We start from the raw sequence: 144,179 nt of genomic DNA, 5'->3' as shown, positions 1-144,179 counted from the left end.
GAAGGGGAGGTCGTGTCTCCCTAACTTGATAGAGTTTTTCGAGGAGGTCACAAAGATGATTGATTCTGGTAGGGCAGTGGATGTAGTCTATATGGACTTCAGTAAGGCCTTTGACAAGGTCCCTCATGGTAGACTAGTACGAAAGGTGAAGTCACACGGGATCAGGGGTGAGCTGGCAAGGTGGATACAGAACTGGCTAGGCCATAGAAGGCAGAGAGTAGCAATGGAAGGATACTTTTCTAATTGGAGGGCTGTGACCAGTGGTGTTCCACAGGGATCAGTGCTGGGACCGTTGCTGTTTGTAGTATATATAAATGATTTGGAGGAAAACGTAACTGGTCTGATTAGTAAGTTTGCAGACGACACAAAGGTTGGTGGAATTGCGGATAGCGATGAGGACTGTCAGAGGGTACAGCAGGATTTAGATTGTTTGGAGACTTGGGCGGAGAGATGGCAGATGGAGTTTAATCCGGACAAATGTGAGGTAATGCATTTTGGAAGGTCTAATGCAGGTAGGGGATATACAGTGAATGGTAGAACCCTCAAAAGTATTGAAAGTCAGAGAGATCTAGGAGTACAGGTCCACAGGTAACTGAAAGGGGCAACACAGGTGGAGAAGGTAGTCAAGAAGGCATACGGCATGCTTGCCTTCATTGGCCGGGGCATTGAGTATAAGAATTGGCAAGTCATGTTGCAGCTGTATAGAACCTTAGTTAGGCCACACTTGGAGTATAGTGTTCAATTCTGGTCGCCACACTACCAGAAGGATGTGGAGGCTTTAGAGAGGGTGCAGCAGAGATTTACCAGAATGTTGCCTGGTATGGAGGGCATTAGCTATGAGGAGCGGTTGAATAAACTCGGTTTGTTCTCACTGGAACGAAGGAGGTTGAGGGGTGACCTGATAGAGGTCTACAAAATTATGAGGGGCATAGACAGAGTGGATAGTCTGAGGCTTTCCCCGGGGTAGAGGGGTCAATTACTAGGGGGCATAGGTTTAAGGTGAGAGGGGCAAGGTTTAGAGTAGATGTACGAGGCAAGTTTTTTACACAGAGGGTAGTGGGTGCCTGGAACTCGCTACCGGAGGAGATGGTGGAAGCAGGGACGATAGTGACATTTAAGGGGCATCTTGACAAATACATGAATAGGATGGGAATAGAGGGATACGGACCCAGGAAGTGTAGAAGATTGTAGTTTAGTCGGGCAGTATAGTCGGCACGGGCTTGGAGGGCCGAAGGGCCTGTTCCTGTGTTGTACATTTCTTTGTTCTTTGTTCTTTGTACGTGCTGAGGAACGCACTCAAGCTTGGGGCAGCTGCTACCAAGGCGCAATGGGGAAAGACCACTGTGTAAGGTCTTACCAGCAAATGTACACCGAGGGGCGGGTAACAGTTTAAAACCCACTCGGTCTGGGTCATTAGCACACCAATGCGTAAAAGAAACATGACAATGTAAATGTTTAAGAAGGAATTGTAACGTAAAGAGCGATATGTGTGTAATGTTATCAAAATTGAATGGAAGAATTCCCGGGATGCCGGTCCGACACCCTCCCGCGATTCTCCCAAGCAGCAGGAACGGCCCGGTCGAGTTTCGCGGGCTGCAGGCCGGAGAATTGCCGGAGACACCCAAGATGGCGATTCTCCGGCACCCCCGCTATTCTCAGGCCCGGATGGGCCGAGAGGCCAGGCCAAAACGGCGGGTTCCCCCCGGCGCCATCCACACCTGGTCGCTGCCGTCGTGAGCGGTGCGTGAACGCTGGGGGGGCAGCCTGTGGGGGGGGCGAGGGGGGATCCTGCACCCCTCAAATGTGGGTTGGCCCGCGATTGGTGCCCACCGATCATCGGGCCGTCCTCTCTGAAGGAGGACCTCCTTCCTCCCGCAAGATCCGTCCGCCATCTTCTTGTGGGGCGGACTTAGAGAGGACGACAACCACGCATGCGCGGATGACGCCCGTTATGCGGCGCCGGCCGCGTCATCTATGCGGCGCCGCCTTTACGCAGGCAACAAGGCCTGGCGAATGTAGATGACGCGCCCCCAATCCTGGCCCATTGTCAGGGCCTGAATTGGTCGGGACCGGGGCTGTTTCGCGCCGTCGTGAACCTCAACGGCGTTCACGACGGCGCAGCCACTTCGGCGCGGGAGTGGAGAATCCCGCCCCATTTGTGCCACTAAATTTAAGTTCTTTAAATCTAGTTGAAGTTTAAAAACAAAGCCACGAATTGTAATTTAAAAAAAATGTTAACCTAAGATCAAATTTTCAGTGACTGCAGAAGTTTTACATGGAATGGTGTTTTAATGAAAAAATCTGTACAATACATGCTGTTAATAAAAGACAAATTGACAAGAAACTTTCAGCAAAGAAGAGATTCCTGTGAAATGCAATTTGCTACAATTGCTGGCTGATTTGCATTGCTCTGGCATTAGTTTCACAGTAACGGCATCTTTCCCTTAATCTCCCTGTGCGTTTCATGAAGTTGTTGCATTTGCACATTAATTGCCTATCACAGAAAGTTAAGTCTAGTAATTAAAGGCACATGTGCCCTTTTAACGGCACTATAATTGTAAATGAATGCCAATCAACTGCTCTTGCACAGAAAGCGAACAATTATAAGTGGGAAATTTCCTCATGTTGTAAATTGTTTGAGGAAATTTTAAAAATTCAACACTTTAAATTTTTATACCTTTTTCCTTACTTCTCCTGGCTGATTTTTGCTCTTTTAATCTTTCTTTCCCTCTGTTAATACCTTTTTCTACAGCAACAGGAAGGAAATAAAGGTAGTGAAAGAAGGACTGGATTGGGGGAAAACAAAAAAAGAGATAGTATGGATAAGTAAGAAAAGAAAACCTTTTAATGTTTGGCATTTTAAATCTACAACAACAATTCACTGCCGAAAGAAATGAGACTCAACAATTTAAATGGTTTTCTTTTCATCCAGTGAGATTAGCAGTCATTTGACTTCCGGTTGCGGCTATGCCCGGGTAGGTCGCACGGTCGGCAGGTCCCGCCGACAACGGACTTTTGGCCCTTGTACGACGATCCCCAGTGTGGGAAGGAAACAGTGAGGATCCCCCAGCGCTGTCTGGAGTGGACCAGGAGTGGGGCGATCAAAAAAGCTGCTTTGGAGAAGAGAGGAGAACGGGTGCGAAAAGACAAGATGGCGGCCGGCACGGATCAGGCAGCGTGGGCCCAGTGGTCACGGGAGCAGCAGGAGTTTCTTAGAAGCTGCTTCACTGAGTTAAAAGCAGAGATGCTGGCCCCTATGAACGCTTCTATTGAAAGGCTGGGGGAGACCCAGAGGGTGCAGGGGACGGTGATTAAGGAGGTGCAGAAGAAGGCCTCTGACAACGAGGATAAGATTTTGGGCCTGGCGGCTAGAGTGGAGGCGCACGAAGACCCTGCACAAACGATGGCAGGAGAAGCTGGAAGACCTTGAAAATAGGTCGAGGAGGCAGAACCTGCGAATTCTGGGTCTCCTTGAAGGCGCGGAGGGGTCGGATGCGAGTGCGTTTCTGAGCACGATGCTGGGAACGCTGATGGGTGCAGGGGCCTTCCCGCGGCCCCTGGAGCTGGACGGGGCACACAGAGTCCTGGCAAGGAAGCCCAAGGCGAACGAGCCGCCGAGAGCTATGGTGGTAACGTTCCACCGCTTCACCGTCAAGGAATGTGTCCTGCGATGGGCAAAGAAGGAGCGAAGCAGTAAGTGGGAGAACTGCGATATCCGTATCTACCAGGACTGGGGTGCAGAGCTGGCTAAGAGGCGTGCAGGATTCAACCGGGCCAAGGCGGTCCTCCACAGCAAAGGGGTGAAGTTCGGGCTGCTGCAACCGGCGAAGTTGTGGGTCACGTACCAAGACTGGCACCATTATTTCGATACGCCGGATGAGGCGTGGACCTTTATTAAGAACGAGAAGCTGGACTTGAATTAATGGACAGCTGTATGTTGTTGGGGCACCCTGGTGGGGCGGTGGGGGCTGAAGGGGGCGGTGTTATGGTGGTTTCCCACGTGTTTTCTTTTTTTGCCCCTTTATTCTGGGCCCTCGAGGTTCTGGTTCTGTTTTCTGTTTGTATAGAGCTGCGTCACAGGCAGTGGGGACGGGCCGGACAGCGAGAGCAGTTCGCGGGGTGGGGGGGAGTTGTTCATCGTTGGGGATAACACCCAAAGTTTGTTTGTTTGTTTGGGCTTTTCTTTCTTGACACACGGGAATAAAGGGGGGGGCTCTCTCTCCTTCACTTGGTTGGGAGGAGGGGAGGTTGGAGGCCCGTAGAGGGAGCCAACAGTGGGATTGGAGGTAGAGGCGGGAGCGGCCGGGGTCAGCATGAGTCAGCTGACTTACGGGAGAGCAATGAGGGGGGGAATTGGGGTTAAGCGGATGCTTGACTTGGGAGAGGGAGATCGAGGGGGTACAAAGAACAAAGAACAAAGAAAATTACAGCACAGGAACAGGCCCTTCGGCCCTCCCAGCCTGCGCCGATCCAGATCCTTTATCTAAACCTGTCGCCTATTTTCCAAGGATCTACTTCCCTCTGTTCCCCGCCCGTTCATATATCAGTCTAGATGCATCTTAAATGATGCTATCGTGCCCGCCTCTACCACCTCCGCTGGCAAAGCGTTCCAGGCATCCACCACCCTCTGCGTAAAAAACCTTCCACGCACATCTCCCTTAAACTTTCCCCCTCTCACCTTGAAATCGTGACCCCTTGTAATTGACACCCCCACTCTTGGAAAAAGCTTGTTGCTATCACCCTGTCCATACCTCTCATAATTTTGTAGACCTCAATGAGGTCCCCCCTCAACCTCCGTCTTTCCAACGAAAACAATCCTATTCTACTCAACCTTTCTTCATAGCTAGCACCCTCCATACCAGGCAACATCCTGGTGAACCTCCTCTGCACCCTCTCTAAAGCATCCACATCCTTCTGGTAATGTGGCAACCAGAATTGCACGCAGTATTACAAATGTGGCCTGACCAAAGTCCCATACAACTGTAACATGACCTGCCGACTCTTGTACTCAATACCCCGTCCGATGAAGGCAAGCATGCTGTATGCCTTCTTGACCACTCTATCAACCTGCGTTGCCACCTTCAGGGTATAATGGACCTGAACTCCCAGATCTCTCTGTACATCAATTTTCCCCAGGACTCTTCCATTGACCATATAGTCCGCTCTTGAATTGGATCTTCCAAAATGCATTACCTCGCATTTGCCTGGATTGAACTCCATCTGCCATTTCTCTGCCCAACTCTCCAATCTACCTATATTTTGCTGTATTCTCTGACAGTCCTCCTCGCTGTCTGCAGCTCCACCAATCTTAGTATAATCTGCAAACTTGCTAATCAGGCCACCTATACCTTCGCCCAGATCATTTATGTATATCACAAACAACAGTAGTCCGAGCACGGATCCCTGTGGAACACCACTAGTCACCTTTCTCCATTTTGAGACACTCCCTTCCACCACTACTCTCTGTCTCCTGTTGCCCAGCCAGTTCTTTATCCATCTAGCTAGTACACCCTGAACCCCATACGACTTCACTTTTTCCATCAACCTGCCATGGGAAACTTTATCAAAGTTTACTAAAGTCCATGTATATGACATCTACAGCCCTTCCCTCGTCAATTAACGTTGTCACTTTCTCAAAGAATTCTATTAGATTTGTAAGACATGACCTTCCCTGCACAAAACCATGCTGCCTATCACTGATAAGTCTATTTTCTTCCAAATGTGAATAGATCCCATCCCTCAGTATCTTCTCCAACAGTTTGCCTGCCACTGACGTCAAGCTCACAGGTCTATAATTCCCTGGATTATCCCTGCTACCCTTCTTAAACAAAGGGACAACATTAACAATTCTCCAGTCCTCCGGGACCTCACCCGTGCTCAAGGATGCTGCAAAGATATCTGTTAAGGCCCCAGCTATTTTGTCCCTCGCTTCCCTCAGTAACCTGGCATAGATCCCACCCGGACCTGGGGACTTGTCCACCTTAATGCCTTTTAGCATACCCAAAACCTCCCTCTTCCTTATGCTGACTTGACCTAGAGTATTTAAACATCCATCCCTAGCCTCAACATCTGTCATGTCCCTCTCCTTGGTGAATAGCGATGCAAAGTACTCATTAAGAATCTCACCCATTTCCTCTGACTCCATGCATAAATTCCCTCTTTTGTCTTTGAGTGGGCTAATCCTTTCTCTAGTTACCCTCTTGCTCCTTATATATGAATAAAAGGCTTTGGGATTTTCCTTAACCATGTTAGCCAAAGATATTTCATGACCCCTTTTAGCCCTCTTTATTGCGTGTTTGAGATTTGTCCTACTTTCCCGATATCCCTCCAAAGCTTCATCAGTTTTAAGTCGCCAAGATCTTATGTATGCTTCCTTTTTCATCTTAGCTAGTCTCATAATTCCACCCGTCATCCATGGTTCCCTAATCTTCCTATTTCTATCCCTCATTTTCACAGGGACATGTCTGTCCTGCACTCTAATCAACCTTTCCTCAAAAGACTCCCACATTTCAAATGTGGATTTACCCTTAAACAGCTGCTCCCAATCCACATTCCCTTGCTCCTGCCAAATTTTGTTATATTTGGTCTTTCCCCAATTTCGCACACTTCCTTTAGGACCACTCTCGTCTTTGTCCATGAGTATTCTAAAACTTACGGAATTGTGATCGCTATTCCCAAAGTAATCACTGACTGAAACTTCAACCACCTGGCCGGGATCATTCCCCAATACCAGGTCCAGTCTGGCCCCTTCCCGAGTTGGACGATTTACATACTTCTCTAAAAAACTCTCCTGGATGCTTCTTACAAATTCTGCTCCATCTACGCCTCCAACACTACATGAGTCCAATTCAATGTTGGGGAAGTTAAAATCTCCCATCACCACCACCCTATTGCTCCTACATTTTTCTATAATCTGTCTACATATTTGTACCTCTACTTCATGCTCGCTTTTGGGACGCCTGTAGTAAAGTCCCAACAATGTTACTGCACCCTTCCTATTTCTTAGCACTACCCATAGTGCCTCAGTGCTCGAATCCTCCATCGTGCCCTCCTTAATCACAGCTGTGATATAATCTCTGACCAGTAATGCAACTCCTTCACCCCTTTTACCTCCCTCTCTATCCCTCCTGAAGCATCTATACCCTGGGATATTTAGTTGCCAGTCTTGCCCTTCCCTCAACCAAGTCTCCGTAATACCAATAACGTCATATTCCCAGGTAGTAATCCAAGCCCTAAATTCATCTGCCTTACCTGCTACACTTCTCACATTAAAACAAATGCACCTCAGACTACCTGTCCCTTTGCATTCATCATCTCTTCCCTGTCTACTCTTCCCCTTAGTCACATTGCGTTTATTATCTAGTACCTTACTGGCTTTAGTTGCTGCCTCTTTACTGACCTCCAACTTCCTTCTCTGGTTCCCATCTGGGTTGGGGGGGGGGGGGGGGGGGGGGAAGAGAGAGAGAGCTGGGATGCTGCTTTGCTGGCTGTCGGGGAAGCAACTTTTGGAGTCAAAGGGGGAGTCGGGACGGGGAGCCTCCAGCTGGAGGGCTGAGGTGTGCAGGAGGAGCGGACACGTGGCTGGCCTAAAAAAGGGGATGGCTAGTCGGCAGGGGGGGGGCGTAATCAACCCTCCGACCAGGCTGATCACATTGAACGTGAGGGACCTGAATGGGCCGGTCAAGAGGGCCCGTGTGTTCTCGCACTTAAAGGGGCTAAAGGCAGATGTAGCCATGCTACAAGAAACGCATCTGAAGCTCTCTGATCAAACTAGGCTGAGGAAGGGATGGGTGGGGCAGGTCTTTCACTCGGGGCTGGATGCAAAGACCAGGGGGGTCGCAATCTTGGTGAGCAAATGGGTGGCATTTGAGGCGGGGGGTATTGTGGCAGATAAAGGGGGTAGATATATTATGGTGAGTGGCAAGCTACAGGGGGCCCGGGTGGTGCTCGTGAAAGTGTATGCCCCGAATTGGGATGATGTGGATTTTATTTAGCGAATGCTGAATAAAATCCCGGACCTGGAGTCATGCAGTCTGGTAATTGGGGGGGGGGAGACTTTAAAACGGTCCTGGACCCGGCACTGGACCGGTCGAGGTCAAGATCGGGCAAGAGGCCGGCAGCGGCCAAGGTCCTGAGGGGGTTCATGGACTAGATGGGGGGAGTGGAGCGCCGGAGCCTGCAGGCGGAATTTGACTTGCTTACCACAGGGAAGGCAGAGGCTCAGTTGAGGAAGTTACAAGTATGGGGAGGAGGCAAGCAGGATGCTGGCACACCAACTATGGAAGAGAGAGGCGGCCAGGGAAATTGGGGGAATTAGGGACAGGGGGGGTAACACAGTCCTGAGCTCGGAAAGGATCAATGAGGTCTTCAAGGATTTCTATGGTAAATTGTATGAGTGAGAACCCCCGGAGGGGAGGGAAGGGATGAAGCAATTCTTGGACCAACTGAGGTTTCTGAAGGTGGAGGAGGAGCTAGTAGAGGGTTTAGGGGCCCCGATTGAGTTGGAGGAATTGGTTAAAGGTTTGGAGGCTATGCAGTCGAGCAAGGCCCAGGGACCGGACGGATATCCTGTAGAGTTCTAAAGGAAATTCTCAGAGCTGTTGAGCCTGCTATTGTTGAGAACCTTCAACGAGGCTAAGGAAAGGGGAAGCCTTCCCCCGACAATGACGCGTGCCTTGATTTCGCTCATCCTTAAACGAGATAAGGACCCGTTGCAATGTGGCTCTTACAGGCCGATATCGCTCCTTAATGTAGACGCCAAACTGTTGGCCAAGATCCTGGCCACTAGAATTGAGGACTGTGTCCCGGGGGTGATTAATGAGGACCAGACGGGGTTTGTCAATGGCAGGCAGCTGAACACGAATGTGCGGAGGATCCTGAATGTGATCATGCCATCGGAAGGAGGGGATGCGGAAGTGGTGGCTGCAATGGATGCGGAAAAATCCTTTGATCTGATGGAGTGGGAGTACCTGTGGGAAATGTAAGGCAGATTTGGATTGGATTGGATTGGATTGGATTTGTTTATTGTCACGTGTACCAAGGTACAGTGAAACGTATTTTTCTGCGAACAGTTCAACAGATCATTAAGTACATGAGAAGAAAAGGGAATAAAAGAAAATACATAATAGGGCAACACAACATATACAATGTAACTACAAAAGCACTAGCATCGGGTGAAGCATACAGGGTGTAGTGTTAATGAAAACAGTCCATCAGAGGGTCATTTAGGAGTCTGGTGACAGTGGGGAAGAAGCTGTTTTTGAGTCTGTTCGTGCGTGTTCTCAGACTTCTGTATCTCCTGCCCGATGGAAGAAGTTGGAAGAGTGAGTAAGCCGGGTGGGAGGGATCTTTGATTATACTGCCCGCTTTCCCCAGGCAGCGGGAGGTGTAAATGGAGTCAATGGATGGGAGGCAGGTTCGTGTGATGGACTGGGAGGTATTCACGACTCTCTGAAGTTTCTTGCGGTCCTGGGCCGAGCAGTTACCATACCAGGCTGTGATGCAGCCTGATAGGATGCTTTCTATGGTGCATCTGTAAAAGTTGGTAAGAGTCAATGTGGACATGCCGAATTTCCTTAGTTTCCTGAGGAAGTATAGGCGCTGTTGTGCTTTCTTGGTGGTAGTGTCGGCGTGGGTGGACCAGGACAGATTTTTGGAGATGTGCACCCCTAGGAATTTGAAACTGCTTACCATCTCCACCTCGGCCCCGTTGATGCTGACAGGGGTGTGTACAGTACTTTGCTTCCTGAAGTCAATGACCAGCTCTTTAGGTTTGCTGGCATTGAGGGAGAGATTGTTGTCGCTACACCACTCCACTAGGTTCTCTATCTCCCTCCTGTATTCGGACTCATCGTTATTCGAGATCCGGCCCACTATGGTCGTATCGTCAGCAAACTTGTAGATGGAGTTGGAACCAAGTTTTGCCACGCAGTCGTGTGTGTACAGGGAGTAGAGTAGGGGGCTAAGTACGCAGCCTTGCGGGGCCCCGGTGTTGAGGACTATTGTGGAGGAGGTGTTGTTGTTCATTCTTACTGATTGTGGTCTGTTGGTCAGAAATTCGAGGATCCAGTTGTAGAGTGGGGAGCCAAGTCCTAGGTTTTGGAGCTTTGATATGAGCTTGGCTGGGATTATGGTGTTGAAGGCGGAGCTGTAGTCAATAAATAGGAGTCTAATGTAGGAGTCCTTGTTTTCGAGATGCTCTAGGGATGAGTGTAGGGCCAGGGAAATGGTGTCTGATGTGAACCGGTTGCAGTGGTATGCGAATTGCAGTGGATCAAGGCGTTCTGGGAGTATGGAGGTGATGCGCTTCATGATCAACCTCTCGAAGCACTGATTTAGCGAGGAATTCATAGGGTGGGTCAAATTACTGTATCAGGCCTCCGTAGCGAGTGTGTCCATGAACCGACTGCGGTCGGAGTACTTTAGGCTGCATCGAGGAATGAGGCAGGGGTGCCCCCTGTCCCCCCTGCTGTTTGCCCTGGCAATCGAGCCGTTGGCCATGGCGCTGAGGATGTCTGGCAACTGGAGGGGGGTGGTTCAGGGAGGGGAGGGGCATCATGTTTCACTGTACGTGGATGACCTGCTCCTGTATATTTCAGATCCGGTGGAGGGGATGGGAGTGGTCATGCAGATCCTAAAAGATTTTGGGGATTTCTCAAGGTAAAAGTTGAATGTCAGGATAAGCGGGCTTTATGCGATCCATGCGAGGGGCCAGGAAAAGAGACTGGAAGAGCTCCCGCTCAAGATGGTGGAGAGGAGCTTTCGCTATTTGGGCATACGGGTGGCTAAGAGTTGGGATGCCCTGCACAAGTTCAACCTAACTCGGCTTGTGGAGCAGATGGAGGGGGACTTTAAGAGGTGGGTCATGCTCCCGCTTTCCTTGGCGGGCAGGTTGCAGTCCGTGAAGATGATGGTCCTATTATTGGGCAGCGAACATATCCATGATTCGGAAATGGGTGGTAGAGGGGGGGTGTGAGGGGTGGGGGGGGAGGTGGAAGCGGCTGGAGGTGGCGTCTTGCAGGGACACTAGCTTGGGGGCACTGATAACGGCACCGCTGCCGTTCTCGCCGGCACGGTACACCACAAGCCCAGTGGTGATGGCGACACTGAGGATCTGGGGTCAGTGGAGAAGGCACAGGGGGTAGGTAGGGGCCTCAGTCTGGACCCCCAAAATGAAACAACTACAGGTTCGTCCTAGGTAGAATAGACGGAGGGTTTCTAAGCTGGCACAGAGCGCGTATCAAAAGGATGGGGGACTTGTTTATAGATGGAACTTCCTCTAGCCTGAAGGCGCTGGAAGAGAAATTCAGTTTGCCCCCGGGGAATACCTTTAGGTACTTGCAAGTCCGCGCTTTGTTGAAGAAGCAGGTGGTGGAATTTCCGCTGCTACCTGCCCGCAGGATACAGGACAGGGTGGTCTCGGGCATGTGGGTAGGAGACGGAAAGGTATCAGACATGTATCAGGAGCTGCAGGAGGTGGAGGAGGCCTCGGCGGAGGAACTGAAGGGCAAGTGGGAGGATGAGCTGGGTGAGGAGCTGGATGAGGGCCTGTGGGCAGACGCCCTGGGCAGGGTCAATTCCTCCTCATCTTGTGCCAGGCTTAGCTTGATTCAGTTTAAGGTGGTCCAGCGGGCGCATATGACAGCGGCAGGAATGAGCAAGTTCTTTGGGGTGGAGGATAGGGGCGCAATTCTCCCATCGGGAGTCGAAGTGCCGACGCCGGAGTGAAAACCGGAGTGTTTCACTCCGACGTCGGAGCCCGTTCCCAGCCCCCTATTCTCACGCCCCCGGGGGCTAGGAGCGGCGTTGCGTCAATTACTCGCGCTGGGCCTAGGCGCCGGTAAAAGCGGCGCCGCGTAAATGATGTCACCCGCGCATGCGCGGTTACCGTCCTTCCCGAGGCCGCCCCGCAAGAAGATGTCGGATGGATCTTGCGGGGCGGTGGAGGAAAGGAAATCCTCCTTCAGAGAGGCCGGCCCGCCGATTGGTGGGCACCGATCGCGGGCCAGACCCCATTTGAGGCCCTCTCCCGGTGCAGGAACTCCCCTCCCCCCCCACAGGCTGCCCCCCCCCCAGCGTTCCCGCGCTGTTCCCGCTGGCAGCGACCAGGTGTGGACGGCGCCGGCGGGAACCCGTCGTGTTGGGAAGGCCGCTCGGCCCATCCGGTCGGAGAAACGGCGAGCGGCGATTCTCCGAGCGGCCAGCCGTGATTCTGGCCGCGCCAGTTTGTGGGGGGTGGGAGAATCGCGCGCGGGTGTCAGGGCGGCATGGCGGGACACGTGCAGCGTGGGGGGTGGTGGGAGGAGGGGGGAACGTATTGATTGTGGATGGATTTCTCTTGTAAATTGTAGTTATCCCACCGTGTTTTGTTAAGTTGTTAATTTTTATTTTTTTTCTTTCCTTCTTTTGGGAGTGGTTTTGTAAAAATTCTGTAAAATCTTGAATAAAAACAAGTTAAAAAAAGAGATTAGCAGTCATTTGCTATTACATTGCGAAAAGGGTACTTGCACTTTTAATCCCCCCCTTTTCTGCTGAAAAATGTGATTCCACCTTGGAGTTGCATGTTTTACTCACCTAATAAGTTGGTATATGGGATCAAGCAGGGTTACAGGGAGATGTGCCAAGAAAGTATGCGAGAGTTCAATATGTACCCACACAGAAAAGACTGTGTGCGGCAAATGACAAACTGTAATGGGTCCCCTGGCAAAAAGAATGAAGTAAGAAGCTGATTTCAAGCTGAAAGTCATAGGGTGGAATTCGCCAGTCACCGACGTCGAAATCCCATTGGGCGATCGGCCGGAGAGTACTCATTTCTGACAAAATCGGGGGCGGCGCCACTTTCGCGATGCTCCAAAGCAGCGTACTCAGGAGTACGTCACGTGCCATATCGACGGCCTCAGGACGTTATCTGAGGCCCACCCCCCGATGCTCCGCCCCTAACCGTCTGAGTTCCCGACAGCGTGGTTCTCTCAATGTCTTAACTGTTGGGAACCCGGTGTGGCGGCTGCGTACTCAGTCCAGCACCGCCACAGTCGGGGGGGGGGGGGGCGGTGCGATCCGCGGGCATGGGTGATTTTGGCAGGGGCTGGGGGCACTGTTAGGGGGCGGTCCAGGGCTCGCGAGCCAGCCAAAGGGGGGGGGGGGGGGGGGCACTATTTTGCAGGCCGGGTAAGCGCGTTGTGGGCACCATGTTGCACGGCCACAGACCTGGCAATTCTCCGGGCCATATCAGCAGCTAGAGCTGGGTGCTCTACGCTGCTTTCATGCTGGCCCCAGCCAAACGGAGGATCGGTGGCTGTTTTGCGCCGAATATTCGGTTGTAAAAGGCCACCATTCACATGCCGACATTAGGACATAGCCTGAGAATCGGAGAATCCAGCTCATAACATTTTCTAGCTCATCAATAACTTCTTTTAAAAAGATTTTTAAAAATAATCTTTGTCAAAAGTAGGCTTACATTAACACTGCAATGAAGTTACTGTGAAAAGCCCCTAGTCGCCACATTCCAGCGCCTGTCCGGGTACACTGAGGGAGAATTCAGAATGTCCAAAGTGCCTAACAGCACGTCATTCAGGACTTTTGGGGGAAACCGGACCACCCAGAGAAAACGGCCGCAGACACGGGGAGAATGTGCAGAATCGAACCTGTGACCCTGGAGCTGTGAGGCAACAGTGCTACACACTGTGCTACCGTGCTGCAACTGTGCTGCAGTGAGGGAATTTAGTGTTAGTGTAAAGCCAGTATTAGAATGGAAGAAAGAATCTACACTGAAAAAGATGTCCAAGACCAAAGGTGCCATCAGAACAGGGTTCAGCCAATGCTCTGATCTTGAGAAGCACAGATAAGAATTGGTTTTCGAAAATTGTCAGAATGTTCAACATAAGTACAAACATATTTAAATGGGCCAGCAAGGATTTCACAGCAAGAGTTAGTTGGTGCAATTGCTTTATGGAATTAAGTGTCTAGTGTTGCAGCAGCAGATCAGGATTGCTCAGAAGTGACCAAAAGACCTCGATGCCATAATGACTAATTTTCACTGATTCGTCATCTGACAGCAAAGAAAAAAGAACAAAGAACAAAGAAAAGTACAGCACAGGAACAGGCCCTTCAGCCCTCCAAGCCTGTGCCGACATGCTGCATGTCTAAACTAAAATCTTCTACACTTCCGGGGTCCGTATCCCTCTATTCCCATCCTATTCATGTATTTGTCAAGGTGCCCCTTAAACGTCACTATCGTCTCTGCTTCCACCACCGCTTCCGGCAGCGAGTTCCAGGTACCCACTACCCTCTGTGTAAAAAACTTACCACGCACATCTCCTCTAAACCTTGCCCCTCGCACCTTAAATCTATGCCCCCTAGTAATTGACCCCTCTACCCTGGGAAAAAGTCTCTGACTATCCACTCTGACTATGCCCCTCATAAGTTTGTAGACCTCTATCAGGTCACCCCTCAACCTCCGTCGTTCCAGTGAGAACAAACCGAGTTTATTCAACCTCTCCTCATAGCTAATGCCCTCCATACCAGGCAACATCCTGGTAAATCTCTTCTGCACCCTCTCTAAAGCCTCTACATCCTTCTGGTAGTGTGGCGACCAGAATTGAACACTATACTCCAAGTGTGGCCTAACTAAGGTTCTATACAGCAGCAACATGACTTGCCAATTTTTATACTCAATGCCCCAGCCAATGAAGGCAAGCTTGCTGTATGCTTTCTTGACTACCTTCTCCACCTGTGTTACCCCTTTCAGTGACCTGTGGACCTGTACACCAAGATCTCTCTGACTGTCAATACTCTTGAGGGCACTACCATTCACTGTATATTCCCTACCTTTATTAGACCTTCCAAAATGCATTACCTCACATTTGTCCGGACTAAACTCCATCTGCCATCTCGCCGCCCAAGTCTCCAAATGATCTAAATCCTGCTGTATCCTCTGACAGTCCTCATCGCTATCTCCAATTCTGCCAATCTTTGAGTCATCCGCAAACTTACTAATCAGACCAGTTACATTTCCTCCAAATCATTTATGTATGCTAAGAACAGCAAGGTCCCAGCACTAATCCCTGCGAAACACCACTATTCACAGCCTTCTATGACCTAGCCAGTTCTGCATCCATCCTGCCAGCTCACCTCTGATCCCGTGTGACTTCACCTTTTGTGCCAGTCTTCCATGAGGGACCTTGTCAAAGCAGTGAGAATCTGTTCTATCACATCAACAAAATGGTTGTATGCGCATGAATTGCAATATGTCCGGCAACTGAACGGTGGGGTGCAAAGGATTGAAAACAGTTCAAGTGAAAATAACAGGACATGAGAATACAAGATTCTCAGTGGTACTAACCTATTTAGCTAACAGGCCAAAAGCCTATGGTATTTGAAACGTAATCTCAGGCCAAAAATAAAGTTACATGCAGGAGGTTTTGTGCATGTCCATGACAGTGGTTAGCTGGATCAGGATGCAGTGAAGTTGTGGAACAGTCATCCTATTGACCTGTGCAAAAAAAGAAGCTGATTAGTGTGGGAAATGCTCAGAACCCATATAACTAATGAGATCACGAGGTGCTTACAAGGAAATAATGCCCAAATTAATATTGTACCATGAGTCAAATGTTTGCAATTTAATTTTTGGATGTGTGCCTCAACAAGGATAACGTCTGTATCTAATAGAACAGGTGAATAGTGTTGGAGGAAAATCTTTCAGAATGATTGACAATATGAATGCTGCCTCACTGGATGTTTTGAGCGGTTTGATCACCAAATAGTGCGATGATATTGATGCATAAACTATCACCAGAATGCAGGATATCCAATTCAATGGATGGAGAGGAAAATAATTAGATGCAGAGGGGTGATTCTGAAACCAAACAGACGAAAGCTGATCCAGAGTGGAATCCTTATTATGATGCCATTGCCAAAGTCACTCAGAATAAATTCAATTCATTTGATGAACAATTAGTTGGATGTCGAAGACAATAAATTTGACGGTTTTTAAGATGCCTTGATTATAGTTAAAGGAATCATTGTAGAATGAATTCATTTCATGAAATGTGTCACATTGATTTGTTTTGAATTGCCAGTGTTTTTTTTCCATATTCCTAAATGGCTATCATCTACACCAACACGAGCGGTTCACATTCTGTTCTCAGTGTATAAGATCTGCCCCATTTTTGGAAGGTTATTTTTCAAAAGTTGACTTATATGGCATGGTCTACGGTATTAGTCTCACATTTTTGTGTTAATTTTAATGAACAATTAATGTGTAGGTCCAAAACATTACTAAACATCACTGGAAGGTTAAAGGCAAGATGCTATTTGTGTGAAACAAGTGATGGAGCAGCCTAACTGGGGAAATTTTCAACTCCTGAAATGTCTCTTGGACTCATTGGCCAATTTGTACGTTAATAATGATAAGCAATATTGATAGCCATTATTTGTTTTTAGCAAGTTCTTGTTCAATATATAAAAAACTGTTAACCCATCTCATTAAAATTGAGGTCATCCAAAACTCAGTTCCCCGTATCCTTACCTACTCCACATCCTGTTCATTCATTATTACCCTTAGGCGCACTGACTTACATCAATGCTCAGTCAAGTAATCCTGTGGTCAAATAATGGCACAATTTTGAAATTCACACTTTTGTTTGGAAGTCCCTACATGCCCATCCCTCCCCTCTTCTCTACTCACCCACTTTCCCTCACCCCATCCCTTTGCAATCTTCTCTGGTCCCAAGAAATCAGTGTGCCTCCAGTTCTGGCCTCTTCAGCATCTCAGAATTTTTTATTTAAAAAAAAATACATTTAGGGTACCCAATTCATTTTTTCCAATTAAGGGGCAATTTAGTGTGTTCAATCCACCCACCTTGCACATCTTTGGGTTGTGGGGGCGAAACTCACGCAAACACGGGGAGAATGTGCAAACTCCACACCGACAGTGACCCAGAGCCAGGCTCGAACCTGGGACCTCGGCACCGTGAGACTGCAGTGCTACCACTGCGCCACCATGCTGCCACTAGCATCTCAGATTTTAATCATCACCATTGGTGACAGTGTCTTCAGCTGTCAAGACCCAATCTCTGGAAATCCCTCCCTAAACCTCTTCACACGTCCGCCTCTTTCCACTTTTAACCTTAAACCACATCTGCCTAGGCTTTTGATCACCTGTCCTTAAATCACCTTATGTGACTCTGTGTCAAAGTTTTGCTTTAGAATGCTTCCATGAAGCACTTTGGGATGGTTTATTATGTTAAAGGTGCTATATAAATGCAAGTTGTCTTTGTTGGTGTACCTAAATCAGTTAAGAGAAACTAACTGAAAGTGGATTTTTGTGTAAGCTACACATTTGCCCACCTTACCCTCAGTAAAAAAGCTGCTGAAATCCTGAGCAAACAGGATTCAGCAATATTTATGCCACAGATAAAATGGTCCAACTTACTTCATTTTAGGATCTGTTATCACCAGCAAAGATAATTTTTTAAAAATCTCATCAGTTTTGGATAGATTTAAACCAATCCCCAGACATAAAAGGACATTGTCCTAAACAAGTGGAGCATCCTGAAAATCTCTTGAAATATTGCACAGCCTTGTAAAGAGAAGGGCTAATTTGTGGTTAAGTGTGGGTTATATGCGAGTGTGTTTTTTATTAAAATATAAAATCATTTGGAAGTGCCTACCGATGCTTTATACATGAACTATGCTCAGTCATTATCCGTCGCAAATACTAAACTCTTAACTAGGTTAACCTAATTTCAACATTGAAGAACAAGAAAAGCATCTCCTTGTGTTCATTTTATTACTATTGTATTACAGGTTACTAGTCCTTATTAATTATCAAATGGAACTGAATAGCTGAAAGGTAAAAAGAAAACATTAAAATATGCAAGAACTAAAAACCTGAAATATTCATTATAATTCGGATTATATTTACTCAAACATAATGGAGATTATTTTGACCAAAAGATAAAAATAGGCTCAAAATGGTTGCAGTGCCTTGAAGACATACATGTTTGAAAGCCTGCATTTAACACCATTTTGACCTTAAGTGTTGATTAGCATAATTTGACCAAGCCTGGAGGTGCTGAACAAACACCTGCAGGTTTTGTACTCAAGTGCTGATTAAATACAACTTTTGTGGAGCAGTATGTGTGGGCTGTGGAAGTGTCGCACGTGGTGCAGTGGGTAGTATCCCTACCTCTGAGCAAGAAGTTCCGGATTCAAGGCCCACCACAGGATTTGATGGCCATGCAGGTTGCGTTCATAATGTGGCCAGGTTGAGTATCAACTTGTAAAATATCTAAGGTAAGAGCGGGAAAGAAAATTGGAACGATTACCATCACTACCCAAAGTGCATTTAAAAATGCATGTTGCCACAGCAACGTACAATACTGACTGAATGGGTGGAGGATTCTGGTTTGTTCACATTGTTGGAAGAGGGAGGTTCCCAACTGTGGCAGTGAAAGTACCAGCAGGGGGGGGGGGGGGGGGGTAGGGGGGGTGGGGGGGTGGGGGGGGGGGGGGGGTAGGGGGGGGGTAGGGGGGGGGGGGTAGATGCTGTATCTATCCACAGGATGGTATGAACATCTTCCTGCCCCAATCTATGGCAGCAGCTGGCACTGCCCTGCTTGCTATTGTGTCCTCCTCCCATTCCTTGTTCAAGTTGCCCAACTTATTCATTTCTCCAGGCAATTCCTGGCCTGGGCTCGATTCATCCAAAAATTGACTAAAGACGCAATTTAACGGAAAAATTTCTAAGAGCTGGATTCTTCTGCCTCGCCCGCCGCAAGATTGCCACGGACAGGATGCGGACCATGTAAAGGTCCATTGACCTTTGGTAGGAATTTCCGGTTGCCAGGTGGGCTCGGCCGCACAATCCCGCCCTAACTGTCACTTTGGGAGCGATTCGCGGGTTGTTTACAGTGTGCATTTTGGGTGAGATAAAGACTTGGGGCGTCATTCTCCGACCCCCCACCGGGTTGGAGAATCGCCGGGGGCTGCCGTAAATCCCGCCCCCGCCGGTTGCCGAAGTCTCCGGTACCGGATATTCGGCGGGGGCGGGAATCGGGCCGCGCCGGTTGGTGGGCCCCCCCGCTCGATTCTCCGGCCCGGATGGGCCGAAGTCCCGCCAATAAATTGCCTGTCCCGCCGGCGTGGATTAAACCACCTTTTGAACGGCGGGACAAGGCGGCGTGGGCGGGCTCCGGGGTCTTGGGGGGGCGCGGGGCGATCTGGCCCCGGGGGGTGCCCCCACGGTGGCCTGGCCCGCGATCGGGGCCCACAGATCCGCGGGCGGGCCTGTGCCGTGGGGGCACTCTTTCCCTTCCGCCTCCGCCACGGTCCCCACCATGGCGAAGGCGGAAGAGACTCCCTCCACTGCGCATGCGAGGGAAACTGTCAGCGGCCGCTGACGCTCCCGCGCATGCGCCGCTCCGAGATGTCATTTCCGCGCCAGCTGGCGGGGCAACAAAGGCCGTTTCCGCCAGCTGGCGGGACGGAAATTCCTCCGGCGTCGGCCTAGCCCCTCAATGTTGGGGCTCGGCCCCAAAGATGCGGAGCATTCCGCACCTTTGGGGCGGTGCGATGCCAGTCTGATTGGCGCCGCTTTGGGCGCCAGTCGGCGGACATCGCGCCGTTTCGGGAGAATTTCGCCCTTGGATTCACCTGCACTTAGTCATTTGTTAGGCCTTGGTGAGTTTCTCCCTGGTCTAACCCACACTTGAGGCGAATTCAATGAAAAAAGTTCAAAGCCCATTTTCGGGTGGGTCAGAGGGGTGTTTCTCAGCACTGCAGGCGTCGAAAAAGATCCTGTTATTCCTTTAAATGCCTTTGCCGGATTTTGTGGCCTCAGCGAGGAACTCCCGCCGAGGCCACACTTACATAATTTCCAGCACTGACAAGCTCAGCTCGCCTGTATAGGAGGAATACGCGCACCATTTTTCAATACAGTCCCAATCTATCAACCCCATCGACATCCCCATCACGGCCTCCTGAACCCCCACTGCACCCAAAGTACCTCTTTCAGGGTCCTCGAGCAACCCCCTCACCCCATCTCTTAAGGACAAGGCACCCAGGCTCGACATCTGGCATGGGAACCTGGCATCTGGGCACCCTGGCACCCTGGCACCGAGGCACCTCAGCACTGCCAACCTGTGACTCATTGCGATTCATTCTGCATGCCTGTATCACAACCGGACACAATGCAGTGGGAAAATCACACCCAACATGTTCAAATGGAATGAGAGAGCACGTGCTCTCTTTAGGTTATGTCCCCAGAGAATTTCCAGAATAAATGTTACTGGAGTGTTGGTAAAATGTTCACAAAGTGTTCCAGAAATTTCCTGATTTGTTCCTGAGATCCTATTCACAGCTTCAGCAGCAATACCCATGAACTGGCAGGAAGGGGAAAGCAGTGCAACAGGCAACAATGGGCCGAGATAGAGGAACAAAGTGATGCACGATCAATGACTACTAAAGCGAGGTTGCAGACAGTGAGAGGGGGTATAGGGCCGCCGAATTTGAAAGTTAGACTTTGGAGGTTGCACAGGTAGTCTAACCCTAGGAGTCTGGCAGCGCAGAGGTTGGGAAGGATGTAGATTCGGTAAATTTTGAACTCCCTTCCCTGGACCGTGAGGTTATCTACACAAAACCTCTTTATCTCTACTGAGTGGGAACCGGAGGCCAGGGAGATTTTTTGATTAACGGGGTGGACGGGGAGAGAACAGCGCCTTACCGTGTTGGGGTGTGTAAAGCTCTCCGTGCTCCCAGAGTCGATTAAGCAGGACGTCTCGTGCCTGTTGATTAGTACCGTTGTTGTAGCAGTTGAGGGTGTTCGAGGCCAAGACTGGTCCAGGGTCACCGAGACTAATCGCGGCAGCAGCTGGGTGTCCTCGCCCGGCGGTGTGTGATCATCGGCACCAAGGTCCTGGGAGTCCATCCAAGATGGTGGCGCCCACTGGTCGCACACGGCTGTGGGTGAACAAAATGGCAGCGCCCATCTATCACACATGGCATCAGCGGGACAAGATGGCGACGTCCAGAGGCCACACGTGGCCTTGGGGGAGGAAGATGGCGGTGCTTGCTGGCCACACGGGGTCCGTGGAGAGGGTTGTGGTGACGGCCCGCATTCGCTTCCGGAGACCGCAGCGACCGCCCGGGCCTGGCATACCGCCACAAAATGGCCCTTTTTGCCGCACCCTTTACATGTGGACGAACGGTCTGGCAGCGCTGTCGGGGGTGTTTGGCTTGCCCCCCAAAATAGCAGCGGGGCCCCCCGGGGTTGCCGGGCCGTCTTGCAGCGCAAGCTTGTGGGGGGATGTGGGATGCCTCGGAGTCGGCTGCAGGGGGGTTCCACGCTGCCCAGGGGGCTGCCGCGCAGTCGGGGGCGTAGGCGCGGGCGTTTCGGGAGGCCACATCCAGGGAGCCAGCAAGGGCCTGTGCCTCCTTGAGGCCTAGAGTCTCTTTCTCCAGCAAATGCTGGCGGACTTGAAAGGACAGCATACCCGCAACGAAAGCGTCCCGAATCAACAGTTCAGTGTGGTCGTTTGCTGAAGCTTGCGGGCAGCTGCAGTTTCTCCCCAACACCAGGAGCACACGGTAGAATTCTTCCAGTGAATCACCAGGAATTTGTCGCCTCGTCGCTAGTAGATGCCGGGCGTAGACCTGATTTACAGGGCAAATGTAGTGTCCTTTTAGCAACTCCATCGCGACATCAAAGTCGTCCGTGTCCTCGATGAGGGTGTAGACGTCTGGGCTCACCCTCGAGTGCAGGATCTGCAGTTTCTGTTCTCCTGTGGGTGTGTTTTCTGCCGTTCCAAGGTAGCCATTGAAGCACGCCAGCCAGTGCTTGAAAGTCGCCGCGCCGAGTTTACTGCGTGGGGGCTGAGTTGTAGACACTCCGGCTTGATTCGGAGCTCCATTCTTTAAATCTAGCTTATTAAATTGATGCACGATCATGACTACTAAAGCGAGGTTGTAGTCCAACTGAAGGCTTTAATAAGCCAGATGTTTCCACCAGCAGCTCAGGTACAGAATTAAAGTTGCTGGGGCGGCACAGGCTCTTATACCCTGCCTTGCAGGGCGGAGCTACCATACAGCTTGACCAATGGGAAACATATTATCCAGCATTACTAGGTACCGTAATACTTTTACACAGACTACCACACAAAGAAAGAGAAACTACAGCAGTGAATAGCAGATGGGTTTCTCTTCTCTTTACTGGTGACATTTTTATCTTTAGTAGGTTATATCCAGATTTCAGTTCAATGTAGAAAGCGTGGCTGACCAGATTCATGTTTAGTCAGAGAATAAATTCACCCTCTTTGGACCACTGGGGTGTTTGGAATGCCAGTCATTGGGGTGGCATTTATGGAGATGATGGGGTAGCACTGCTGGCTAGAGAGCCAGTGAGAGCATCCCGTTGCCTCTTTTGGGAGATCCACTGAAGTAGGGAGCAGCAATGTGATGATTGTAAAGAATTCTCAGAATTTATAGTTTTTGCAGTAATGCTAATAAAACCTGTGTTAAGATGCATTCAGACAGTATGGCTGCTAGAGCAGTGATTAAGGTGTCATACAAGTGAGATAATCATTGTTTTGCATGGAAAATGTTCTGGTAATAGATCTTGAGAAACATTTACTTATTTACAGATAGCTAGCTAATGGGATATTGTTTAAGTTTGAAGGACCCCTAGGGTGTAGATAATGTATGAGAGGTGTTGTATTTGGAGCTGGTTAAACAAGTCAAGGGACATCTTGTAAGAAGAGACAAAAGAATGCCTTGTGCTTTGGGTACAGATGATCTAGTTAATGGGAGGAGCCAGGACTGTCTGAAGAGTCAGTAAGTCCAAGAACTCTAATCTAAACAGAGGTGTTTCAGTTTGGGTCTGAAAGGTTCTCTCTCCAAAGATTCTGCACAGGGAAAAGCAAATAAAACCCTTGTTGCTAACTTTATTCATGAGTGGTATTTAATATATATTACTTTGCTTAATTGTACTATAGTGGCAGGTTTAGGAAGTAAGTTAAGGTTTCTTTTTTCATATAATAACTGTTGTAACTGTTGACTGTAAAGCTATCCTTTGTTGCGGTTAATTCTGTGATTAAATTAAAGATTGTTTTAACATAAACAATGCCTATTGGTCAGTGTTGTCACTCCTGTGGTGCAGAAATATTTCCTCACAGTTTTATAAATTGAAAATAGTTGGGTTCTTGTTCGGGATCCTAACAGCAGTCATTCCCCAAGAATAAAAACCCCAAGAGTTGGCAGCCAATATAGAGGTTGGCACCTATGCATAAAGGCAGTGCTACGCATCCTGGGGCCCAGGATTTCTGAGAGATCCAGGCCACAGATAAATGATAGTAGATGAGGGGGTCAAGGGCCACAGGCGAGGAAGGATGCAAAGTCAGCAGCAAGGCTCCATTACCCCCCCCCCCCCCCCAAGCACTGACACACACAAACACACACCAGATCAAAACTCCAATACCCTGTGATAAATTACACTGGATAATGAAATAAGTGAGAGAATCATAGAATCATAGAATTTACAGTGCAGAAGGAGGCCATTCGGCCCATCGAGTCTGCACCGGCTCTTGGAAAGAGCACCTTACCCAAGCCCACACTTCCACCCTATCCCCATAACCCAGTAACCCCACACAACACCAAGGGCAATTTTGAACACTAAGGGCAATTTATCATGGCCAATCCACCTACCCTGCACATCTTTGGACTGTATGAGGAAACCGGAGCACCCGGAGGAAACCCACGCACACACGGGGAGGATGTGCAAACTCCGCACAGACAGTGACCCAAGCCGGAATCGAACCTGGGACCCTGGAGCTGTGAAGCAATTGTGCTATCCACAATGCTACCGTGCAAGGGCAAGGCTTCTTGAACATCCCCATCATTAATCATGGGGGAGCCCACATCGTAAGTTCAAAATCTAGGCTGAAGTGTTTGCAAACATCTTAGTCACAAGTGGTGAGTGGATGTTGGCCTCCTCTTGAATTCCCCACCATCAGTCAATTCTATTTGCTCCACTAGATATCAAGAAATGGTTCAGCGCACTGGACACAGCAAAGGCCATTGGCTCCGATAAAATTCCGGCTGTAATGCTGAGGATTTGTGATCCAGAATTAGCCATGCTTCGAATATAGCTACTGCACTGACATCTATCTGACAAAGCTATGCCCACCCACAAAAAGCAAGGCAAATCCTTTCTGGCCAAATACTGTCGCTTCAGTCTACTCTCAACCATCAGCAAAGTGATGGAATGTGTTGCTACCAATTGGAAGTTACTCAGCAGTAACCTACTCACCAATTCACAGATTGGGTTTTGCAAGGACCACTCAGCCACAGCTTCATTACAACCTCAGCCCAAACATGGAAAGAATAACTGAATTGCAGAGGTGAGGTGGGAATTACTTCCCTTTCTCTCAAAGCAACAATTAACTGAGTGTGGCAACAAGGAGCCCTAGAAAAACTGAAGTCAATGGAAAGAGGGAAAAACTATCAACTGGCAAAAGTCATTGCAAGGAGTCCCTCAGGGTCCTAGGCCCAATCATCTCAGCTGCTTAATCAAAGACCTTCCCTCCATCATAAGGGTAGAAGTGGGGATGTTTGCTGCTGATTACAACTCCTCTAATGATGCTTGCATTGCAGCAAGACCTGGACAATGTTCAAACTTGGGCTGCTAAGTGGCAAGTCACATTCATGCCCAACAAATGTCAAACAATGACCATCTCCAACAAGGGTGACAATGCAGTCCATTTGATATCTATCACCTTAAACATTCACTCGCTCCACCCTGGTGCACCGTGGCTGCAGTGTGCACCAAATACAAGGTGCACTGCAGCAACTCAGCAAAATCTTTTCAACAACACTTTCCAAACCTGCAACTTTTACTAACTGCAAGAGGATAGGCAGCAGGTGCATAGGGGACACCATCTTTCAAGTTTCTCTCCAAATTAAACACCATCGTGACTATGAATTTTATCACCAGTCCTTTCTCACAGCTGTGTCACAATCCTGAAACATCCGGCCCAACAAATGTGTGAGAGCGTCTTCATCACAAGAATGGCATCGGCTCAAGAATGTGGATCACCGCCACCTTCTCGATCACAATTAGGAATGGAAAATACATTCTGGCCTTGTCAACAGTGCCCAGCTCCCACAACCAGATAAAATAAAAATGTGGCCTTTCTATCTGTTCTCATGTTGGCTCCCTGACATGCAAGTTAACTTCTGAGATTTTTATGTCGGAAACGTTTGAACACTGAGCTTCTTTGGCAGATGTTTACATTTTTAAAAAAAAAATTTAAATTAAAAATCTTTTTTTTTTAATTTAAAAAAATAAATTTAGAGTACCCAATTATTATTTTTTCCAATTAAGGGGCAATTTAGCATTGCCAATCCACCTACCCTGCACATCATTGGGTTGTGGGGGTGAAACCCACGCAGACATTGGGAGAATGTGCAAACTCCACACGGACAGTGACCCAGGGCCGGGACTTGAAGGTGTTTACATTTTTACCAAACTAACAACTTGCCTGAGATTCTAACTTGATGATTTTGCTCCATTATTGACATGTTTTTAATTATTTCCATGCATTCTTTTGATTTCCTTGTATGAGGTTTACAAGGAAAATTATCACATGTGCTAGATTTTTAACTTTCCAGAATAGCATTAAATTGGCGTTGTGATCAAAATCCATTGTAGAAACTGCCTGATTTTTCTTTCCATTAATTACAACAGAGTTTAAAACTGAGCAGTTTCTATATGGATGGCTGATCTGTAAACCGGTTTTACCCTAGGGCACAAGTTTAAAATCTACCCCACAGTGTTTGGCAGTTTTATATGCAGTTTCTGACACCCCTTGTGTTGTCAATATTATTGAATGTTATGAGGGAAGAACAGCTGGGCCTTATTGAAGGTGCAGTTTGGGCTGTCTCATAATAGCTGGTTCCCATTAATATTAAGATGCTTTATATTGCTACATTCATAACATTACCTCTGGTGAGGTGTCTTTGGAATCTTGTGACAAATATTATTTAAAACTGTGCTTTCATTGAGATTATGCGTTAACCAGAGCTTAACCAAGTTAAGTATTTTACATAAGTCAAAGGCTATTGCAATTAGGAAGTATGCATTGTTACTATTATAATGTGCACAATTATACGTGTACCATTTTCAGCAATTCAAATGTGATATCCTAGAAAATGTGTATATGTGTATAAGAAACTGATATTACTGATTAGTGAAATGTCTAGAAGTGAATTATTAATGCAGTTGTCATGAACGGAATTTACTTGGTATTTCATACAAGCCTCCACTTGGACATACTTATTGAAAAGATCTCTTGTGAGAAAATCTTGTTTTTTCCCAGACAAGTTACAGTATACCATCCAGACCATCGATTTACAGTGGCTCAGTAAGTTAAAAAGTATTTTTATTTCACAGCATTGTAGGATTATATTCAATTTGAATTCATGAAGTGTGGGGAAACCATTGCAATTATATTATCATTTCAATTAAAAGTTATTTTGATCCCTTACCTTGCTGCTTAAAACTAAGGAAGGTAGGGAAGATGTTTCAGGAAGCAGAGAGATAGTTAGCAGAATTTGGGCTGAATGTAATGGTTTCAGCAGTTGGCCTGTTCATCAGCTGGAAAGGGCCAAGGCCCTTCCTGGGATCCCCAACATGATTAAAGGCCAATCAGGCCTGGCCCTGAATTATGGATTTCTCGCCTCTGAGAGCTGCTGGCCAAGCAGAGGATGGCAGCTCTTCAATATCAGAATCGGTGCCACCTCCAGTAGGTCCCAGAAGAAGGATTGTCACAGTAGCCTCAGAACATAGGTAATTGGAGTGGCTCACTGGGCCCAGTCAGACAGACCCCAGTGAGGGCAGGTAAAAATGTGGAGTAAGTATAAAGGTCAAGAGGGGGTCATCTCATGGAAGTAGTCCTTGCTTTCATCATGTCCTTCCATTGGGCACAAGATACCAAAACACGAGGCAGCCCCCTCCCCATACCACGTTGCAGGCATGCCTGCCAGGGTTTACCTGGTGTGGTGAGTTTACTCCTCCACCCCTTCCCAGTACTGGTAGAATGCCAGTGGTAGTGGGTTGACACCCTAAAGTGGACTTAATTGGGGTAGTCAGGAAGTGAACAGGTTCTAACCAAGAGTCTCCCAGTCACCTTATAAGGCCACCCCAACTTTCTCCACCCCCTACGTCAGCAACTCCTCAAAGTAAAGCAACTCACCCTAGCGACCGCCATCGAGACCTGTGTCCTACATGAAAATGCCACCAGTCGGTGCTCCCATATACAAGCGGCTGAAACGGCGCGGCAAGGTCCCCATGAGGCAGAATGGGTCCAAGTGATTGAACACCTCCAGAGCCTCAGCCTGGATGAGGGTGGCCATTTTGCGTGCTTTTAGCGGACTCCCGCGCTTCTACGCACCAAACGAGGGGACGGCGACATGGAGGAATGTAATGCGCAGGCGCGCACCATGCAGGACCGTACCGCGCATGCGCAGTTGCGCAGCGAACGTGCTGACGTGACGACGTGTGGCAACTGTGGCTCCGCCCATTTAAAGCGGCATTGCCCCGCAAAATCTTAACAATGCCTACGATGTGGAAGGCTTGGCCACTATGCTGCCTGCTGTAGAGCAGCTCGGCCTTCCAATTCATATCGCTTCAGCCAGCCTCACAGGAATATTCGGGCAATTCAACCCACGGTCACCAAGTCCGATTCCAACCTCCTACACAGCAGTGACACCGAGGACCCGAAGGCGCCTTTTCGAGTCGGTGTCGTAACGAAAAACAGGCTGTCCCCGAAGCAAAGACACCAGCCGCTGTCGGTATACAGCATCGATCCAGACGATGAGTGGTGTGCCACCCTGACAATCAACCGGTCCCAAATGCGATTCCGCCTGGACACTGGTGCCTCCGCCAATCTCATGGCGTGGTCTGCTTTCCAAAGCCTTTGTGTCAAACCAACCATTCTCCCATCGGCCTGCCAGCTATTGGACTACAATGGCAACATCATTCCTGCTACCGGCTCATGCCAACTCGAAGTGACGCACAAGTCACGAAAAGCCATCCTTCCTTTCGAGATCGTGGGCTCCTCGAAGGACTCTCTGCTTGGTGCACAGGCGTGCAAATTGCTAAACCTCGTTCAAAGAGTTCACTCTCTCTCTCCTGATGACACGTCTGCCTTCCAGGACACTGACTTCAGGGTGCAACTCAACGCCATCATTGATCAGCACCGCGACGTCTTCGAAGGCATGGACACGCTCCCATATACTTACAAGATCCTACTCAAACAGAACGCCACGCCTGTGGTGCATGCACCTCGCAGGGTCCCAGCACCCCTCAAGGACCGCCTCAGGCAGCAGCTGCAGGACCTCCAGGACCAAGGAGTGATCTTCAGAGTTACGGAACAAACCAACTGGGTCAGTTCCATGGTGTGCGTAAAGAAGCCTTCCGGCGAGCTCAGAATCTGCATTGAGCCAAAGGATCTGAATCGCAACATAATGAGGGAACATTACCCAATCCCCAAGCGCAAAGAGATCACATGCGAGATGGCTCGGGCAAAGTTCTTCACCAAACTTGACGCCTCGAAAGGATTCTGACAAATTCAACTGGACAGATCCAGCAGGAAACTGTGTACCTTTAACACCCCTTTTGGCAGATATTGTTACAACAGAATGCCGTTTGGGATCATATCAGTGTCAGAAGTATTCCCCAGAATCATGGAACAAATGATGGAAGGTATTAAAGGTGTTCGCGTCTATGTTGACGACATAATCATTTGGTCCACCACCCCGCAGGAGCATATCAGTCGCCTCCAGCGCGTGTTCAAACGCATACGGCAGCAGGGCCTACCCCTCAACAGAGCCAAATGCTCCTTCGGCCAGACGGAACTCAAGTTCCTAGGAGACCACGGGCGAAATTCTCCCCAAACGGCGCGATGTCCGCCGACTGGCGCCCAAAACAGCGCCAATCAGACGGGCATCGTGCCGCCCCAAAGGTGCTTTGGGGGCCGAGCCCCAATATTGAGGGGCTAGGCCGGCGCCGGAGGTATTTCCGCCCCGCCAGCTGGCGGAAACGGCCTTTGTTGCCCCGCCAGCTGGCGCGGAAATGACATGTCGGGGCGGCGCATGCGCGGGAGCGTCAGCGGCCGCTGACAGTTTCCCGCGCATGCGCAGTGGGGAGAGTCTCTTCCTCCTCCGCCATGGTGGAGGCCGTTGCGGAGGCGGAAGGGAAAGAGTGCCCCCACGGCACAGGCCCGCCCGCGGATCGGTGGGCCCCGATCGCGGGCCAGGCCACCGTGGGGGCACCCCCCGGGGTCAGATCGCCCCGCGTCCCCCCCCAGGACCCCGGAGCCCGCCCACGCCGCCTTGTCCCGCCGGTAAATAGGTACTCGAATTTACGCCGGCGGGACAGGCAATTTATTGGCGGGACTTCGGCCCATCCGGGCCGGAGAATCGAGTGGGGGGGCCCGCCAACAGGCGCGGACTGATTCCTGCCCCCGCTGAATATCTGGTACCGGAGACTTCGGCAACCGGCGGGGGCGGGATTCACGGCGGCCAACGGCCATTCTCCGACCCGCTGGGGGGTCGGAGAATGATGCCCCACATCCCCCAGTTGGGTGTGCGGCCGGATGCGGACAAGGTGGCTGCCATCACATCCATGAAAAAGCCAGAGGACAAGAAGGCGGTCCTCCGATTTCTGGGCATGGTCAACTTCCTAGGGAGGTTCATCCCTAATCTTGCCTCTCATACCACAGCTCTCAGGAACCTGGTCAGGAAGACGACAGACTTTCAATGGCTTCCTGCCCATGAGAGCGAATGGACAGAACTTAAAACCAGACATACCACGGCCCCAGTCTTGGCCTTTTTTGATCCAGCGAAAGAGATAAAAATTTTGACCGATGCCAGCAAATCTAGCATTGGGGCAGTGCTCCTGCAACGCGATGAGGCCTCATCATGGGCCCCCATTGCATATGCGTCACGCGCCATAACCCCCACGGAACAGCGCTACGCGCAGATAGAAAAGGAGTGCCTGGGCCTGTTGACCGGTGTCGTCAAATTTCATGATTATGAATACGGCCTTCCTCAATTCACCGTCGAGACCGACCATCGCCCGCTGGTCAATATAATACAAAAAGACTTGAACGACATGACGCCTCGCCTCCAGCGCATTCTGCTCAAACTCCGGCGATACGACTTTCAACTCGTATACACCCCGGGCAAAGACCTAATCATCGCCGACGCTCTGTCCAGGGCAGTCAACATCCCGTGTGACCCAGCGGGATTCGTCTGCCAGGTTGACAACCATGTGGCCTTCGTGGCCTCCAATCTACCGGCCACGGATGAACGCATCATCCAAATTCGCTGCGAGACTGCGGCTGACCCCCTGCTACAGCGTGTCATGCGCCACCTAACAGACGGGTGGCTCAAGGGACAATGCCCGCAGTTCTACAACATCAGAGACGATCTGGCGGTAGTCAATGGTGTCCTCCTGAAGCTGGACCGCATTGTTATCCTGCACAGCATGCGCCAGCTCATCTTGGATCAGCTACATAAGGGCCATCTTGGCATGGAGAAGTGCCACCGATGGGCCCGAGAGGCAGTGTACTGGCATGGCATCAATGACGACATCGCCAACACAGTGCTCAACTGTCCCACCTGTCAGCGGTTCCAGCCGGCCCAACCACGTGAGACCCTACAACCCCATGAGTTGGTCACGTCCCCTTGGTCCAAGGTCGGCAACGACCTGTTCCACGCGCTGGGCAGGGACTATATTCTGATTGTAGACTACTTTTCAAACTACCCGGAGGTGGTACGTTTGCATGACATCACATCGTCTGCAGTCATCCGTGCCTGCAAGGACACCTTTGCTCGCCACGGCATCCCACTCACTGTGATGTCGGACAATGGCCCCTGCTTCGCAAGCCAGGAATGGTCCAACTTTGCCAGGAGGTACAACTTTGTGCATGTGACATCCAGTCCCCTGTACCCCCAGTCCAACGGCAAAGCAGAGAAGGGCGTCCACATAGTCAAAAGGCTCCTCTGCAAGGCTGCCGATGCGGGATCCGACTTCTACCTCGCCCTGCTGGCCTATCGCTCGGCCCCACTGTCCACTGGCCTGTCGCCAGCCCAGCTGCTCATGGGTCGCACCCTGAGGACGACGGTTCCATCCATTCACGTCCCAGACCTCGACCACGTTCTGGTCCTTCAACGAATGCAACTGTCTCGTGCACAGCACAAGGCGGCTCATGACGCCCGTGCAGCTGATCTCCCTGCTCTGGCTCTAGGTGACAACGTCCGCATCCACCTTCCGGATGGTGGCTGGTCTGCAACTGCTGTGGTTCTTCGGCAGGTGGCTCCCCGCTCGTTCCTGGTTCGTCTACTGCATGGTTCCATTCTACGCCGTAATCAGCGTGCCCTTCGTCTCGTTCCGTGCTCGCTACGTGATCCTCCGCCAGTGCCACGCCCTCCTGCTGTCCCTGACCTGGACTATGCAGAGATTCTGGTTACTCTGCATCCTCCTCACTCTGACGCAGTCCAGCCCGCTCCTCAGCTGGTGGCTCCTGACCCACCCTTGAGGCAGTCAACCAGAATTTGTCGCCCACCTCAGAGACTTAATTTGTGAACTTTGTACTAATGGACTCTCTGGTCTGTTCTGTTCTTCTGTTTAATCGTTCAAGTGGTTTGTATATAGTGTTCATCTCGTTATTTTTGTGACACACTGTTTTTTTCTGCACCAGGCACCTTCCCATGGAAATAGATTAGTTTTATGTACATAGTCCTGTAAATATTTCACACACACATAGGATGAAATTCTCCCCCAACGGCGCGATGTCCGCCGACTGGCGCCCAAAACGGTGCCAATCAGACGGGCATCGCGCCGCCCCAAAGGTGCGGAATGCTCCGCATCTTTGGGGGCCGAGCCCCAACATTGAGGGGCTAGGCCGGCGCCGGAGGGATTTCCGCCCCGCCAGCTGGGGGAAACGGCGTTTGTTGCCCCGCCAGCTGGCGCGGAAATGACATCCCCAGCCGGCGCATGCGCGGGAGTGTCAGCGGCCGCTGACAGTTTCCCGCGCATGCACAGTGGGGAGAGTCTCTTCCGCCTCCGCCATGGTGGAGGCCGTTGCGGAGGCGGAAGGGAAAGAGTGCCCCCACGGCACAGGCCCGCCCGCGGATCGGTGGGCCCCGATCGTGGGCCAGGCCACCGTGGGGGCACCCCCCGGGGTCAGATCGCCCCGCTCCCCCCCCCAGGACCCCGGAGCCCGCCCACGCCGCTTTGTCCCGCCGGTAAATACCTACTTTAATTGACCCCGGCGGAACAGGTAATTTCTCAGCGGGACTTCGGCCCATCCGGGCCGGAGACTCGAGCGGAGGGGCCCGCCAACCGGCGCGGCCCGATTCCCGCCCCCGCCGAATATCCGGTACCGGAGACTTCGGCAACTGGCGGGGGCGGGATTCACGGCGGCCAACGGCCATTCTCCGACCCGCTGGGGGGCCGGAGAATGACGCCCCTGGTCAGGAACATTCACCACACACTATTTATTGTCACGCAGGCACATTTTTTTGTATAAAAGGGGGATGTCATAATATACACCAGTATATCATGGTGCAGACACACACTGATGGACACACAGTGGGACCAATCAACATACACAAAACCGCAGCCAATCACCAGTGAGAGCACACGCACTATAAAGACAGGGAACATCAGAGTTCCAGCTCATTCGAGTAGCAGCTAGCTAGGAGCACAGAGCTCACAGCCTGCAACACAGACATTCACCATGTGCTGAGTGCATCAACTGGTTAGGACAAGGCAAAGGTCTTTAGTTAAAGCTAGTATCATATTTACCCACAGTTCAAGTATGGGGTTAACCTTTTAATAAAATATTGTTGCACTACTTCAAGTGTTGGTGACCTGTATGTGATCCAGAACACCCAACACATGAAACCCCGTACGCAAATTCTATTCTTTAATATTTAAAGAATGAATTCTTAGACCGCAGGCTAGCCGAAGTAAATGGCAATATCAATGGTCAGGTTTTTTTAAAGTTCCAAGCTCAAATATCCTGGCATCAGGGCAGGTGCTTACATTCTGGTAATATTACTGTTATATAAACCATCCACTTCAAAAAATAAATAGTTATTTGAAAAATTAATTATGTATTATTGTTTGTCTTCCATTCTGTTTATTTCTAAAATTCAGGATTAGATTTGCTTTTTTCTATCCAAACAACCTAACCTAACCCTTTTTTTCTCTTATAAAGACCAAAGTTAAAGGTATTTTCACTGTCTTATTTATCTTCCTGGTTCTCATCGCCCTTTCCTGAAGTTGGAAAAACTTGCAAAGAATCTGCAAAGGCCATTTGCTTCAGCCAATCAAAAGCCCAAAATTGAAGATTTGCCTATCAGACGGAAGATCAGATCATTCTCTAACCCTGAACCACATATCAAAAGAGGAAATATTGCTGCAGGAAAAATAACTTCCACTGTGACACCTAACCATGCAGCAACAAATTAAGATTTGTTTGAATGAAAGACTGGCACTAATTCCCCACGGTCCAACAAATAACACAACAACTCAAATCGCCTCTTTCCTACTCTCATCTAAAATTTAAGATATTTCTCCTCACCCTGTCTACAATCACCCACCAACAAACAAGATCAACTATCGATACCATCAATATTTCTGTTTTTACATATCTCTGTTATATTCTCAGAATTACAAAGTAAACTTTGAAGGTGGCAAATGTTTATAAAACAGAAAACTAATCCAAAGACTTTACTCCAATTAGCTACACCAAATTATAAAGAAATCCCCTGGCATGCATTTTAGCTCCCACCAATAACCTACAGCATTCAATATATCTGCATTTCTTTGTATTTTTCCTCACCAGATAGTAAGAACTGCTCTGCATGTAATTTTTTTAAATAATCAAGCCTATATTCAATCTGAAAATAGCTGCTATTTTTACACTTTGCATTGTGCAAGTGCATTGTACAGGAAAGAGAGTATCAGCAGTTTTTTTAATAAAGGGTATTCGTTTGCCTTAAAAGATTGAGAAATCCTTGTTCTATTATCTTGACCTCTCTGTTATATCCCAAGGTTTCTTGCAAGTTAAAATGTCTTTATTTTCTGTTCTGCAAACTTAAATTTGTATCGTTGTACATCCTTTAAATTGAATATAAATAGGACTGAGATACAAAGCAGTAGAATGACAGAATTTTACACCTCTTGTGTGAGATGTTTTACATGATAAGGTACAGTTATAACCATGGTCAATTAGAGGGACACTCTTTTGCTTGTGGCAAATAATTTAATTGCGCATTCCATTATATATGCTGAAAATAGATTTATTATGAGATTTTATGGTTTTTTTGCATGTAATACTTCAGGGCAGTTCAGTAAAAATTATAACGGATGTATTTGAGTGCACAGTAATTGTTGAAGTAGAATTATGGACCATATCCATTCTCAAATGAAGTACTAGTCATGCATGTGGTTTTCATTAATGCATGGAAATGCACACTTGAATTCCTTCAATGGTTTGATGAGGCATTTTTAGGAAAAAAAGTGAACTGGAAATGAAAATAAACCAGAGAGGCCATGCACTCAACGTGTGTTCCAGTGTAGTGGAAATGGAAATTCTGAATTATTTCACCTAATTGTCAGCACATCTATCAAAGTAGCATATTTGAGGAATATAGAAGATTGCCATAAGCGGTCTGTCACTTACATTCTGATGAAAATTCCACATGGATTCGATACAAGAATAGAGAATCTACTTGTCGACTAAATAGTACAAGCGTATTTCTGTTAACTTTAATGAAAAAACATCTAGTTCCTTGCCATAACTTATTTTAATAACTCTGGAGATTTTCTGCTAGATTAATTTCTCTTTGAATTAGAACAAACAGTTGCATTAAACCAGCATTATTTAATGCTGAGAACACTTATGATTCCACTCAAATAATTTGAAGTACTTATTAAAGTTTTATTCCCACCAGCATGGAACAAACCTTTTGTGGCCAACCCAAATTCAATGTTGCAACTTTGACTAATATGTAATCTTCATTCTAAAGAGTAATTGTGTCTAATTTAAATCAGCACACCAGCAATAATACCAGTGGGAAAACATGATGATGACATAAATATATGTACCTATTTATTACTTTGATTTACATTGATCCTTTGCTAAGTACTGGAACTTAATTGAAAGTACATCATAATTCTGCTGAAATAATGGATATCTTTGGACCAGAATAGGAATGAAAATCTACGCACTGATGCCATCGTTGGCGCAATAATAACATCGAATCACAGAATGTGCGCTGAGTAAAAATAAAATAAATTCATATTTAATGATATTTAAATAAATTCATGTGGCCACTTCATGATAGTCCACAATACAAAACCTATACATCTCTATAGCAGATATGACTTATAAACAGTAATTTCAAAGTATGTTACAGAGTAGTGGATAGCATGTGGGCACCAAACAGGGACAAATATAGTGGGCAGGTTTAGAAGGCGGCAAAAGCATGAATAAAGAATAGGGCCACCATATTTTTAGAGGAAGAATGGGAAGCGGCAATGTAGTGATATTGCAGGAGGACGTTCCACAATTTGGAGCAAGGTCGCTGATGGACTAGCCACCGATGGAAGCAGAGAGGTTAAGGAAAATGAAGGGGGGAACACGAGTCATTATTCCTGGAGGAAATGAAGTTATGGAGACCTTTTATGATTTGACTGGAACATTAAAATCAATCATTAGGGACATGAGACACCAATGTAGCTTGACAAAGGCGGGCATTTTATGGATGCAGATCTTTACAGGTGAGAAGACAAGCCCAGGCATTTCGGATGACTTGAGAAAAGGATTTTCAGATCCCTGTCTGGCAAAATGAGGTGATACCACCCCAAAGATCAGGGGCGAGATTCTCTGACCCCCTGCCGGGTCGGAGAATCGCCGGGGGCTGGCATGAATCCCGCCACCGCCGGTTGCAGAAGTCTCCGGCACCAGAGATTCGGCGGGGGCGGGAATCGGGCCGCGCCGGTTGGCGTGACCCCCCCTCGTTTCTCCGGCACGGATGGGCCGAAGTCCCGCCGCTAAAATGCCTGTCCCGCCGGCGTAAATTAAACCACCTACCTTACCGGCGGGACAAGGCGGCGCGGGCGGTCTCCGGGGCACTGGGGGGGAGCGCGGGGCGATCTGGCCCCGGGGGGTGCCCCCACGGTGGCCTGGCCCGCGATCGGGGCCCACCGATCAGCGGGCGGGCCTGTGCCGTGGGGGCACTTTTTCCCTTCCGCCTCCGCCACGGTCTCCACCATGGCGGAGGAAGAAGAGACTCCCTCCACTGCGCATGCGTGGGAAGCTGTCAGCGGCCGCTGACGCTCCCGCGCATGCGCCGCCCGGAGATGTCATTTCCGCGCCAGCTGGCGGGGCACCAAAGGCCTTTTCCGCCAGCTGGCGGGGCGGAAATTCGTCCGGCGCCGTCCTAGCCCCTCAATGTTGGGGCTCGGCCCCCAAAGATGCGGAGCATTCCGCACCTTTGGGGCGGCGCGATGCCCGTCTGATTTGCGCCGTTTTGGGCACCAGTCGGCGGACATCGCGCCGTTTCCGGAGAATTTCGCCCCAGAACCGGAATTCTCCATTTGGAAGACTATCGGTTGAATTCTCTGTCATCAGTATTCTCCGTTTTGCCAACAGATTATCGGGGGCTGGATTCTCCGTTTGCCGATGCCAAAACCATGAAACGCGATTCAGCGGAGAAGAGCGTCTGACATAGAAATCATGGTGGACACTGGTTTGAAGCCAAATCGCGATGCTCCAGCACCCCCAAAATGGCATAAATGCGGTGCTCGCTGCGCTGGCTGCAAGTACAGTAGGCATATCATTAACGGGCCTGACGCCCGATGCTCCAGGGCCTCCGCGATTCACCGCCTCCAATGGGCCGAGCACCCGAAGGCGTGGTTCACTTGTGGTTATAAAATTTGTGACGCTGGTGTCCTGGCTGCTGAGTGAGAGAGAGAAGGTAGGAAATCGCATGGCGTGACTGCGGGCTGGCTGTGGTGGGAGCCCCTGCCAGGGCTGGGGGAGGAGAGGGGGAAGGGGGTAGACGGGCTGAGCAGCCGGGGAGTCCCCCCACAAGACTGGGGCGGTGCCCAGGCACTGACCTCCATTACAGCGGCCATTTTGCTGACCACCCACCCCGGCCCTTGATTATACACAGTGACACCACAGTGCGCCACCCCCGCACCCCATCCCGCCGAACATCCCGCCCAACTGGCATCCACCCACCGGGGGACCAATCAGGGCCACACCCATGGCAGCCCCCAGTGAGGGCAGTGCCAGCCAATGGTGTCGCTGGCAGCAGGGACCGACGCCAGGACCGGGGGCACCGACAGGGCCGCAGTGCGGTAGTGGGGGGGGGGGCAGACATGCGTGGGTGGGACCTGCAGTGCCAACCGAGCCACCATGTAGCCCATGGTACCTAGATGGGCACGGGATATGTGCCATGCTAACACGCTGGCCTTTCGCCTCCTGCAGACAATGGCGATGCTGGTCGCCGTGGCGATGGCCGCAGCTCTGCCAGATGCACTGTGGCTGCATGAGCGGAGGCCGCTCAGAGAGGAAGTGGAGGCTGCAACAGAGGAGCGGGTTGCAGATAGAGCATGTCTCCTGGGGAAACCCGGCCTGATGGGCTCGGCTGCTGCTCAGGCATCTTAGGGTGTGTGGTGCCGCCCATTTCTGCCCGCTGTCCACCAGATGCACCAGGGACAGGAGGGGCAAGTTCCGAGGTGCTGCGGTGTTCCGGCACCTCCCCTGCGGGAGTCACCGACATGGGCCCCAGCACCTCCTCCTCCTCGGGGTGCCCGATGGCCCCAGGCTACTCCATGGGATGGGGGTGCGAGGGCGACCACCCCCTGAGGCCCCCCCCCCCACCATCTGACGCTGCCAGTCCTGTGGGCCCGCTCTGGTCTTGACCACGGTCTGCACGGTCGTGACCATGGAGCACAGAGAGTGGCCTATCTTCATCTGGGACTGTGCCGCCATCCTGAGGGTCCATGCCACATCAGCCAGTGACTGAGCCGCATCCCTCTGGGTGTGGGCCGCGTACTCTGGTGTGGGCCACCTCCTTCTGCGTCTGCGGCACGCCGGCCAGCTCCTGGGCTATGCTACCAACGCCCTACATAGATACATAGATACATACAAGGTAGGAGTAGGCCTTTTGGCCCTTCGTGCCTTTCGAGCCCTTCGAGCCTGCTCTGCCATTTATTGTTCATGGCTGATCATCCAATCCAATAACCTAATGCTGCTTTCGCCCCCTAGCCTTTGATCCTATTCTCCCCAAATGCTATATCTAGCCGCCTCTTGAACATATTCACTGTTTTAGCAACAAATACTTCCTCTGGTAATGAATTCCACAGGCTCACCACTCTTTGGGTGAAGAAATGTCTCCTCATCTCTGTCCGAAATGGTTTACCCTGAACCCTCAGACTGTGACCCCTGGTTCTAGACACACCCATCACTTGTAACATCTTCCCTGCATCTACCGTTCTACTCCTGTTAGAATTTTAATAATAACAATAATAATCGCTTATTGTCACAAGTAGGCTTCAATGAAGTTCCTGTGAGAAGCCCTAGTCTGCCACATTCCGGTGCCTGTTCAGGGAGGCTGGTACGGGAATTGAACCCGCGCTGCTGGCATTGTTCTGCATTACAAGCCAGCTGTTTAGCCCACTGTGCTAAACCAGCCCCGACACTTTTATAAGTGTCTATGAGATCCCACCCCTCATTCTTCTGAACTCCAGCGAGAACAATCTTAACCTCGTCAATCTCTCCTCATATGACAGTCCCACCATCCCTGGAATCAGTCTGCATTCCCTGGAGAGCAAGAACATCCTTCCTCAGAAAAGGAGATAAAAACTGCACACAGTATTCTCGGTGTGGCCTCACCAAGGCCCTGTATAATTGCAGCAACACATCCCTGCTTTTGTACTTGAAACCTCTCGCAATGAAGGCCAACATACCATTAGCCTTCTTTACCTCCTGCTGCACCTGCATGCTTACCTTCAGTGACTGATGCACAAGGACACCCAGGTCCCGCTGCACACTCCCCTCTCCCAATTTACAACCATTCAGGTAGTAATCTGCCTTCCTGTTTTTGCTTCCAAAGTGAATAACCTCACACTTATCCAAATTATATTGCATCTGCCATTGATTTGCCCACTCACCCAACCTGTCCAGATCATGCTGGAGGATCCCTGCTTCCTCATCGCAATTCACCCTCCCACCTAATTTGATATCATCTGCAAACTTTAATATGTTACATTTTGTACCCTCATCCAAATCATTAATATATATTGTGAATAGCTGGGGTCCCAGCACCGATCCCCCTGTGGTTTCCCACTGGTTACTGCCTGCCAATTTGAAAAGGACCCATTAATTACTACTCTTTGTTTCCTCTCTGCAAACCAGTTTTCTATCCACCTCAATACGCTTCCCCCAATCCCAAACGCTTTAATTTTGCACAACAATCTCTTGTGCAGGACTTTGTCAAACGTCTTCTGAAAATCCAAATATACTACATCGACTGACTCCCCCTTGTCAACTGTACTGGTTACATCTTCAAAGAATTCCAACAGATTTGTCAAGCCATGATTTTCCCTTCATAAATCCATGCTGACTCTGCCACTGTTTCTAAATGTTCCACTATAAAATCCTTGATAATGGATTCAAGAATTTTCCCCACTGCCGATGTTAGACTTACTGGTCTATAATTCCCTGCTTTCTCTCTACCCCGTTTTTTTCTCAACCATGGCCTGCTGTAACTGGGCCATGCTTAGGAGCGCTGCTGCAATCTTCAGCTGGCTCTGGCACATGGCTGCCTGAGAGAGGGCAGCCCTCTCCTGGGCCTCGGCCCCCGTCTGCACAGAATGCCCCAGGCCTTGCACACGCTGACCCATATCCGACACCGTCGCCCCCATGGCCTCCACCGCAGACACCACCCGTGCTGTGTCAGCCTGGGTGGCACGCACGACTGGTGCCACCCCCTGCTCCTGCATGCGGATGGACTCCTCCACCTGCGCCTTCAGGTGCTGGGAGCCGGCCGTCATCCCCTCCTGTAGTCCCTGGGTCTCTGACTGCATCTCCGTTGTGGGTGGGACTGGATGTTCCAGGAGCCCGGGACCCATCTGGGCAGCAGCTGGTTCCTGGGGCCAGCCTGCCCTCCGACCGTCTGGCCACTCGGCTGCTCCTACATCCACATGCGCACCAGATAGTGTCCCAGGAGCCTCTTCACTAGTGTGCCCAACCGAGGTGATAATCTCTGAGATGGTGGAGGGTCTTGGAGACAGCTGAGACAGATAGTCAGTGTCTTCCTCTGACTGTACTCCGGGGTCTCCTGGGTCTCGGCAGAGGGCTGGTGTTCTGGCTGCTCTCCCCATCGGTGCTCGGCTGCCTGGAGAGAAATGGCACTGGCTGGGGGCGGGAGTCTCCGAATGGACCGGCCCCGTCTCCGGCAGGTTCTGTAGACACATGATGACATGTATGATTAGTCAACAGTATGGGGGGGGGTTGTTGAGGGGGGTTAGGGGGTGAAGGGTAGGGCGTGAGGGGGGTGGGATGAGGGGGGTAGTGGGGGGGTGGTGAGTGTGGAGGGGTGAGGGAGGTGTGGGGTGTGGGGGGTGAGGGGAGTGGGCATGGGAGGGTTGACCACAACTGTGTCGTGGGGATTTACAACCACGCAGGATCTAATTTGCTTGCCCACTGCCGACCTCCGTGTCGGCGATCTCCCTTTCCTCCAGGCCGCCGACCACTTCCACTGCCCACTACTCTGGCATGTTGAGGGGCCGCAGGTCTGGTGGTCCCCCTCCGGTCTTTTCCTGCTCCCAGTGGTTGTGCGCAGACTTCTCCTAGGGCGGGACAAACATAAATAACAACACTATTAGACATTCCGACGCATACAGTCCAGGGGTTGGGTAGATGATGTCATCAGTGGCCAGGGCGGAGGGTTCGGCCGTCCCCGGGGCCGGGGGGGGCGGGGGGTTACATGTGTGTGGGGGGAGGGAAGTTGGTGCCACGGGCCTACTCACCCTGGCCACCCTGAGGAGGTTGTGCAGTTTCTTCCTGCACTGGATGCCAGTCCGGACCACATAGCCAACGGCGCTGACCGCGTCTGCCACCTGCGTCCAGGCACGGCCAAGGGCAGGGTCTGATGGCCTTCCTCCTGGGCCGGGGTACAGGGTCATCCATCTCTCATCCACGGCGTCCAGGAGGGTGCCCAGCTCAGCGTCCCTGAACTGTGGCGTTGCCCTCCTTCCATCCATCTTGTTGACAGGGACGGTGTGTATGGGTGGATGGATCGTTTAAGTGCAGCTGCAACGTATGAGTCTCATGTGCGGCAATCACTGACCTAGCGAATCCGGCACCGTTTCGCATGGAACCGATTACGTGCCAAGTGGTGATGGTGGTAACCCATTCAGAGTTGCTGAATCGGTGCAGTTGTTCCGCTGTTTTTGCTGTTGTTAAACACGACTGTTCCCACGCCGGCGTCAGCACTTAGTCTCAAAATCGGAGAATCCAGCCCCAGATCTTTGTTTGTAGTCTTCAGTTAAAATATCCTATAGGTTGAATTTCCATGGGAATATTGCTGATCACCTACCATAGCTTTAGCGTAAATGCAGTTCAAATTATTTCTTTGCGGACCTTGCACTAAATCACAGCAATTGATCAGGAGAATTTTTGTAAAAATCAGTTGTATGTTTATTTTACAGTGAGTATGTGGGTATGAAACTCCTGGAAGTTTTCCATTCTGTTGCCATCATTTCGATCAAAAATATCAATTGTAATCTTGGAAAAGCAAGGGTTCCCATTGCTGCAGACCTTTATTGTGGGAGATTGGGTAAACTACTATGATAGCTTACTGCCATGACCTACCCCATATGTATGTCAGTGTGTATAAGCAAATCCAGACCTTTGAGTATTTCTGAATGTGGATTTGTGAAAGTGCATGTATACGTGTAGGAGGTCTTGTGGTCAGTGGGTAGCATCCCTGACTCTGAGCCAGAAGCCCAGGGTTCGAGTCTCACCCCGGGACCTGCTGGCCAAGAGAGGTGCATTTATAATGCAGCCAAACAGGTGAGTGTCAACCTGCAAATCCTCCCAAACACACCACTGGCTGGTGGTAAGAGTGGGAGAGACTCATGATTTGCTAGTCTTGATGTGGAATGGTGACCCTCAAGCTATCAGCCCCTAGCGATAGACAAGCGACCAGTTCCAGGAATTACTTGCTATGGAAACAAACAAAAGTCTGCCTTAGTGAACCACAAGGTAGGGGAAGAGAATTGATTGTGTATGCTGCATGCCTATTTTGAACTTAGCTTCAGAGAAATTATTTGAATATTATTGTATTTGTTTTTGCTGTGATTATTTCCATTCTTTTGTTCCTGTCTTCTCATTTACTGCTTATTTACATTTTCAGAATGTAATATTTCTCCAGAATATAAGGATGACTCTCGAGCTGTAACTAAGCTGCTTACAATATGAAGCAATTCGGGTGCCTATTTAGAGCAATTAGTAATCCAAATTGCACAACGCAATTACAATTTTAAATTTCCTTTTTTAGCAAAATGATTAACATAAAAAAATTATTATTTTTCCTTTTTTTTTCAAATGCTGCACATGATACTTAAGTCCTGAAATGAGGACACACTTGTTTCCATAACTGAATACTCAGAGGGATGAACAAAACAGTGAATAATCACATGGCAGTACTTAACCTCACAAGTGTACGGTTGTTATCAGCAGTACTCAGTCACACGAAAATTGTTAGTGCACTCCAAACATTAACAACTTTGAGTAGCTGCCATTTTCAGACGATGTAGCACAAATGTATTGTGATGTATAATTACTATAATTTACATATTTTATATTAGATGTAGCTCCATTCAAATATGATAAATACTACTCTGCATTCAGCAGAGGAAGCTTATGGATATGATTTTCCCAGCATGGGTAAGTCCTGACATTGGGACCATATGCTGGCCCTGAACCCACATGGGCAGCCAAAGCGGCCACAGCAGCAATCAGCATTGCATAAGATAAAGATGCATGGCATTAAGGGGAAAGTAGTAGCATGGATAGAGGATTGGTTAATTAATAGAAAGCAAAAAGTGGGGATTAATGGGTGTTTCTCTGATTGGCAATCAGTAGCTAGTGGTGTCCCTCAGGGATCAGTGTTGGGCCCACAACTGTTCACAATTTACATTGATGATTTGGAGTTGGGGACCAAGGGCAATGTGTCCAAGTTTGCAGACGACACTAAGATAAGTGGTAAAGCAAAAAGTGCAGAGGATACTGGAAGTCTGCAGAGGGATTTGGATAGGCTAAGTGAATGGGCTAGGGTCTGGCAGATGGAATACAATGTAGACAAATGTGAGGTTATCCATTTTGGTAGGAATAACAGCAAAAGGGATTATTATTTAAATGATAAAATATTAAAACATGCTGCTGTGCAGAGAGACCTGGGTGTGCTAGTGCATGAGTCGCAAAAAGTTGGTTTTCAGGTGCAACAGGTGATTAAGAAGGCAAATGCAATTTTGTCCTTCATTGCTAGAGGGATGGAGTTTAAGACTAGGGAGGTTGTGCTGCAATTGTATAAGGTGTTAGTGAGGCCACACCTGGAGTATTGTGTTCAGTTTTGGTCTCCTTACTTGAGAAAGGACGTACTGGCACTGGAGGGTGTGCAGAGGAGATTCACTAGGTTAATCCCAGAGCTGAAGGGGTTGGATTACGAGGAGAGTTTGAGTAGACTGGGACTGTACTCGTTGGAATTTAGAAGGATGAGGGGGGATCTTATAGAAACATATAAGATTATGAAGGGAATAGATAGGATAGATGCGGGCAGGTTGTTTCCACTGGCGGCTGAAAGCAGAACTAGGGGGCATAGCCTCAAAATAAGGGGAAGTAGATTTAGGACAGAGTTTAGGAGGAACTTCTTCACCCAAAGGGTTGTGAATCTATGGAATTCCTTGCCCAGTGAAGCAGTAGAGGCTCCTTCATTAAATGTTTTTAAGATAAAGATAGATAGTTTTTTGAAGAATAAAGGGATTAAGGGTTATGGTGTTCGGGCCGGACAGTGGAGCTGAGTCCACAAAAGATCAGCCATGATCTCATTGAATGGTGGAGCAGGCCCGAGGGGCCAGATGGCTTACTCCTGCTCCTAGTTCTTATGTTCTTATGTTCTTATCACATCGCTGGCAACCAGTTAAGCAGCTGCCACCATGCTCACCATCCAATTCAGGGCCATGGGTTGACTCTCAAAGCTGCTGGACCAGTCAGAGGACCAGAAGCTCTGCAGCCTCCAAGAGAGGTGATTGCTGCCGAGGCTTCAAGGAGAACAAGAGGGTGCCTCCATATTGAGGTGCCCTCTGAGGGGTGGTAAAAATGTTGTTTCAGTTCTAGGCCCTGGCAATCTGAGGAGAAACCCTTTAGTAGTGGCACAGGGCTGCAGCTGGCGGCCTCTCCTCACAATGATGGGCTGGTCTGCCACCGGCAACATGTCAGCAGACTAGCAAGATGGTACTAAATTGGGCCTCTTAATTAGCTTAATTTCTTCCTGATGCAGATACTTGGCACTTTACCGATCCTCCAACTCTTTCTACACTTCCCTGGGCAAACAAAGTATAACCCTATGTTTCATGTAGTAACATATAGCATCACAACCTGTTAATTTATTATCTGTTTAAAGTTAATTTAAAAATTGATTTGGTTGTACACAGTCAGACCTAAAATTCGGGTAAATTCCTGAACCTGACAAGCGTGGCCTGAGACACCCTTGAATTTGGACCTTGGGCCACAAACTGCAGTAAACCGTGGACAAAGATTGGACCATTGCTCATTCCTCTTCAGGACCCGAGCGTGAACAAAGCTGAGTCCACATTGCACCTATTTGTGGGTTGACAGCAGGGTACAGGGAAAATGATCTCTAAATGCTCCAAACTTCAGATATTAATGGAATAAGCTCTTTACAGGAATTCTCTTTCATTCAAATAACTTCTGCTGCAAACACATCATTAGATCGCCAGGGTTTATATGCATTTCTCTTACTTCCAGTACACATGGGATATAGATAAAAACTATCAACAAAAGCAAAATCTTCACTAAAACTCCTTCAAGAAAGCAACAAAAAAAATTGCACATATCTTTTGGAGCTATTCAAAGGTCCAATCATCAGCATTCATCAGAACAATCTTTACCACAATAGAAAATGGGATGTTGCATTATGAATGTTTTTCTTTGAAGAAGTGGGTTATTTAAAGAATGCTTAAATTTAAAATGATACAAACGAGTCCCAATTTAGATTTGCAGAAATATATAATTATATCAACTCAATTTAATGCTTTGGTTTCAATTTTCATCGCCCTTCAAACCAAGATAATGACCGGAGAAGTACACAACACAAAATCCAAAGGTATCATGCTACCTTATTCCACTCTTTTCACAAAGTGTGATATTGTCCAGGATTTTCCATTCTGAAACCTAAGCGCACCCGCCAACGGAAAATCGCTACTGGTCTCTGCTGGCACTGGGAGTGGGGCCCAGTATGTCAGTCTCCATGCTAATTTATGCATGGGGACAGCTCACTGGATTCCGTCGGAATTGCCGTATTGAGCTGCCATTTTGAGCAGGTGGCCCAATACCAAGGTCCGACAGCAGTACCCCCCTTACTCACACAATGCAAATCCTGCTCTCCACCATAGACAAGTAAGGGCATCCTTCCCCCCAAAAAACTGCGGGAATAATGAGTCAACCCCACAGCACACGCGCACGAAGGTGACCCGATTGCCCCCCCCACCCCACCGACGCCCCCATCAGAACCCACAAAGGAGACCCCCATCAGAGACTCCAATCAGTCACTCCAATCAGTCACCTGAATGCTCAAGAGCAGTCCAGGCAGTAGACTGAAAAATCACTGCATTTACACTTACCTTTCCCTAACATCTGCTGTCTCAGACAAAAGTATTTAAAGCAGCAGCTATTACAAATGTCACTTCAAAGTGTTTCAAATCCCTTGACAGCCTTTGAAATGCAAATTTTCCTTTCAATTTCACAGAGCACTACATTTCACTAGCCAGTGATTTACAGTTTTATTGGTCCAGTCACAGCTGCTTAGGGGGAGTTCTTTATTTATCTTTCTTTTCATGCTTGAATACATCTCAAGTACCCTTCATTGATGCTAACCAAATTGTTTAAGAACACTCTTGCTATGATTGACAGCTCCTCACCACATCAAAAGGAGCTAAGTGCTTTCACTTTCTCCTTTTATCAGCAGAAAGCACTTAACTCCTTTTTATATGGTGAGAAGGTATTAATCATAGAAAGAATGTTTATAAACACTGGCAAAAAACCACAGCATATCTTCCGGTCCCAACCTCATTGATTATGCACCCAGAGGTTTAGCACAGTTTTCCATGGTGGGGGGGCGGGGGGGAGTATGAATGCACACGTCCCGCCAGCATAGTGGGGTTCCCCTATTTCAAAAGAGCCCATCATTATTGACCCACCATCGAAGAAAGAAATGGACCTTTTGAAAAAGAAAATGGACCTCCAGGAACACTCTGAGGCTGGAAGATGGACCTCCTCGATAATACTGAAGTTGAAAGATCTACCTGTAGATGCTCCCCTCATCCACTGCCGTGGTATTCCAGGGTTCAGGGTTGTTGGCATCACGCATTCTGGAGGGAGCCCCAGACATTGTTCAGGTGAGTCCTGACCTCTGCATGCCACGATGTTCGAGACATGCTCTGAACCAATGTGTTTTCCTCCTGTCTTCATGGACAATCAGACATGGATAAAAGATTCCAGTTGGGCTTTCATCTGCATCCCATAAGCGGGATGCAAATGAGATTCCTGCTGGCCTCCAGCAGGTTTCCTGATTTGGTGTGGCAGGTACCAGCAGGAAATCCTGCGTGAAATGCGCACCTGCGGAAAACCGATTTTTGGACACCTGTCAAAGTCTCTGCTTGCCACCTCCTTACCATCGCACATGACTCCACCCCACTTTCCTTCCTCACCATTGAACCTGCAAACCTATGAGAGAATTCTGCCCTATAATTGGCACATGGGGTCACGCAGGTGTTTCGAAAAAGGTGCATGAGAATTTATGTTGCACCGACACAAAGCAAACCACATCTGCCTTTAAACTCTTTAAGTGGGCGAAAACATGAGACCGCTTGATGGATCTATTCAATTTCCTAATGTTCCAGGAGACCAGTCTGGTCAAAGGACTCCATGCTCGCTCCACACCCTGATCAGCCATATACACCTTTCAACAGATTCCTCCAGGCACTGGTCTCTCCCACATCCCAGGTCCACTCAAGATGGCCTCCGCCAGACCCCACCAACCAACTGCGGCACAGGCATTCCTTCAACATCAGCAACTCACCACTACCTCCAACCCGTACCCCTTTCCAAACATAAAAACAAAGAGTCGCACCTCCCCCAGTCCACCCTCACCACATCCCACCCCCCCCCACCAATAACAAAAAAAACTAACACCACCCAACCCCCTTCCCCCCATCTACACAACTCTTCCCCCACATCATTTCCATTAACTAACCTCCCTGCTAGCAGGTTGGACCCCATCTGAGGCAACCAATCCACTGCCCCTGTACCAAAGGACCATTCCACCCCCTTTGTCCCACCCAACCCCCATGCCGCACTACACTCACACATAGATTACAAACCACAGTACCCCCAACACAGGGAGGCGAAAAAGGTACAAAACTCTACATGTACAAAACTAACTGTACAGAGCGGGTAGCAAAAACAAAACCCAAACAAACAACCCCACATACAATTCCCCTCCCTACCTGAGTCCAACACCTCCAGTCCATTATACAGGTGAACCCAACCAAAATCCCATGTCCTCAAACATCCCCCAATCCATGGTCCCTCAAAAAGCTGCTTGCCTGATCCACCATGTCAAAATAATGCTCCTGTCCCCCATGCATGACCCGCGGGCGAGCTGGGTACAGCACTCCAAACCGCACTTTATTCCTGTAGAGGGTCACCGTGACCCTGTTAAATCCAGCCCATTGCGTGGCCAGCTTTGCTCCAAAGTCCTGGTAAATATGAACTGTATGGCCTTCCCAGGTGCACTCCCGTGTCCCCTTCACCCACTTCAGAATCTTCTCCTCATCCAAATACCGATGCAGCCTCACAATGATCGCTCTTGGCAGCTCTCCCGCTTTCGGCCTACTCCACAGCAACCTGTGTGCCTGATCCACTTCAGGAGGGTGGTCAACCACCCCCTCCCGTACCAACTGCTCCAACACCTTGACCACATACTTTGTGGCCTGTGTTCCGTTGATTCCTTCAGGCAGCCCACAATCCTCAAATTCTGCCTCCTCGAACGATTCTCCAGGTCATCGACCTTCTCCCTCAGCTTTTTCTGAGCCTCTGCCATCATCAGCATTTCAGTCCCCAAAGAGGCGAAATGATCCTCATGGTCCGCCATTGCCTTCTCCATCTTCTGGAGCGATGCATTTTGCACCTCCGACTTCTGCTCCTCTCTCTCCAGGGCAGCCCCAATCGGCTCTGCTACCTTAGCCAATCCTTCTGAGTCTGCCTTCCTTTTCTGGTTGCACTCAGCCCCCAGGAATGCCATCAATTGCTCTGTTGCCTATCGAGCGGGCAACTGCGCCATAGACCTCTCCGCCATCTTTTCTCCTGCTGCGCCACTTGAGTCCTCTTGGTCCAAATGGTGCCCCTTATTTGTCGCACTCCCTGTTTGATAACTCTATGAAATTACCCACCGAAGGAGAATACCTTAATCTTTAAGATTCTCACTTTTCCCACCTGCCAAAGGCCTGGAAAATGGGCAAAAAAGACCAAATAATTCAACCTCAGGCAGGAACCATCTTATGTGTGACGACTCACTCCATGGCCGCCTCGGGAGTCATAGACAACAGTTCATGTACATTCGATGGTTTCCAGTCCCACTCACAGGTGGGACCGGAGAATCCCGGCCCAGGTTTGGAAAGGGAATGGTGAATAACCACATGGTGTGATGTTCTCCCTTCTAAAAGCGCTGTCTGCACAGCACAACAATTGCAGACACAGCAGCAGCAGAAATGTGAGCAACATCTATGCCTTAAGACAGACTATAACAGCATAATGTCACCAAGCCTGTACTTTTTCATGTCCATCAATACATAAAACTGAATCTATGGTAACAAAATGACAAGTAACTAATTTTGTGACCTGCAGAAAGTCCATGGACAGGGGGCGGGATTCTCTCAGCCCGGGACCTGGCCAGAGAATTGGCATCATTGGTGCCGGCAGGGGACCGCTCCATGGGGCCCCCTTGGCGATTCTCCGCCCGGGATGGGCGAGCGGCCGCACCACAAAACCCGAGTCCCACCGGCGCAGTTCTAAGCTGCTCTTAGCCGGCTGGACCTCGGTGTGGATGGGTTAGGGGGCGGCCTGTGGGGAGGGAAAGGCTGACTCCGGGGAGGCCTCCGCTGTGGCCTGGCCCGCGATCAGCGTTCACCAATCGGCGGGCCAGCCTCTCGGGCTGGGTGCCTCCTTTCGTCTGCGCCGGCCCTTGTAGCCCTGCGCCATGTTGCTTCGGAGCCGGCGCGTTGGAGGGAGCCACTGCACATGCGCGCATGCGTGGACCCTGCGGCGCCCAGTTGACTCCAGGATCAGCAGCTGGAACGGCGTGGAGGGGCCAGAATTGCTGATCCTGAGGCCATGTTGACGCGCCGGCGATTATGATGGCGTCAATACTTAGCCTCAGGATCAGAAAATCCCGCCCAGGATTCTCCATTGGGTGAAGCCAAAATTGCGAAACGCGATTGGGCGGAGAATAGGTTACAACGGCAAAATCGCACAGGCGCCGATTTGACACCAAATCGCAATTCTCCTTCATCTCGACAGCGGCGTCAGTGAGTTCCGGAATGCACGTACAGTAAACACCGTTCGCATGTCATCAATGGACCTGACCCAGTATTCTCAGGGGCATCTGCGAGTCTCCTCAAATGGGACTAGTTCCCGACAGCGGGGTTCACTTCTGCTTTTAAAAATCATGAAACCGACGTCATGGTTGATGAGGGAGAGAGAGGTGGTAGGACACAGAGAGGAGCGACTGTGGGCTGCCGGGCTGGACACTGGTCAGGCTGGCTGGGGTGAGATGTCCCTGCCAGGGCTGGGGGGTAGGGGGGTGACGTGGGAATAGGCCAAGTGGCCGGGGTGACGCCTTTTGGGACTGGCGGGATGTCCAGTCATGGACCGCCATCGCTGCGGCCTGCAAGGCAACCATCCTGCCACACACCCACTGACCACACACCTTGCTGCTTGGTTCTGCAGAGATACATGAGCCATACAGGTGCCCCCATCCACTCCAGTCTGCAGCCAACCCTCTGCCATACACCCTGCCCAACCAGCCGCCATGCGCCAGTGGCCCACCCAGGGCAACGCCCATTGTAGCCCCTATGGGGGCGCCGGGCTGGGCAACGAAGTGTGCCGCTGACAAGGTCAATGCCAGCTGATGGTACCCCTGGCATCAGGGACAGGCGGCATGACCAGAGGCCCCAACGGGACTAGGCACTGATGGAGCCAGGAGTGCGGAGATGGGGGGGACATGCGGCTGCACAGCTCGCAATGTCAACCAGTACCCGTTGGACCTGGTTGGGCACCATGCTAACATGTCAGTCATTCACTCCCTGCAGACAATGAATATTGCATTACAACCAGCAATGGCGGCCTTCCTGCTTGCCTTGGGGGATGCACTGTGGCTGTACGAGCTGGAGCTGCTCGAGGAGGACGAAGCTGCAGCAGTGAAGCGTGCCACAGAGAAACGGGAGGCAGCCGCCCAGGATGGAGAGCCAATGCCCAACAGGCCAAGGAGGAAGACGTGCCAAGGAGGCACCGCATGAGGCCGCGTGTGTACAGGCTGAGCCTGTCATTCAAGGACCCGCCGGACCGGGCATGACGTCGGAGACTCCGGCTGAGCAGGGGGTCTGTGCGACATATCTGCCAGATCATGGCGCACCTGACATCGCTGGGGTATGGGGGAAGGACACCCACTTCCAGTGGTCGTTAAAGTGACGATTGCCCTGAACTTTTATGCCACAGGGTCCTTCCAGGCGCCAAGTGGGGACCTGTCCGGGATCTCACTGACCCCAGTTCACAGGTGCAACCGTGCCATCATTAAGACCCTATCTGACCAGGTGGCTCAATACATCCACTATAATGTGGACCGAGCCCACCAGGATAGAATCATAGAATTTACAGTGCAGAAGGAGCTCATTCGGCCCATCGAGTCTACACCGGCACTTGGAAAGAGCACCCAACTTAATCCCACGTCTCCACCTTATCCCCATAGCCCAGTAACCTTTTGGACACGAAGGGGCAATTTAACATGGCCAATCCACCTAACCTGCACATCTTTGACTGTGGGAGGAAACCGGAGCATCTGGAGGAAACCCACGCAGATATGGGAAGAAAATGCAAACTCCACACAGTCGCCCAGGGCAGAATTGAAGCTGGGACCCTGGAGCTGTGAGGCAGCAGTGCCATCCACTGTGCCACCGTGCCGTCCCGAGCAACAGGGTTCACTGGCATTAACGGGATGCCTTGGGTCCAGGTGATGATCCATGGGAGCACCTGCAGATGACAGGCCACTGTATACCAACCGAAAGGGGTTCCACTCGATGAACATGCAGCTGAAATGTGACCATCAGCTGCGCGTCATGCAGGTCTGCGCCCAATACGCGGGCATTGTGCACGACGCCTTCATCCTGGCACACTCGATGATTCCTGACATGTTCGAGATGCCTCCCAAGCTGGGGGGTTGGCTCCTGGGTGACAGCGGTTACCCACTGCCATCGTGGCTGATGACATCGATCCGAAGGCCACAGACCGCTGCGGTGACCCGCTACAACGACGCCCATACAGCAACCAGGAGCATGGTCGCACGGTGCTTCGACCTCCTGAAGAGGGGTCCTCCAGTATGAGACGTAGAGGGTCACCCACATCGCACTGAAGAGAGGCGGTGTGCTGGAGGAGGAGGAAAGCCAGGCCTCGTCCGAAGCGGATGATGTAGGGGAGGGGGAGGATGGGCAGGACATGGTCCAGGCAGGCATTTGAGTCCGCACAATGTGTGCGCCAGGGTCAACGCGCACGGAACACTCTGATCGCCTCCCATTTCACCAAATGGGGGATGGGTTGGACTGGACAGGGGCACGGACACTGCATCCCACCGCCACACACGTCCCCCGGCCCCTCGCCTGCAATCCCCTCCGTGACACATACCTGCTGCACCATGGGGTATGGGCTCTGGGTTGGTCGTAACAACCCGGGTCTGGTCCAGGGGATGGAGGATGGTGACAACTCGCTCTGCGATGAGCTCTGGTGCTCCGCATCATTTGACTACACCTGACTCCTGCCCACGGCAGCACTTTCCACCGTATACCTGGGTGATCTCTGCATGTGAGCTGGCCATTCCATCACATGTCCCATCCCTGGGATGACGGTGGTGGATACGATCGGGGGGGGGGGCGGGGGGGGGGGGGGAGCCCAGGCCACCCACAATGTCTGCCCATTCCCCCCCTCTCTCTGGCCAGCCCAAAGTAGCCCCACCCCCCTCACACCCATCTGACAGAGCACCGAGGCAGGTTGTAACAGTGTGAAAGGTATTTAATGTGATAACGTATATACAGATTTGTTTCTGAGCCCCTATAACTAAACTGTGCTCTGCACCCGTGCCAACTTAACTAGCATGTAACCTTCTGGTATTATGGGCTGCATCTTGGTGGTTCCTCAGATGGTATAGCAGGAGTGGAGGCGGCCTGCTGTGATTCTCGCCCTGCGAACTGGGACTCAGTGGGGCGCCCGGACCTGTTCTGCCCGCTTCCCACCAGATGCACTAGGGACAGGAGGGGGTGGGGGGGGGGAGTCCGAGGTGGTTCTGCGGTGTTCCGGCACCCCGCCTGCGGGAGTCACTGGCACGGGCCACATCACTTCCTCCCGCCTTCGGGTACCCAATGGCCCCCAGGCTACTCCATGGGGTGCGAGCACAGCATTCCCCTGATGGAGACCCGGTCTGGTCTCAACCAGGGACTGCATGCTCGCAGCCATGGTGTCCAGGAAATGGACAATCTCCATCTAGGATTGGGTCACATCACCCATTGACTGCACCACCACCTTCTGGGTTTGTGTCACATCAGCCAGTGACTGCGCCATTGCCCTCTGGGACTGGGCCACCTTCCTCTGTGTCTGTGCCACATCGGCCAACGCCTGGGCTACGCCACTGACATTCCCAGCCATGGCCTGCTGTGAATGGGCCACGCTCAGGAGTGCCAGTGTGATATGCAGGTGGTTCTGGGACATGGTTGCCTGTGAGGTGGCAACCCTGTCCTGGGCCTCAGCCATGGCTTGCACAGAATGCCCCAGACATGCTGATCCATGTTGTGTTATGCTTCTTCATGTAGCATAAGCTGCTTCCTTGATGTATGCTCTGACAAAGGAAGGTTCAGACTTGGAGATAGGTTTAACATATTTATTGAACAGTCAACAATTCTCCTACTTGAGTTTGACTCTCCTGCTAATCTTGCTATAGTAACTCAATCTAACTAACCAGTCTGCTCTAAGCCATGTGGTGGGTGTGATGCTTCTGATCTGTCCCTGTACTTCTCTCTAAGTGTCGACGGTGGAAAGAGAAAGAGCATGTGTGCCCTGCCCTTTTATATGGGTTGCCCCCTTGTGGTAGTGTCACCTCTGGGTGTCTTGGCTGCCCATTGGTTGTGTCCTATTCTATGTGATCATTAGCTGTATGTCTGCATGTCATGATGTCTCTGGTGCTCCCTCTAGTGTTTATTTAATCTTCGTGTATTTACATGAACCCCTTGTGTATTTACAGTGATGCATATCACCACATCCCCCCTTTTTTCATGTTACATATTTTCTGTACAGTGTTAAAGAAAATTGAACAAAATAGGTAGATAAGTGATGACATGTACAAATCATGATGACAGTGATGATTATACAACACCAAATAATATGTAAGTCCAAAGTTCATGAATTAATATGGTTGAGTGGCTTTCTTGTTTTGTTATTGAAGTGTCGATGTTGATGTTGTCATTTCCTTGTGAACGCCGTCAGTGTCCCTGTGCTTAAGGAACCAAGAAGTAATCGGGAGGTGTGCAAATGGTCAAATCACTTCTTTGTCTGATTTGGACTCTTTTTTTTTTCGAAGCTTGTGGTAGCGATTCTTGATGTCATCTTTCCTGTCTGACCTGGACTGGTGTCTGTGTTTGCGGTATTGATGTTGTATGTCAGCTGCCTTGAAAGCTGGTCTGCTTGTTTGTAGTGGAGCAAATGTGAATTTGTGAGATGCATTATCATGCCATGGTATGGCTGTACTCTGGCCAGTGTTAGGAGCTGTGCTGTTACATTGTCCTGCATTTGCAGAGTTGTACCATGATGTACCAGTCGTTGTTCCAGTGTTGTTGTCGTTGTCGTGCTTGTTGTTGACGTTAGTTTTGTTGTTGTGTTTGTTGCGCTCAATGAGCACACCGAGTGGAGAAGTCGAGTCCTTCACAAAGTTACTTGTGTCAGTGTCCTTTGTGGCATCTGCTGTTTCATTGAGCGTGCCGTCTCTGACTCCTCAGCGCTCCCCGTCTGGAGTTATGTCCGATTCACTGGAATCAACTTTGGCTCCCCGTCTAGAACCCTTTCTGGTTCACCTGAATCACCTCTGGTTTCTTGATGCTCCCCATCCGGAGTCATTTCAGGTTCACTTGAATCATCTGAGGTGTCACTTGAATCATCATAGTCAGCATGGCTTTGTGAAGGGTAGGTCATGCCTCACAAACCTTATTGAGTTCTTTGAGAAGATGACTGAACAGGTAGACGAGGGTAGAGCAGTTGATGTGGTGTATATGGATTTCAGCAAAGCGTTTGATAAGGTTCCCCACGGTAGGCTATTGCAAAAAATACGGAGGCTGGGGATTGAGGGTGATTTAGAGATGTGGATCAGAAATTGGCTAGCTGAAAGAAGACAGAGGGTGGTGGTTGATGGGAAATGTTCAGAATGGAGTACAGTCACAAGTGGAGTACCACAAGGATCTGTTCTGGGGCCGTTGCTGTTTGTCATTTTTATCAATGACCTAGAGGAAGGCGCAGAAGGGTGGGTGAGTAAATTTGCAGACGATACTAAAGTCGGTGGTGTTGTCGATAGTGTGGAAGGATGTAGCAGGTTACAGAGGGATATAGATAAGCTGCAGAGCTGGGCTGAGAGGTGGCAAATGGAGTTTAATGTAGAGAAGTGTGAGGTGATTCACTTTGGAAGGAATAACAGGAATGCGGAATATTTGGCTAATGGTAAAGTTCTTGAAAGTGTGGATGAGCAGAGGGATCTAGGTGTCCATGTACATAGATCCCTGAAAGTTGCCACCCAGGTTGATAGGGTTGTGAAGAAGGCCTATGGAGTGTTGGCCTTTATTGGTAGAGGGATTGAGTTCCGGAGTCGGGAGGTCATGTTGCAGCTGTACAGAACTCTGGTACGGCCGCATTTGGAGTATTGCGTACAGTTCTGGTCACCGCATTATAGGAAGGACGTGGAGGCTTTGGAGCGGGTGCAGAGGAGATTTACCAGGATGTTGCCTGGTATGGAGGGAAAATCTTATGAGGAAAGGCTGATGGACTTGAAGTTGTTTTCGTTGGAGAGAAGAAGGTTAAGAGGAGACTTAATAGAGGCATACAAAATGATCAGGGGGTTGGATAGGGTGGACAGTGAGAGCCTTCTCCCGCGGATGGATATGGCTGGCACGAGGGGACATAACTTTAAACTGAGGGGTAATAGATATAGGACAGAGGTCAGAGGTAGGTTCTTTACGCAAAGAGTAGTGAGGCCGTGGAATGCCCTACCTGCTACAGTAGTGAACTCGCCAACATTGAGGGCATTTAAAAGTTTATTGGATAAACATATGGATGATAATGGCATAGTGTAGGTTAGATGGCTTTTGTTTTGGTGCAACATCGTGGGCCGAAGGGCCTGTACTGCGCTGTATTGTTCTATGTTCTATGTTCTATGTTCTATCTGAGGTGTCTTGATGCTCCCCGTCCGGAGACAAAACGTTCTGGAATGCATTTTCTTGTGGAGAGGCTCGAGTGGATGAGGTTTGAACTAACGTGGTGTCACTGGAGTCACTAGTAGCCTCACTTTGATCATCGAGTGCCTCTGTACATGCTAGCTGAGGTCTGTCAGTCTCGCTGAGATGTCGCACATCTTGTATGGGAATTGTGAAGCCTTTCTCACTTGTCGCAGACAAGTGGTAGACGTTTAGTGTCTTCTTGTCAGTTAGATGAGCTGGGGAGACTGTCAGAGTCTTCTTCTGGTGACTCAAATAATCTGGGTAGACTGTCATAGTCGTCTTGCTGTGCACTTGAGCATGGCAGACCTGCATCATCTGCTGCTGGTTGCTCAGATATGGTTGCTAGACCTTCATGGTCTTGTTCATGCAAGGACTCCGCTCTGGAGTCTTGCGTTGCTTCCATCGTGGAGTCGGTCAACGAGCTCGCTGTGGAGGCTTGTACCGCTCTCTCTGGAGTCTGGCATCATTCCCTGTGTGGAGTCATATAGTGGTCTCGCTGTGGAGCAGATCTGTGCGCTCTCAACGGAGTCATGCAGTGGTCTCGCTGTGGAGTCTTTCTGTGTTCTCTGTGTGGTCTCACTGTGCAGTGGTCTCGCTGTGGAGTCTGTCATCGCTTTCTGTGCGGAGCTGGGGACTCTTTGTGGTGCGTGGACCACTCTCTGTGTGGAGTCGGGGACTCTTTGTGGTGCGTGGACCACTCTTTATGATGCGAGGACCACTGGTGTGGTATCAGGCCGCTCTCTGTGGGCTTGTACCGTTCTCTGTCTCTTGGCGTCAGGCCGCAGCAGAATCCTGTACTTCTGGGTTAGGATGTCGTATGTGATGGGCTGAGGATCCTCAAATCCGAAGAACCCGTCCATGACTGTGTCGGATTCTTCACTGTACAACACATCTCGTTGCGGTTCGGATTTGGTACTGAGGTCGCCACGTCCAATGATGAAATCATCATCTGAGTCGTAGTCTTCAAGGACCATATCATCACTTTTTGTGTCGGAGCTGTCTTTATGCTCGCGATGGCCAAAGAAGAAATCAACGTCTGAGTCGTAGTCTTCAAGGACCAAATAATTTCTTTGGGCGGTGCTAACTGCTTGTTGCAGGGTTCTGCGGAGGATACTTTCAATTACTGGTCGAAGTTCAGGCATTGTGTTGTCGTTCCAGGTGAAAGAATTGTGTTTTACGGCTTTAACAATTCCCCCCCTTATTTTCGGGCATTTCCCCTTTAAGTGGGCGTGTTCCGGGGCCTCTGACATCATGACGCTTGTGACGTAGAGTTTAGGAATGGATTGTGCATGCGCAGTTCACTTTTCCGTTACGGTGCGCCTTTTTCGCAACTGCGCATGCACGCATGAGCAGAACACCGTTCTGCCGTTTCGTGTCTTTTGGGGAACTGCGCATGTGCGGCTCCTTTTGCAAGATGGCCACCAATCAAAATCGGGATTTGCTGCTGTTGCAGGCCTACCTTCGCCACATGGTGAGTATTGCCGCCAGTTTTACCGATTTTCTTTGTGTTCACCTCGCAGTAGTTTCAAACTTGTCCAGGACTGTCTGGTTCAACAGATTTATTAAACAGTTAACAATTCTCCTTCTTAAGTTCGACTCTCCTGCTAATCTTGCGATAGTAACTCAATCTAACTAACCAGTCTGCTCTAAGCCATGCGGTGGGTGTGATGCTTCTGATCAGCCCCTGTACTTCTCTTTAAGTGTCGCCTGTGGAAAGCGAAAGAGCATGTGTGCCCTGCCCTTTTATATGGGTTGCTCCCTTGTGGTAGTGTCACCTCTGGGTGTCTTGACTGCTCATTGGTTGTGTCTTATTCTATGTGTTCATTAGCTGTATGTCTACATGTCATGATGCCTCTGGTGTTCCCTCTAGTGTTTACTTCGTTTTAGTGTATTTACATTAACCCCTTTGTGTATTTACAGTGATGCATATCACCACAATCCATAGCCAAAACCGTCACCCTGAATTCCGTCACACATGGTCGGCACCACCTCCTGCTCTTGCACGCGGTTGGACACCTCCAACTGCACCTTCAGATGCTGGATACTTACCGAGCACCCCTCATGTAGTCCCTGGCTCTGAGGCTTCATCTCCACAACCGATGGGACTGTCAATTCCAGACACCCGAAACCTGGCCCTGGGGTGGGCCTGCTCTCCGACTATCTGCCATCTTGGATGATCCCACTGCTACCTGCTGTACCGGTTCAGCTGTGGGCTGCGCACCAGATAGCAGTCTCTTCACTAAAGTGCCCAACCGAGGTGAGTGCCTCTGGGAAGGTGGAGGCTGTTGGAGACGGCTGTGGCAAGAAGTCAGTATCATCCTCATACTCGAGCTCCGGGGCGTCCTGTGTCTTGGGTGGAGCGTTGGCATCCAAGCAGTTCACAGCCTTAATGCTCGGCTCATGGGGGGGCTCGGGCTGTGGCACTGGCTGGGGGCGGGGGACACCAGATGGGCCCACCCCATCACCAACAGGTCCTGCAGTATACAAGACAACGCATAATTGGACCGCGTGCCAGGGGGTAGTGGGGGTTGTGGGGTGAGGATGGTGTGGGAGTGACGTTGGGATGAGAACAAAGAAGAAAGAGAACAAAGAACAATACAGCACAAGAACAGGCCCTTCGGTCCTCCAAGCCTGTACCGGTATTGATACCAACCTTGGCCAAAACCCTCAGCACTTCCTTGTGCTGTATCCCTCTTTACCCACCATATCCATCTATTTGGCAGGATGCCTTTTGATCAACGTTAATGTATCTGCTTCTACAACCTCCCCTGGCAATGCATTCTAGCCATTCACCACCCTCTGTGTAAAAAGCCTGCCTCGCACATCCCCTCTAAACTTTGCCCCACAGACCTTAATCCTATGGCCCCTGGTGACTGACCCCTCCATCCTGGGAAAGAGTGCCTGCCCATCCACGCTATGCATGCCCCTCATAATCTTGTAGACCTCTATTAGGTCACCCCTCAACCTCCGTCTTTCTAATGAAAACAGTCCGTGTCTAATCAGCCTCCACGCATAGCTAACACCCTCCAGACCAGGCAACATCCTGGTAAACCTCTTCTGCACCCTCTCCAAAGCCTCCACATCCTTCTGGTAGTGTGGCGGCCAGAATTGTGCGCAATATTCCAAGTGTGACCTGACCAAGGTTCTATACAACTGCAGCATGACTTGGCAGTTTTTATACTCGATGCCCCATTCAATGAAGGCAAGCATTCCGTATGCTTTCTTGACTACCGTGTCCATTTGTTGCCACTGTCAAAGATCTGTGGACCTGCACGCCCAGATCTCTCTGACTTTCTATATTCCTCAGCGTTTTGCCATTTACGGTATATTTCCCCTCTATGTTTGACCAACCAAAATGCATTACCTCACATTTGTCTGGATTAAACTCAATTTGCCATTTCTCTGCCCAAGTCTCCAACCTATTGGGCAGCATGGTAGCACAGTGGTTAGCACAGTTGCTTCACAGCTCCAGGGTCCCAGGTTCAATTCCCGGCTTGGGTCACTGTCTGTGCGGAGTCTACACGTTCTCCCCGTGTCTGCGTGGGTTTCCTCAGGGTGCTCCGGTTTCCGCCCACAGTCCAAAATTGTGCAGGTTAGGTGGATTGGCCATACTAATGTTGCTCTCTTTGGTTGGCTCTTAATTTGTCTCTGTTTAATTACGTTTGCTCAAGAGTCGCCAGGTATCTTTCGATACCGCCACAAGGTTCAGAACCGAATTCTGATCAAAGACTCTATACACCAGTTAGTAAGTTCAAAAGCAATGCTCATTTATTTATACACAGTCAAATCTACTCATGCATAAACTCTACAAACTAAACTACCACTATTACTAAAGCCTATACTTAGCTTCGGGTGCACACTCAGTCAGAGGAACAATGGCCGTTCGGTTCTGAGGCAATTGCATTGTGCTGTTTACAGGGTAGCGACTAGGAGCGTCTATTTCGTAGCGTGCGTTGACTTGGAACTTACTTGGTCTGCTGTAGCTGCTAGGCTGGTCTCTCTCTTCGCTGAGAGCCAAAGCCAAAGGAGAGCGTTCTCCCTTGGGGAATACCTTCTATACTAAAAAGGGCTTTGCGCTCTTTTGGGTGGGCCTTGAACTTAGCCTCAACTAATTGAGTCTTTCCCAATCATCGATATTGATTTTCCTCCAATAGAGGGGTGGTTCCCTGATCGCTGGGCGTGTCCTGGTGACTGTCAGTCTGCTTTGTCTTAGCTTCTTCTGGCGCCGGGGAGTCTGTCCTAACATTGTGTATCTAAATGTTTCCCTTTTGTCCCCGGAGATGGCTCATTAGTATGTAAATCGTTTGGTAGTTTCTGTCCTGTCTGAGCGTTCAAGGTTCTAATCAACAGACAGGGCTTGCACCTGCTTGTTTCTTAGCATTCTCCAATTTTCCCTGCAGTCTTTGCAAGTGTCCATTTTGTAATCGGGACGTGGTCATCCCAGATGGCTACACCCCCTCCTTGTGATCCTCAATGCGAAGCGTGAAGGATCACATTACCATGGCGTCTTCATCCTCTGATCCCCGGGGCACCCATGCTTAGACTCTACACTGTCCTATCCTATGCAACACAATTTTACCAAAACCATTTTAAGTACATTCATTATCAAAAAATTCTACGGGGCGCTATGACATTAATACATGCATTACAGAAAAATAAAGAAACTGGAACCTCTAACTATTCTCAATAAACTATCCTCATATAAACAATCCAAAAATACAAACAATCCAAAAATAATCTATACATCTTAAACTGTACAAAATAGCAGCACACAAATTTCTCTGACCTGGCAGTCAGACAGAGAGGTTGACATCTCTTTATTCCACAGAATATATAAAGAAAATGGATGCTCTTTAATCCGTCCCAATGGGTTCGGGGGTCTGGTGAAATCTGAAAATGGGGGACCTAAACCTGTATACCGAGGTGCGAGAGCGATATGCTCTCTTTCGCCATTTCCTAACTCTAAAAGTTTGCACGACTCTGCAAAGTATCGCCAGCACTAAGAGTGCTTCGACTACATATGAGAGTGAGTACCAGGTGATAAACTTATCACACCAGGTCGGGGTATTGCTAGCTGTCGCGGGGCTAGTTATCTCGGGGTTCCGTGTATTGCAGGGGTGGGAATCATTTACGGTTTGTGAGGTAGGGGTCAGTGGGGTAGTGTCCGCGCGCAACTGAAGGGGTCCCGCTAAGATCCATGTGAACACGAAGGCTGGCTTCATCTTTGTCGGTCTTCTTCTTTGTCTTCCTCTGGGGTTCCTGAGGTTTCAGGAGTTCTGTGAACGCAAGCATAATTTCTGTTATTATCTTGCTTAAGATCTCGTATGTCTGTCTGTCTGTCCTTTATTGCCAATTTCCCTTTATAATTGGTCACCATCTGTGACTCCCTCATTTTTTTAAAAAACCGAATATTGGGACAAGACATCTAAGAAATAAATACTGCCATACTGCGAGCCGTCTCGCAGCCTGTGTGAATTACCATCCCAGTGTTTGAGGATGTAAATAGCATAGGGAAGAAACCTAAGGATTGCCAAAACCAAACAAAAGAATTTTGAATGTAATGAGCCAAAATGGGGTGCGTATGGGCCGCGGCGGGTAAGAAATGTGTGGAATCCCCGGGTAGGACGGTGATCAATGCCGGATGTGCTCTATCCGAGCGTAGCTGACCAGAGGGGTGTCCTCAGGCAGGGCGGGGACCAATGCCATTTCCCCACTGTCTGAGCAACCGGCAAGAACAGGTAAGAATGTGGTCGCCGTGGGGGGCTGCCTCTCGAATTAGGAGAGCAACTCTAAGTTGTGTCTGTCGACAAACTAATTCCTCTGAACTATTATCTGGGGACAAACTTGTTCCATTAACAAGTTTCTGGGGACAAATTAGTTCCTCTAACAGCCAGGGGGCGTCAAAGGAGTGGTGACGTGTGGCTGTGAAAACTTTCGAGTTTACGAACAATACTTAACGGTAACACTAACGAACAAACATTCAACAAACATGGTGCAGGTTCCATCAGAAAGGACACCGTATCTCTCCATCGGTTCCTTTTTCTCCATCATCTGGACACCTCGCTGCTCAATAGCGAACAGGGTCGCAAAGGGATCCGTTTGGTGGGAGTCAGGTTCTAAGTCATCATCTTCTCCCAGCTGCCAAACTCTTGTCTGTAGTAACCGTGCTAAAGCTGCTTGGGGCGAATTGGGGTCCATCTCATCATTCCGGATGAGCCTGAATGAATTGTCTTGGTGCCAGAATCGTGTGTCGAGGTTGGAGCTACTATGCTTCAATCTGTAATCAGCGGCCGGTGGGTCTGGGTCAGGGGCTTTGATATAAATGATCTCAAATGGGTCAGTAGAATCATGCTCGGATTCACTGGGAGTGGGGCCTGGTGCAGGGGTATAGTCGTAACGTGGTGTGCTGTGGCTGTCGTCATTGTGATCGCTATCACTGTCGCTGTCGCTGCTGGTTGAGGGAAGGGTGAGGCGGAGTCGTGCCTCTGGGGGCAGAGTTGAAGTCGTGTCAGAGGACGGGCTGGAGTGGTTGGGGGAGGGTAGGAATACGTCATCTGTGGGCAGGGCGTGATTGTCTGCTGCTGTGAGTAGGATGTGGTGTGTGAGGTTATTCTGTGAGCCGTAAGCCTTGAGCTGGTTTATATGAAACCACGCAGACTTACCATTGGGATAGGTTATTTTGTATACTGAGGGGCTGACTTTGTCCGAAACGGAGTACGGACCGGAAAATTTGGGGGAGAGGAATGAACTGGGGTTGTAAAGGGAAAGCATAACTTGTTGCCCTACTGTAAACTCAGTGGCGTGTACTGTTTTGTCGAAACAAGCCTTGCTCTGTTTCTTCCTGGTTCCAAGTCTCACTGCTGCGGCGAGTTGGGCTGCCTTTATGTTCTGTATCAGTTGTTTAACCGCATTTTCATGCGTGAGGGCTGTAACTGCGGGGCTGGCCAAATCCAGTCTGAATAAAAACTCAGTGCCTTTCATGGGGCATCCGGTCATGAGGGTGTGGGGGTTGTAACCTCTGGACATGGATACCGTGTTTCTTAAAAACATCAAAGCAAATGGGAGTACTGAATCCCAGGTGCTATTATTCTGCTGTACTATTTTCCTGAAGGGTGGCTTTCAATGTCCTATTCATTCGTTCTACAATACCACTTTACTGGGGGTGGTATGCGATATGGAACTTTTGTTTAATGTCGAAAAGGATGTTTTTCATTACACGTCTGGTGAAATGGGAGCCTTGATCGGACTCTATACTGTGTGGGAGGCCCCATCTTGTAAAGATGTGGTGTGTTAATATTTTAGCTGTTGTCTTGGCTGTATTAGTACGTGATGGAAATGCTTCCACCCATTTTGTGAAGGTGTCTATGACCACCAACACATACTTATAACCATTTCTGCACAGGGGTAAGGGATATAATCTATCTGGAGATTTGTCCAGGGTCCATTAACGGGGCGGGTATGGCTAAGATGAGCCTTTTTAGCATATCTGTCCGGATTGTTCTGGGCACAGATTAAGCAATTCTCAATGTAGTGTGTTACATCGATTTTTAAATCAGGCCACCAGCAGAGCGGTCTGAGGTGGGCTAGGGTGCGTTCAATTCCTTGGTGTCCATGATTGTCATGGAACGGACAAATGATCTGGTTCCTGTCCTGGCTCGGAACTATATAAATGCCATCCATTAAAATCACAACGTTGTGTGTGGTGATTGCCTTTCAGTATTTATAATTTGGGCCTGGGAAGGTTCCCTTTAAAACTTCCCTGAGTTTCTCGTCCTTTTTCTGAGCCTTCGCTAAATCCTGAATATTGGTCTGTGAGACCTGAACTGCGTGTACTGGGGTGCTTTCGGGGGGGTTCCAAAAATAACCATGCCTGGAGCCTGCCTTCGCTAGGGCGTTTACTTTAACGTTACCAGGGGGGGAAGAACGGTGATGACTGCGAACCTTAATTATTCCGTATTTCCTATCCTTCGCTGTCTCTCAGATATGCCGGAGTAATGGAGCTGAGGGTAGGGGTTTACCATCCGCGGAAACAAATCCTCTTGTCTCCCACAGGGGTAGGAACTCTGTGAAACTATTACAGACATACCAGCTATCTGTATAGTGTCTGCTGGGGTCGGAAACGAGTCTGGGTGGCCTACAATATATGCAATCGCTGCCAGCTCTGCTGCCTGCGAGCCTAAGTGTCCTGGCAACTTTAATGAAATTTCATCTAAGGCGCATCCCTGCGCGTCCTCTACATATATACCGCAACCGGTAATTCTCTCTCCATTTAACACTGTGGAGGAGCCATCCACATAAATCTTCAGGGGTGCGCACATGTCTGTGGGCTGGGGTCTCTGGGGTGTACTACCTGTTTTCCTGGGAGGTGTCTTGGGAATAAATGGGCCTGTGTTCTGTTTCGTGGTGATGATCTCACATTCATGAGTGGTGCCTGCATACTGCAAATTATCGGCAAGGAATGTGTGGGTCTTGGTTCCCTTTACCGTGATGTCCCGTCCCTGTAAAAGAAGGGTCCAACGGGCTGCATGGATTTGGCTGACTGTGCCATCTTTAAGTCGGCCGTCTAACAATAGCTGTGTCGGTGTGTGTTCTGTGAGGATGGTGATGGGGTTGAGTCCTGTAATGTAGGCGAAGTATTGCACTGCCCAAAAAACTGCGAGCAGGTGCCTTTCACAGGCAGAAAATCCTTGCTCCACAGGGTCTAACACGTGTGAGGCGTATCCTACGGGGCATAATTGGTCATGGTGTTCCTGGAGGAGTACAGCCGAAAGGATTTGGTCGGTGCTTGCAACTTCAATTACGTATGGGGGAAGTGGATCTGGGACCTATAGTGCGGGGGCTGTGCTGAGTGCTCTTTTCAAAGCATCCACGGCATCTATATGCTGTGGAAGCCATTCCCAAGGTGCCTGCTTCTTGGGAAGGTCGGAAAGGGGCGCTGCTTTAGTGGCAAAACCGTCAATATGGTTTCGGCAGTAGCCAACCAGTCCTTAAAATGAGCGGAGGGCTGAGACATTGTGGGGAAGGGGCAATTTGACGATCGAGTCAAATCGCTTGTGCTCGATCTCGTGTTTACCATGAGTGATCACTGTTCCTAAATAAATCACTTTTTCTTTCAAAATCTGGGCCTTCTTGGGGTTGACTTTACACCCAATTTCGATTAGGAGTGCTAGGAGCTCGGCGAGAAGCAAAATGTGCTTTCCCTTTGTGTCTGTCTGTAGTAACAAGTCGTCTACGTACTGGACCAGACAATCGGGGCGGGAAAATGTTCATAGATTATCATAGAATTTACAGTGCAGAAGGAGACCATTTGGCCCATCGAGCCTGCACCGGCTCTTGGAAAGAACACCCCACCCAAGGTCAACACCTCCACCCCATCCCCATAACCCAGTAACCCCACCCAACACGAAGGGCAATTTTGGACACTAAGAGCAATTTAGCATGGCCAATCCACCTAACCTGCACATCTTTGGACTGTGGGAGGAAACCGGAGCACCCGGAGGAAACCCACGCACACACGGGGAGGATGTGCAGAATCCGCACAGACAGTGACCCAAGCCGGAATCAAACCTGGGACCCTGGAGCTGTGAAGCAATTGTGCTATCCACAAGGCTACCGTGCTGCCCCCACTTGCATCCATTTGCCAGCTGTCGGTGGAAAATGGAGGGGGAGTTGTGGAAGCCTTGTGGAAGGCACGTCCACGTGTACTGTTGCCCTTGGAAAGTACAGGCGAATTTGCACTGGCACGCTTTAGCCAATGGAATGGACCAAAAAAATTTGACTGGAGTCCCTGTTTGAGCATGGTCTCGGGACTCGTGGCTACGGTGGGGGCTGCTCCTGAGGTTACTTTGTTCAGTTCCCGCTAATCAATGGTCAGTCGCCATGATCCATCCGGTTTCCTGACGGGCCAAATTGATGCGTTGTTTGCGGAGGCTACTGATCTGAGTACGTCTTGATCCAACAAACTATTACTTTGGAGATTTGCCCCTCTGCTTCCTGTGGAAATCCGTACTGCTTCTGGGGTTTAGGGTCGGGACCTGTAATGTTCACAAAGCCAGCCAAATTGCCACAGCCGTGCTTGTGCTGTGCTGATGCTGCTTTATGTTCCTGCAGGACTGCCCTAACCTGTTTGTCTGCACTAATGGCTCGAGGGTCGAACCAGAAGTCTCCTACTGAGCTAATCCTGTTTACGTACTCTCCTACTGTGAGCGTAGCGGGGGCTCGTGCTGCCTTTGCCATTTTCCAAACATACCTGTTAACTGGGTCGAAAGAAAGGTTATGGGAGCTCATGAAATCAATCCCAAGAATATGTTCTGCTGTCTGGGGCAGATCAACTAAAACTACGGGGTGCTTGGTTGTGATGTTACCTATTTGTATTGCTGCAGGGGCTGTGATGTGTCCCTGTTGTAAATGGCCTGTAATCCGCTGAGTGTGATGGTGTCTGTTGTGGGCCACGTGTCTCGCTGAAACATCGTGGAGGAATTGAGTGTGGTGTGGGACCCTCCTGTGTCCCAAAGAAATTCTACGGGTTGTCCCCGAACTTTGCCTGCTACTACCGGTCTACCGGATATGTCCCAAAGGGTGTTGCAGACCCAAGTTGGGGAGCCTGAACACCGTCAGTCGGTGCCGTTCATGTCTGCATTCTCTGAACGGGCGCTAACGCTATGGATCGGCTTTGCCCTATTCCTGTTTAGGATGCCTCTCTGTTGGTTTCTCTGCTGCTTCTGGGGCGCGTTGCACTCTCGTGCAAAGTGTCCTAGCTGTCCACAGTTGTAACATTCCTGAGTTTTGGGCTGGGGTTGGCTGTTCCTGCCCTCATTTACCCATGCAGCGTTCTGGTGTGGTTTAACTGGGTTCATCGCTGCCTGCTCTTCATCGGGTGTTATAATTGCGGTTTTGCCTGCAATTGATTGCTCCCAAGCGCGGGATAATCTCTTCAAAACCCATTTTTCATTGTGGGCCTCATCAGAGGCATCATAATTTGTGCAAGGTTTTCGTCCTGCTTCTGTGGCGTGGGAGACTAGAATTCGGGTCCATTTGGCCATATTATCTGGGGACAAATGGGCACGGGCTAACTCTCCAAAAACTGCGGTAAAGTGAATCCACAAACATCCAGCAAACGCTGTGGGGTGCTCTGTCTTCTTTTGCCGACACTTATTTAGGCCTTCTACGGGGTCGCCTCTGTTAAAGCCGATCGCATCAAGAATCGCTGTGTGCATCTCTTGGAGTGTGCCTCCTCCTACATTCTGTGGGTCGGGAAGGGCTGCCACGGCTGAAGGGTCGAGGCTTAGAACTGTGAGCTTCACTTGCTCCTTTTCGTCCAGGCCGTACATGGTTGCCTGTTGTTTGACTTTCGCGAAAAATTGGTGGGGGTCTGATGTGGGAAGGAACGGTGTAGTTTTTCCACACGCGTCCCGTAATTGGGTCACGGTTAACGGGGTTGTGTAAAGGAAATCTGTTTCTCCTTCTCCTGCGGTGTGTGGTTACAGGGTTCATGGGGGTGTGTTCTGCCTGTTCGGTTGGGAGTTGGGGCGCTCTCCTTTTCTGGGGTTTTTCCTGCGTACATGTACCATGTAAATATCTATGGCCAGTCTCGTTCAATTCCTGCCAGTCGGGGCCGTTTTCCTGATCTAATTGGGGTCAGGGTGTACTTTGAAATCCATTTTGAATGGAAAGCAGAGATTGCAATTCTGCAATTTGCTTCTGGCACTTTGCGTGGTCTACGGAGCTCTGCCTTTGTTCCGTTGTGGAAGTATGGGGTGCTCATTGGGCTGCTTTTAAATCATTGCACTGTTTCTGCAATTTCTCAACTTGCTGTTCTGTTTCATGTCTTACCAAGACCGCACGTTGCGTGTCATGGTAGGCCTTATCATATTGCGTTTGAAAACTGTTCAAATGCACGAGACAAGACTGATGTGCCCGCTTGGCATCATCCACCTCTCTTCCCTTGCTGCTAACTGCTCTTTTAAATCTCGATTCTCTTTCTCTACCTCACTCACGTCTACCTCACTGGTTCTGTCTCTCTCCTCTATCTCTCTACGGAGCGTCCTAACAACCTCCTCTGTGCCTCACAATTGTGCCAAACAGGACACGATTGCCATCGGCTTGCGAGCTTTCCCTAAGCTCTTCTTGTGTATCTCTGACAGGTTCTCCCACCAAGTATGTCCTATACTTCCGGGACCTGTTTCCTCATTATTGCAGAATTCACTCCAAAGGGACCATCCTTTCCCTTTGAGATATTTCCTGATCTCATCTTCCCAAACGGGACACTGTCCTACTCTACTGGTCGCTGCAACCTCGAATTCCTGGGCGTTTATAAGGCGTTCCATTGCCTTCATTGCCATTTTCTCTATCTAGATTCTCTACTGAATTTGGAACAGGGGGTGATAAAGTGGTGATGTAAACACCGGTACGGCTTACTTTAATTTCCAGCCTACAAAACTCCCGACAGTTTTACGCAACAAAATCTCCCAGGTTTACCTTATATCCCTGTTAGTACGCATGCATTAACACACTTCCGAATCTCAGAGGCTTGATCAGTACTGTTTTGACGCTTGTGGTTTTTCTGTTTCCAATTGGATTCTCAATTCAAATTTTGGGTTCTCTCGGAGTGGTTAGGCCACTTCTAAGTCGAGTCCCGTCAGATGTCACCAGTAAATGTTGCTCTCTTTGGTTGGCTCTTAATTTGGCTGTTTAATTACGTTTGCTCAAGAGTCGGCAGGTATCTTTCGACACCGTCACAAGGTTCAGAACCAAATCCTGATCAATGACTCGATACACCAGTTAGCAAGTTCAAAAGCAGTGCTCATTTATTTATACACAGTCAAATCTACTCATGCATAAGCTCTACAAACTAAACTACCACTATTACTAAAGCCTATACTTAGCTTCAGGTGCACACTCAGTCAGAGGAACAATGGCCGTTGCTCGGTTCTGAGGCTGCTGGGTTGAGCTGTTTACAGGGTAGCAACTAGGAGCGTCTATCTCGTAGCGTGCGTTGACTTGGAACTTACTTGGTCTGCTGTAGCTGCTACGCTGCTCTCTCTCTTCGCTGAGAGCCAAAGCCATGGGGGATACCTTTTATACTAAAAAGGGCTTCGCGCCCTTTTGGGTGGGCCTTGAACTTGGCCTCAACTAATTGGGTCTTTCCCCAATCAGTTGTATCGATCTTCCTCCAATAGAGGGGTGGTTCCCTGATCGCTGGGCGTGTCCTGGTGACTGTTGGTCTGCTTTGTCTTAGCTTCTTCTGGCGACGGGGAGTCCGTCCTAACATTGTGTATCATTGTGTATCTAAATGTTTCCCTTTTGTCCCCGGAGATGGCTCATTAGTATGTAAATTGTTTGGCAGTTTCTGTCCTGTCTGAGAGGTTAAGGTTCTAATCAACAGACAGAGCTTGCACCTGCTTGTTTCTTAGTATTGTCCAATTTTCCCTGCATTCTTTGCAAGTATCCGTTTTGTAATCGGGATGTGGCCATCCCAGATGGCTGCCCTAAATTGCCCATTGTGTTCAAAAAGGTTAGTTGGGGTTACTGGGTTGTGGGGATGAAGTGGAGGTATGGGCTTAGGTGGGTTGGTCTTTCCGGTGCTGACTCGATGGGCCATCTTCTGCACTCTAAATTCTATGCCTATGTCTATCTATGTCCTGCTGTTTCTTTGACAATCCTCAACACTCTCTGCCAGTCCAGCAACCTTGGTGTCATCCGCAAACTTACTAATCAGCCCAGCTACATTTCCCCCCAAATCGTTTACGTACACCACAAACAATAGAGGCCACAGCACAGATCCCTGTGGAACACCACTAGTCACAGCCTTCCATTCAGAAAAACCCTTCTACTGCAACATTTGCCTTCTGTGACTGAGCCAGTTCTGTATCCATCTTACTACCTCACCTCTGATCCTGTGTGACTTCACCTTTTGTACCAGTCTGTCATGAGGCACCTTGTCAAAGGCTTTACTTTGAACAACATCCACCGCCCTCCCCTCATCAATCATCTTTGTCACCGCCTCAAAGTGGTTTTGGTGTGGGGGTTGGTGGGGGTGGTGTTGGAGGGGGGGGTGAGGGGGGGGCGGCAGTAAACACACGTGTCTTGAGGAACCGCAACTCAACAGGTCTCACTTCCTCATCCTCAACCGGGTTCCACTCGGTGACTACCCTTACCTCCGGGCTGCCGACCATGTCCAGGGCCCTCTCCTCTGCCGTGGTGAGGGGCCGTAAGTCTGGCGGTCCTCCTCTGGTCTACTCCTGCTCCAGGCGGTTGTGGGCGGCCTTCTCCTAGGGGGGCTGTGGAGCAAACAGAAAACGACAGTGTTAGGCAGTCCGACGAATACAGCCCAGCGGTGGGTAGCTGGTAGCCTCAGAGGCACGGGCATCCGGCCATGGCGGACGGTATGGGTGCCTGCATGGGTGCAAGGTGGGGGATCTGCCCCCCTCTGGGTTGGGAGGGGGGTAGGGTTAAGGGTGTGTGGCACGTGGGCTAGTGCCAGGGGCACCATACTGCCTGCTCACCCTGGCTGCCCTGAGGAGGTCGTGAAGTTCTGTCCAGCACTTCTGGCCAGTCCAGACGGTGTTGCCCCGCAGCATTCACCACCTCTGCCACCTGCACCCAGGTATGGCAAATGACGGCGGCTGGCAGCCTCTTTCCCAGGCCAGGGTACAGGATCATCCACTTGTCCTCCAACACGTTCAGGAAGGTCTCCAGCTCGGCACCTGTGAAGCTTGGAGCCGCACGTCTTTCTGCCATCTATTTGGCTGGGATGGTGTGTGGGGAGTGAAGTGTATGTGTGCGGCTACAGCTTGTCAGCTTCTTGGGTGTCAATCATGAAATTGGTGAATCGCGCACCATTTCTCATTGGAATCGATTGTGTTCCACGTGGCGCCGGTGCTAGCACCTTGACAGTTGCTGAATCGCTCCAGGTGTGGTTCCAGTTTTGCTGTCGGGGATCTCCTTGAATTCTGTGCTGGTGTCAACACTTAGGGCGGGATTCTCTGCCAATGAAGGAGCCAACAATTCACTACATGTCCAACCTCCTCTTTCTCCCTCATCGGCCACGGCACCTGTTCCCCGATTTTTTAAACCGCAAGCGAACCATGCCGTCGGCAACTCCCCCTGAAGGGGCGGAGGTCCCGGAGAATGCCGGGTCATATCATAGATTATCATAGAATTTACAGTGTAGAATGAGGCCATTCGGCCCATCGAGTCTGCACCGGCTCTTGGAAAGAGCACCCTACCCAAGGTCAACACCTCCACCCTATCCCCATAACCCAGTAACCCCACCCAACACTAAGGGCAATTTGGGAGATTAAGGGCAATTTATCATGGCCAATCCACCTAACCTGCACATCTTTGGACTGTGGGAGGAAACCGGAGCACCCGGAGAAAACCCATGATGATATGCAAACCGCTTTTACTGTATGGGCAGAGTAGAACGCATTGATGCCGCAGTCGTGGCACTGGAGCATGGCATTCTGGCAGGCACCCGACGCCGGGCATGATTTTGGCTTCATGCCGATTCTCTTCCCAATTGCCTTTCCCAATTTCGTTCAATCCCGCCCAATGAATTTGGTGGGATGAATTTTTTGACTGTGGTAAAAGTTATTCTTGTGGAATGAATGAATTGAATAAAATCTGCCACATTGATTTGATCTGTATTATCAGTGTTTTTTTCACTTTTCACATTGACTACCTGCACCAATGCCGGCAGTTCACATTCTATACCCAGCATTCACCGTGAATAACAAGTATTTGGAAGGATCTTGTGAGGTTTGAAGGTCAACGTATATGCCACAGTCCACAGTATATAATCCTTCAATTAATATCCCTTTTTAGGCCATGTATTTTAAATTAAAAAGACCGCAAATCTCAGCTCTGCAGCGCCACTGGTTTCAACACTACCAGAACCCGAAGATGGAAAATGGACTGGGAATCCACATCATTCGGCTTCCAGCATGACCCAGTTCATTGCTGGTAAGGATGACCGCATTGCATCCCAGACATGTAGAGTGGCCATATTGCGATGTCAAACAGCACCTCCTGTTGGTTTGGCATGCAACCTGCTGTTTAAACTGGCATGTCCTGTTAACATTCTCTCTTAAACATGTACAGTTGAACATGTGTTCGCTAACATGGTTCAAAGGGATTTTCATCAAAATAATTTTTATGGGATGTGTGCATCGCTGACTAAACCAGCAATCATTGCCCATCTCTAGTTGCCCTTGAGAAGGTGTTAGTGAGCTGCCTTCTTGAACCGATATGCATCACTGTAAATACATAAGGGGTTAATGTAAATACACTACGACTAAGTAAACACTAAAGAGAGCACCAGAGATGTCATGACATGCAGACATACAGCTAATGAACACAGAATAGGACACGACCAATGGGCAGTCAAGACACCCAGAGGTGACGCTACCACAAGGGGGCATTACACAACCCATATATAAGGACAGGGCACACATGCTCTGTCTCTTTCCACAGGTGACACTTAGAGAGAAGTACAGGGACAGATCAGAAGCATCACACCCACCACGTGGCTTAGAGCAGACTGGTTAGTTAGACTGAGTTACTCTGGCAAGATTAGCAGGAGAGTCGAACTCATAGAGAACTGTATGAGAGCATCAGTATTCACCAAAGAGAAGAAATTGGTAGATGTTGAGTCTGGAGAAGGGTGTGTAGATAGCCTGCGTCACATTGAGATCCAAAAAGACGAGGTGTTGGGTGTCTTAAAAAATATTAACGTAGATAAGTCCCCAGGGCCTGATGGGATCTACCCCAGAATACTGAAGGAGGCTGGAGAGGAAATTGCTGAGGCCTTGACAGAAATCTTTGGATCCTCACTGTCTTCAGGGGATGTCCCGGAGGACTGGAGAATAGCCAATGTTGTTCCTCTGTTTAAGAAGGGTAGCAAGGATAATCCAGGAAACTACAGGCCGGTGAGCCTTACTTCAGTGGGAGGGAAATTACTGGAGAGAATTCTTCGAGACAGGATCTACTCCCATTTTGAAGCAAATGGACGTATTAGTGAGAGGCAGCATGGTTTTGTGAAGGGGAGGTCATGTCTCACTAACTTGATAGAGTTTTTCGAGGAGGTCACTAAGATGATTGATGCAGGTAGGGCAGTGGATGTTGTCTATATGGACTTCAGTAAGGCCTTTGACAAGGTCCCTCATGGTAGACTAGTACAAAAGGTGAAGTCACACGGGATCAGGGGTGAGCTGGCAAGGTGGATACAGAACTGGCTAGGTCATAGGAGGCCAAAGAGTAGCAATGGAAGGATGCTTTTCTAATTGGAGGGCTGTGACTAGTGGTGTTCCACAGGGATCAGTGCTGGGACCTTTGCTGTTTGTAGTATATATAAATGATTTGGAGGAAAATGTAACTGGTCTGATTAGTAAGTTTGCAGACGACACAAAGGTTGGTGGAATTGCGGATAGCGATGAGGACTGTCAGAGGATACAGCAGGATTTAGATTGTTTGGAGACTTGGGCGGAGAGATGGCAGATGGAGTTTAATCCGGACAAATGTGAGGTAATGCATTTTGGAAGGTCTAATGCAGGTAGGGAATATACAGTGAATGGTAGAACCCTCAAGAGTATTGAAAGTCAAAGAGATCTAGGAGTACAGGTCCACAGGTCACTGAAAGGGGCAACACAGGTGGAGAAGGTAGTCAAGAAGGCATACGGCATGCTAGCCTTCATTGGCCGGGGCATTGAGTATACAAATTGGCAAGTCATGTTGCAGCTGTATAGAACCTTAGTTAGACCACACTTGGAGTATAGTGTTCAATTCTGGTCGCCACACTACCAGAAGGATGTGGAGGCTTTAGAGAGGGTGCAGCAGAGATTTACCAGAATGTTGCCTGGTATGGAGGGCATTAGCTATGAGGAGCGGTTGAATAAACTCAGTTTGTTCTCACTGGAACGAAGGAGGTTGAGGGGCGACCTGACAGAGGTCTACAAAATTATGAGGGGCATAGACAGAGTGGATAGTCAGAGGCTTTATCCTGGGGTAGAGGGGTCAATTACTAGGGGGCATAGGTTTAAGGTGAGAGGGGCAAGGTTTAGAGTAGATGTACGAGGCAAGTTTTTTACGCAGCGGGTAGTGGGCGCCTGGAACCCGCTACCGGAGGAGGTGGTGGAAGCAGGGACGATAGTGACATTTAAGGGGCATCTTGACAAATACATGAATAGGATGTGAATAGAGGGATACGGACCCAGGAAGTGTAGAAGATTGTAGTTTAGTCGGGCAGCATGGTCGGCAAGAGCTTGGAGGGCCGAAGGGCCTGTTCCTGTGCTGTACATTTCTTTGTTCTTTGTTCTTTGTTTGTGCTAATGGTTCAATAAATCACATTGAACTTACTTCAAAGTCTAGAGTATCTTTTGGTCAAAGCTGCATTGAGTTGCAGCCTGTGTTATCCCAGAGTACATAACAAAACATGATACCAGTAGTGCCTGTTGAATCTACATAGTTCAACTCAGCAACATCCGCGACTACCAGCAACAGCACCCAGGCAAGATGTTCGAGATTCCGGTTCCTCAGCAGCTCAGGTACCACAACAATCTCAGTGCCAACTGGTGTGCATTCAAGCAGAGATTTGAGATCTACATGGTAGCATCCGACCTAGATGGCATGGCCGATGCTGAGAAGATAGATCTTCTACTCACCATTACGGGTGAAAGTGCAACAGAAATCTTCAACTCCTTCAAGTACTCCAAAGGGCAGGACAAGAGTGACTTCCAGACAGTCCTGGACAAGTTTGAAAACTACTGCGAGCTGAACACAACAGAAATCGGTAAAACTGGTGCCTATACTCACAACGAGGCAAAGGTAGGCTTGCAACAGAAGCAAACGGCAATTTTGATTGGCAGCCATCTTGCACAAGGAGCCGCACATGCGCAGTTCCCGAGAAGACGCGAACCGACAAAACAGTGTTTTGTGCATGCACGAGAAGCCGCATATGCGCAGTTTCGAAAAGAGCGCACAGTGAAGGAAAAGCGATCTGCGCATGCGCAATACATTCCTACGCTCTACGTCACAAGCATCATGACGTTAGAGGCCCCGGACCACGGCCACTTAAAGGGGAAATGTCCGAAAATAGTGAAAAAAAAATTTAAAGCCACAAAACACAACTCTTTCACCTGGAACGACAACACAATGCCTGAACTTTGACCAGTAGCTGAAAGTAACCTCCGCAGAATCCTGAAACAAGCAGTTAGCACCGCCCTAAGAGATGATTTAGTCCTTGAAGACTACGACTCAGACAATGATTTCATCATTGGACGTGGCGACATTAGTACCAAATCCGAACCGCAGTGAGATGTGTTGTACAGTGAAGAATCTGACACAGTCATGGACGAGTTCTTCGGATTTGAGGATCCTCAGCCCAGCACAGACGACATCCCGACCCATGTGTACAGGATTCTGCTGCGACCTGACGTCAAGAGACAGAGAGCGGTACAAGCCCACAGAGAGCAGCCTGATGCCACACCAGTGATCCACGCACCACGAAGAGTGCCCGACTCCACACAGAGGGTGGTCCACGCACCACGAAGAGTCCACGACTCCACACGGAGAGTGGTCCATGCACCACAAAGAGTCCCCAACTCCACACAGAAAGCAATGACAGACTTCACAGCGAGACCACTGCACGACTCCGTTGAGAACACACAGATCGACTCCACAGAGAGACCATTGCACAACTCCACACAGGGGACGATATCAGACTCCATAGAGAGAGCGTACAGCCTTCACAGCGAGCTCGTTGACAGACTCCACGAAGGAAACAACGCAAGACACCAGAGCGCAGTCCTTGCATGAATAAGTCCATGAAGGTCTAGCAACCTTATCTGAGCAACCAGCAGCAGACGATGCAAATCTGCCACGTTCAAGTGCAGAACAAAAGACTATGACAGTCTACCCAGATTATTTAAGCCACCAGAAGAAGACTCTGACAGTCTACTCAGCTCACCTAACCGACAAGAAGTCACTGAAGGTCTACCCACTGTATGTGTGACAAGTGACAAAGGCTTCACACTTCCCATACAAGATGTGCGACATCTCAGTGAAACTGACAGATCTCAGCTAGTATGTACAGAGGCACTCGACAATCAAAGCGAGGCTACTAGTGACTCCAGTGACACCACGTTAATTCAAACCTCATCGACTCGAGCCTCTCCACAAGAACCTGAAATGACTCCAGACGGGGAGCATCGACAAGCCAAAGATGATTCAAGTGAACCGGACATGACTCCAGACGGGGAGCGCCGAGCAATCAGAGAATTGCTCCAATGAAACAGCAGATGCCACAAAGGACACTGACACAAGTAACTTTGTAAAGGACTCGAATTCTCCACTCGGTGTGGTCATTGAGCACAACAAACACAACAACAAGCACGTCAATAACAACAATGACAACAACATTAGAACAACAGCTGGTACGACATGGTACAACTCTGCCCATGAAGGACAATGTTACTGCTCAGCTCAGAACAATGGCGAGAGTGCAAACATACCATGGCATGTCAACGCATGTTACCAATTCACGTTTGCTACACTACGGACAAGCAAACCAGCTTCCAGGAAAGGTGACATCAAGAATCGCTACCACAAGCATCGAAAAAAAAGAGTCCAAATCAGACAACGAAGTGATTTTTTTTTTTGAACAATTTTGATGAGGTATTTTTTGGCATTCCAAACAACAACAGTATAAAAACAGTGTACAAAGAACAAAAATCACAGTGCAAACACCAACACCCATCCCTCCAAGACCCGCCTATTTAAACCCCTATGCTACACTACCCTAGCCCTCCCTCCCCCCCTGCTGATGATTAATCCTCTGCAAAGAAGTCGATGAATGGTTGACACCTCCGGGCGAACCCTAACACTGACCCTCTCCAGGCAAACTTTATCTTCTCCAGGCCGAGAAAGCTCGCCATGTCGGTTAACCAGGCCTCCGACTTCGGGGGCTTTCAGTCCCTCCAAGCTAATAATATCCGTCTCCGGGCTACCAGGGAGGCAAAGGCCAGAACATCTGCCACTTTCTCCTCCTAGACTCTCGGATCTTCCGACACCCCAAAAATCGCCACCTCTGGACTTATTGCCACCCTTGTTTTCAATATTCTGGACATGACGTTCGCAAACCCCTGCCAATATCCCCGCAGATTTGGACACGCCCAGAACATGTGGGCATGGTTCGCTGGTCCTCCCGCACATTTTACACACCTGTCCTCCACCCCAAAGATATGCTGGTTCATGAGGTTACAGATTATGTTTGAGTGCAATTCTGCTCCTTCTGCTAATAACCCACAGCACTTCATGGATGTCCAGTTTTGAGTTGCTTGCTCTGTTTGAATTCTACCCGATTTAGCATGGTGTTAGTGCCATACAACACAATGGAGGGTATCGTCAATGTGAAGAGGGGACTTGGCCCCCACAAAGACTGTGCGGTGGTCAGTCCTACCGATACTGTTATGGACAGATGCATCTGTGGAAGGCAGGTTGGTGAGGATGCAATTTTTAGATGAAGTGCTTTTGACTTTCTTTTACTGCTGCAGCGTTAGTAGGAATATTGTGGCATGGAGGAGCTCTCACAATTTATTTCTTTCAGAAGGTAGTTGTGCTAGACCTTTGCAAGGAGTCGTGAGGATTTGAAAGGCCCGGAGCTGAAAACTTGCTTAGTCATGACAGCTTTAGTTTAAGTCTCTCTTCGGCAATAGCAGGATAAGGAGATGGAGCATAGGCAGCAGAGAGGAGAAACTTCCCACAGAGGGAGGAAGAGGAGGGCTCTCAGTAGAATGTCAGGATTTTCTTGGGTCTTCAGCAACTGGTTCTCCTACCTGCACTTTAGGCAGGATCAGTGTCTAAAGTAGCTATGCTTTGCCAAGGCCTTGGACGCTGAACAGTGTCATCCCTTCCAACCAGATCTACTGCTGCAGAGCAGGGCATGGATGACACTGCCAGTGGTTGTCAAGGTTACTGTGATCCTCAATTTCTTGCATCAGAATTCTTCCAGGCTAGAGTCAGTGACATGGCTAACATTTTTCAATTTGCTCTGAATTGCTGAATCAGGGAGGTCACTGAGGCCTTATAAATGACAAGTTGTGGAGGATGCTGCAGACCTGTCAATTATGAGGGTGTTCGCTAGCCAACAAGGCTTCAGCGAGCACCTCAAGAGGAGTGTTTCAAAAAAATGAGTTTCCTAAACAATACAACAAAAGAAGCAAATTAACAAGATTTCACTTTTTAAAACTTTTTCTGTTACATACAAACTAAAATCAACATAATTCAAGCATCACTTAACAGTCAAATTATATTTCAAACATTAAAGTAAATTTAATTTAAAACTCATACACTAATACACTGGCATATATACATAATTAAGGACAGTCCCAGCACTTCTCCCAGCTCTCCTGCTGGGAGTTTCACCACACCTCAGCCTGCTGGGTTGAACCTTTCTAAGGTAACTCCACAAATGCTGTCATGAATTTGGCCACCTATTTGTCGCTGGATAGGCTGGCATCCAAATTTGGGCAAAACCCTGTGTCAAGTTAGAGTTGGACCCCTCAATACAGAAGAGAAAGGGACCTAGACATTATTCCAGAATGGTGGGCGGCACAGTGACACAGTGGTCAGCACTGCTGCTTCACAGCTCCAGAGACCCGGGTTTAATTCCAGCCTCGGGTGACTGTGTGGAGTTTGCACTTTCTTCCCGTGTCTGTGAGTTTCCTCGGGGTGCTCTGATTTCTTCCCACTGTCCAAAGATGTGCAGGTTAGGTGGATTGGCCATGCTAAATTTCCCCTTAGTGTCCAAAAGGTTTGGTGGGGTTACAGGGATAAGGTGGCGGCGTGGGCTGAAGTAGGGTGCTCTTGCCAAGGGTCAGTGCAAACTCGATGGGCCGAATGGCCTTCTGCACTATAAATTCTATGATACTAAATTCTATGATTTTTGTGTATTCTTTATTAAATGGTCATGTAAACTGTTATTTCTGTGATATTCATTCTGTGAAACATGGCTTAAAATGTAGGCACAACCGATCCCCCATCGATGCACTCAAAGGATATTGGCCCACTTAACTCTCAGCAGGTATAAATAAGGCTGGTGCAATTGCAATCCAAGCACTTGAAAGATGGTACTGAATCAGAATCACCAGGTATGGATGCCCTCTTACCGTCAGAGCATTGAACTGCACTCTCGCCAACACCTATGAGCACCTGAACACCATCCTCTGCCAGCTCTTCCTCCCCTCCTCCACACTTTTCTGCATCTAAACCCAGCTTGTGTCACCGAGTTCAACATGGACAACTGCTTACTGTAAACACAACTGCACAAATCCAACATTGCACACCTTTAAACAATGGCGAACTGGGTGCCCCAAGGTTCTCATGCAGCACTACCTTTATCCCAAGGGGAGAACTTTATTGAAAACTGTTGCATACTAATGAGAATTCATGACCTGCAATTGTATTACAAGTCAGAACCCACCCAGGCGGGTGTAACGCTCGACACACTACAAACATGCTGCTGACTTTATCTTTGCATCACATCTGCCATCAGCAAATCAAAATTTTGCATCCCGCGAATTACCTGACCCACCAGTTATATTTCATGCAATTGCAGGTTCCATAGCTGCACCACCCCCAATCCCCCACAGGCAGGGCGAGAGGTAGGTCCCAAGGCTTCAATCTGAATGGGGATCAAACTATGCGGTGTTATTTTGAAGCACACATTAGCAGACTAGTCAACTGAGCTAAATTGCCCCTCCCAAAGGACCTAATAGTGAATTAATTGCTTTTGTGTCAGTTTTGATTTTCAAATAGTGCTGTGCAATCTTTTGCATCCACCTGAACTTAGTTCAAAGTATGGCATAGGTGACAAGAGGGCAGCATGGTACACAATGGTTAGCATGGTTGTTACGCAGCACTAGGGTCCCATGTTTCATTCCTAGCTTGGGTCACTGTCTGCATGTTGTCCCCGTGTCTGCGTGGGTTTCCTCCGGGTGCTCCGGTTTCTTCCCACAATTCCCGAAAGACGTGCTGTTAGGTGAATTGGACATTCTGAATTCTCCCTCTGTGTACCCGAACAGATGCCAGAGTAAGCATACTTGTGACAATAAAGATTATTTAAAAAGGCATCATTCCATCAGTTCTGCATTGGAAAGGTAGATCTTTTCAGCCTCTGGTAGCTGGTATGCAGGCAGGGAGCTCATAGAACCCGCTGGGTGGCCTCTCCATTGTCCAGTCACCCAATGCTAACCTGTCAGAGGTTTTGCGGGGCTGGGTGATCCTTCAATGCACCAATTGAAGCCTTAAATGGACAACTATTGACCCCTGAAGAGCCATTAACCCCTCTTCCCCCCAGCAGGAGGAGGTCAGGGCTGGTGGAGCAGTGGGCAGGGGTAAGGCGGCCTGGTAGGGTAACCTGCTCCAGACTCAGGCAGGGAAAGTGGAGGAGGACACCTTAATCACTGGCCCAATTTCCAGATTAGCCCCCGGCAAACGATCCAGCTCCCCAGCTCACTGGGTGGCTCCTCACATCCTGCCTTTCCGAAATTGGTGAGGCAGGAGAACCCGCTATCTGAAAAATTCTTCTGAAGTGTCAGAGTCCAGGGCTGGAGCTTGACCTAAAACCTGAAGTTCAGAAGTGGGAATGTAAAACAAATGATTGGAAAGAAACTATTTCACCCAGAGCACAGTGAATGTTTGGAAATGGGTAAGTGATTGAAGCTGATAACATCAGTAATTTTAAGACGGTGTTGGACATGCACTTACAGAGAAAGTGATTTGAGGGGAATAGCTAATGAAATGTGCATTCTGTTTTTGAACCCTGGGGGCAACCAGATGGATTCAAATGGCCTTTTCTCGTTGTATACATTCCTATGTTCCCAATCTGACTTTTCAACACAAAGAATGATTTTAGAGTGCCATTTTATTAAAGATTTCAGTTTAGCTGTAGTCCGTATCTTGTTCTTCATGATGATTCTCTGAGGGTGAAATCAGGCAGCATCGGTCTTGCGGGGAAACTGAGCGTGAGAACTGGTCCCAGCACTAGTACAGGTTGGCGAGAGGCCCGATAGTTTTAAGTGGGCAATAAGTGTTGGCCTAGTCAACAACGGCCACATCCTATGAATAAAAAATGTTTTCAAAATTTGGACCTTGAGACTTATTTAAATTAGTGGTGAGCAGCAGAAATGTATCCCCCTCCCCCGCCCAGGCAGCCCAACAAAAAGCCAGGCGTCAATTTCAGGCTGCTGTGATGCCAGTAGCAATTTTCAGGAAAGTCCTGTTTAAGGATAGGGGATATGACCAAGGGCCAAGTGGGGCCAAAGCATCAATCTGTGGCACTGTCCCGAGATTCTCCAGCTCTGCTCAATTCCACAGACAGGCAAAATGTATTCTTCTGATGGCATATTCCGGGACAGAATGGTTTGTTATAACCCATGTCATCCAGCATGCTCTGAATTCTGGAGGAACAGGCTGCCTATTGGGACATGCAAAAGGTTTAACATCTGTTCCAGATGTGAGACTTCGACACCTATCCTGGAGCCATTCCCACTATAATGGGTGTCACACTCTGACAGGGATTGTGTGCCTGTGCACTGCACATAGTTTTTGAATTTGTCGATACCTGGGGCGGAATTCTCCGACCCCCCGCCGGGTCGGAGAATCGCCGGGGGGCGGGGTGAATCCCGCCCCCGCCGGCTGCCGAATTCTCCGGCTCCGGTGATTTGGCAGGGGCGGGAATCGTGTCGCGCCGGTCGGTGGCCGCTGGCTGCGGCCGCCCCGGCGATTCTCCGGCCCGCGATGAGCCGAGTGGCCGCCCGTTTTCGGCTAGTCCCGCCGGCGTATATAACACCAAGTATTTGCCGGCGGGACCTTGCTGCGCGGGCGACCTCCGGGGTCATCGGGGGGCGCGGAGGGATCTGGCTCCTGGAGGTGCCCCCACGGTGGCCTGGCCTGCGATCAGGGCCCACCGATCCGCGGGCGGGCCTGTGCCGTGGGGGCACTCTATTCTTCCGCGTCGGCTGCTGTGGTCCTCCGCGATGGCCGACGCGGAGATGAACCCCCCCGCGCAGGCGCTGGGATGATGCCAGCACATGCTGGCATTCCCACGCATGCGGCAACTCGTGCCGGCCAGCGGAGCCCTTTGGCGCCGGTTGGCGTGGCGCCAAGCCCCTTCCCCGCCGGCCGGCGCAGCACAAACTACTCCAGCGTCAGCCTAGCCCCTGAAGGTGCGGAGGATTCCGCACCTTTGGGGCGGCCCGTACCGGAGTGGTTCACACCACTCCTTCCCGCCGGAGTTGCCCGTCCTGCCGATTCCCGCCGAATCCTGCCCCTGATCTATGACTGAAAAACGACAGCTGCGCCAATGAATTTATCAGCCTATTTATCTTGCTTTCCTCACCAATTTACTATTCAAGTATAATTGGGTTTGAGTACAGCGCACTTATTTTTCTGAAAGTATGCTGCAGGATATTACACAGTTCATTTTTTAAAAATCTTCATTACACTATTCTAACAGACACATTAACCCATTTATTATATCTAAAATGCAGAGACAGGAATCACAGACAAATGTGTCAGATATTTTTTGCTAATGTTACACAATAGTACTTACTTAGTGCTAACAAAACTTGTTTGTGTTATTAGTTCACAAATTACCCTTATTTTAAAATAATCTAGATAATTTTTTTGATAAGGTCTATGTTCAGTTTACGAGCTAAATTTCTTTTCATCAAGCAGAACAAAAAAGTTACACCAACAAATTTTCCTCCTTGTATAATCATGGACCCTGCCTTCTAATTGTAGGTAAATTACATTTGAAACTTTGAAGATATCAGCCTGAATAACAACAATTTGTGAGATTTCAAACCTATATTTAATTTAAGTGGGATTCTGGCAGCACGGTAGCATTGTGGATAGCATAATTGCTTCACAGCTCCAGGGTCCCAAGTTCGATTCTGGCTTGGGTCACTGTCTGTGCGGAGTCTGCACATCCTCCCCGTGTATGCGTGGGTTTCCTCCGGGTGCTCCGGTTTCCTCCCACAGTCCAAAGATGTGCGGGTTAGGTGGATTGGCCATGATAAATTGCCCTTAGTGTCCAAAATTGCCCTTAGCGTTGGGTGGGGTTACTGGGTTGTGGGGATAGGGTGGAGGTGTTGACCTTGGTTAGGGTGCTCTTTCCAAGAGCCGGTGCAGACTCGATGGGCCGAATGGCCTCCTTCTGCACTGTAAATTCTATGATAATCTATGAAATACCTCGTCCTTTACAAATGTGAAGTTGATACGTGATCAAAAATTTTAGATCCAAGCTATTTACTTGTGCCACGTACCCACCATAATATCTCATGACAAATGTACAAACCTAACACCTCTACCCTTTCATGCCTTAAACCTCCCAGACAACTTGTCTCTAGTAATCTTCCCCCAGCTTAATTAAATAATTTATACATTCACACACGTGGAGGAAGTGTTACTTTCCATTTATCCTAACCTGAACTTGATGATACAAGGTGATAAAAATTTTAAAATGTTGCACTCAATGGCAATGACAGCTATTAACCTAATGAGCATAGAACTATAGCAATGATACATTTCCAGATTGCAAACTCTGATGCCTGTTGTTTCTTGTTTGTCTTTGCATGGAATGGAGGCAGTCAAACACTGAAACAGGGCAAAAACTCTCTCCTACCATGGCTACTGCAATTTGTCCCCACCCCACGTTCCCAACCACGACCCCAAATGTGTGCCAGCTATAGGCACTGACTGCCAGCCCTGTAATATTGTCCTGGGATTTCCAGGGACTGCAGATTAATCTTCAGTGCATTGTTGTGAGAAGTTGCAAAGACAAATCAGCTCTTATTTTTTCCCAATTGGGCACGGGAAGCTGGTGAGCCATGAGGATGAGCGTTTTGGGTGACCAAGTAACAGCAAACTACCCAGCCTTCAGAACAGCGACCACAACACCACAGAACCCTGCCATGGCAATCTCTTCCAGACGTGACAGATCATCAACATGGGTACTACCATTACACGTGAGAACCCCACCCACCAGGTACGTGATACATACTCGTGCGACTCGGCAAACGTTGTCTACCTCATACGCTGCAGGGAAGGATGTCCCGAAGCGTGGTACATTGGCGAGACCATGCAGACGCTGCGACAACGGATGAACGAACATCGTGCGACAATCGCTAGGCAGGAATGTTCCCTTCCAGTTGGGGAATAGGTCAGCAGTCAAGGGCATTCAGCCTCTGATCTTCGGGTAAGCGTTCTCCAAGGCGGCCTTCAGGACGCGCGACAACGCAGAATCGCCAAGCAGAAACTTATAGCCAAGTTCCGCACACATGGGTACGGCCTCAACCGGGACCTTGGATTCATGTCGCATTACATTCAGCCCCCACCATCTGGCCTGGGCTTGCGAAATCGTACCAACTGTCCTGGCTTGAGACAATTCACACCTCTTTAAACTAATGTGGCAGGGGGATGGGAACCGATGCAGGAGGTTGGAAGGTAGTAAAAGGGCAGCACGGTAGCATTGTGGATAGCACAATTGCTTCACAGCTCCAGGGTCCCAGGTTCGATTCTGGCTTGGGTGACTGTCTGTGCGGAGTCTGCACATCCTCCCCGTGTGTGCGTGGGTTTCCTCCGGGTGCTCCGGTTTCCTCCCACAGTCCAAAGATGTGCAGGTTAGGTGGATTGGCCATGATAAATTGCCCTTAGTGTCCAAAATTGCCCTTAGTGTTTGGTGGGGTTACTGGGTTATGGGGATAGGGTGGAGCTGTTAACCTTGGGTAGGATGCTCTTTCCAAGAGCCAGTGCAGACTCAATGGGCCGAATGGCCTCCTTCTGCACTGTAAATTCTATGAAAACAGGGACAGAAATAAAAGGCAGTAAGGGGGAAAGTGTAAGGCAGAGAAGCCACAGTCAAAAATCAAAAAGGGCGACAGTACAAGGTACAGTGACTGAGGCGAGCTCAGTGAGTGGGACCAGGAATACTAAAAGAAATAAAACGGGAAGTGAAAACATTAATGGTAAGCGACACGGCAGGTTGTTGCATGAAGATATGGGTTCAACGACAAGGAAAATTAGGAGAAAGGTTAAGAGGAAATATAACTTAGGAGAGGTTACTGATCGAGGTGTTAAGATTCAGAACAGAGGTAAAAAAGCCAACATAAGTGTACTTTACCTGAATGCTCGTAGTATTCGGAATACGGTAAATGAGTTGATGACGCAAATCATCGTGCTGTCTATGATTTAGTAGCCATTACTGAAACATGGTTAAAGGGTGGTCACCACTGGGAGTTAAATATCCGAGGGTATCAAACTTTTCGGAAGGACAGAGTGGATGGTAAGGGAGGTGTTGTAGCTCTGTTATTTAAGGATGTCATCCGGGCAACAGTAAGGGATGACATCGGTGCTATGGAGGATAAGGTTGAATCCATTTGGGTGGAAATCAGGAATAGTAAGGTGAAAAAGTCACTGATAGGAGTAATCTATAGGCCATCAAATAGTAACATTATGGTGGGGCAGGCAATAAACAAAGAAATAACAGATGCATGTAGAAATGGTACAGCAGTTATCATGGGGGATTTTAATCTACATGCTGATTGGTTTAACCAGGTTGGTCAAGGCAGCCTTGAGGAGGAGTTTATGGAATGTATCTGCGATAGTTTCCTAGAACAGTATGTAATGGAACCTACGAGGGAACAAGCGGTCCTAGATCTGGTCCTGTGTAATGAGACAGGATTGATTCAGGATCTCATAGTTAGGGATCCTCTCGGAAGGAGCGATCACAATATGGTGGAATTTAAAATACAGATGGAGGGTGAGAAGGTAAAATCAAGCACTAGTGTTTTGTGCTTAAACAAAAGAGATTACAATGGGATGAGAGAAGAACTAGCTAGGTTAGACTGGGAGCAAAGACTTTATAGTGAAACAGTTGAGGAACAGTGGAGAACCTTCCAAGTGATTTTTCACAGTGCTCAGCAAAGGTTTTTACCAACAAAAAGGAAGGACGGTAAAAAGAGGGAAAATCGACCGTGGATATCTAAGGAAATAAGGGAGGGTATCAAATTGAAGGAAAAAACATACAAAGTAGCAAAGATCAGTGGGAGACTAGAGGACTGGGAAATCTTTACGGGGCAACAGAAAGCTACTAAAAAAGCTATAAAGAAGAGTAAGATAGATTATGAGAGTAAACATGCTCAGAATATTAAAACAGATAGTAAAAGTTTCTACAAATACATAAAACAAAAAAGAGTGGCTAAGGTAAATATTGGTCCTTTAGAGGATGAGAAGGGAGATTTAATAATGGGAGATGAGGAAATGGCTGAGGAACTGAACAGGTTTTTTGGGTCGGTCTTCACAGTGGAAGACACAAATAACATGCCAGTGACTGATGGAAATGAGGCGATGACAGATGAGGACCTTGAGAGGATTGTTATCACCAAGGAGGTAGTGATGGGCAAGCTAATGGGGCTAAAGGTAGACAAGTCTCCTGGTCCTGATGGAATGCATCCCAGAGTGCTAAAAGAGATGGCTAGGGAAATTGCAAATGCACTAGTGATAATTTACCAAAATTCACTAGACTCTGGGGTGGTCTCGGCGGATTGGAAATTAGCAAACGTGACACCACTGTTTAAAAAAGGAGGTAGGCAGAAAGCGGGTAATTATAGGCCAGTGAGCTTAACTTCGGTAGTAGGGAAGATGCTGGAATCTATCATCAAGGAAGAAATAGCGAGGCATCTGGATGGAAATTGTCCCATTGGGCAGACGCAGCATGGGTTCATAAAGGGCAGGTTGTGCCTAACTAATTTAGTGGAATTTTTTGAGGACATTAACAGTGCGGTAGATAACGGTGAGCCAATGGATGTGGTATATCTGGATTTACAGAAAGCCTTTGACAAGGTGCCACACAAAAGGTTGTTACATAAGATAAAGATGCATGGCATTAAGGGGAAAGTAGTAGCATGGATAGAGGATTGGTTAATTAATAGAAAGCAAAGAGTGGGGATTAATGGGTGTTTCTCTGGTTGGCAATCAGTAGCTAGTGGTGTCCCTCAGGGATCAGTGTTGGGCCCACAACTGTTCACAATTTACATAGATGATTTGGAGTTGGGGACCAAGGGCAATGTGTCCAAGTTTGCAGATGACACTAAGATAAGTGGTAAAGCAAAAAGTGCAGAGGATACTGGAAGTCTGCAGAGGGATTTGGATAGGTTAAGTGAATGGACTAGGGTCTGCCAGATGGAATACAATGTTGACAAATGTGAGGTTATCCATTTTGGTAGGAATAACAGCAAAAGGGATTATTATTTAAATGATAAAATATTAAAACATGCTGCTGTGCAGAGAGACCTGGGTGTGCTAGTGCATGAGTCGCAAAAAGTTGGTTTACAGGTGCAACAGGTGATTAAGAAGGCAAATGGAATTTTGTCCTTCATTGCTAGAGGGATGGAGTTTAAGACTAGGGAGGTTCTGCTGCAATTGTATAAGGTGTTAGTGAGGCCACACCTGGAGTATTGTGTTCAGTTTTGGTCTCCTTACTTGAGAAAGGACGTACTGGCACTGGAGGGTGTGCAGAGGAGATTCACTAGGTTAATCCCAGAGCTGAAGGGGTTGGATTACGAGGAGAGGTTGAGTAGACTGGGACTGTCCTCGTTGGAATTTAGAAGGATGAGGGGGGATCTTATAGAAACATATAAGATTATGAAGGGAATAGATAGGATAGATGCGGGTAGGTCGTTTCCACTGGCGGGTGAAAGCAGAACTAGGGGGCATAGCCTCAATATAAGGGGAAGTAGATTTAGGACTGAGTTTAGGAGGAACTTCTTCACCCAAAGGGTTGTGAATCTTTGGAATTCCTTGCCCAGTGAAGCAGTAGAGGCTCCTTCATTAAATGTTTTTAAGGTAAAGATAGATAGTTTTTTGAAGAATAAAGGGATTAAGGGTTATGGTGTTCGGGCCGGAAAGTGGAGCTGAGTCCACAAAAGATCAGCCATGATCTCATTGAATGGTGGAGCAGGCTCGAGGGGCCAGATGGCCTACTCCTGCTCCTAGTTCTTATGTTCCTTTGTTCTTAACCTGTGATTATCCCTCTCTCCAGTTGCTCCGTCTGGACCTGTAGACTTAATTACCTGCAAAGACTCGCATTCAAAGTATCGTATTGCATCTTTGACTTTGTCCATATATATGTTTCTGGAACCCACCTCTTCATTCACTTGAGGAAGGAGCAGTGCTCCGAAAGCTAGTGACTCGAAACAAACCTGTTGGTCTTTAACCTGGGACGGGATTGTCTCCTACCCGGCGGGGTGGGGGGTCCCGGCGGGATGGAGTGGCGTGAACCACTCCGGCGTCGGGCCGTCCCAAAGGTGCAGATTTCTCCGCACCTTTAGGGGCCAAGCCATCACCTTTAGGGGCTAGGCCCGCGCCAAAGTGGTTGCCATCCCGCCGGCTGGTGTGGAAGGCCTTTGGCACCACGCCAGCCGGGGCCGAAGGGACTACGCCGGCCGGCGGGCATCCGCGCATGCGCGGGAGCGTCAGAGCCTGCTGACATCATCCCCGCACATGCGCAGGGGGGTGTCACCTCCGCGCGTCGGCTTTCGAAGGAAGGAAAAGAGTGCCCCCACGGCACAGGCCCACCCGCGGATCGGTGGGCCCCAATCACGGGCCAGGCCACCGTGGGGGCACCGCCCCAGGCCAGATCGGCCCACGCCCTCCACCAGGACCCCGGAGCCCGCTCGCACCACCTGGTCCCGCCGGTAAGGGAGGTGGTTTGATCCACGCCAGCGGGACAGGCATTTCAGCAGCGGGACTTCGGCCCATCGCATGCCGGAGAATCACCGGGGGGGGGGGGGGGGTGGCCCCACCGACTGGTGCGGCACGATTCCCACCCCCGCCGAATCTCTGGTGCCAGAGAATTCGGCTGCCGGCGGGGGCGGGATTCACACCGCCCTCCCCCGGCGATTCTCCGTCCCGGTGGGGGGGTCGGAGAATACTGCCCCTGGTGTTGTAAGACTACTTACTGTGCTCAACCCAGTTCAACGCTGGCATCTCCACATCACAATTAATTGAAGTGTGGGGGCAGGTGGTTGAAGTATGATGATGAAATCTCTAGAAACACATGGAACCAAAATTGACAAACTTGATTTTTGTTAGATTTTTTTTGATTTGATGTGATTTATTGTCTCTTGTACCGAAGTACAGTGAAAAGTATTTTTCTGCGGCCAAGGGAACGTACATGGTACGTATATATTAGACAAAGAGAATAATCAACAGAGAACATTGACAAATGGTACATCGAAAAACAGTGATTGGTTACAGTGCGGAACAAGGGGCCAAACAAAGGGCGTCGTGAATTGTGTTCTTACAGGGAACAGATCAGTCCGAGGGGGAGTCATTGAGGAGTCTTGTAGTTGTGGGGAAGAAGCTGTTCCTATGTCTGGATGTGCGAGTCTTCAGACTTCTGTACCTTCTGCCTGATGGAAGAGTCTGGAAGAAGGCAAAGCCTGGGTGGGAGGGGTCTCTGATAATGCTGTCTCCCTTCGTGAGGCAGCAGGAGGTGTATGCAGAATCAATGTGGGTGTGCCAAGTTTGTGTGATGCATTGGGCTGAGTTTACCACACTCTGCAGTTTCTTACGATCTTGGACCAAGCAGTTGCCATACCAGGCGATGATGCAGACAGATAAGATGCTCTCTATCACATATCTGTAGAAGTTTGTGAGAGTTGATGCAGACATGCCAAATTTCTTTAGCTTCCGTAGGAAGTTTGAGATGGTGTTGGGCTTTCTTGACTGTTGCATCAACGTGAGTGGACCAGGACAGACTTTTGGTGATGGTGACCCCCAGGAACTTAAAGCTATCGACCATCTCCACTTCGGAGCCATTGATACAGACGGGAGTGTGTGCCGTGCTGCACTTCCTGAAGTCGGTGATCAGTTCCTTGGTCTTACCAACATTTAGAGAGAGGTTGCTTCCGGTACACCATGCAACCAAGTGATTTATCTCCCTCCTGTAGTCTGATTCGTCGTTGTTTGAGATACGGCCACCACAGTCGTATCATCCGCAAACCTATAAATTGAGTTGGAGTTAAATCTTGCCACACAGTCATGTGTGTCTAGGGAGTACTGTAGAGGACAGAGCACACAGCCTTGCGGGGCCCCGGTGTTGAGGACTATTGTGGAGGAGGTGCTGTTGCCTATCCTGACAGATTACGGTCTGTTGGTGAGGAAGTGAAGGATCCAGCTGCACAGGGAGGGGTCAAGTCCAAGATTGCGGAGTTTGGTTATTAGTCTTGTCGGGATAATGGTGTTGAAGGCGGAGCTGTAGTCGATGAACAGCAGCCTTACATAGGAGTCCTTGTCGTCAAAGTGTTCGAGTGTTGATTGCAGAGCCAGGGAGATAGCATCTGCTGTGGACCGGTTGCGGTCATAGGCAATGGCAGTGAACCGAGGCCATCTGGGAGGCTGGCAGTGATCCGTCTCATGACTAGCCGCTCGAAGCATTTACCGGTCGGTAATCGTTTAGGCAGGCTACCTTGTTCTTCTTTGGTACTGGTATTATGGTGGTCTTCTTGAGGAGGTGGGGACCTCAGAGTGGAGGAGTGAGGTGTTGAAGATATCTGCGAATACACTCACCAGCTGGTCTGCGCAGGCTCTCAGTGCTCGGCCAGGGTCTCCGTCGGGGCCCGTCGCTTTCTGCGGATTCACTTTCAAGATGGCAGCTCTTACCTCTAAGGCTGTAATAGTGGGTATAGGTGTGTCCAGGTCTATTGGAGCAGGTGGCACTGATGCATTGTCTGACTGCTCAAAGCGGGCATAGAACTTGTTCAGATCATCGAGTAGGAATGCTCCAGCCCCATATATTCCGCCTGGCCTTGCTTTATAGCCTGTGATCTTGTGTAAGCCCTGCCATAGTCGTCGTGGGTTAGTGTCGTTGGCCTGGGACTCTAGTTTGATGCGTTATTGTCTTTTTGCATCCCTGATGGCTTTCCGTATGTCGTACCTGGATTTCTAATGTAGGTCAGGGTCGTCAAACTTGAACACCTCCGTCCAGGACTTCAGCAGGGAGTGAACCCTTTGGTTGAGCCAGAGTTTCTGATTGGGGAATAACCACATTGTCTTCTTTGGTACACAGTCCTCGACCCACTTATTGAAGTCTGCGACGGTGGTTGCGCACTCGCCCAGGTTAGCTGCCATGGCCTTATCTGCCAGTTAGAATTACTTTATAAGTACCACAAGGAAGCGTGCGACAACAAAATTGAGTTGCGTACCAATTTAATACATGATTCTACTTAATAAATGCACCAATGCATCATCTCACTGGCCTGTTTCACGAACGTTTGCATTCCTAAACTAGACAGCAGAAGAGAAAATGATGAGTTGTTTGTAGATTAAACACAACTGACATTAAAGCACCACTGGAATCCATTCAGTACAATGCAAAACTCCAGGTTGCTCAGTGATCGATAGTCTGTATGAGATGTCTACACTCAGCTTGGAGAGTTTTTTGTCACGTTGGGAAATGTGTCTTTGATTAACTTTTCATATTTCTAAGCACATTATTACTGCCTGATATGGACGATTAATATAGATTCAAAAAGCATTATTATTTTCCACTTACCATTTGTTTCCTTTTTCTCTGTTGCTTATTTATTTGTTAATGCAATTGTGTTCCCTGCTCAAGTATTACCCTTCAAGAAATCACTGCTGGAGACACAGAATCAATGGGGGGATAGAAGCCTTTAGAATCTTCAGTCCTTTTCACACAGTAATTGTTCAACTGTGGTAAAGCCTCGGTATAACTTCACGGTATTAAAGCACTCATTAATTGGTCCTGAAATATTTTCAGATACCTGCATAAAGTCTGCTAAAATTCACTGGCCTTCTTTACGACCTACATCTTAAGCTACAACTTTGTTGCCCTAAAAAATACCATAGTAGCTTACTGTTATTATTCACGGTGTTAACTGAAGCCCTCCAATTTATTATGCATGCATACATGCAAAGTAACTGTATTTTCTGCAATGAAATAGAGTAGCTTAGAGATTTCTATCTCGGGAAGGATAGTTATTTTTGCATAAATTTCCATCTCTGACAATGATATCCGTTCCCTTTTATTAAAGTTGACCCATCTGTATGCATTGTATTCGTACAATCGTGATGCCTCATGCTCACATTATTTTTCATTAACAAATCATATTACTGGGTGAAGAGAAGAAAAAGAAACTGTGCTCCCTGCACCAAATAAATGAGGTAACGGGATAAGTTGTAGACATTTGTTTTGTTCTTCATTATTTTGAGGTTTGGATGTACATTTGAGACAGCACTGCCAATGCTTAGCACAGGGTCAGACCAAATGAAGACCACACACACGTCCATCGCTCAAACCAATCCTGTGTTATTTTCACAGTAATACCACCTCCGAGCTGCCTATTATTTTCACAATGAAGGTGGCCCCATCACTGTTGCATTGCCATCTTTCACGGGACCATTGGAAACATAGCAATGCACCATAGCAACCGTGTTCATCAAAGTGCATCACTGGGCAACATTGAAGAACACTCGACCTCCTTGGAAATGAATGCAAACAGTAACATTTCACTTAAGAATAAAACCATAGAGGAATTAAGGAAATCAATTAAAAGCATCAAATTGCAGATAATTGTTTGCATTTTCGTTACATTTAAAATCTGAATGATTGATGCGAGGATTATTTTCTCACAACTGATGATGCAAACCAGGTATGTATAACATGCAAGTCACTTCAAAGCTCATGTATTATTTGGTGAGATCACCATTCAGGAAAGGTACCATGATCTATCAACCTTCATTATATTTATATAATATACTAGACTGTTCACTATGTTTACCCTTTGTGTATTCCATTTTATTTTAAAAGTCTTTTATATCATCATGAGGTTCCAATTCAACAGTGACGCATTCATTATACACCTATAAAATGCACACAATAATAATTTAGCAGGGCAGAGGCCCACTTTCAAGCTGCAAGAACATTCAGGCTACTGCTAAATTAGTCAGGCCTTCCTATAAACAGCCCTGTGGCTGACAAAAACTCATGCAAGCCTCATTTCCGTATTGAAATGAGACTCCAAGTTCATTTCACATACCTGGTACCAATCAATCCAGTCGAAACGGTGGTTAACAAGAACTGTGGTTTTAATCAGCTAGAATGTGCCCACCAGTAGCTCCTCCCGCACTGAGAGGCTGTCCCTGATCTAAGGGTTATATACCTTCTCAGAGGGGCGGAGCCACAGGCGGAGCCAGCAACAACATCAACATAACAACAGTAACAGGGAGTAAATACAATAATATATACAACAGCCATACGTGGCTCACCACATTCACCCCTTGTTAAAAAGAAGTCCGTTGGGGGTGAAGTGGACTCACAGGTTCAGTCTCACAGGAGGGTGTATTGTCCGCTGTGACCGTCGCAGTGTAGGTGCTGGCGCCGAGATCTTTGACTCCGGGAGCACGTCGTCCTCACAACAGGGTCCCGGACAGGGTGACGGCGCAGGGGCGGTGCTAATGGACCCCGGATGAGTTGATGGGGTAGATGGGGAGGTAGAAGGAAGCGGTGAGGTGATGGTGGGCACAGGGGTACCAGTTGATGGGGAAGATGGGGAGGTAGAAGGAAGCGGTGAGGTGATGGTGGGCACAGGGGTACCAGTTGATGGGGAAGATGGGGAGGTAGAAGGAAGCGGTGAGGTGATGGTGGCAAAGGGGTACCAGTTGATGGGGTAGATGGGGAGGTAGAAGGAAGCGGTGAGGTGATGGTGGGCACAGGGGTACCAGTTGATGCGGAAGATGGGGAGGTAGAAGGAAGCGGTGAGGTGATGGTGGCGCAGGGGTACCAGTTGATGGGGTAGATGGGGAGGTAGAAGGAAGCGGTGAGGTGATGGTGGCGAAGGGGTACCAGTTGATGGGGTAGATGGGGAGGTAGAAGGAAGCGGCGAGGTGATGGTGGGCGCAGGGGTACCCATGGGGGCCAGGTCCCTGAGGGAGACTGTGTTCTGCCGCCCGTCACGGTGTATGCGTACTTAGGGTTCGCATGGAGGAGGTGAACCCTCTCAACCAAGGGGTTGGCCTTATAGCTCCTCACGTGCTTCCGGAGGAGTACCGGCCCAGGAGTCGTGAGCCACGTAGGAGGCGAGACCCCGGAGATCGACGTCCTGGGAAAGACAAATAGACAGTCGTGAGGGGTCTCGTTAGTGGCAGTACCCAACAGTGACCGGATGGAGTGGAGCGCATCAGGGAGGACCTCCTGCCAGCGGGCGACTTCTAGACCGTGGGGCCAGAAGGACGGCCTTACAGACCGTAGCATTCTACCTCTCCACCTTCCCGTTTCCCCTGGGATTGTAGCTGGTAGTCCTGCTCGAGGCGATGCCCTTACTGAGCAGGTACTGACGCAGCTCATCGCTCATGAATGAGGATCCCCGATCACTGTGAATATAAGTGGAAAACCAAACAGGGTGAAGATTCTACACAGGGCCTTGATGACTGTCGCAGAGGTCATGTCAGGGCATGGGAAGGTGAAAGGAAAACGTGAGTTCATCAACAACGTTGAGAAAGTATACGTTATGATCAGTGGAGGGGCGTGGCCCTTTGAAATCCATACTGAGGCATTCAAAAGGGCAGGAGGCCTTCACCAGGTGGGCCTTGTCTGGCCGATAGATGTGAGGCTTGCACTCCGCACAGACTTGGCAGTCCCTGGTCATGGCCTTCACCTCCTCTGTGGAGTAGGGCAGGTTGCGGGCCTTGACAAAGTGGAGAAGTCAGGTGACCCCCGGGTGCCAGAGGTCATTGTGGATAGCCCATAACTGGTCAACCTGCGCGTTGGCACAGGTGCCACGGGACAGGGCATCCGGGGGCTCATTGAGCTTCCCAGGACGATACAAGATGTCGTAGTTATAGGTGGAGAGCTCGATCTTTGAAGCACTATCAATTACGACGAGCCGAGAGTAGAGAGTAATCGAGGCTTTATTACGCAGAGATGTATAGCCTCCCGCAGCTGCTGCCGAAATGGCTGCAGCTCGGAGAGCCCACACATTTATACTCCGCCTACTGGGCGGAGCCAGCAGGCAGGGATCTACCCCCGTACCTGTAGTACAGGGGCCTTACCGTAATACTCCCCGTATGCGGTATATACAACAGTGGTGACTACCACATTTACCCCCTGTTAAAAAAGAGTCCAGCAGGGGTGGTGGAAAACTATTTACATTCAGGTGTTTAACATTTTAAGGAAAAGTTTACAAATTCAGACGATCGGGCGCCTTGATCCATCGTTGTGAGCGCCGCAGTTCTGGTGGCGATTTCGGCGTCGGTTCGGTCGTCGGTGACTCCGGGAGCGTGTCGACCTCATCTTCATCCCCGGGTGGGACCAAAGGGAGGACGGATCATCCTGGAATGGGGGCTGTGGTGGGTGCGCTGGGGGGAGGGAGGGTGGCTCTGGGGCAGGGTGGGGGGGGGACCCAGCTGGTGCCAGGTCCCTGAGGGAGACAGGGTACACTACGTAGGCGTACTGCGGGTTCGCGTGAAGTAGCTGTACCATCTCAACCAATACATCCGCCTTGTGTAGCCACACGTGCTTGCGGAGGAGGATAGGTCCTGGAGCTGCCAGCCATGTTATGAGCGAAACCCCGGAGGTGGACTTCCTGGGGAAGGCAAAGAGACGTTCATGGGGAGTTTCGTTAGTCGCAGTGCAAAGGAGCGACCAAATGGAGTGAAGGGCGTCGGGCAGGACCTCCTGCCAGTGGGAGGCCGGGAGATTTCTGGTCCGTAGGGCCAGCTGGACGGCCTTCCAGACCGTCCAATTCTCCCGCTCCACCTGCCTGTTGCCCCGGGGGTTGTAGCTGGTCGTCCTGCTCGAAGCAATGCCCCTGTTGAGCAGGTGCTGGCGCAGCTCATCGCTCATAATTAAGGATCCCCGGTCGCTGTGGACGTAGGCAGGGGAACCAAACAGAGCGAAGGTGGTGTTGAGGGTTTTGATGACGCTGGCAGACGTCATATCGGGGCATGGGACGGCGAAGGGGAATCTAGAATATTTGTCGACCAAATTAAGAAAGTACGTGTTTCGGTCGGTGGAGGGGAGGGGCCCTTTGAAGTCCACGCTGAGGCATGCAAAGGGGCGGGAGGCCTTCACCAGGTGCACTCGGCCTGGCCAGTAGAAGTGTGGTTTACACTCCGCGTAGACCTGGCGGTCTCTGGTGATAGCCCTGACTTCCTCGATGGAGTAGGGCAAATTGCGGGCCTTTATGAAGTGATAAAAGCGGGTGACCCCTGGATGACAGAGATCGTCGTGCAGGGTCCGGAGTCGGTCCACTTGTGCGCTGGCACAAGTACCTCGGGATAGGGCATCAGGGAGCTCGTTGAGCTTACCAGGGCGATACAAAGTCTCATAATTGTAGGTGGAGAGCTCGATCCTCCACCTCAAGATCTTATCATTTTTAATCTTGCCCCGCTGTGTGTTGTTGAACATGAAGGCAACCGACAGTTGGTCAGTGAGGAGAGTGAATCTCCTGCCGGCCAGGTAATGCCTCCAATGCCGCACAGCTTCAACGATAGCTTGGGCCTCCTTTTCGACGGAGGAATGCCGAATTTCGGAGGCATGGAGTGTGCGGGAAAAGAATGCCACGGGCCTGCCTGCCTGGTTGAGGGTGGCGGCTAGAGCGACGTCTGATGCATCACTCTCGACCTGAAAGGGGAGGGTATCATCGACCGCAGGCATCGCGGCCTTGGCGATGTCGGCCTTAATACGGTTGAAGGCCTGGTGAGCCTCGGCCGTAGGGGGAAAACGGTGGAGTGAATGAGTGGGCGGGCCTTGTCCGCATAGTTAGCGACCCACTGGGCGTAGTACGAGAAGAAGCCCAGGCATCGTTTGAGGGCCATGGGGCAGTGGGGAAGGAGGAGTTCCATGAGGGGGCGCATTCGATCGGGCTCGGGCCCTCGCACTCCGTTCTGGACCACATAGGGGAGAATGGCTAATCGGTTTATGCTGAACATGAACTTCTCCTTGTTGTACGTTAGGTTGAGGAGTTTAACGGTGTGGAGGAATTTGGAAAGGTTAGCGTCATGGTCCTGCTGATCGTGGCCGCAGATGATGACATTATCCAGGTACGGGAAGGTGGCCCGCAGTCCGTACCGGTCAACCATTCGGTCCATCTCCCGTTGGAAGACCGAGACCGCGTTAGTGGCGCCAAAGGGAACCCTAAGGAAGTGATAAAGGCGGTCGTCCGCTTCAAATGCGGTGTACGGGCGGTCCGCCTTGCGAATGGGGAGCTGGTAGTAGGCAGATTTTAGGTCCACTGTCGAGAAGACCCGGTACTGTGCAATCTAATTGACCATATCAGATATGCGTGAGAGGGGGTACGCATCGAGCTGCGTGTACCGATTGATGGTTTGACTCTAGTCAACGACCATCCTGTTTTTCTCCCCAGTTTTCACAACTACCACTTGGGCTTACCAGGGGCTGTTGCTGGCCTTGATAATACCTTCCCGTTGCAGCCGCTTGAACTCAGACCTCATGAAGGTCCTGTCCTGGGCACTGTACCGTCTGCTCCTGGTGGCGACGGGTTTGCAATCCGGGGTTAGGTTTGCAAACAGAGAAGGCGGATCGACCTTAAGGGTCGTGAGACCGCAGACAGTAAGGGGTGGTAGGGGCCCGCCAAATTTCAGGGTTAGGCTCTGGAGGTTGCACTGGAAGTCCAGGCCGAGTAGCAAGGCAGCACATAGGCCGGGGAGGACGTAGAGCCGGAAGCCGCTGAACTCTACGCTCTGGATGGTGAGGGCGGCGGTGCAGTACCCCCGGATCGCCACGGAGTAGGATCCGGAGGCCAGGGAGATTTTCTGGTTAATGGGGTGTACCATGAGGGAGCAGCGCCTTACTGTATCGGGGTGGATGAAGCTCTCAGTGCTCCCGGAGTCCAGAAGGCAGGATATCTTGTGCCGTCGACCTTCACTGTCGTCGACGCAGTCACGAGGTTGTTCGGTCGGGACTGGTCGATCGTGATGGAGGCGAGACGCGGCTGGTCGGCAGTGGTTGCAGCCGATGAGCGGCCCGATGAGGTGGCCGATGAGCAGGGGTCCTGAGGCGGGGAAGATGGCAGCGCCCACGGGCCGCACGTGTCCTGAGGCAGGCAAGATGGGGGCGCCCACGGGCCGCACATGTTGTGAGGCGAGCAAGATGGTGGTGCCCATGGACCGCACGTGGTCTGAGGCGAGGAAGATGGCGGCGCCCACGGGTCGCACGTGGGGGTGCAGGGACAATAGCGGCGATCGAGCCTGGCACACAGCAGTGAAATGTCCTTTCTTCCTGCAGGCCTTGCAGAGCGCGCTCCACGCCGGGCAGCGCTGCCGGGGGTGTTTTGTCTTTCCGCAGAAGTAGCACTTGGGTCCCACGGGGTTGCTTAGCTGCCGTGCGGCGCAGGCCTGGGGTTGGCTGGGGGCGGTCGCTGATGGTGTTCACGATGGGGTGTTCGCTAGCGGGATCCACCCAGGAGGGGTGGGCCGGGGGCATAAGCCTGTACATTGCGTGAGGCGACTGTGAGCAAGATCGCTAATTTCTTGGTCGCCGCGAGGTCGAGGGTAGCCCCTTCTAAGAGGCGTTGGCGGATGTAGGCTGGCCCTATGCCCGTAACGAACGCTTCACTAACGGCCTGGCAATCACAGTCTCTCACCAGGGCGTGCAGGGCACGCCAGAACTCTTCCACAGACTCACCGGGGAGTTGATACCGCGTGGACAGGTGATGCCTGGCGTAGATTGTCGTTCTCCTTCAGTAGCGCCATGGCCTCAGCATAGGTCAGCGTGTCCCGGATGAGGGGAAAGATATCAGAGCTCAGCCGCTTGTAAAGGATCTGAAGCTTCTGTGCCTCTGAGGGTGGTTCTGTCGCAGATCCGATGTAGGCTTCAAAGCAAGCTAGCCAATGTACGAAGGCCGACTTGGCATTGTCTGCTTGAGGGTGCAGCTGCAGACAATCAGGCTTGATACGGAGATCCACCGTTGTAAAATCTCTGCGTAATAAATTGATGCACTATCAATTACGACGAGACGAGAGTAGAGTGTAATCGAGGCTTTATTACGCAGAGATGTGTTGCCTCCTACAGCTGCTGCCAAAATGGCTGCAGCTCGGAGAGCTCACACATTTATACTCCGCCAACTGGGCAGTGCGAGCAGACAGGGATCTACCCCCGTACCTGTAGTACAGGGGCCTTACCGTAATACCCCTCGTATGCAGTATAGACAATACAGCAGTGGTGACTACCACAATCCTCCACCGCAAAATCTTGTCATTCTTAATTTTGCCCTGCTGCGTGTTGTTGAACATGAGGGCGACCGACCGTTGGTAAGTGAGGAGAGTGAATCTCCTGCCGGCCAGGTAATGCCTCCAATGCTGCACAGCTTCCACAATGGCTTGCGCCTCCTTTTCAACAGAGGAGTGTTAAATTTCGGAGTCATGGAGGGTACGAGAAAAAAAGGCGACAGGCCTACCTGCCTGGTTAAGAGTGGCTGCCAGGGCAAAGTCAGACGCATCGCTTTCCACCTGGAACGGAATGGATTCGTCCACGGCGTGCATCGTGGCCTTGGCAATTTCGGATCTGATGCGGTTGAAGGCCAGGAGGGCCTCAGCCGTCAGGGGAAAAGTGGTGGACCTAATGAGTAGGCGGGCTTTGTCCGTGTAGTTGGGGACTCACTGGGCATAGTAGAAGAACCCCAAGCACATTTTCAGGGCCTTGGGGCAGTGGGGGAGGGGGAGTTGCAGGAGGGGGCGCATGCATTCGGGATCAGGCCCTAGGACTCCGTTTTCCACGACATAGCCGAGGATGGCTCGCCGGGTTGTGCGGAAAACGCATTTCTCCTTATTATGTGTCAAATTAAGGAGTCAGGCGGTGCGGAGGAATTTTTGAAGGTTGGCGTCATGGTCCTGCAGGTCATGGCCGCAGATGGTAACATTATCCAAGTACGGGAATGTGGCCCGCAGCCCGTACTGGTCGACCATTCGGTCCATCGATCGTTGGAAGACTGAAACCCCATTGGTGATGGCGAAGGGGACCCTTCTGCCTCAAAGGCAGTGTATTGGCGGTCCTCCCACCAGATAGGGAGCTGGTGGTATGCGGACTTCAAGTCCACAGTAGAGAATACTAGATACTGCGCAATCTGATTGACCATGTCAGATATGCGCGGAAGGGGTACGCATCGAGCTGCGTGTACTGGTTGATCTTCTGACTGTAGTCGATGACCATCCGGTGTTTCTCCTCGGTCCTGACGACCACCACTTGTGTTCTCCAGGGGCTATTACTGGCCTCAATGATCCCTTCCCTCAGGAGTCGCTGGACCTCTGACCTGACGAAGGCCTTGTCATGAGCACTGTACCGTCTGCTCTGGGTGGCATCGGGCTCACAGTTTGGGGTGAGGTTCACGAAGAACGAGGGAGGGGCGACCTTCAGGGTCGCGAGGCTACAGATGGTGAGAGGGGGCAGGGGTCCCCCGAACTTCAGGGTTAGACTTTGGAGGTTGCACTGAAAGTCGAAACCCAGTAGGAGAGGGACGCAGAGATGGGGGAGGACGTAGAGTTTGAAATTGGCGTATTCGATGCCCTGTATTGCCAGTTTGGTGGTGCAGCACCCCCGGATCTGCACGGAGTGTGATCCGGAAGCTAGGGATATGACTTGTGAGACGGGGAGGACCTGGAGGGAACAGCGCCTTACCAGGTCCGGGTGGACAAAGCTATCCGTGCTCCCGGAGTCGAAGAGGCAGGACGTTGTCGTGTTGGGTGTTCCGATGCACAAATGATCCAACACGGCTGTAGATGGTACAACTCTGTTTTATTGTCTTAAACAATAACAGTTACTAACTGCTGGCTGAGGTTCGTGCTTAACCAGCTAACCTGTGGACCCAGCCCTATCACTATCTTGGTGAGGCACTCAGCACATGGTGTATGTCTGAGTGGCGGGCTGTGAGCTCTGTGCTCTGAGCTATCTCCTGGTAGAATGAGCGGGAACTGTGGTGTTCCCTGTTTTATAGTGCGTGTGTTCTCACTGATGATTGGCTACGATGTTGTGTGTGTGTTGGTTGGTCCAACTACCTGTCCATCAGTGTGTGTGTGATTGCACCATGATATGCTAATGTGGATATTATGACAAACGTCTCCTGCCCGTTGAGGCTGATGGCCATCATCGAGCTTTGAAGATGGCAAGGCCGGGACTGGTCAAGTTGAATGTAACTGAGTTGATGAGTGTCGTTCTGGTCGCAAAATGGCGGCGTCGATGAAGTCGGACAAAATGGCTGCCCCCATGGATTGCACACGGCGAGTGACGCGTCAGCAGAGGGCGCTCCGGGCAGGCACGATGCCACGCTGCGGGGTCTGTGAGTCTCAGACTGGGCTTGACAGGCTTTTGGTTTTTGATTTTGATTTTTAGGCTTAGCTAGGCATACTTTAGCATAGTGCCCCTTCTTGCCACACTCGTTGTACGTGGAGTTGCGAGCCGGGCAACGCTGCCTGGGGTGCTGGCCCTGACCGCAGAAGTAACAGCATGGTCCTCCGGAGCAGGACTGCTGCCGCGTGGCGCAGGACTGAGGCACACCTGTGTCGGGTGATAGCTGTGCCATGTGGTCGGATGGGAAGGGATCCAGGCTCTGGAAGGCCACTTCCAGCGAGGTAGCCAGCTTCACAGTCTCCTCGAGGTCGAGGGCTCCCTTTTCTAGAAGCCGCTGTCGGATGTAGCTGGACCGAACACCTGCCACATAGGTGTCCCGGACCATCAGCTCCACGTGCTCGACCGCTGTGACAGTCCTGCAGTTACAACTGCGGACGAGTACTCTCAATTCATGTAGGTATTCAGCCAGTGACTCACCCTGGCGCTGACACAGCGTGGTCAGGAGGTGTCGAGCGAGTACCTCGTTCGCCGGCCTCACGAACTGTCCTTTCAGCAGCTCCACTGCCTCTGTGTATGAGGCCGCGTCTCTGATGAGCTGGAAAATCCTGTGGCTCACCCGGGTGTTGAGGAGACGCTGTTTAATTTCCGGGGAGACCTTGGCGACGAAGGAGCTGAGGTAGGCCTCAAAGCAATTGAGCCAAATCTCAAATATTGCCGTAGCCTCCGGCGCGTGCGGGTCAAGGTCGAGGCGTTCTGGTTTTAAAACTGCTTCCATGTTAAAAAAATTCCAGCTGATTAAATTGATACCAACCAATCCAGTCGAAACGGTAGTTAACAAGAACTGCAGTTTTAATCAGCTAGAATGTGCCCACCAAGAGCTTCTCCCGCACTGAGAGGCTGTCCCGGATCGATGGGTTATATACCTTCTCAGAGGGGCGGAGCCAACAAAAACATCAACACAACAACAGTAACAGTGAGTAAATACAATAATATATACAACAGCCATTCGTTGCTCACTACAATGCCTAAATTTGTTTTGATGGATTAAAGCTTCCAATGCACAAAGGCTGACTAGAATTCCTAAGTCTTGAGCCACCTAACTACCAGCGCTCACAGGGACAAATCGAAAAGCAGAATGTTGGAAATCTGAAATAAACATAGAAAATCCTGGAAAGGCTCAGATCGGGCAGCATCTGTGGAGAAAATCTCAGAGTTAGCATTTCAGCCTGATGATTTTTCATCAGAACTAGGAAAAATTAAGAGATGTCGTCTTTGAGCGAGGAGTGAGAGCTACACGGAAAAAGGAGTAATGTGATAGGGTGGAAGACAGGAAAGATCAAAGAAATGAGGTAGGAGTTCCTTTTCCTGGGCCAAAGAGAATACTGATGGGGCAAGGAAGGAAACAAAAAAACAAAAAATGTGCCAACAGCATGTGTACTACTGTCTCAAAGGGAAATGAAGAGACAAACTGAAATGTGCAAATAAAAGGAAACAAGTGGAGGGATAGAGTTTATCGTCTAACATCGTTGAACTCAATGTTGAGACTGAAGTGCCAAAATGAAAGGCGAGGTTCTGTATCATAATCTAAAGTTTTACTTCACTGGAACAGTGCAACAGACTAAGGACAGAGATGACAATGTAACAAAAAGGCAGGTACTTAAAATGTCAGGTCATTGGAAGCTTCAGGGTCACGCTGCAGGACTGAATGTTCTGCAAGCCACCTAATCTGCACTTGGTCTCCCCTGTGTAGAGAAGACAACATTGTGAGCAATGAATAGAGTAGATGACATTGAAAGAAGTGGACTTTAAAATAAAATAATTTTGGAGTACCCAATTATTTTTTTCCAATTAAGGGGCAATTTTAGCATGGCCAATCATCCTAACCTGCACATCTTTGGGTTGTGGGGGTGAAACCCACGTAGACACGGGGAGAATGTGCAAACTCCACATGGACAGTGATGCAGGGCCGAGATTCGAACCCAGGTCCTCAGCGCCGTAGGCAGCAGCGCTAACCACTGTGCCATCGTGCTGCCCTGAAAGAAGTAAATTTCAACTGCTTCACTCAAAGGAGTGTTTAGAGCATAGGGCTGTGGGAGAGAGGAGGGAAACTCCATCATTGAACATGTTCAAGGCAAAAAATCAATAGATTTCTGGATATTAATATATCAAAGGATATAGGAATAGTGGGTAAAATAGTGGAAGAGGTTAGATGATCAGCCATAATCTGTTTAATGGTGGAGCAGGCATGATGTTTCCTATGTCCCAGAATCACAGACCTTACCGTGCTGAAGGAGGCCATTTGGCCCATCAAGTCTGCACCGGCCCTTGGAAATAGCACCCTACCCAAGCCACACTTCCACGTAACCCAGTAACCCCACCCAAGCTTTTTGAACACTAAGGTCAATTTAGCATGGCCAATCCACCTAACCTACACACCTTTGGACTGTGGGAGGAAACCGGAGCACCCGGATTAAACCTATGCAGACCGAGAAAACGTGCAGACTCCGCACAGACAGTGACCCAAATCGGGAATCGAACCTGGGACCCTGGAGCTGTGAAGCAACTGTGCTAACTGTCATGATATTCAGGTGAACATCACAGCACATACATACATACATAATGATGGACAGATCAACGGACCAATCAACACACAAAACATGACAGCCAATCACGGACAAGAGCATACACAGTACAAAGCAGGGAACACAACACTTCCTGGGCACTCGAGCAGGAGAGGGCTCAGGGCACAGACCTCATTGCCAGCCACTCAGAGGTACACCATATGCTGAATACCAGAGTTTAATATGTTAATAGTTCATTGAAATAAAACTGTGTTGTACCATTCGTAACCGTGTTGGTTTGTCTGTGTATCAGAGTACCCAACACTTCACTAACCACTATGCTACCATGTTGCCCTAATGTAAATGGGTAGGTGTTACATCTCCTACATTTGCTATGGACAGGGAGGTGGTGATGTTTGAGGTGTGGAGCACAATATAACAGAGGATATTGCCCCTTTGTAATGTTGAATGGGGAGGGGGAGATGTGTTTGGTAAGTGGGGGCATTACATTGATGGCAGCAGAAATGACAGGAAATGATCCATTAAATATGGAAGCTGGTGGGGTGAAAAGGGGGAGACAAAGTAAGACTATCATGGGCCTGGGACGGAGGGGAAGTGGTGAGGAAAATATTAGACATCTCAGAAATTCTGCTTTGGAAGGTTGCATCATCGAGGCTATGTGCCAGAAATGGAGGAAATGGGAGAATGGAATGGTGAATCCTGACCCTTATGTCTTCTTCACAACATACTTTTTGACCTAGCTTTGTGTCAGCTGTAATTTAGCTACCATGCCTTTGCGCCCTCATCTAAATAATTTATGTAAATTGTAAAAGGTTGAGGCCTCAGGACAGACCTCTACAGGACTCCACTCATCCAATCCTGCCAATTAGACAAAGATTTGCTTATGCCTACTCTGTTTCCTGCCAGCCAGCCAATCGTCTATCCAGGCCAATATGTGACCCCCTACACCACGATCTTTAATTTTTCACAATAATCTTTGATGCAGCACCTTATTAAATTCTCCCTGGAATTCCAAGTATGGTGGGCGGGATTCTACATTTCAAAGAATAAGGGCGGATTCTCCACTTGCCGACACCGTTTTCATAATCAGCGATCGGCGGAGAATCCCTGTTTACGACCGAATCGGAGGCGGCACCTGTTTTCGAATGCTCCGCGCCCTCCAAATCCCCATCATCGAGGAATATGGCGCACACCGTAGGGACGGCCTCAGGACATTGCCTCACCGCCCTCCCCCGATACTCCATCCTGGATGGGCTGAGTTCCCGACTGCACAGGGGACGTGTGGTCTCAGCGGTCGGGAACCTGGCGAGGCGGCTGCGAACTATGTCCAGCGCCGCCACAGTCGGGCGGGAGCCGTGCAGCTGGCCACGGGGGCTTTGGTGAGGTCTGATTGGACTGGTGGGTGGTGGCTTGGGGTGGCGAGGGAGTGTCCAGGGGGGCACTATCTGGCACGTCGGGTCCGCGCACTGCCGGCGCCATGATGTACAGCATGACTGTTGCAGGTCGTCGCCATGCACATGTGCGGCCATGGACCCAGCAATTCTCCAGGCGTTTAGATCAGGAAGGCCATGCGTTTTATGTGGCGCAGCTGCTAGCCCCACACCGGTCAGAGGATCAGTGCTGGGGCCTCGTCGGTTTTTCCCACGTAAGCCGCCATGGATCCTCCGGACACAGCCCCAGAATCAGAGAATCAGAGTGTTGACGCCGCCGCAGAATTCAAATACTTTCGCGACAGGACAACTGGCGCTGAACTTGGATCGATCCAGCGACTATGGAGGGGCTAGCACCGGGGCCACGTGCAACACAATCGATCCTAATGAAAAATGGTGCGGGATTTGCCGAACTCGTGATTGACACTTGGGAGGCTGACAAGCTGCAACTGCATTTTCACATTATAATCCCCACACACACTCATCTCAGCCGGTAAGATGGCATTGGTTGTGCTGGAATGCACCCGTTCACCCCTCGCTCCCTTCTGGCAGAGCACCGAGGCAGGTTGCAAATTGTGCACAGGTGTTTAATGTGAAAACATATTTTCAGATGCGTGCCCTAGCCTCCATCACTAAAATGTGCCCTGCACCTGTGCCAACTTAACTGGTGTCTACATTGCTGGCATTACGGGCCCAAAAACTACATGTAGGTGGATCCACAGGTGATACATCAGGAGTGGAGGCGGCCTGCTGTGATTCCCGCACTGTGACCTGGGTCCACTTTGGCAGGCATCTTTTGGGCGACCGGTCCTGGATGCTGCTCGGATGATACAGGTGGCGTGGTGCCATCCTGTTCTGCCCACTGCCCACCAGATGCACCAGGGACAGGAGAGGGGGAGTCTGAGGTACTGCAGTATTCCAGCACCTCCCCTGCGGGAGTCACCGACATGGGCCCCATCATCTCCTCCTCCCTCGGGGTGCCCGATGGCTCCCGGGCTACTCCATGGGATAGGGGTGCGAGTGGAACTAACCCCTGAGGCTCCCATGTCAACTGGTACTCCCAGTCTTGAAGGCCCATTCTCACTTCGGCCTAGGTCTGCATGTTCGCGGCTATGAAGCATAGGGAGTGGACCACCTCCACCTGGGACTGCGTCACATCACGCTGCAATTGTGCCACCACCTTCTGTGTGTGTGCCACATCAGCCAGTGACTGCGCCATCTCCCTCTGGAACTGGGCCACCTCCCCCTGTGTCTGTGCCACGTCGACCAGCGCCTGGGCAATGCCGCCAACGTCCCCAACCATGGCCTGCAGTGACTGGGCCCCACTCAGGAGCATCACTGCAGTGTCCAGGTGGCTCTGGCACAAGGCTGCCTGTGAGAGAACAACCCTGTCCTGGGCCTTGGCCACTGCCTGCACAAATGGACATGCTGATCCATAGCCAAAATCCTCAGCCCCAAGGGCCTCCACCGCAGACGCCACCCATGCAGTGTTGGCCTGGGTGGTACACATGGCCGACGCCACCTCTTGCTGCTGCACGCGGTTGGACTCCTCCACCTGCGCCTGCAGGTGCTGGATGCGCGCCGACAACCCCTTATGGAGTCCTTGCCTCTGCGACTGCATCTCCACAATCGATGTGACTGTCCATTCCAGAAGCCCAAAACCCCTTTGGACGGCAGCTAGTCCCTGGGGCCAGCCCGCCCTCCGACCGTCCACCCTCGCGGCCTTCTGTACCGGAGCATGTGTGTGATGCGCGCCAGATAGTGCCCAAGGAGCCTCTTCACCAAATTGCCCAATCGAGGTGAGTGACTCTTGGATGGTGGAGAGTGTTGGGGACAGCTGTGATGGGAAGTCAGTGTCATCAACGGACTCGAGCTCCAGGGTGGCCTGGGACTCGGGTTGATGGCTCCTGTCCATGTTAATATCATCCTCTTCGCTGCTCGACACCCAGGGCTCTGGCTCTGGCTGTGGATGGGGGCAGGGGAACATCAGAAGGACCCGTCCCATCACCAACAGGTCCTGAAAGACACAAATCAGGATACATGATTAGACCATGGGCCAGAGGGGGAGTGGGGGTGGCAGGGGTGTGTGGAACGGGGGTGAGGAAGTGGTGTGGGTGTGGTGTGAGGATGGTGTGGGGGTGAAGGGGTGGTGTGGGGATGAAGGTGATGTGAGGGTGGTGTGGGGGTGAGGGTGGGATGGGGGTGAGGGTGCTGTTAAGGGGGCCGGTGACACACATGTCACAGGGTACCGCAACTCAGCGGTGTCTCACTTCTTCGCCTAACGTCGATATCCACCCTGGTGACTGCCCTTTCCTCAGGCCCACCGACCACATCCAGGGCCCAATGCTCTGCCGCGGTGAGGGGCCGTAGGTCTGACAATCCCCCTCCAGTCTTCTCCAGCTCCCGGCAGTTATGGGTAGCCTTCTCCTGGGGGGTGGGGGGAACCGAAAATGCACAGTGTTAGGCAGTCCGACACATGGGCAGCTGGTGGAAATCTTCAAATTTTGCCCCAGCATCAACACTTAGTCTCAGGAATGGAGAGTTCCGCCAAAGGAGTTTTCAGATGGAAACAGATAGGTGAGTGAGTGGGCAAAAACCTGGCAGATGAAGAATAAGTGAATTTGATCACTTTGGCAGGAAAAATACAAAAGCAGATTATTACTTAAATGGGGAACAACTGCAGAATTCCTGTGTTCTTGTGCATGAGTCACAAGAAGTTAGTATACAGACTACAGAAGGGAGATAGATCACATGTTTGCCTGGTGTACCAAAAACAACCTCTCTCTAAATGCCAGCAAAACCAAGGAACTGACCATCAACTTCAGGAAGCGTAGCATGACACACGCCCCCTGTCTACATCAATGGCTCCGAAGTGCGGATGGGCGATAGCTTTAAGTTCCTGGGGGTCACCATCACCAACAGTCTGTCCTGGTCCACTCACGTTGAAGCAACTGTCAAGAAAGCACAACAGCGTCTCTACTTCCTACGGAAGCTGAAGAAATTCGGCACTCCTGCATCGACTCTCACAAACTTCTACAGATGTGTCACAGAGAGCATCCTATCCCGCTGCATCACAGCTTGGCATGGCAACTGCTCGGCCCAAGATTGCAAGAAACTGCAGTGTGGTGAACTCAGCCCAACGCATCACACAAGCTTGCCACCCTCCCATTCATTCTGTCTACATCTCCCGCTGCCTCAGGAAGGCAGACAGCATTGTCAGAGACCCCTCCCACTCAGGCTTTGCACACTTCCACGCCCTTCCATCAGGCAGAAGGTACAGAAGTCTGAAGACCCGCACATCCAGACATCAGAACAGCTTCTTTCCCACAGCGACTAGATTCCTCAATGACTCCCCCTCAGACTGATCTGTAAGAACACTATTCACGACGCCCTATGCTGCTCTTGCTCATGTATTTGCTTTGTTTGTCCCCTTGTTCCGCACTGTAACCAATCACTATTTGTCGATGTACTTTGTCGATTATTCTTTTTATCTACTGTATGAACCGTGTACGTTCCTTTGACCGTAGAAAAATACGTTTCACTGTACTTTGGTACATGTGACAATAAATCAATCAATCAGTACAGGTGCAGCATATAATCAAGAAGGTTAATGAAATGCTATCCTTTATTATGAGAGGAATCGGACATAAAAGTAAGGAGGTTTGCTGCAGTTATACAGGGCATTGGTGAGGCGACATCTTGAACTCTGTGTGCAGTTTTTGTCTCCTTATTTAAAGAAGCAGGCAAATGCTTTGGAGGCAGTTCAGAGGAGATTTACTAGACTGATATCTGGATTGGCTGAACAGGCTGTGCTTGTTTCCACTGGAGTTTAGAACACTGAAATTTGACTTGATTGAAGCATATAAGTGTCACGAACAACGCTGATGATATCTGTGAGAGTATCCCCATGAGGAACATCAGATCATGGGGGTATATTGTTTTGTTTTTGGAATGGTGTGAGGAGTCAAGTGAAACCCCAATGAGAATAAGCAGTCCAATTGCTCTGTATCAATTATTAAAGACTTTTTATTAAAGAAAAGACAATTCAGCATATGAGTCACTGAAACACACACAGTTTATGTAGATCGCACCCCTTGTTCCAAAATTCCATGAATTCATTAAGACTGCCACTGTTTCCCAAATAACATCCAGGCACTGCCTTGGTTCCAAGACTTAGAGGCTGTTCGATGTGGGATTAGAGTGGTGGCAGTGCCCTAGTGATATTTTCACTGGACTAGCATCGGGAACCCGGGTTCAAATCCCACCATGGAAGGTGATGAAATTTGAATTCAATAAATACCAGGAATTAAAAGTGTAATAATCACCATGAAATCATTGCCCATTGTTGTAAAGACCTATGTAGCCAGGTCCACAGCAATGTGGTTGACACATGAAATGCACTCAACTTAAGAACAATTAGAGATGGGCAGTAAATGCTGATCCCATGAATGAATAGAAAAATGAAAACAGTACCGCCCACAGTTTGATGTAGTGAGCCACAGGACAGTGGAGAGGAGATAAAGTTGTATGTCGATACTCGATTAGAAGTCAGCAGGAAGTTTGGGCTATATTTTGTACATATACTTTGTACATACCGCGGTAGCACAGTGGTTTGCACTGCTGCTTCACAGCTCCAGTGTCCCAGGTTTGATTCCCGACTTGGGTCATCGTCTGTGCGGAGTCCGCACGTTCTCCCTGTGTCTGCGTGGGTTTCCTCCGGGTGCTCCGGTTTCCTCCCACAAGTCCCGAAAGACGAGCTGTTAGGTAATTTGGACATTCTGAATTGTCCCTCTGTGTACCCGAACAGGCGCCGGAATGTGGCGAATAGGGGCTTTTCAGAATAACTTAATTGCAGTGTTAATGTAAGCCTACTTGTGACAATAAAAATTATTATTATATGTATATAACTAACCTAATCCTTTGTGAGACCTACTGAACAAACCATTACAAAACCTTCGTAGAGAAGGGAGGAAGCAAGGATGAAATCAATTCGGTAAACAACTCATCCGACTGCAGTATAATAAACGCAAACCTATTTTGCCATTTACCAAGTATCCCACACCTTACCCTCCTTCTATTGCTGATCATCACATTATGTGCAGATCCGGTCTCTAAATCCAAAACAAATGTGGATGATGGAGCAGTGGGATTTGAGGAAAAGGATTAGATATCAGGATAGCACCATCTTCAATTGATTCAGCCACTATTGATCATGGCCTTAGGAAAGGCCACTCCAATGACGGTGACCATCGTCCCCTCCATCAGTATAAGGACATGCAATGGTACCTATCCTGTAAGGACCCTTCCTGTTGATTACCTTAGTTCCCATTTCTATTATTTTGTCTTTATTATTTTTGGCCCATGGATCGTTAATGGAGACATATCTTTAAGTCAAGCAGAGGAAGTTAAAAACTCAAAGTGTCAAAGTAGTACACTGTATAATAAAGTTTTGTATTTTAGGTAGAAGAACCCAGACTTTATGGCATCTAAGTGATTAGAGAGGTTTGTTTCAATTGGTTGGCTGGTGGGCAATGGATTGGCCAGAGACCCTATTCTGCCTGGCAACCAACATCGATTTGTTCCTGTCAGGTGAGGTTCTTCAGGGAGAACCCAGATGAAGCCACTGGACCCTCAAGGTGAAAGCAGCTCTCTCTCTCTGCTCTGCTGCCTACTGTCTGATGGAAGAGGTGTCCAGACATGCAAGTTGAAGCTGTCTTTCTTTCTCTCAAATGCTGGCTGCCTGCAAGTTCTGTCTACAGTGAAAGTCATTGTAAGCTGAAAGAAAAGATAACATCATCTGAAAGCCTAGACTGAAGAATAAACTAACTGGAAGATGTCCATATGAAACAATGACTCCTAACCTTTTGCTTTCATCATTATTTTACACCAATCTCTCCCCTCTGTGTTTGCTTGTCTGTGTGTGTGCAGAGGGTGGGGGAGTTAAAAGGTATGGGGGGGGGGGGGGGGTAGAGATTAGATATTAGTTAACCAGTTATATTTGTTGCCTATTTAATTATAGTTACTGTTAATAATAAAAAGTTTATTGTATTTAAATGTACAAACCTGGGGACAGTAGTTATTGAGCAGCTGAAGACCTCAGGTATCTTAAAAAGTAAAAGTTAATTTCAACCGTGTCGTGACGGGCACCACGGAGAACCCAATGTCAAACAGCATCCAACAGAGGGCATGCTGAGAAGTAACAGAGAGAGAAAGAGAGAGAGATTTAGAGAGGGAGAGAGAGGGCGAGAGATTGATTAGTCCAAAAATAGGCCACTAAGATAGCAAAACCCCCCACCCTCCTCTAAGACGCACAGAGATACGCTCAGACCATCCAAGGGGCAAAAGACACCAAACTAGCAGAAGCCAGGAGAAGAAAGTTAGGGTGGCGGACACGCGGAGCGAGATAGAGCTGGACAGAACTGACCCAGCCGGGTCGCTGACACTCACGCCGACAAGCCGCCAATAAGTCAGTGGATGGAGTTCCTAACACAGGAGCTCCTGAAGCACAGGGAAGCAATCAAGTTGGAAATGATGGTGGCAATGAAAGCGGCGGTCGCAGATGCCCTGGCCCCATTCAAGGAGACACTGGAAAAAAATGGAAATACAATTGGAGGCGCATAAAGTGATGGTGCGGGAGCGGGAAAAGCTGGTGACTGGCCAAAAGGACCAAATCGCGTCATTAGAAGCGGAGGTGACAAGGTTGGTGGTGACTCAGGGAACGCTCACGGGAAAAGTGGAGCACCAGGGAAGGCCCACAGGAGTATGGGGAGGAGGAGACAATAGGGGTAGACAGGCCCAGTGGGAGAATCGGGAGGGTAGGGCAGAACCTTGATAATGGCAGGTCGCAAATGGTGAGAGCAGGAACAAGGACATTGAAAAAGGCCATCTTGAAAGGCCCCCAAACAAAGGGAAACCCTGGAGTGCAGGGGCGCACCCACAATGTAAGTATGGTTGACCCTGCAGGAGGGTCAGAGAACCTCCCCGTCAGGATAGTCACCTGGAACGTCAGGGGACGTAACGGCCCGGTGAAACGATCCAGAGAATTCGCCTATCTGAAAAGCCTGAAGGCCAACGTAATCTTCCTCCAAGAGACACACTTCCTTCAAGAGACACACCTAAGGGAGAAGGACTGACTGAGGGTAAGAAAGAGCTGGGTACGACAGACATACCAGCCTTGTTGTGAGACGAGAGCTAGATGGGCGGCCATACTGCTCAATAAGAGGATGGCATTCACAATGACAAAGACAGGTATAGAGCCAATGGGACGGTATGTCATCGTTAATAGTGTCCTGAAGGGTCACCTGTGGTGCTTCTAAACGTATACACTCCCAACTGGGATGTCGTATGAGGAACGTTTGAGGACTCTGGGTCTGTACTCGTTGGAGTTTAGAAGGATGAGGGGGGATCTTATTGAAAGATGGATAGAATGGATGTGGATAGAGTGGACATGGAGAGGATGTTTCCACTTATAGGAAAAACTAGAACCAGAGGACACCATCTCAGACTAAAAGGACGATCCTTTAAAACAGAGATGAGGAGAAATTTCTTCAGCCAGAGGGTGGTGAATCTGTGGAACTCTTTGCCGCAGAAGGCTGTGGAGGCCAATTCACTGAGTGCCTTTAAGACAGAGATAGATAGGTTCTTGATTAATAAGGGGGAGAAGGCAGGAGAATGGGGATGAGAAAATATCAGCCATGATTGAATGACGGAGCAGACACGATGGGCCGAGTTGCCTAATTCTGCTCCTATGTCTTATGGTCTTATGGTCTATGGGATGACGGTTACTTGATAAAGAAAACCATGCCAGAAATCCTCAACGAAGACTCCCACCGACTCATTGGGGGACAGAGGGGGGGAACTTTAACTGCATACAGAACCTAACGACGGATAGTTCCAGCCCCAAATTGGCAAAACAGTCAAGCACAGCTAGGCAACTAAGGAGCAGATGGGGGCAGTGAACCCCTGGAGATTCACACACCAAGAGAGAAGGAGTTCTCCTTCTTTTCCCAGATGCACAGGGTCCACACTCGGATCAACTTCTTCATAGGGGAGCATGGCAGCACAGTGGCTAGCACAGTTGCTTCATTGAATTTACAGTGCAGAAGGAGGCCATTCAGCCCATTGAGTCTGCACCGGCTCTTGGAAAGAGAACCCCACTTAACCCCACACCTACACCCTATCCCCGCAACCCTGCAATCACATCTAATTTGATGTGCAATTTGGCATGGCAATGCACCTAACCTGCACATCTTTGAACTGTGGGAGGAAACCGGAGCACCCTGAGGAAACCCACACAGGCACGGAGAAAATGTGCAGACTCCGAACAGACAGTGACCCAAGCGGGAATCGAATCTGCGACCCTGGCGCTGTGAAGCCATGGTGCTAACCACTATGCTACCGTGCTGCCCACAGCTCCAGGATCTCAGGTTTGATTCCCGGCTTGGGTCACTGTCTGTGCGGAGTCAACACATTCTCCCCTAGTCTGTGTGGGTTTCCTCCGGGAGCTCCGGTTTCCTCCCACAGTCCAAAGATGTGCAGATTAGGTGGATTGGTCATGATAAATTGCCCTTAGTGTCCAAAAAGATTAGGTGGGGTTACTGGGTTACGGGGATAGGGTGGAGGTGTGGGCTTAAGTAGGGTGCTCTTTCCAAGGGCTGGTGCAGACTGGATGGACTGAAAGGCCTCTTTCTGCACTGTAAATTCTATGATTCTATATGCTTCCGGGATCGTAGGAGTGGAGTAGTCCGCAATAGTAATCTTCAACCATGCTCCACACTACCTGGATGTGAGGTTGGAGATGGGCTGGGATCAATGCCTCCCCATTGAGGCTGAACATGGCCCTCCTCGCCGGTAAGGCATTCTGTGAATGGATATCGCAAGCTGTAGACGGTTATATCACCTGAAACCAAAATGGGGAGGTCTCACCCTCCACGTTCTGGGAGGCACTGAAGGCGGTGATAAGGGAGGAAATTATTGCTTACAGGGCACTCAAAGATAGGAAGAAGAGGCTGGCTAGGCAACGACTGGTCGACTCCATACTGGAGGTGGTTTGGTGGTATTCCTGACCGTGCAACTACGCTGAGGGGAAAAAGCTATAAATGGACTTTGACCTGCTCTCCCTGGGAAAGCAGTGCTCCAACTCCACCAGACATGGGGGCCATTTTATGAGTATGGTGACAAGGCCAGCTGCCTGCTGGCTCACCTGCTGAGGAAGCAGTAAGTGCAGTGGCGATTACTAAGGAGAAGGTTCTGGGGAAACCGAAAGGTCTGAAGGTGGATTAATCACCTGGACTGGATGGACTACACCCCAGGGTTGTAAAAGATATAGCTCAGGAGATTATGGAGGCATTGGTGATGATCTTTCAGGAATCACTGGAGGCAGGAACGGTCCCAGAGGACTGGCAAGTGGCTAATGTAAAACCCCTGTTTAAGAAAGGTGGGAGGCAGAAGATGGGAAATTCTAGGTCGGTTTGCCTGACTTCGGCCATTGGTAAGATTTTAGAGTCCATTATTAAAGATGAGATCGCTGAGTACTTGGAAGTGCATAATAAAATAGGACTGAGCCAGCACGGCTTCGTCAAGGGGAGGTCATGTCTGACAAATCTGTTAGAGTTATTTGAGGAGGTAACAAGGAAGTTAGACAATGGAGAACCAGTGGACGTGATTTACTTAGATTTCCAGAAGGCCTTTGACAAGGTGCTGTATAGGAGGCTGTTAAATAAGTTAAAAGCCCATGGTGATAAGGGTAAGATCCTGGCATGGATAGAGGATTGGCTGACTGGCAGAACGCAGAGAGTGGGGATAAAGGGTCTTTTTCAGGATGGCAGCCATTGACTAGTGGTGTGCCTCAGGGGTCTATGCTGGGACCACAACTTTTTACCATATACATTAATGATCTGGAAGAAGGAACTGAAGGCACCATTGCTAAGTTTGCAGATGATACAAAGATCTGTAGAGGGACAGGTAATATTGAGGATGTAAGGGGGCTGCAGAAGGATTTAGACAGGTTAGGAGAGTGGGCAGTGAAGTGGCAGATGAAGTACAATATGGAAAAGTGTGAGGTTATGCACTTTGGAAGGAGGAATTTAGGCATAGACTATTTTCTAAATGGGGAAATGTTTAGGAAATCAGAAGCACAAAGAGACTTGGGAGACCCTGGGCGTCATTCTCCGACCCCCCGCCGGGTCGGAGAATGGCCGTTGGCCGCCGTGAATCCCGCCCCCGCCGAAGTCTCCGGTACCGGAGATTGGGCGGGGGCGGGAATCGGGCCGTGCCGGTTGGTGGGACCCCCCGCTCAATTCTCCGGCCCGAATGGGCCGAAGCCCCGCCCAGAAATTGCCTGTCCCGCCGGCGTAAATCAAAGCTGGTATTTACCGGCGGGACCAGGCGGCGTGGGCAGGCTCCGGGGTCCTGGGGGGGCGCGGGGCGATCTGACCACGGGGGGTACCCCCACGGTGGCCTGGCCCGCGATCGGGGCACACCGATCCGCGGGCGGGCCTGTGCCGTGGGGGCACTCTTTCCCTTCCGCCTCCGCCACGGCCTCCACCATGGCGGAGGCGGAAGAGACTCTCCCCACTGCGCATGCGCGGGAAACTGTCAGCGGCCGCTGACGCTCCCGCGCATGTGCCGCATTTCCGCGCCAGCTAGCGGGGCAACAAACGCCATTTCCGCCAGCTGGCGGGGCGGAAATCCCTCCGGCGCCGGCCGAGCCCCTCAATGTTGGGGCTCGGCCCCCAAAGATGCGGAGCATTCCGCACCTTTGGGCCGGCGCGATGCTCGTCTGATTGGCGCCGTTTTTGGCGCCAGTCGGCGGACATCGCGCCGTTGGGGAAGAATTTCACCCCTGAAGTCAACACTTATCCCCGAACAGAGAATTCAGCCCAAAATCTTTCATCCCCATCCCTGTTCCTTATCTCCTTTATTTGGCTAGGACAAAAGTTGCACATTACTCGTAATTAACTGGATGGCCTTAAATTTGATGGAGCTTTTTTCTGTGGAAGACTTCAAACTCCCAGTTTACATGCTTGTTAGGCAATTTGGACATTCTGAATTCTCCCTCTGTGTACCCAAACAGGTGCCAGAATGTGGTGACGAGGGACTTTCCACAGTAATTTCATTGCAGTGTTAATGTAAGCCTACTTGTGACAATAAAGATTATTATTATATTATATTACTTATATCAATGATAATAAATTGCATTTATATAGCAAATTTGACATAATGAAACATCCCAGAAGCTTCAGGGACCGAAAGGGAACAACATTTTGACACTGAGCCACACTAGGAGAAACTAGGCCAGATGACCCAAAGGTTAGTAAGGAGCATCTAAAAGAGTAAATAAAGGTAACGAGATGGAGGGAATTCCAAAGCTTCACACCCAGGCAGCCGAAGGCATGACTGCCAAGCACAGGCTGATTAAAACCAGCAATGTTCATGGTGTCAAAATTAGCAGAGTGCAGAGATAAAGTGGGGTTTGTGATGATATGCATAAGCAATCATGTATATAATGATGTAAATGAACTCCGACCAGCAGGTGGCAGTGTAAATCTACCACGTAACTCTGAACTCGAGGAGTCTGGAGATAGTCATGTTAGTGGATAGTCATAATTGCAGTAGCTCTGGGATAACTTATCATAATTAGTAGTTTGTGATATATTTCTCATAGTTATCTTAACCATGCAATTATTTTATAATAAAACACTTCAACTAGTCAAGAACTGGATGTCCTATTGTGCATCATTCCTACCGGTCAAGCACCAGAACGTAACAGGGTTGTGGGGATAAAGGAGATTACAGAGAGAGGAGCTGGAGAGAGGCGAGGCCACGGAGAGATTTGAAAGCAAGGATTAGAAATTTAAAATCAAGGGATTGCTTGACTGCAAGCCAGTGTAATCTGGTGACAGATAGATTGTTGAGCCTGACTTGGTGCAAGTTAGGACCAGGCAGCAGAGTTTGGATGACCTCAAATTTGTCGAGGATAGACTGTCGACGGTCAGCCAGGAGTGTGTTGGGATAGTGAAGTCTGGAGGTAACAAAGGCATGGATGATAAACTGATAAACTGGGGCAAGACCAGAGAAGGACGATGTTAAAGAATGAGAAATAGGCAGTCTTAGTGATAGTGTGGTAGGAACCTGATTCTGGGACAACATATAGCACCATATAAAAAACAAATATAGGTCTGTTCACGGGGAAATTATCTGAAAGATGATTGATAAAGAGATGTGTTGTTTAATTTTCTCCCTGTTTTTATTCACAGAAATGTTTTAACACCAACAAATAGGCCTCCATTGTTTGAAAGGATCCAGGGAACATTTGCAAAGTTTAAAATTTACCAGCAATATGTGATCCTCAAACATTTGCAGCATATTCTCAAGTTAAAAAAAAAATGTGGTGATATTTTAGCCCAAACACACACAGTACAATTTAGCAAAATTCATTAACTGCAGCGTACCAAAGACGGCAAAAGGGAAAGGCATGAATAAGCAATTAGATTTGTTCTTTTTCTAGACATCCCAGATGAAAGTGTTCACAAGCTATCATGTTCTGAGGAACTAATTACTGTCTCACTAATTAAATTCGGTATATAAACATATGGATTTACTTTCACTTTAAAAAATATTTTTAACATGCAATTAGTATTTAAGTGCCACATTCGCAATAAAACAAAACAAAGTTGTCGGTTTTGTGTAAAATGCTAATCACAAATGACCATTGCAGAACAGCTGCTATTTTCTAATGAGACTCAGAATATTTCATATGCTGTCTAGTGATCAAATTGAAAGTGCTAAACATATTATGACTACATTTTATAATTCATTACTTGCTTAGAAGAAGACTCATTAAAATACTCTATTGATATAAAAAGGTTGCCTTTTATTACTAACAACAGTGAGGTAACGTCACTGTTTGATTTTCAACGGGGCGCCACTAGTTAAGGCTGTAACAGTGCTGGAAATGATGACAAGATATGAGCAGAAAACTTATTCCTGAATATTGGAATCGAAATTTTATTTTACGATCTCCCACTCTTTCATATTAAATAAGTCAAAATATATTTTTAGCAGTCCAGCAATAATGTGAAAGGCATTCAAATTGTGAATGGAGTTCATTAAACTTATTAAGACAAAGGGAAATATTTCCTCTGTGAATTACTTTGGCAAAAAGCCATGTTTCACTGTGCACCCACTTACATGTAGTTCAGCTGCACCAGTCGATGCAGGAACAGTTTTATTTCATTACTTCCCCAAGGTGTGAGGCATCATTGACTGCACACGTGGACATTGTTGCACTGACTGACAATTCAATGCCGCATCTAAATAGGTAGGACTATTATGCCATCAATGTGCAAATCATATACAATTCTTGCCAGAAAATAATTCAGGTCAATGCACTCTTCCCAAGAGGAAACATGAGGTTTTCATTCTGAAGCAATCAGACGTCACAGTGCTCTTTGAAGGAGAAGGATGGATGGAGATCTGATTCCTCTGAGATAGGACTGCACAATGCAGATATTACTGATAATACTTATGTATAACAATGTATCCGAGCTTGGAACTGATAAAATGAGGCATGTGGATCAACAAAACTCTTCACTGAACAGATATTTTGGATGCACAAACCACATTTCATACACTTGGAACAATCTGTGAGTGCCTCACCAAAGAGGAGCAGTACTGAGCTCTTGAAGATCAGGTGGCTGTTTAGCCAAGCAGTGAATTACAGACAATTCTGAAGGACTACCACAGGCATCTATTAGCTCCCCTAATAAACCCCCATTGATAGCAGGAATAACATGAATGCAAACTCGAAGTGATTGGACCTTATGCATGTACCACACACACAAGGCTCACCGAGGCTTGATACCAATAGTAAAGAAGATCATTCATAAAGTACAATTTCAGAATACCATACAAAATGGGTACAACAATAGGGGGCCTATACCCAATTAGTGGACTAAGGTAGGGAGCTTTCATAGATTATCATAGATTTTACAGTGCAGAAGGAGGCCATTCGGCCCATCGAGTCTGCACCGGCTCTTGGAAAGAGCACCCTACCCAAGGTCAACACCTCCACGCTATCCCCATAACCCAGTAACCCCACCCAACACTAAGGGCAATTTTGGACACTAAGGGCAATTTATCATGGCCAATCCACCTAACCTTTCTCTCAAGTCCTCACTCATTCTCTTTCTGTACAACCTTCAAAGATACAAATTACTAGTCAGCAGGTAGTCCTTGCACTTCGAAGGATGTCCACCCACATCACTTTGAATCATTTTAATGGCAGCAGCAATCAAGAATTGTAAAGGCAGAGAAAAGGTCACATACCCGCAAGGAAGCCAACTCAATTTTCCTGTCATTTCAGTTATCGTAAGTAAAATCAGATTGACCCCATTTTCCTCACTGATCTTAATCGACGTGATACTTTATATCTAGTCAGGATGTACAGAAACCTGTTCGTGGATGTTTTATGAGGCTTGTGCCCACCAGAACATCCTAATTTTTCTCCTCCTATCTATGTTACTGATGGAGCATTATAAAAGGTGGGCTTGGTTCCAAAGAAACTTTTGTGAGCCTTAGTACCTCAGGTACCTCACCTCTTGAAAGCGTTGTCTTGTGTTGATCTACAATTCTGAGTTTCTCGTAAGTGGTTCCTTTATTTTCCTTTCTGTTTTCAAAGATTACTGCTGCATTAACATGTCAGTAGCATTGTTAAATGCTTGGCCACAGTTTTGGCTGGATGATGGGAAATTCCATTAGTATTGTTGTCACCAAACATTAACTGACTATAAAATTAAATCAAGCTTCATAGCTACTAACAACTGAAAGAAAACTTTACCTATATGAGATAGAGCCATTATTGTGATCTAATTGCAATTCACAGCATTAGCAGTTATTGCACAGTGAACAATTACCAGATTCTCATTTTAAAAAAGTTTAATTGCCACAAAATTGACAAGTATAACAATTATCTAAAATGAAAATGTTTCAGTCACATAAACAAATTGAGCACGTATGTGGACATATACATAGACATGTACACATCTTTATATCAATAGCTTTTAGCCAAAATCCTGTCAAGTAAATGCACTTTGCTTGAATTATTCAGTTTGATATATGCGAAGTCAAATTCTGCATTGATTCTGAAGCAAAAATGCTTTTGATGCTGGAAACCTGAAATAATACAAAAAGTGTTGTAAATGCTCAACAGGTCTGACGGCATCTGTGGAAAGAGAAGTCGAATTAATGTTTCAGGTTTCATAGACGTTTGATGAAAGGTCACAGATCGGAAATGTTAGGTGGAATCTCACTGCCTTTGCAGAATTTCTGAGGTCAGGACAAAAAGTGGGTCCCAACTCTACTGGTGATGGCGGGCCACCTAACTGCTTGATCTTACTGGAGAATATGGGCAATTAAGAGGCCACCTTTGGCAGCTATATCCAATTAAGGACGGAGGCCAAGCCAGGCATTTAAAAAAATATTTATGTCCTCAGCTACCAGGCCATCATTATAGAGAGGGGTGGGGGGACATTCTTTGCCATAGGGTTACCCATGGTTGCAGCTGTAGATGGATGGCTGCCGTCAGGGCCCTACTGGCTCCGTCCACAGTGTGGGGCTCATTCACTGATGGTGAGACCCTGGCAGCATTTCAAATCTGCCCAGTTAATTGGCATTAAATGGCTACCCGCTGCTGCCAGGAGAGAAGCTGAATCTGTTGCTCATCCCTTTTGGAAATATCACTGAGTGACAGGAACACGTCGGGTGGCTGGCCCAATGTACTGTTCGGCAAATTTCCCACCTCCAAATCTGACTCCACATGGCTGGCAAGATCCCACTCATTTACTCTGCTTCTCTCTCCACAGGCACTACCAGACTTGCTGAATATTCCCATCATTTTATGTTTTTATTTCTGCATCTATTTTACTTGGTTGCTGTAGTGACTGTATTTAATTTCACCATGAACAATTAACAAGCTAAAATTAAAATGCTGATACAAGACTGTTCACACTGTGCATTTCGTCTCATTGCATTTAATATTATGGGGCCTGATTCAATACTGCAGTCACTTTGTTACACCATCTTTCTTAAAAACATATATTTTGTTGCTCATTGATTAATGTTTTTCATTTTATCATATTATGCTTGGAAAATACAGCATCAAATTAGCATAGCTTTGTTGCACATAATGCTTGTATATTTTGAAAGCAAAGTAGAACATTAAAATATGTTTTAGGACTTAGCAAGTTTATATGAATACCCATGTTAAAGCATCTTCAAACCATTTAATATGGTGGTGATATATCCTTTACTCATGTTTATTCTCAGTTCTACTTGTACAATCATTTTTCTTCAAGTTACATTTTTTCTGTTGGAAGACCATCTCCATTGACCTTTAAATGTTTAATTAAGTCAATTTAAAAAATCTTTGAACGAAATATGAAATTTAAAGTTAAAACATTGCAAAAACATAGTTTGTACATCCTCAAACTTGTTTGAAATCTAATTCACCATTTTTCACACAACATATATGAAATAATTGTGAATTTTTGCTTTGTTAAAAGTCCTGTTAGTGCAATGTTATTTGCAATGAACTGATCTTTCAGTTCCCCAATGGCTTAGTTAGGGTAGGCAGCATTAGATACCACTGTAGTCTAGAGATCCCCTGTTCGATTCAGAGGGCGTCATTCTCCGACCCCCCGCCGGGTCGGAGAATGGCCGTTGGCCGCCATGAATCCCGCCCCCGCCCCCGCCGAAGTCTCCGGTACCGGAGATTGGGCGGGGGCGGGAATCAGGCCGCACTGGTTGGCGGGACCCCCCGCTCAATTCTCCGGCCCGGATGGGCCGAAGTCCCGCCCAGAAATTGCCTGTCCCGCCGGCGTAAATTAAACCTGGTATTTACCGGCGGGACCAGGCGGCGTGGGCGGGCTCCGGGGTCCTGGGGGGGGCGCGGGGCGATCTGACCCCGGGGCGTGCCCCCACGGTGGCCTGACCCGCGATCGGCGCCCACCGATCCGCGGGCGGGCCTGTGCCGTGGGGGAACTCTTTCCCTTCCGCCTCCACCATGGCCTCCACCATGGCGGAGGCGGAAGAGACTCTCCCCACTGCGCATGCGCGGGAAACTTTCAGCGGCCGCTGACGCTCCCGCGCATGCGCCGGGAAACTGTCAGCGGGCGCTGACGCTCCCGCGCATGCGCCGCATTTCCGCGCCAGCTGGCGGGGCAACAAACGCCATTTCCGCCAGCTGGCGGGGCGGAAATCCCTCCGGCGCCGGCCTAGCCCCTCAATGTTGGGGCTCGGCCCCCAAAGATGCGGAGCATTCCGCACCTTTGGGCCGGCGCGATGCCCATCTGATTGGTGCCGCTTTTGGCGCCAGTCGGCGGACATCGTGCCGTTGGGGGAGAATTTCGCCCCTAGTCTTTGTTCAGTTAGCTAATTACAGCCACAATGTTAGTAAAGCTGCAAACCTGGTCAAGTGTTTGGCTGGGACATATAGCCAGTGTTTCTCCTATCCTGGTTAGAAAAGAAACATACAGATTGGGCTCATCTATCATGGCTGGTGTGGTCAAATCATTTGATATCATTTACTTGCGAAGCCAGAAAAGAGGCCATTTGGACAAAGGATAAATAGAAATCCATTTATCAGACATTCAACTGAAGCAGCCATATAAATGGGAGTTGGTTAGCTCAGCTGGCTGGATGGCCGGTTCATGAAGTGGAGTGATGCCAACAGCACGGGTTCAATTACCGTACCAGCCAAGAAGGTCCATCTTCTCAACCTTGCCCCTCAGGTTAAATCAGCACCAGCTTATGGTCCTCAGGGGCTATGGAGATTTTGGGGCGGCACGGTAGCACAGTTGTTTCACAGCGCCAGGGTCCCAGGTTCGATTCCAGCTTGGGTCACTGTCTGTGCGGAGTCTGCACGTTCTCCCCATGTCTGCGTTGGTTTCCTCCGGGTGCTCCGGTTTCCTCCCACAAGTCCCGAAAGACGTGCTTGTTAGGTGAATTGGACATTCTGAATTCTCCCTCTGTATACCCGAACAGGTGCTGGAATGTGGCGACTAGGGGATTTTCACAGTAACTGTATTAATGTAAGCCTACTTGTGACAATAATAAAGATTATTAATACCATGGTTAGTGGAGTAGATCAAAGGCCGAGGTATCTTGTAAAAAAAATCTTTTTATTTGCCATACTTTCAACATTTTCACCATACAAACAGAAACCCCTCCAGATATAACAACAAAACTACTCCACCAATATGCAACCTAAAATATCGACTCGCAAGTTATAAACAAAAAGCAAACAACAAACAAACCTCTGCTCCTCCCTCCCCCTTGATGTTCAACGGCAACCAACTTCTGAAAGTGCATGATAAACAAACCCCACAAATTGTAGAACCTCTCCTTCGCCGCCGTCCCCCGCCACCCTAACCCTAACGCAAACTTCACCATCTCCAGGGTCAAAAATTCCAGCAGGTCCCCCCGCCACACTGAGGCACAGGGCGAAGAAGTTGACCTCCACCCCAACTGGGCCCACCTACGAGCAATCAGCGAGGCAATTGCTAAAACACCTGCACCCGCACCTGCCTGCAACTTGGGCCGGTCCGACACAATCAGGAAATGGCCTTCAGTGGACCCGGCTCCAAATCCATATACAGCACCCCAAGGTGATGTTAAATACCTCCCTCCAATACTTTTACAGCTTCGGACAGGACCAAAACATATGCACATGGTTTGTGGGGCCCCTCCCACACTGCTCACAGACATCCTCCAGCCCCTCAAAGAGTCAGCTCATCCTAACCTTTGTGAGGTGCGCCCTATACACGACCTTCAGCTATATCAGCCCAACCTCGCACATGAGGTTGAGGCATTCACCCTTCACAGCACCTCAAACCACAGACCATCTTCCATCACCTCCCCCAGCTCTTACTCCCGCTTAGTCTTAATCCCTTCCATGAACACCCTATCTTCCTCTAAAATCCTCCCTTAGATCGCCGATATCACCCCCCTCTCAAACCCCCCCCCCCCGCCAACATTACCGCCTCTAACAGCGAGGGGGCCGATGTTATCCTTCCTCTCAAAATCTTGCACTTGTAGGTACCTAAACCATTCCTCCTGCACCAATCTGTACTTCTCTCCCAGCTTCTCCAACCTTGCAAATTGTCCCCCCTGGAACAGATCCTTCACTGCCCTAATAGGGGGAGAGGGGCTCCTTCCACCTACGAAACCTCACTTCCAGCCTCCCCAGCTCGAACCTATGATTCCCCCTAATCGGCATCCCACACACCTCGGCCCCAGTTTAAAGTGCTGTATGGCCTGCCTCCAGATCTTCAAAGTTCTCAACACCACCAGGTTCACCAAATACTTGCCCGGGCCATCGGGAGCAGTGCTGTTGCCAGCGCCCTCAACCCCGACCCCCTGCACGAGCCCTCCTCCATCTTAACCAACCGGGACTCCCGCACCATGACCTAGCCCCGCACTTTTTCAGCATTCGCCATCCAGTAATATTACAATAAGTTTGGGAGGCCCAGCATCCCCATCTGTCACCCTCTCTGCAGGGCCACCTTCCTAATCCTGACCACCTTCCCACCCCCAAATAAAGAAGATGACCACTTTGTCCTTTTGAAAAATGATTTGGGTAGAAAGACCGGCAGGCACTGAAGTAGAAACAAAAATCGGGGTTGCACATTCATTTTAACTGCCTGCACCCAGCCCGCCAACGACAGAGGGAGGTTGTCCCACCTTGCCAAATCGGTCTTCACCCTCCACACCAAACTAGTAAAATTATACCCATCAGAAACCCCCCCCCAATCATGCGTCACCTGCACTCCCAAGTACATGAAGTGGGTTGAGTTGCCGCCCTATGAAATGGCAGCCCCCCCACTCCTGGTTGAGATGCATAAAATACTCGCTCTTACCTAGATTCAGTTTATACCCTGGGAACAACCTGAATCTTTGGAGCAACCCCATTACAGTAGCATCTCGTCAGCGTACAAGGATACCCTATGTTCCGCCCCCCCTCACCTGCCCCTTCACAACCCCGAGCTCCTTAGAACAAAGGCCAGCGGCTATATAACCAATGCAAACAGCAGGGTGGACATCCCGGTGCAGAGCAAAATACCCCAAACTCATATTATCCGTGCGAACACTCGCCATCAGCTCCCAATACAGCAACCGTACCCATATCATAAACCTCGGCCCGATCCCAAATCTTTCCAAGACTGCCATCAAAATAACCCGACTCTACCCAATCAAACGCCTTCTCTGCATCCAGTGCCACCACTACCTCTGTCTCCTTCCCACCCGTCGGTGACATGATCATATTTAACAACATTCTAACATTCGAGAACAGCTGCCTTCCCTTCACAAACCCTGTCTGATCCTCTCCTATCACCTTCGGTAGGCAGTCCTCCAACCTTGACGCCAGCATCTGTGCCAGTATTTTAGCATTAATATTTAATAGGGATATGGGCCTATGCGACCCACACTCCACCGGGTCCTTGTCCTTTTTTAACAGCAGGGAAATCGAAGTCTGTCCCATCATCTGCAGCAAAACCCCCCTATTTACCCATAAGACATAGGAGCAAAATTGGCCACTCGGCCCATCAAGTCTGCTCCGCCATTCAACCATGGCTGATATTTTTCTCATCCCCATTCTCCTGCCTTCTCCCAATAACCCCTGATCCCCTTATTGATCAAGAACCTATCTATCTCTGTCTTAAAGACACTCAGTGATTTGGCCTCCACAGCCTTCTACGGCAAAGAGTTCCACAGATTCACCACCCTCTGGCTGAGGAAATTCCTCCTCATCTCTGTTTTAAAGGATCATCCCTTTAGTCTGAGATGGTGTCCCCTGCTTCTAGTTTTTGCGACAAGTGGAAACATCCACTCCCTGTCTACTCTATCCAGGCCTCGCAGTATCCTGTAAGTTTCAATAAGATTCCCCTCTCATCCTTCTAAACTCCAACGAGTACAGACCCAGAGTCCTCAACCGTTCCTCATACGACAATTTCTTCATTCCAGGGATAATTCTTGTGAACCTCCTTCTGACCCTTTCCAAGGCCACCACATCCTTCCTTAGATACGGGGCCCAAAACTGCTCACAATACTCCAAATGGGGTCTGACCAGAGCCTTATATAGCCTCAGAAGTACATCCCTGGTCTTGTATTCTAGCCCTCTCGACATGAATGCTAACTTTGGGGGGGTTTAAACTAATGCAGCAGGGGCATGGGAACCTGGATTGTAGTTTTAGGGTAAGGGAGAATGAGAGTATAGAGGTCAGGAGCACAGATTTGACGTCGCAGGAGGGGGCCAGTGTTCAGGTAGGTGGTTTGAAGTGTGTCTACTTCAATGCCAGGAGTATACGAAACAAGGTAGGGGAACTGGCAGCATGGGTTGGTACCTGGGACTTCGATGTTGTGGCCATTTCGGAGAATGGATAGAGCAGGGACAGGAATGGATGTTGCAGGTTCCGGGGTTTAGGTGTTTTAGTAAGCTCAGAGAAGGAGGCAAAAGAGGGGGAGGTGTGGCGCTGCTAGTCAAGAGCAGTATTACGGTGGCGGAGAGGATGCTAGATGGGGACTCTTCTTCCGAGGTAGTATGGGCTGAAGTTAGAAACAGGAAAGGAGAGGTCACCCTGTTGGGAGTTTTTTATAGGCCTCCTAATAGTTCTAGGGATGTAGAGGAAAGGATGGCGAAGATGATTCTGGATAAGAGCGAAAGTAACAGGGTAGTTATTATGGGAGACTTTAACTTTCCAAATATTGACTGGAAAAGATATAGTTCGAGTACAATAGATGGGTCGTTTTTTGTACAGTGTGTGCAGGAGGGTTTCCTGAAACAATATGTTGACAGGCCAACAAGAGGCGAGGCCACGTTGGATTTGGTTTTGGGTAATGAACCAGGCCAGGTGTTGGATTTGGAGGTAGGAGAGCACTTTGGGGACAGTGACCACAATTCGGTGACGTTTATGTTAATGATGGAAAGGGATAAGTATACACCGCAGGGCAAGAGTTATAGCTGGGGGAAGGGCAATTATGATGCCATTAGACGTGACTTGGGGGGGATAAGGTGGAGAAGTAGGCTGCAAGTGTTGGGCACACTGGATAAGTGGGGCTTGTTCAAGGATCAGCTACTGCGTGTTCTTGATAAGTATGTACCGGTCAGACAGGGAGGAAGGCGTCGAGCGAGGGAACCGTGGTTTACCAAGGAAGTGGAATCTCTTGTTAAGAGGAAGAAGGAGGCCTATGTGAAGATGAGGTGTGAAGTTTCGGTTGGGGCGATGGATAGTTACAAGGTAGCGAGGAAGGATCTAAAGAGAGAGCTAAGACGAGCAAGGAGGGGACATGAGAAGTATTTGGCAGGAAGGATCAAGGAAAACCCAAAAGCTTTCTATAGGTATGTCAGGAATAAGCGAATGACTAGGGAAAGAGTAGGACCAGTCAAGGACAGGGATGGGAAATTGTGTGTGGAGTCTGAAGAGATAGGCGAGATACTAAATGAATATTTTTCGTCAGTATTCACTCAGGAAAAAGATAATGTTGTGGAGGAGAATGCTGAGCCCCAGGCTAATAGAATAGATGGCATTGAGGTACGTAGGGAAGAGGTGTTGGCAATTCTGGACAGGCTGAAAATAGATAAGTCCCCGGGACCTGATGGGATTTATCCTAGGATTCTCTGGGAGGCCAGGGAAGAGATTGCTGGACCTTTGGCTTTGATTTTTATGTCATCATTGGCTACAGGAATAGTGCCAGAGGACTGGAGGACAGCAAATGTGGTCCCTTTGTTCAAAAAGGGGAGCAGAGACAACCCCGGCAACTATAGACCAGTGAGCCTCACGACTGTAGTGGGTAAAGTCTTGGAGGGGATTATAAGAGACAAGATTTATAATCATCTAGATAGGAATAATATGATCAGGGATAGATCAGGGATTGTGAAGGGTAGGTCATGCCTCACAAACCTTATTGAGTTCTTTGAGAAGGTGACTGAACAGGTAGATGAGGGTAGAGCAGTTGATGTGGTGTATATGGATTTCAGCAAAGCGTTTGATAAGGTTCCCCACGGTAGGCTATTGCAAAAAATACGGAGGCTGGGGATTGAGGGTGATTTAGAGATGTGGATCAGAAATTGGCTAGCTGAAAGAAGACAGAGGGTGGTGGTTGATGGGAAATGTTCAGAATGGAGTACAGTCACAAGTGGAGTACCACAAGGATCTGTTCTGGGGCCGTTGCTGTTTGTCATTTTTATCAATGACCTAGAGGAAGGCGCAGAAGGGTGGGTGAGTAAATTTGCAGACGATACTAAAGTCGGTGGTGTTGTCGATAGTGTGGAAGGATGTAGCAGGTTACAGAGGGATATAGATAAGCTGCAGAGCTGGGCTGAGAGGTGGCAAATGGAGTTTAATGTAGAGAAGTGTGAGGTGATTCACTTTGGAAGGAATAACAGGAATGCAGAATATTTGGCTAATGGTAAAGTTCTTGAAAGTGTGGATGAGCAGAGGGATCTAGGTGTCCATGTACATAGATCCCTGAAAGTTGCCACCCAGGTTGATAGGGTTGTGAAGAAGGCCTATGGAGTGTTGGCCTTTATTGGTAGAGGGATTGAGTTCCGGAGTCGGGAGGTCATGTTGCAGCTGTACAGAACTCTGGTACGGCCGCATTTGGAGTATTGCGTACAGTTCTGGTCACCGCATTATAGGAAGGACGTGGAGGCTTTGGAGCGGGTGCAGAGGAGATTTACCAGGATGTTGCCTGGTATGGAGGGAAAATCTTATGAGGAAAGGCTGATGGACTTGAGGTTGTTTTCATTGGAGAGAAGAAGGTTAAGAGGAGACTTAATAGAGGCATACAAAATGATCAGGGGGTTGGATAGGGTGGACAGTGAGAGCCTTCTCCCACGGATGGATATGGCTGGCACGAGGGGACATAACTTTAAACTGAGGGGTAATAGATATAGGACAGAGGTCAGAGGTAGGTTCTTTACGCAAAGAGTAGTGAGGCCGTGGAATGCCCTACCTGCTACAGTAGTGAACTCGCCAACATTGAGGGCATTTAAAAGTTTATTGGATAAACATATGGATGATAATGGCATAGTGTAGGTTAGATGGCTTTTGTTTCGGTGCAACATCGTGGGCCGAAGGGCCTGTACTGCGCTGTATTGTTCTATGTTCTATGTTCTATGCATTTGCCTTCCTAACTGCCGACTGAACCTGCACGTTAACTTTAAGAGAATCGTGAACAAGGACTCCCAAGTCCCTTTTTGCTTCTAATTTCCTAAGCATCTCCCCATTTAGGAACTAGTCTATGCATAAATTCCTCTTTCCAACGTGTATAACCTCACATTTTTCCACATAATAATAATAGCTTATTGTCACAAGTAGGCTTCAATGAAGTTACTGTGAAAAGCCCCTAGTCGCCACATTCCTGCGCATGTTCGGGGAGGCCGGTACGGGAATTGAACCTGCGCTGCTGGCATGACTCTGCATCACAAGCCAGCTCTTTAGCCCACTGTGCTAAACCAGCCATTGTATTCCATCTGCCACTTCTTTGCCCACTCTCCCAGCCTGTCCAAGTCCTTCTGCAGCTCGCCTGCTTCCTAAATACGTCCTGGCCCTCTACAGATCTTTGTATCATCTCCTCCTGAAACTTTCCCACCATCAGCGGCACCAACTTGTCCTTAAGCTTCTTATAATCATCATAGAATTTAGAATTTACAGTGTAGAAGGAGGCCATTCTGCCCATCGAGTCTGCACCAGGTCTTGGAAAGAGCACCCTACCCAAGGTCAACACCTCCACCCTATCCCCATAACCCAGTAACCCCACCCAACACTAAGGGCAATACTCCACTGGGAACCCATCCGGCCCTGCCGCCTTCCCTGACCGCATCCTCCTGATTGCCTCTTTTACCTCCTGCTCCCCCACTGGTCCTTCCAGCCCTGCCCTATCTTACTCCCCCAACCTCGGGTACTCTAACCTGTCCAGGATATCCCTCATCTCTCGCCCCTCTCCCGGCGGCTCCAACCTATGCAATATCTCATAAAACTTCTCAAAAACGTTATTAATCTGCTCTGAGGCTGCCGCTAACTTCCCCGTCCTATCCCGTACATAGACTACCTCCTCACCGCCACCTCCCTCCGGAGCTGGCTGGCCAACATACGCCCCACCTTCTCCCCATATTCGTAGAGTGCCCCCCTCGCCTTCCCTGTGGACAACCAATCAAACTTTGCCTGAAGCTCCTTCTCCTGTCCAGGAGGGCGGGTCCGGGTCCCCTGCATACCTCCTATCCACCTTCAACATCTCCTCTATCAATGTTTGGTGCTCCTCCCTCTCCTCTTTGTCCACCTTAGCCATAAGCGAGAACAACCCCCCCCCCCCCCCCCGACCCGCCTCACTACTGCCTTCAGAGCCTTCCAAACCACCGCCTACTTACCTGCATTGAATTCCACATATTCCTCAATCACCTTCCCAATCTTACCCCAAAACTCCAGTCCCCCAACAACCCCATGTCCATTCTCCACCCCTACCTTTTTGGACCACTCCCTTCTCCAAGACCACATCCACCAAATGCATTGCATGGTCTGAGATTGGTATCGCAGAATACTCCAACCCCTTGACTCCAGCCAATAATGCCTTCCCCACCACAAAAAAGTTTATTCTTGGATACCCTTCATGAACCGGGAAGAAAAAACGAGTGCTCCTGCTCCCTTGATTGCAGGAACCTCCACGTGGCAACTCCCCCCCACCTCTCATGAGCCCAGTCAGCACCTTCGCGCACCCCCCCCCCCTCCCCCCCTCCCAAATATTGCAGGTAATACAAAACTTGAAAACATTGAGAAGTTCAAAAGGACTCGGATGAGTTGGTGAAATGGGTGGATAGGTGGGGCAGATGAAGTTCAATGTGAAGAAATGTGAAGTGATTCACATTGGGAGGAAGAACATGGAAAGACAATATAAACTCAAAGGTGCAACTCTAAAGGTGTGCAGGAGCAAAAGGTCCCGGGTGCATATGTGCATAAGTCATTGAAGGTGGCAAGATGGGTTGAGAGTGCAGTTAATAAAGTATGCATTACCTTAGGCTTTATTTATAGGGACTGAATACAACAGCAAAGAGCTAAATAGAGGAGCTGAATTTCCACTCCCAGCCACTGAAATTGAGAATCCCGATCGGGCAGAGAATCCCTTGTGGGACCAAGTACAGGATCGGCACTGGGTGGCCGACATATTGCGGGTCTCCGGTCCCACCCTGCCGGCCAGAACGGGCTTCCTGCCCAGAGTCGGCGGGTAGCCTATAATTTTGTAAATCCCCTCCTTTCAATATCATTAGCTGGCTTGAACCCCGATGCTAAGCCCTCCCACAATGCTCCACCCTCCCTGCCTCGGCGGGAATTCCGCCAGGCGAGTTGGGTGCAGGTCTTGACAAGCACAGGCATGCTGCAATGGACCCTGAGGGGGATCAAGGAAGTAAAACCAATGCCCATATGCCGCTCTGCCGTTGCCAGGCTGCCGAGGGAGGGTCGCCCAAGATTGCTGGGTTTTGGGTGGGTTCGGGCAGGGGTTACATGTTTGAGCTTGGGACTCTTCCAAGGCATAAGAGTTCACAAGTCTGGACTGCCCATTCTAGCCCTTGTCAACCTGAAGATCACTCTTGGCATGGTGATTTCCAGAAGCCCGCTGTTCAAAACCCATCCTTGTCTGCGATCTGTGAAAACCTTGAAATGGTCCTCTCACTTTGAACTTAACTGCTGAAAGGGGGGCTCGAGGAGTGGGGTGGGGGCTCCGAGGGGTTGGCTGAGGGGTGGTGACTGGGGGGGGGTGGGGGCGTTGGCTGGGAGGGGGACAAGAGGGTAGATGGCTGAGGGGAGTGCCTCATTGGGGGTGGCTGGGGGAGGGGATTTGAGAGAGGAGTGGCTGATGGGAGGCGCTTGGCGGCTAGCTGAGGGGGGGTTTGGTCACCCTCATGTGTGTGTGGTTGGGGGTGACCCCATATTTCCGTGGTGGTAGGGAGGATGGCCCACTTTGTCAGCGGCAGGCCATCATTTCCATTGTGGTGGGAAGGAGTGGCCTGCCTCTGGACACTGGGATCGGACGTCCGTACAAAATGATGCTCCTAGTGCCTGCTGGAATCATTCGGGTTTTCCCCCGGCAGGAGCATGTAGTCTCAAAACTGAAGAGTCGCGCCCAGCGTTAACAGTTTCAAGTCCAATATCACCCGTCTTCGGAACTGAAGAACGTCCTCAAGACTCAGTTCAGAAGAAGAGTACTGTTGAGCTCAAAACATTAACTCTGTTTCACTCTCCACAGATGTCAGGACTGCCTGATTTTTTTCATCACTTTCTGTTTTTATTTCAAGTCTCCAGCATCCGCAGTATTTTGCTTTTATTATAAAAGAGCAAACAGGCCATGTTGAGCTTGTATAAGACATTAATTTGGCCTCAGTTGGAGTATTACGTCCAGTTCTGTGCACCACACTTTTGAAACAATGTGAAGGCCCAGAAAGGTTTCATGAGAATGTTTCAGTTATGAAAATAGATTGGAGAAGTTTTTTTTAATTTTCCAAATAAGGGGCAATTTAGCATGGCCAATCCACCTACCCTGCACATCCTTGGGTTGTGGGGGTGAGACCCATGCAGACAAAGGAGATGGGAGAAGAGAAGTGTGAGGCTATCCATTTTGGGAGGAATAGCAGCAGAATGGATTATTATTTAAACGGTAAGATGTTAAAACATGCTGCTGTGCAGAGGGACCTGGGTGTGCTGGTGCACGAGTCGCAAAAAGTTGGTGTGCAGGAGCAACAGGTGATTAAGAAGGCTAATCGAGTTTTGTCTTTCATTGCTAGAGGGATGGAGTTCAAGACTAGTGAGGTTATGCTGCAATTGTATACGGTGTTGGTGAGGCCGCATCTGGAGTATTGTGTTCAGTTTTGGCCTCCTTACCTGAGAAAGGACATATTGGCACTGGAGGGAGTGCAGAGGAGATTCACTAGGTTGATCCCAGAGTTGAGGGGATTAGATTATGACGAGAGGTTGAAAAGACTGGGACTGTACTCATTGGAGTTTAGAAGGATGCGGGGGGGATCTTATTGAAACATATAAAATTATGAAGGGAATAGATAGGATAGATGCGGGCAGGTTGTTTCCACTGGTCGGGGAAAGTAGAACTAGGGGGCATAGCCTCAAAATAAGGGGAGGTAGATTTAGGACGGAGTGTAGGAGGAACTTCTTCACCCAAAGGGTTGTGAATCTCTGGAATTCCTTGCCCAGTGAAGCAGTAGAGGCTCCTTCTTTAAACGTTTTTAAGAAAAAGATAGATGCCTTTCTAAAGAATAAAGGGATTCGGGGATATAGTGTACAGGCCGGAGAGTGGAGCTGAGTCCACAAAGATCAGCCATGATCTCATTAAATGGCGGAGCAGGCTCGAGGGGCCAGATGGCCTACTCCTGTTCCTAATTCTTATGTTCTTATGTAAGGCTAAGAGGAGATTTGACGGACATATTCAAAACCATGAGGGACCCGGACAGAATAGATAGTTTTCAGTTGTGAAAGGATCGAGAACAAAAGAGTGCACAGATTTAAATAATTGTCAAATAAGCAAACGTAACATGGGAAAACAAATTCATGCAGTGAGTGGCTGAGATCTGGGATGTATTGCCTGAGATTGTGGTGAAGGCAGGTTCAATCAAAGTGTTTACTGGGCAATTATATTGTTATCTGAAAAGGAATAAAGTGCAGAGTTACAGGGAGAAGGCAGGTGAATGTCACGAGGCTGGCACAGACATGAGGGCTGAATGGTCCCCATATCCACAGTAAAAGGTCTGTGTCTCTGTGATCTTGTGGTGATTGGCTCGTCTCCTCATGCCCCAAAGCCTCCTTTGATTTAGAAGGCACATGTCAGGAAATCAGGAGAATGCTCACCCCTTTTCTGGTTGGCTGCAGTTTCAACAGCACTCAAGAAACTTACACCATCCAGGACAAAACAGTACACTAGATTGGTATTTCACTAATGTAATAATTCCAAGGAGGCCACACTGGTTTATGTTAAACTGAAAATCAAGCCACTACTGCAGCACACAAAACAAACGTCCCAGCCCAGGACTATCAGGAACTGCCAGTCTGAGTCTGGAACCTACACTTAAAGGTTTTGCTCACGAGCTCCAGCTGAGTGGGCCTCCAAAACACCACGGGAACATGTAATCTATGAACCCCACAGGGCAATCAATCAACGATCCTCCGTGGTCCTCGTGAGGGTTACCACATCCCTTTCCGCTCAAATTCAAATCATCCGCCTCGCTCCTGCACCAATGAGGTCTCTTCAATCGTTTGGCACAAGGCCTCTAGTCGGCGGCAGGTGGAGCCGGATTGGGAGACGTAAAGCGAACTGGGGATCTTTGCTTCTTTGTTGATTGCCAAAGGGCCATAGATGGAGGCTGAACTCTGGCAGAGGATCAATCTCCTCAGTCTCCATTTCGGACTCCGAATTTTTATTGTCGGGGCGAACAACTCCCAGGTCCCCCATAGGCTGAGTCCCCTTGCCGGAACTAGTTGCAACGGGCATCAAGGACGTCATGCCTGCTGAAATAATCTCCACTGGTGGGTTTCCTGCTTCTCAGGTGGTACATATATTTTTCATGGCCTTCGCTTGGGCTTTGACTTGGTAAGAAACCGGATCAGTCCTTTCCAGCATGACTCCTGGGATCCATTGGGAGCCATCTCCAAATCTCCGCACATATACTGCATCTCCTGTTCTGAAGGTCCTTTCAGGTCTTCTGGTGTTGTAGTGCCTTTTTTTGGGTCTTCTTCTTTGACTCCACTTCCCCGCCCAAGTTGGGAAACAGCAGGCTGAGCCTCGTGTGCAGTCTTTGTCCCATTCACATCTCTGCTAGTGTATTCCCGTCATTGTGTGTGGCATGGCTCTATAATCAAAGAGGAACCAGGTCAATTTCATATCCAGGGACCCAGCAGGCTTTTTCCTCATTCTAGTTTTGAATGTTTGAACTGCCCGTTCAGCCAGGCCATTAGATGATGGATGGTACGACACCATTTAGGTGTGCTTAATGCCGTTTGACTTCAGGAATGCCTGAAATTCTCCACTGGTCAAGGGGCTACCATTATCAGATACAAGTAACTCTGGTGTACCATGGATACAGAAACTTTGCCGGAGTTTTTCTATTGTTGCATGAGAAGTACTTCAGACAATGTACTTCTAACCATTTTGAGTGGGTGTCAACCATGATAAGGAGCATTGATCCCAAGAACGGGCTAGCAAAGTCCACTTGCACCAGTACCCATGGTCTTCCTGGACATTCTCATGGGTTTACAGAGGCCAATGTTGGGAGCTTCTAGTTCTCCTTGTCATGATATGCAGACACACACATAATGATATGTAGACAAGCAGCTAATGGACACAGAGAACAGGTCATGACCAATAAGCAGGCAGGACACTAAGTGGTGGGATCTGACTATAAAAGACACGAGCACTCACACTCTGCCTCTTTCCACTGATGAACATCTAGAGAGTCAGTCAAGGGTGTTGTTAGAATCTCACACCCCCATCACGTGGCCAAGAGCTAGTCTGGTTCAGTCAGACAGAGTAACCACACTTAAGGTAGCAGAGAGTCGAACTCACAGAGAACTGTGCTAACTGTGCTATTAGTTCAATAAACCTGATTGAACTAACTTCAAGGTCTGGAGTATCTTTCTGATCTAAGCTGCATCCAGTTGCAGCCAGTGTTATACCAGTGTACCTAACACAACATGGTACCAGAAGACTACAAATTTAAGGTGGCTTAACTCAGTCCATTCCGTGACGACCAGCAAATGTATCCCGGCACCATTGAGAAGATTCAGGCTCCTCACCAGCTCAGGACCTCCGGCAATCTCAATGCCAACTGGCGGACATTCAAGCAAAAGTTTCTGCTGTACATCGCAGCCTCAGACCTCGAGGGTGCGTCTGATGCAAGAAAGATCGCGCTTCTCCTTTCAACAGCGGGTGATCAAGCCATCGAACTCTTCAACTCATTTAACTTCACCGAAGGCCAGGACAAGACAAAGTTTCAGACTATCCCGGACAAGTTCGACAGTCACTGTGAAGTGGACACCAATGAAAACTTTGAGCGCTAAATATTCAAACAACGTCTTCAAGGTAAAGATGAATCTTTCAATGCCTTCTTAATTAACCTCCACCTGCTATTGCTGTCCTGCAACTTTGGTGATATTGCTGACTCCACGATCAGAGACCAAATCGTGTTTGGAGTTCACTCTGATCCTCTGAGAGAGCAGCTCTTAAAAATCAAGCATATCACCCTGCCAGTTGCGATTGAAACATGTACAGTGCATGAGCATGCAAAAATTCGGTATTCGCAATACAAATAGGCTGAAAATGAGAAACTTGCCTCCCACGAGGCAGAGAGTGTGCAGGCCATCTCCCGGATGTAGCGCCTCTGCAATGAAAACAGCGGCCATCCAGCGCGCTTTTCCTGGAGCCCCATGCATGCGCGATGCGAACGGGATAACGAAGGGGCCAACACCCACACTGCGCAGGTGCAGACATCTGCGAACGCACTGCGCATGTGTGATGACGTACACCGCGTCACGACGCCGCCGTCATGACGTGCCCGAACTGTGACAACGCCCACTTAAAGGGACACTGCCCTGGAAGAGGCAGGCGATGTTTAAACTGCGGCAAGCCTGGACACTATGCAGCCTTGTGCAGGTTTGCACCACCAGTCACAGCCAGCGCTTCCAATTCCGACGACGACGCGTCCAGAATGTACCGAGTGGGCACCATTACCACACTTGAACATGCCACACCTAACTCATCTCGCATTCAGTCCATCCTTGCTGTGGATTCGGAGGACGAATGGCGTGCGGTGATGCAGGTCAACTGCTGCTCCATCCAGTTCAAGCTGGACACAGGTGCTTCTGCCAACCTCCTCTCACAGGCAGACTTCAAACGCATCAAGAGCCCCCCAAGGTCCTTCCAGCAGCTTGCCAGCTCCTGGGCTATAACGGTAATGCCATCACGAGACTGGGGTCCTGCCATCTACTCGTCTCCAACCAGAGCACCCATGCATGGCTAAGATTTGAAATTGTCAAGCCGGTCAGGGCATCCCTACTGGACGTGCATGCCTGCAAAATGCTAAACCTGGTGCAGCGGGTTTATTCAACGGCATCCTCCAACGTGGATCTTCAAGCTGGCATTGACGACATCCTCGCTCAGTATCCAGCTGTGTTTGACGGGATGGACACTTTACCATATTGGTACAGGATCCTACTGAGACCTAATGCCAAGCCAGTGGTCCATGCACCAGGCCGGGTCCCGGCTCCGCTGAAGGAGCACCTGAAGGAACAGCTCAAGGAGCTGCAGCAGCTGGGGATCATTTCCAGGGTAACGGAACCGACTGACTGGGTCAGCTCGATGGTGGTGGTTAAGAAACCTCTGGAGACCTGCGCATCTGCATTGATCCCAAGGATCTCAGCCAGAATATAATGCGTGAACACTACCTCATCCCAAAGCGGGAGGAACACACCAGTGAGATGGCACATGCAAGGTTTCTCACGAAGTTAGATGCGTCACATGGATTCTGGCAAATCCAGCTGGATGAGTCCAGCAGAAGGCTCTGCACCTTCAACACACCGTTTTGCTGCTATAACCGTATGCCGCTCGGCATTGTCTCAGCACGGAGATATTTCATCACATCATGGAGCAGATGATGGAGGGCATTGAAGGGCTTCGTGTGTACGTGGACAACGTCATCATATGGTCCACGACCCCTGAGGAGCATGTTTCCCGTCTCCAGCAGGTATTCCGCCATGTCCACGCCAATGGCCTGAAGCTGAACAGGGCCAAATGTTGCTTTGGCATGTCGACACTCAAGTTCCTAGGAGACCAGATCTCTCAGCAGGGCGTGCGCCCGGACACAGACAAGGTCAAGGTCATCGAAGCCATGAAGGTCCCGGAAGACAAGAAGGCAGTATTGCGCTTCCTGGGCATGGTGAAGTTTCTGGGCAAGTTCATCCAAACATGGCCTCACACACCACGGCCCTACGAAGCCTGGTGAAAAAGTCCACTGCCTTCGAGTGGCAGGCGGCCCATCAGGCAGAGTGGTTGGAGCTGAAAGCCAAGCTCACCACTGCACCCATATTGGCATTTTTCGACCCAGACAGGGAAACGAAAATCTCGACAGATGCAAGCCAGGAAGGCACTGGTGCGGTCCTGCTGAAACGCGAGGACACCTCATCCTGGGCACCGGTTGCCTACGCATCAAGGGCAATGACGCCCACCGAACAAAGGTATGCACAAATCGAGAAGGAATGCCTGGGCCTTCTCACTGGCATTCTCAAGTTTCACAACTATGTCTACGGCCTGCCGACATTCACAGTCGAGACGGATCACAGGCCCCTGGTCCACGTTATCCACAAGGACCTTAATGACATGACGCCTCGGTTGCAGCGCATCCTCCTCAAACTCAGAAGGTACGACTTTGACCTGGTCTACACGCCTGGCAAGGAGCTCATCATTGCCGATACACTGTCCCGCTCCATCACCGTGCCTAGTGAACCACTGAATGTCATCCGGCAAATTGAGTCACAGGTTGAGTCACAGGTGCAGCTGTGTGCTAGCATCCTCCCGGCATCTGATGAGAAGGTGATTCGTATCCGTGAGGTGGCAGCCAAAGACCCCCACTTGCAGCATGTTATGCAACACCTCGCCAATGGCTGGCAAAAAGGGCAGTGCACTCAATTTTTCAATGTAAAGGACGACCTGATGGTGGTTGATGGTATCCTCCTCAAACTGGACCGGATTGTAATTCCACACAGTCTCCAGAGCTTGGTGCTCCGTCAAATCCATGAGGGTCATCTGGGTGTGGAAAAGTGCAGACGCAGAGCCAGGCAGGCTGTCTACTGGCCCAGGATCAGCCAGGACATCGCGAACATGGTCCTTAACTGTGCAACCTGTCAACGCTTCCAGCCAGCGCAGAGTAAGGAGACACTTCAGCAGCATGAAATCGAAACCTCTCCGTGGTCCAAGGTTGGCATCGACCTCTTTCATGCAAATGGTCATGATTACGTGTTAATTGTCATAATATACACCAGTATATCATGGTGCAGACACACACACTGATGGACACACAGCAAGACCAATCAACACACACAACACCACAGCCAATCACCAGTTAGAGCACACTCACTATAAAGACAGAGGGCATCAGTTTTCCTGCTCATTCAGGATGCAGCCTCTCAGAAGGACAGAGCTTACAGCTTACAGAACAAATCATCACCATGTGCTGAGTGCATAGACTGGTTAGGATAGGCATAGGTCTTTAGTTTAATCTAACATCGTGTTAACTCACAGTGAAAGTATGCTCAACAGTTTCTAGCTTTATAAAATAGTGTTGTTCTATTTTAAGTGTTGGTGGCCTGTATGTGTTCCACAGATCCAAAGCACCCAACACATCATTAATCATTGATTATTTTTCCAATTACCCTGAAGTCGTGAAGTTCTCAGACCTCACATCTCGGACCATCATCAAAGCCTGTAAGGAGATGTTCTCCAGGCATGGTATCCCACTCACTGAGTGACAATGGCCCGTGCTTCAGCAGCCATGAATGGTCTCTGTTTGCCCAGTCGTATCAGTTCAAACACGTCACTTCCAGCCCACACTATCCACAGTCAAACGGAAAAGTTGAGAAAGGGGTGCACATAGAGAAGCAGCTCATCTGCAAGGCCGCGGATTCTGCGTCTGACATTCACCTTGCGCTGCTTGCGACAGGGCGACCCCACTGTCCACTGGCATGTCGCCGGCTCAACTCCTGATGAACAGGGACCTGCGCATGACACTTCCAGCTACACACTTGCCCAACCTGGATCACCTCCCGGTGCTGCAGAAGGTGCAGCAACTCCGAGACTGGCAAAAACAGGGCTATGATGCTCATGCCATCGATTTGCCCGTGTTATCCCCGTCAGACACTGTTCGGGACAAGATCCCTGATGGAGGCTGGTCAGCTCCAACTGTCGTTGTTCGACAGGCTGCCCCCCGCTCGTTTGTTGTGCATCTGGCTGATGGTTCTGTTGTGTGACGAAACAGACGGGCATTGCGCAAAGTTGCCTGCCCGCAACCACATTCTTCTCCGTTTCCTTCTGTTGTTTTGCCACCTCCTGGTACCTCAACTCACGAGGCCACCAGTCAGGCTTCAATCCCGCCCATCAAGGCGCTCTCGTCCCCACCACCACCTCTCCGGCAGTCGACCAGGATCAGACGTAAGCCACAAAGACTGGACTTATGAACATTCGTTCTGTTTGCTATGTTCTGTGTTCTCACATTAGACAGCTGTTTTCACATGCACATATGTTCACATCCACTGCATGTATATATGTTAATATTGGCCTATTCTTATAAATACATTCACATATGTCATCCAAACATTAAAAAAAGGGGAGATGTCATGATATGCAGACACACACATAATGATATACAGACAAGCAGCTAATGGACACAGAGAACAGGACATGACCAATATGCAGGCAGGACACTCAGGGGTGGGATCTGACTACAAAAGACACGAGCACTCACACTCCGCCTCTTTCCACTGATGCACATCTAGAGAGTCAGTCAAGGGCGTTGTTGCAATCTCACACCTCCACCACGTGGCAAGAGCTAGCCTGGTTCAGTCAGACAGAGTAACCACACTTAAGTTAGCAGAGAGTCGAACTCATAGAGAACTGTGCTAACTGTGCTATTAGTTTCATAAACCTGATTGAGCTAACTTCAAGGTCTGGAGTATCTTTCTGATCTAAGCTGCATCCATTTGCAGCCAGTGTCATACCAGTGTACCTAACATGAAACTCCTGGCAAAAGAAACATTGCTTCCCCAGATTCTCGGTGTGTGTATTGATCCTGGGCCACCAGACATAGCTCCTTGCGAGGATTTTCACCTTGGATACCCCAGAGTGTCCATCATGTTTGGGCATTAACCTGGGCGGGAGCGACTACTCAGATGAAAAATGAAATGAAAATCGCTTATTGTCACAAGTAGGCTTCAAATGAAGTTACTGGGAAAAGCCCCTAGTCGCCACATTCCGGCACCTGTTTGGGGTGGCTGGTATGGGAATTGAACCATGCTGCTGGTCTGCCTTAGTCTGCTTTCAAAGCCAGCGATTTAGCCCTGTGCTAAACCAGCCCCTGGGCGAAACCAGATTCCCCACAGGAAGATGCCTTCTTCTACACTCAGTTCGTTTAGTGAGGTGTCCATGGGTGTCCTCAGATTGTGCCACTGAAGATCATATGGCACAATTTTGCCAGTATGGGGTCCTTCGACGAATCAGACTACAGAAGGGAGATAAATCACTTGGTTGCATGGTGGACCGAAAACAACCTCTCTCTAAATGTCGGAAAGATGAAGGAACTGATCATCGACTTCAGGAAGCATAGCACGACACACACTCCCGTCTGCATCAATGGCTCCGAAGTGAGGATGGTCAATAACTTTAAGTTCCTGCAGGGTCACCATCACCAACAGTCTGTCCTGGTCCACTCACGTTGATGCAACAGTCAAGAAAGCCCAACAACATCTCTACTTCCTACGGAAGCTAAAGAAATTCAGCATGTCTGCATTGCCTCTCACAAACATCTACGAATGTGTGATAGAGAGCACCCTATCCGGCTGCATTACTGTCTGGTATGGCAACTGCTCGGTCCAAGATCGCAAGAAACTGCAGAGTGTGGTGAACTCAACCCAACGCATCACACAAGCTTGCCACCCTCAAATTGATTCTGTATATATCTCCCGCTGCCTCAGGAAGGCAGACAGCATTATCAGAGACCCCTCCCACCAGGCATTCCCTTCTTCTAAACCCTTCCAACAGGCAGAAGGTACAGAAGTCTGAAGACCCACACATCCAGACATAGGAACAGCTTCTTCTCCACAGCTACAAGACTCCTCAACGACTCCCCCTCAGACTGATCTGTTCCCTGTAAGAACACTATACACAACGCCCTATGCTGCTCTTGCTCATGTATTTGCTTTGTTTGGCCCCTTGTTCCGCACTGTAACCATTTGTGTTGGGTACTCTGCTACACAGACGAACCAACACGGTTGCGAATTCAATTTTATTGCTAACATTTATTTACAGTGGTAAACTAGCTACTGAGGTTCGATCATAACCCTAGAATCTGTGGACCTATTCCTAATACTATCTTGTAGTGGCACTCAGCACATGGTGGATGTCTGAGTGGCTTGCTATGTGAGCTGTCTCCTGCTGGAATCCTCAGGAAGTGTCGTGGTCCCTGTTTTGTACTGTGTATGTTCTTACCTGTGATTGACTGTGGTGTTGTGTGTGTGTTGATTGGCCCGTTGATCTGTCCATCAGTATGTATGTGCTATGATGTTTACCTGAATATCATGACATCCCCCCTTTTGTACAAGAACATGTGCCTAGAGATGTGTACTGAGTGCAGCTGAATGTGTGTGTGTGCAATATCTACAGCATGTACATGGGGCTAAACTATATACAAGGGGCGATGTCGGGTGCGACATAACAACGAGGTTGTACCATAAACAAAGAACGAGGGAATGTTGAACGACAAAAACGAACTCCTGTAACGACAAGGAAGAACAGAAACATATTAACACAGTGGTATTATGAGTTCAATGTACAAACAGGCTCAAAAGTCCAGTCTAGTAGGTGGGCGACAAATTCGGGTTGACCGCCTCAAGGGTGGGTCTGGATCCACCTGGCCATGGGCGACGACGGAAGGGGCATGGTGGCATCGTGGCAGGAAGCTCCACAAAGTCGATATCAGGAACAACAGGAGGGCGCAGTGTCGGTGTAAGTTCCCGTAGCGAGCATGGAAGTAGGCGAAGAGCCCGGCGATTGCACCTACGAATGGAGCCATAAGGCATGCGAACCAGGAACGAGCGGGGAGCCACGCGTCAGAGAACTTCGGCAGGTGCTGACCAGCCACCTTCTGGTAGGTGGATGCGGACGTCGTCTCCGGGCGCCAGGGCAGGAAGATCAATTGCCCGTGTGTCATATGCCAACTTCTGGCGAACGCGCTGCTGTTGCATTCTGTGTAGTACCGGAGCATGGTTGGTTGTGGGTACCAGAATGGATGGCACAGTGGTTCTGAGGGCGCAACCCATCAACGGCTGGGCTGGTGAGAGGCCAGTGGCTAGTGGGGCCGAGCGATAGGCCAGCAGGGCTAGGCAGAAATCCGATCCGGCAGCAGCAGCCATGCAGAGGATCGCTTGACGATGTGAACGCCGTTCTCCGCCTTCCCATTGGACTGGGGATGCAGAGGGCTGGTCGTCACATGTGTGAAGCCATACGAAGCAGCAAAGGACGACCATTCCTGGCTGGCAAAACAGGGCCCATTGTCCGACATGACAGTAATCGGAATGCCGTGGCGAGCGAAGGTGTCTTTGCAGGCCCTTATGACAGCGGACGATGTTAAATCGTGCAGGCGTATGACCTCTGGATAGTTGGAAAAGTAATCAATGACGATTACATAGTCCCTGCCAAGCTCGTGAAAAAGGTCCACACCCACCTTCGCCCAGGGGGACGTCACCAGCTCATGGGGCTGAAGCGTCTCAGGAGGCTGCGCCGGT

Source organism: Scyliorhinus torazame, chromosome 2 (genome assembly GCF_047496885.1).
Source record: "Scyliorhinus torazame isolate Kashiwa2021f chromosome 2, sScyTor2.1, whole genome shotgun sequence".
NCBI lineage: Eukaryota > Metazoa > Chordata > Chondrichthyes > Carcharhiniformes > Scyliorhinidae > Scyliorhinus > Scyliorhinus torazame.
Note: the sequence above shows the minus strand (reverse complement) of the source record.